We start from the raw sequence: 134,635 nt of genomic DNA, 5'->3' as shown, positions 1-134,635 counted from the left end.
TGACACTTATACAGTTGCTGCTGATGGGGAAAAAAGCACAAAAAATGTGACTGCAAGAGAATACTACTGTTATAAATTTCAGATGCGAGATAATGACAGATCCATGCTGCTTCATACTGGCAGACTGTTGCAGCAATTTGCGGTAGACATTTACATTAAAATAGAAACATGTAGGCTAGATTATTGTAGGACGCGACAAAACGAAGTTAGAACAGAAATATTACAAGGAGTGATTGATAGTCTTTCAATAGGTGAAACAAGTGGAAATAGAGTTGGCCGAAAAATAATTCTTCCTCCTTCTTTTATAGGTGGCCCTAGAGATATGCGTCGTAGATATATTGATGCAATGGCTTTAGTGCAAAAATATGGTAAACCTGACTATTTCCTTACTATGCCCTGTAACACAATGTGGCCTGAAATACAACAGAATTTAAAATATGAAGATAAACCACAGAACAGACCAGATCTTTTGTCTAGAGTTTTTAGGTCAAAATTAGAAATGCTTAAGAATGAATTAGTTAATAAGCACATTTTTGGTGAAGTGGCTGCTTGTGTATATGTTATTGAATTCCAAAAAAGAGGCCTTCCACATGCTCATATACTACTCATCATGAAACCAAATTATAAACCATTAAACCCAGAAGCATATGACAAAATCGTGTCTGCCGAAATACCAGATCCATCAGAAAATTTTCATTTATATTCTTTAGTTATTAAACATATGCTCCATGGTCCTTGTGGGGAATTGAAAAAAAAATAATATTTGCATGAAAAATGGAACATGTAAAAACCACTATCCTAAACCTTTTGCTGACTTTACTACACACTCAGAGGATGGATATCCACATTATCGTAGGCGTGATAATGGTAGGTCTGTGATAGTCAGATTGCATGAACTAGATAATAGATGGGTTGTCCCCTATAATCCTTATTTGCTTGCTTTATTTGACTGCCATTTAAATGTAGAAGTTTGCTCAACTCTTAAGCTTGTTAAGTACCTATATAAGTATGTGTTTAAGGGACACGATCTGGTAAGTTTTCAGATTACGCCTAACAACAATAGTTCTGATGTTGATGAGATAAAACAATTCCGGGAAGGCCGGTGGGTATCTCCTCCAGAAGCTCTTTGGCGGATTTATAGATTTCCTACTAATGGTATGAATCCATCTGTTTATTCCCTTCCAGTTCATCTACCTGGACATCAACTTATTTCATTCCACAGGCATACAGACCTTCAATCCCTTATCAATAATGCTGATCTTTCAAGGACAATGTTAACCGAGTTCTTCCAAATGAACAGAACATATACAAAAGCCAAGAGTCTAAAATGCTTTTATCGTGATTTCCCACAGTACTTTGTTTGGAGTTCTAAACATAGAATGTGGACTGAAAGAAAGCGTGCTTCAGTCATTGGGAGACTTGCTACAGTTAGCCCAAATGAGGGTGAACGCTATTATCTTAGACTCCTTCTCTCGCATATTGCAGGGCCAACCTCATTTGAGGACTTGGTTACTGTTAAAGGCATCCAACTTGCTTCTTATAGAGAAGCTGCTCTACAATTGGGTCTCTTAAGCTTTGATAGTTATATAGAAGATACCCTTGAAGAAGCTGCACTTTACCAAATGCCTTCTGCTCTCAGATTTTTATTTGCTGTTTTACTTGCATTTTGCTCGCCTAACAATCCTAAGCTTCTTTGGGAAAAATTTGAACCAGATTTTTCACGAGATTTTGAACGGTCTCGAACATATACTGGTTGCACATCGGAACAGATTAAATCTCAGGTTCTCTATGACATTAATAGATTCCTAGAGCAAATGGGGAAGTCGCTTAATGAGTATAAATTAATACCAGCCTTTTCAAGTATTACTCACCAGGAGAAGATTACAAAAGAAATTTTAGCTGAGCAAAATGTTTCCTTCCCAAATACAGACTTGCTTCTTGCTTCTAAATTAAATACTGGACAGAAAAAAGCCTATGACATTATACTCAATAGTGCTTTTTCAAATGCTAGACAAGCTTTCTTTGTTGATGGTCCGGGTGGAACCGGTAAAACCTTTTTGTACCGATCACTTCTCGCTACACTAAGATCACAGGGCTATATAGCTCTTGCTGTAGCTACATCAGGAGTAGCTGCATCAATACTTCCAGGAGGTAGAACTGCACATTCAAGGTTCAAAATACCTCTGGATTTATCTGCTGTAAAAACCTGTCAGCTTAGCAAACATAGTACAACCAAGTTGATTCAACAAGCTAAGCTCATTCTTTGGGACGAAGCTTCTATGGCTAAGCGTGATACAATAGAAGCATTTGATTCCTTGTTAAAAGACATCATGGAAAATGAAAAGCCCTTTGGTGGTAAGGTTGTTGTTTTTGGTGGGGATTTTCGACAAACGCTGCCTGTTATTGACAATGCACCAAAAGAGGTGCAGATTCAGGCAAGCTTAGTAAACTCACCTCTTTGGAGCTCTTTTCATAAACTAAAACTCACAGAAAATATGAGAGCATTATATGATCCAGCTTTCTCTAATTTTTTATTAAGAATTGGAGAAGGTACTGAACCAATGGATGAAGCTGGAAAAATCACCCTACCAAATGATATGGTTATTCCATTTGCTACTAGAGAAACCTCACTACAAGGTAAGAACTGATGCAGTTTCTAAGCATTGCAGCCAGTAGCACCTTTCTTTTTTCTTATTTTATATCATTGTTCTTGTGAATGAATTAACATTTCCTCCTAACAATCCTTTTTTCTCAACAGCTTGCTCAATTCTGTTTATTCCGACCCGCACCTCTATTCAGAAGATCCTTATAAGTTGACAAACAAATGTATTTTATCACCTACTAACAGCTCTGTAGATGACGTCAATAATATTATGATAAACCAGTTTCCAGGTGAAGCACATATTTATACAAGTACAGATAGGACACTTGATGAACGCTATCAAGGAGACTATGAGGATTTCCTTAATTCCCAAAATCCAAAGGGCCTTCCACCCCACAAATTGATTCTTAAAAAGAACTGTCCTCTGATACTTTTAAGAAATCTCAATCCAGCCGAAGGCCTTTGCAATGGAACTCGTTTAATTTGTAGAGAATTGAAACCAAACACTATCTCTGCTGAAATTGCTGCTGGTCCCCATAAGGGGAAACAAGTTTTGCTGCCCAGAATTCCTCTGCAAACTCCTGACAATGACAAGAATGGCATTCCTTTCAAGAGGATTCAATTTCCTGTTAGGCTTTGCTTTGCAATGACTATTAACAAGGCTCAAGGACAAACGCTTGATTATGTAGGAATATATCTTAGAGAACCAGTTTTTTCTCATGGCCAGTTATACGTAGCCCTTTCCAGAGCTAAGACTTCTGACTCAATTAAAGTGTTGATTGTGCCAGGAACTTTTAGTGATACCAAAAAAGACTGCAAAACTAGGAATGTAGTCTATCAAAAAATTCTGAGCCTGTCCAAAGCATAACATGTATTACCATCTATGTATGTATGAACACAGCTGTTGCATTATTACATTTAGTCCATATTCTCTTATCCTTTTTACTTACCTTTACAATTAACTTGAGCTTGCTGTTATATTATTATCTTTTAACCAACCTTATTGCGTCATTAATTTTCCCATAGAATGGATGATTGCTTATCAATCGAAGAGATTCTTCCAGGAATGAAGTCTTGGTCAGCGAAAATAATTGTTCAAGAAAAACGTCAACCTGCTACAGCAAGTGCTTCGCCGACTAGATATCAGAAATTAATCTTTGTCGATGCAAAGGTTCAAAGCTTCTTTCTAGAATAGCTTACTCTCTTCCAAATTGTTGTATTTCCTTTTTTTTCGGCCTTATAATCAGTAGCATAATATTTTACTGATATCAATACAATTGTAGGGATCTCAAGTTGAAGGAATTCTCTTCAATCATGCCATTCAAGTTATGGGGCCACGTCTCACTGTTTTCAAAAGATACAAAATCTCAAATGCTGAAGTTCGGCTTATTGATGAAAAATACAGAACTGATGGCTTAACTACTCAATGGGTCATTTCCACCAAAACTGTTGTAGAAGAGCTGCCTGATGATACTGATATGATGCCTACAAGATTCTCCTACACTATGTTCAAAGATCTTGCACAGTTTATGGAGCAAAAGAACCAATTTGTTGGTTAGTAACAATACTGTATATTTATCTGGATTATCTTTCTTCTATCTTAACTGCTAATTATTGCTTGTTTCATTTCTTAGATATCCTAGCTGTGGTTATTTCTGTATTACCAGTGACTTCTTTCACAAACGAATTTGGAACTGGAAGAGTACAAAAGTTTGTAGTCATTAATGAAGAGTTAGTAAATCTACAAATATTCATTTTATTCTATATGTCCTTTAATTTTTCACCTCTTTATCTTATCAACTAATCAGTAATATATTCTATTCTCACTGAAAAACAACAGGAAGCTACCTCTCCAACTATCGCTATTTAATGAATTCATCGATAATGAAGGCCAGAAAATTGCTGAGAACATGAACAATTTTCCAGTTATAGTTTGCAGAAGGCTAAAGGTCAAGCCTTTTAATGGTAGTTATATCAACTATCTTATTTTACATTTACATACTATCCTTTATCTTACAACTATATTATCCTCCCTCTTACTCTTAACTGAAATTACTGCTTTGTACTTTTTTGCAAAGGGATTGCTTTGTCTACTAGGAAGGACTCAACTATCTTGATTGATCCACCCATTCAAGAGGCTATGCTGCTAAAAAATTGGTAATCTCTACTTTTTGCTTAAATACTTATTGAAAGACTCTCCTTCTTTAAATTTTAGATCCTTACAATAAAGAAACTATCACAGGGCTACAGAAAATGCAATGTTGTTTGTACAAGTCATCAAAGATAAATCCTATGCTCGATATAATCCTGACCTTTTCACTCATTCATCCCAGAAATTCACGCTTATTTACTTTCTCCAATCAACTCAAAAGGTAATAACATACGAACTTATACTCATCACCCTTTGCCATGATTATATACCTGATCCTTACGACTTTCTTGATTTAGTTTGCATGGGTGAGAGCTTCTATGTCATTTGAGAACATTTTCCAGCGCTATTGGTATATGGCGTGTAAAAAAAGCTTCAAAGCAATAGATGCTTCGTATGGATATTCATACTCATGCAATAAATGTTCTGAGCATCAAAAAGCTACTCCAAGGTTTATTATATTTATAGTTGTTAATTTACTCTTATTCAAATCATTTGACTACCATCACTGATATTAGAAAAATACATTCTAAAACAGGTGCCGCTTTGATGTTATCCTTTCTGATAAAAGTGGAAGAGTGACTGCAACTTTGTTTGGTGATTTAGCCGAAAAACTTTTAACTTATTCTGCCTTGGATGCAATGCAGTACTTTCACAAAGTAATTTCTTCTTAACATCTATAATACTTATACAGCTTTTACTTTCCCAAATGCACTTCAATAATAACATTTTATTGATTCTTCATTTTTTCCCAGAACATTGAGCTTCCATTAATGCATGTTCACGAAGCTTTACGGGCTAAAGAATTTGCAGTTCAAATTCAACCAGCTGCCAGCCATTATGGAGATCCTCAGCAACGCTATACAATTCTTCACTACTACGAGTCAAATTTTGCTGAAGCTTCAACCCAGCAAACTATTGAATCTCCTGGTTCTTTCTTGCTAGAATCTCCCCTGCAGATTCCAACTGCTGAAACACAGGGTATTTTTCCATAATTCTAAAGTTATTCAGCTAAATGCTTGTTTTATTATAGAATTCCCATTAATTTGCCATATAACATCGATGTTACCTTTCTTTTTTTCTTATATTCTACTAACACAGATGCGCAGAGTCCTATCACAAGTGTTCAGATTAATCTAGCAAGCAAATTTGATGAAGCAGCCACGCCTCAAGCAAACAGCCCAGAGACTAGCCCTGAACTTATCTCTGCATCTAAAAAACCAAAACTAGCTTAATGCTCTCTATATCTTTACTTGTATCTGCAATCGGGCTATTCTTGCTTTTGAACTCATGACTAGAATTTCATTATGTTACTTTTGTAATCTGAGAAATGGCAGGACTTCTAGTCTCCATATGATGTTTATCCATTTCAAAAATATATCTATTATGTACGAACAATGCTACCTAACTATATAAAAATCTTTTTTGTTTAGCTCTTATTGAAGCTATTACAAAACAGCCTGCAATTGTTTCAGGCTGACCTAGCTATTTACTCTTTAACTATTTATTCTTCCTATATAACTGACCATACATTCTATTCCTATAGTAACTTATTGATCCCCGTATTCTTCAATATTAAAAACCAACTAAGCTTTTCCTCCTATACTAGAACTTGGTAAATTTGTTGCAGTTGGTACACTTCAACTTTAGTAGAACAGCTTTTTTATGTCAGATTTGGTAAATTTGTTGCAGTTGGTACACTTCAACTTTAGTAGAACAGCTTTTTTATGTCAGATTTTGACAGTCTGTGACTGATTCTTTTCCAAGTCTTATCGCCAGTTGTTATAACTTGTGTATCTTTCATGCAAGATCTCAAGAAAACTTGTTGTCAGCTATACATCAGGCTTTTGTACTATGATTAAATTTTATACTCTTCAATGTCCTACTATTTAAACAGTTACACTTGTTCTTTACTACAAACTTGCGAACTTCCTCCATGTTACAGCTTTTATAAGTGCCTTTCTTCCTTTACATAAAGAGCCACGTTTCTTCATCAGATCAGACATCTTTCTTCCTTAAACAACTAAGCTCCAGGTAAAAATTTATTCACTTGTTTCATTCCTCTTCTCATCCTTGTTTTATTTCTGTATTAACCTCTTGTTCACTACATTCATACTAAAACTCAACTTACACTGCTTCCTGCTAGCTACAACAAAGGCCACCATTGTTCCACCATGGCTATAAACACTAATTCAGCAAGTTCATCCATACCATCAACACCGCTGGACAATGTCACAGAATGCTGCTTTTTACTAAAATGCGGCAACAAACAAAAGGTTTTCATGTTTACTTTCAATACTCTATAGCTTTTCAACTAATCATATACTACATATTGTTCCACTCGATTCAACCTTTAACAAAAAAAATATTCTGCAGAGCCTTCCAAATGAATTCATCTTTCTATTGGAACATCATAAAAAAAGCAATATTACAATTGTACAAAGCTTCAAGTCATGGAACCTTGAAGTCAATAATGGCAGCTTTGCATCTGGATGGTTGGAATTTACAAAAGACAATCTAATCCATACAAATGAAAAGATACTTCTTCGACACAATGGAGACTTGAAGTTTGATCTAATGTTATTCACAGAGCTCAAAATGAACACAAAATTCCCTTGGACAGTTCCACTTTCTGATATACTAAAGCTACATGTTCCAGGAAGTAACGGTATGTTATGCTCTAATCCTTTTCTGCCAAATTCAAAAAGATTTGCTACAGTCATATCTCACAAATTTTACTGTTTATCATTTATACCAAATAAAAAGGCTAAATACATCTTATATCAACATGTTTGCTCATCAATAAAGCCAAACATTGCTCAAGATGAAGCAGATTCTATAGCTTTTTATCAAGTTTATAACAAAAAGAATAGAGACAAATTTGTAAGTCTATGTGCTCAGTTCTTTTATCCTTTCCTTATCTAATCTCTTATACACTACTTTACACACTTTAACTATTTTCCCCCACCTTTTTCCTTAGAAAATTCCAAAGTTTCTCGAACATATCGTAGATAGCAATAAAACTCCAGTTGTCACTTTAAGGACTGGATATAAAGCTTTTCAAGTTGGAATGCAAGGAAGGCAATTCACAAGCTATTGGGAAATCTTCGTCAAAACGCATGAGTTGGAACTAGGCGACACTTTGGTATTCATCCCAGAGTCCATTAACAGCTTTATAGTCCAGATTTACAAACCAAATGGAGTTGAGAAACTTTTCCCTTGGTATCATAAGTATTATGTGTATTCTTATTTGTAGATTCCTTTCACGTTCTAGCTATAAACACAGAATTCATCTTTTTGTTTAAGTATGTATCACTAATGTCTTTTGTCAATTATATGACAGTATAGATTCTTACTAAGATTTTTGTGCTATAATAGTTAGAGTTTTAAATATTTTATTTACTTTGCTTTTCCTTCTTTATCAGATAGCACCAACGGATTTTTCCTTTTTAATTTATAACCTTTTAATTTACCATGTCATATAATGCAATAAACATAAAAAATTTATCCAACAATCTACATAGATACACATGAACATTAATAACAAATTATTAGACAAACAAACAACTACTTATTTAATAATACCACACCATATAAACTATTAGCAGCAAGCTACAAAATAATAACATCTATCACACACCAATTACAGCAAATTTTTTAGTCATTTTGACTATTGAAACTATCAAACTCTCAAAAGAAAGTAATATTAGTTGCCGCAGCATTTGCTCATCAACATCTGCCTTCATTCTTCAAGCAATTAGCTGCAACATAGATAGACCTCTTATCTAGAGCTCACATCACGTATATATATTGCTACCTTTAATACAAACACGTCATAACAAGATTGCTTATTTTAACCTATCATTTAAATACAGACCTTAATTATGCAAATTAATTTCGTAAACATCTTAGTTATCGATACATTCTCTCTCTTTTACATTTCAAATATCCATCCATTCTAACTAAACTCAAAACAACTATATATTACAATATTTATACAAAACATTATATTTATATTTTTTAAAAATCAGACCTTAATTCAAATCCATCCCTCTTCTCTTAATTTAATATTCCAAAACTAAATTAAATTTTCAGATTTAAGTTTGTTCTATTTTGCATTATGAATGTTTAATTATGAACAAACTCTCTCATTCTATGTTATATATTCATAAGTAAACACCTAGTTTAATATGCCATTAATAAGTAATTTATAACAAGATTAATACTTGTCAAAAAAATCATCTTCCAAATGCTTTGATATAAAATACAACGAAACAAAATTCCAAACAAAAAATTTAAAAATCTTATTTTATCTAATAGCTATCTTATTTCCAAAAAAAAATATTATTCACTTTAACTATTATTCATGTACGACATTCGTACATTAAATTTATATTAAACACTTATGATCTTCTTTCTCAACCTTTGTATATCTACAGTCATTTACTAATATTCATATAGCAACCATAATACAATAAAATATAATTTTTCCAAAGATGAGTGGGCACAAATCTTGTATTACCGCGCAGCGCGCGGCATCAGATTGCCTAGTCACTAGAAAACTGCCATCGTCCTTTTACTGTCCTTCTCCTTAAATCCAAATAAGAATTTTTTTTACCCTTTTTCTTCTTATCTTAGGTCCAAAAAGGCACTTGAGATCCTCGGTGACATGTTTTCTATGCCAACTCAATGCCACCAATAGTGTTGTGCCAAGTGTCTTGTTATTATTTATACTTTAATTTTCTAATAATTCAACTTGGCTTGGTTTAATACAAGTTTAAATAATAACATGACACTTGGCGCAATACTATTGATGGCATTGGATTGGCATAGAAAACATGTCACCGAGGATCCTAAGTGACAAAAAGGACGGGGCACGTTTGGGTGATTGACAAGTCAGACCAGATTAAGCGCGTTTAAAGCAAGCCAATAAATGCTTAAACGAGAATATACCCCAAAGCTGCCGCGAAAACGAGGCGAGGTAGCCCAACTCATTAAGCAAAACTGAGCTACAAACAGAGCCTCTGATTGCCTCCGCGTCGATTCCTTCCTCCTTCTGCCTCTGCCCGCTCGTGCCTCATTGCATTTGCGTGAACATGGAGAACCCAAAAGAGGAAATCGATTCGGAGAAAGAGATGCCAAAAGCGGAGGTGGTGGTCAAGGAGAAGGAGCAAGAGATTATTAGGAGGAGAATGGTTGGATTTCTATCCAATAAGATCAGCAGAGATGAATTAAAACCAGGAGATCATATTTATACATGGCGCCATGGTTATCTTTACTCTCATCACGGTCCTCTTTCCTTTCTCTCTCTCCCCCCCTCTTTTTGGTTTGTTTTGTTTTGTTTTTCATTATTCAATCGTTTTTTGTTCTGTTATTAGTAGCAGCACCAAATTTGGCGTTTCTTGTTTTTCTCTGCAATTGAATTGTGACATGTGCATAATTTTAGATGGTGAGTTTGTTGCTCATTTTGGTGTTTGTTTCAATTGTAAGTCTATCTATTTCATAATTTACCATATTAGGAAAAAATAGTGCCTCTAGCTAGATATTTTATGCTCGTCAATGTCTACATTCTCTTTTGATTGAGTATAGATTCAATTTCTGTTACCAAGTCATCAGTCTTTGTAAACCATTTTGGAATATTTTTATGCAATTATCTCAACCGAATGAGGGAATTTTTGGTGGTGGTGGGGGGGGGGGGGGGCGGTTAAGCACGAATTAGACCGTTATGTATGCAGAAAACAATGATCGTGTATCACACGGAAATTTTGCCCTCTTCTCTTGTAGCCCTTTTCAAATGTTTCTTGATATGTATGTCAATAGTTTCGATGTCTTATAAGTAGTCTACAAGGTTCTCAAATGTATTATTGATGTTTGGCATAGTACATCCAATGTTTGTAGTTTGTACTGTGTTCAGTGTTGTTCATTATGCTAGGGCTTTCCACAGGATTAAGAGGTTTATTGTTGGACGATCATGATGACGCTGACACTTATATAGAATTCCTTGGGACTTTCAGTTGTATGTTTAAGAATCTAAAGTTTCAACCTTTCCCTGTAGTTTCCTAGGGCCCTTGAAGGTTAAACTTGTTATCTTAATAGATTGCCCCATATGAACTGTTTTTAACTAGGATCCCTTAATTTGTTGGTAATTATCAGCTTGGATGCTCTTCTTTTTGTGTATCCAGGACATCCTATTTGTTGGTTTGACACTGGAAATCTAGTGTACACTGTAATTTCTCATGTCTTCTCTGTTTATCACCAGGCATATATGTTGGTGATGAAAGGGTAATCCACTTCACGCGGAGTGCAGAACATGAAATTGGAACAGGGACTGTGTTAGACCGCGTCATTTTTAGCTCATCTCCTTCGAATTCGTCGGACACCCCATGTCCAAGATGTGGGGATCAGTCTAAAGCTAGTGGTGTCATATCTTCATGTCTTGAATGTTTCCTGTATGGTGATGAACTGTATCGATTCGAGTATGGTGTGTCACCAGTGGTTTTCCTCGCCAGAGTTCGAGGAGGAACATGTACTCTCGCTGCCTCTGATCCAGCTGAACATGTTATCCATCGTGCTGAATTTCTGCTTCAAAATGGTTTTGGAGGTTATAACATTTTCAAGAATAACTGTGAGGATTTTGCAATATATTGCAAAACAGGATTACTGGTATTTACATCAGTCAGTTTGGGTCGTAGTGGGCAGGCAACATCCTTCGTAGCAGCTGTTACTGCCATTGTTTCGTCTCCTCTACGTTTTATGACAACTAGCTTTCCTGGTCTGGCTGCTGTCGGTTGTAGCCTTTATTGCCTTAGTCGATTTGTGTCTGATATTGGAATACGTCGCGATGTGACAAAAATTCCTGTTGAGAGACTTGTTTCTCGCTCTGGATTGGATGGGTCCGACCCTGAATCTGAGACATGCTCAACCAGTGCATCTGAGACGACCAAGGAGGACTAGTTTCATATTCATAGGTTTGCAAGTAGGTTGGCTTTTCCTTTAGTGTGCTCGAATGGTCATACTGCTTCTCATTGCACTTTTTTAACTGCATCCCTTATGGATTAATGATGTTTTTATCAGAAAGTATTTCTTTGTTTTTTTTTTTTTGGTTTTGACGATTGCTTGAAAAGTTCAAGTGGTATTTTGCGCATATGATTTTGCTCATATGATTTTGCTCTTTTGCTGCTGATCTAATATTCTTCTGGTTAGCTGCAATATCTTTTGCATCTGATATGCATTGGTATATTGTTTGTTGATGTACACAGATGAATATTTTGGGAGCTAGATAAATGCAGTTCAACTACAAGATTTTATGGTTATTAACATATTTTGACCTTCAAATAGCTGAAAGCTTAAAATGGAAGATTGTGAATTGAAATCTTCTAGAGAAATCTCAAGAGCATTTCGTGCTTTATGACACTGAAATTTACGAATTCCCTGTCCCAAGCGCATCACATCCACCCACCCGCCTCCTAAGAGAAAAAGGGTAGAAGAAAAACTGAAATTTCATCTAGCTCTCTCTTGTATTTTGTAATCAAGAAAGCTGTTTCAAATGCAAATGGGATGCGAGATACAGGCTTCTATTTCTCAAAAAAAGATAAGGAAAGAAAAAAAGATACACTTTGGTAAGAAGAACACCAAGAATGGGGTGTTTTTCTACTGATGTATTAGTATTCTACTCCTTTGCCTCTTTTCACTTTAACTTTTAGCTCTTTATCAATTCTTTTTAATCAGTGACTCCACATTTCCTCTTCAAATGGGGTGTTTTTCTTGTGACCATAGCATGGAATTCCATGTGCCCATACTAGTAGTTTGCATATACCCTGAGATGCAACTGTGGTTCTATAACTTCTTCAGTTTTATTGCTTACTGCAGCTATCTCATGACTAATATTTGTCATCACAAATGTATGGTGCCCCATACGTGTGGTGGCTGTTTGCTTCTGTGATGAGTTGGCACTTATTTGATACAGTACTGTGATATTCAGTCCCTTTCAGTCGAAAGATTCTGCGTGCTGCCTGTTTGCAGTTTTAGGCACCATGCAATCAGAGTTTACATCCGCAGCATGTAAAGAAATATGATCTTTGTCTTGGACATTTTCCAGAAAAAAAAAATGACTTTCAAAACTCAATTTCTTTGTTCTTTATAGAACGAGGACACCTTTAAAGGATGAAAGGCATTGCGCTTGGGTATACCACTTATTCTTAGTGGCTGACCAGAAGAGATGGATTGAAAGGGAATAGATTTTTGTCTGGGCCATACACCCCATTGCTCAGTTGACTGTGGTTCTGGTGTTGGATGGAATTGTTCAGATGTCTGGCATTGCCATTTTCTGAGGTGATAGTAGTGTCACCATCAGTTTTAGCACTCGATATCGTGTGGCAAAGATGCATATAATAAAGAAAAAGATCATCTTTTATCAGACCTTTGTTGTTAGAAGTGGGCTACTGCCGAATAGAGAAGGCACCAGAGTAAATCATAAAAACAGATTGTGCAAGAGAGATGGAAAAGAGCGGTAGGTCCCTAAAACCGGATAGGTCCTTCAGCTAGAAATTGGAGGGAGGCATATGAAGCGAAAATGCTAGCTTTTCAGTTTTCAGCATAGCTGCTTATATTTTCTTGTCATCCTCGACCTTGTGTTGCACATGTAGCTATCTATCTTCCCTGAGTTAATCGATCTTAATTTTCAGGGAGCTGGAAAATTGATGCGTATGCTGAATTGGCGGTGACCCATTGAACTTCATGTTCTGTAGTCTGTACGGAGACAAGCTGCTTTATTCGGGACATAGGCGCCTTTACTCTTTATGGTGGAGATGCAAAAGATTCTAAGGATTTGCCAGTTGTATAAGATTTTAAGTTAACTTACCAATTTAAAAAAATGCTTGCTAGATACTTCTCTGTTCTTCCTTCCATACTTGTTGATTCTTAGGCCCAACTTGTTTTGGTGTTTTCTTTTTACCCTGTTTCCGTGAATATTTTCATAATGAGTAACAAAATTATCACTTGAGAAATTTTGTTGGTCAGCTTATTTGAGATGAATTTCATTCATCATCAGTATCAAAATTTTGTAAAGGATTCTTCTGATATATAGGTGCCCCAAAGAATCTTCTGTTTCATTTTATGTACTCTATATAGGTGCCAACATCTATTAAATCACCATATATTCTTCATGAATATTCCATTTTAATTTTTTTCTTGTTCCTATAAGTTCCAAAAAATCACTCATAGGGTAGAATACAAAATACAATAGAATAGATAACAATACATAATGGAAAACAAAGAAATTACAGAAAATTCATTAAAAAAAAAACCCATGTTTTAGTTAAATATTGTATTTTTTTTACACCAATGTTAGAAGGACGAAGCACTCAATGCAGAGTTAGATGGGCTCGGCCGCGGATAGACGTTGCTGGTTTTCACTGGTTCGGCCAGTGAAATGGTTTTCACTCAGCACGGCTAACGTCTTTTCACTGGTTCTAAGCAACCAGTGAAATGGCTCTTCAACTTTTTCCCCTTCTTTTCAACTGAATACTCTAGCAAAAACCTCCGTATGGTTGAGTCGACCTTGGCGTTCAGCAGGCAGCCTTGCTTACAAACAAGCACACTCTGACATGTTCTGCAAAGGGATTCAATTCCTGTTAACTGAAAACAAAAGAACAGTTGCAGAGATGGAGTAGTAATAAATCAAGAATGAAGGAAACAGCACTAGTAGTCAAAACCACAAGGATCAGAATGCTCACTCTGCCATTAGTTTTACCAATTGTGCTCTGAGCTATCAGCCACAGCTGTATGAGCAAGAGAAGAACTAGAAAAATCTTATACAATAGCTACTCTAAACTAATCTCATATTCATCATATCCTAGAGATTTCAAGTGACTGTCGACCACCAGCGAACAAAAACTAATTTCATCCATATTAACACGAGACCTGTCTCCAGCAACAAACTCACAAGTCATCCCATCCAAATCAATCATGCTACAGCCAGGCACCTTTTCCACCTTCTTCTCATCCATTACCTTCCGAACACTCTCCGCATCATCCCATTTGTTAATAGCTGCATAAATATTTGACAGAAGAACATGAACTCCACCATGGTCAAGACTCTGATCTGCCAGTCCCTTGACCATTTCTTTTCCCAGATCAATGTCACTATGAACTCTGCAAGCGTTAAGTAATGCTCCCAATACATAGGAATCAGGCTTCACAGGCATCTCTTTCACAACCTTTCTTGCCTGTTCAAGCATTCCTGCTCTGCCTAGAAGGTCTACCAAACAACCATAATGCTGAACCACAGGTTCCATCCCATAAACTCCTTTAATGCTTTCAAATATTCTCAACCCTTCTTCTACAAACCCCATTCTGCTACAGGCGTTTAGAACACAAATAAATGTGACCTCATTTGGCCCAACACCCTCACTCTCCATCCTATTGAATACCTGCATTGCCCTTGCACTCTCACCGTGATTAGCCAAGCCTGAAATGAAAGATGTGTAAGCAAGCACGTCCTTACGAGGAATATCCTCAAAAACATGACAGGCCATCTCAATGCACCCGCACTTGGCATACATATCAACAAGGGCTGTTCCTAATGCTCTGTCCAACTCAATCTTGTTCCTCTTCATATAGGCGTGAATCCACCTACCTTGATCCAGAGCACCAAGAAAAGCACAAGCAGACAATGCACCTACAATTGCAGCATGGTTTGGCCGGATACCAGCAACTTGCATATCATCAAACATCTCCAAAGCCTCCAAAAATAAGCCACTTTGGACATGCCCATTAATCATAGTACTCCAAGAAACAGCATTCTTTTCCGGCATTTGATCAAACAACTCTTTTGCAAACCCAATGTTCCCACGCTTCACGTACCCATTAATCACAGCAGTCCAGGAAATCACGTCACGAGTTTTACTCGCATCAAACAACTTCCTAGCAATGTCCATACAATCACAAGTAGCATAAAAATGAATCAAACCATTCTGCACAAAATCATAAACTTCCCAACCCAATTTTATCACATGGGTATGGTACATCAATCCCAAAGAAACATCCTTTAGCTCGGAACAAGCCCGAAAAACAAAGGAAAAAGTATAATTATTGTACCAAAACCCATTTCCCAGCATTTCTTTAGACAGTAAAATAGCACCATTGAGCTGACCATGTTCAGTAAAAGCTCTAATGATGGTGTTCCATATAAAAGCGGACCGATTAGGAATGAGGCGAAAAAGGGCATAAGCATGTGAAAGATCGCTCTTTTCCGAGATTCCAAAGCGCGAAAGGAGTTTCCCAGCAGCAAAAGGGTCGGCAATGGTCCCGGAGACAATCAGGTGGCATTGGATTTGCTTGAGCTGTGACAAAGATAGACATGGTTGGTCCAGGAGGGAAATAGCTTTGTAACTAGATTTCAAATATTTGGAGGCAAAATGCGACACCATCGCACGTGTAATCTGTCATACTAGTACAAGAGTACAAGTAGATATAACCTCAGAATTTGCCAATCTGGTTTCAGAATCTAGCACTTATTAACACATCACACTAAGATATATAATTGTGGGATTCATGGAAATTAAAGGAAAATGCACTGAATTTGGTCATGACCATCTGGGCTGGGATATGACAATGAGGGCCTCAATTTGTTGGCAAAATCTTGATCAATATTTTGTTTTTGGAGGATGTGGACATAGGTTCTTTGTTGGCTACCTAAATTCTAAAACGTACGAAATTGTACAGATGGGGACTACGAGAATGAGAAGATGACTTGCTGACGACTTTAGTAGATTGGGTAGATCCAAGAAGAACCGCTGGATCCATGCTTACTGCTTAGCTTGGCCGGACCGACCAGGGACTATGAAGAGGACCTCTGTTCATTTCTTTAAGCACTAGAGGTATATCGGCTGTGCAAGGCACAGCCTTGGCCCTCATAACTTAATTCAACATATAATAGCAAAACTTTTTGGTACATAATAGAGACAATAGAAAAATTGAGCATCAGCAGAAATTTCATCTGTGAAATTAGCTCTTCTAAATCAAGGAGACAATAAACATAGCATCTATTAAATCCATCGCTAATCTTGTAGTTAATGAAGGCAAGCAATGAAACAGATGCACACTTGAATACAATTGGGAGGGAAGAAATCTGATTTTTCTGTGCAACTTTTAGAAACGATTTATAAAGAAATAGAAAAAGAGACTTTAATTGATTACATAAAGAAGCTGTTTAAATGTAATAGTTGGTTAGCTACTAATCAAACATAATTAATCAATATCTAAGGATTAAAAGTTTTTCGTTAATCGATAAAGCTTGATCCTATAGTCATAAATTAGACAATATATAAAAACAGTATAAGTTCTTGTAGTTATGCAAAATGACGTGCAATTGAAATATTTTATCGTATCCTGTATGGTACATCTTTTTTGTCTTGATCCATCAAGATAGAAGTAGGGAAATAAAAAATGGGAGAAAAATCATACATTTTTCTAAGAAAAGCTATGTCATGTGTCAAGAAATGGGAGTGCTACGTTAAATTCCCATGTCTTCTTATATAATACGTAGACAATTAGAACAGAATGAAAATTGATCCAAGGGTTGTAATATAGTATTAGTATATTAAAACTAATCTAATGGTGATGAATTAAATAGTACACTCACTTAATCAAATAATTAAGGTTAAAAAAATTCATTGGGCTCAAGAATAAATGAGCCAGACTTGCTCGGTTTGGCACGAAGAAAGAGAAAAAAAAAACGATATGCAAGAGGCAAGAAAAACCATGTGCAAGAAAAATATTAGAGTTGTGCAACTTGTCCAATTATTAGGAAGCCAAGTGGCAACAAGGGAGGCTAAGAACTAAATCTCCTTTCTTTCTTATATACAAGGTAGATGTGGAAACGCTGCGCCTGTACAGCTGACTTCATTACCTCATCTATTTTATTTTTTACAAAAAAATCATCATGGCAAAAATTTAGAATCACAAAACTTATGCATAACATTTTGGTAAATAAAATTCTCAAATGGAAGTATATGAAAATAAAAAACAACCTATTTTCATTGTCTTTGAATGAAGTTCTGCAAAATCTGATTTTCCAACTTGGCATGCTTTGAGCTTTTCTTCTTCTTTTTTTTTAAATTTTATTTTTCGTGACACAAATGTTCAAGACAACCTTTGCACTACTCCATTTGGATTAGCTGTTTTTGAAATATTTTATTGTAGCAGTGTATAAGAACAATTTTTATTATAAATATTTTTTGAAATATTTGATATATTGTATGGATGATATGTTTTTTGAATTGTTTTTGTTTATATATTACTGTAACATTGTATTTTAAAAACTTTTTTTTTTAAAAAAATAGGCCAATTCAAACGGTAAAAATATTAAAAAATAAAAAGAGTGTATAGGTCAAGTTCTCCTAACTGTCCTTCAAAGTATTGTAGGAAATTAGATGTTATTTTAATCCTTAATGTTTAAAGTGAATCGATTTTGGTCCTTAAAGTTATACACACTTACTATAAGTCTTAAATTACACACCTTCATTCTTTTTTGTATTTTATTTTGCAGAATTTAATTTTATACCAAGGGAGTCCTATTATGTTCTGATTCTCAAGGACCAAAGTACATGGGACTCGGTCTTACCTATGGTACTCATAAGGACTACTTCAATGAATCGAACGACTGGTTTTGATCTTTAAACTAATCCACATATGGACTTCGTTTTGCAAGTTGCAAAAATTTGTAAGTCAATTTTTTGTCACATCATGTTTAAATGGGGAAAAAAAAGGAGGGGCTAAATTCACACCCTTTTATCCTAAATCCATTTCCTGTCTACAACATGACAATTAAGTCCTTATCACTTAATGACTATCACTTATAATTTTTTACGATTCCAAAATTATCATCGAGTATAATAAAAATAATTTGACATAAACCATTCTTTCAATTATTTTTCTAGTTTTTTAAAATTCATTTCACGTTGTTTTTGATGATTTGTACTGGATTAAGTATTTTTAAACAATAATAAATTCATGAAAGGGATCAAGTTAGGTAATAGAGTTAGATATCATGTGCACTTCAAGAGTGTCGCTACACAAATATTTTCATCCTTTCAACATAATACATGTGCATCTTATAAAAGAAACTGGAAAATATAAAAAGACCATCCAATGATCCTTAAATTTGGCATAATATTTAATTATGAACAAAAACCTCAAATGGGGTTACATATAAATGCCGAAATATTAGAAATATTTTACAAGGACCGTGAATGGTATGATTGATTGCTAGATGTGGAGAAAAACAAAAAAAAAAAATAAAAAAAAGAGAAAAACAAATTAAAAATATACATTACACATCCTATAAGCACAAGAATTTTCAAGACCCCGAGACTTTAATTGAAAACTTTTAGAAGAAAAAGTTAATGGAAGAAATATTTAAAAGAACAATGCTAAGCAAATTACTTGCTGTGTATGAAAGCGTAAAATTGAAATTGCAAAAGATTAGAAGAAAACTAATGAATGTAAAGGGTCTTAGACCCTGTTCAATAACTCAATTCGATATTTAAATTTAATAGATTCATATCTTAATATGTTCAGACGTGTTTAACGACAAAAAAATTGAATATATGAATTAATTAGATAACACAAATTTTACTTCAAAAAATAAATGATAAACTATTCACTTATCAGTTAATGTGATATACACTCAAATGTATCAAATTTAATAGTTAACAATTCAATAATTTAATGGATTCAGATTTCATATTTCAGTTTTCAAACATCAGTTTTATAAAATGCACCCTTAATGTCATATTGATCTTTAGGGTGTGAACATAGGATGTGAAGGTGTGAATTTAGCCCCTCAAAAAATTTAAAAAAACAAAATCACTTGAACACTTCTTCAATCTTCGTGCTTTGCACGATGTTTTCAATATGATTCTTCGCATTTGTGGAAGCACAGCAGCCGCGTTATGGACCTGTGGTTCTGCACTTTGTCATCGAGCAGTAAACGCAACATAATTACTCAAGAATGTCTCGAGTCCTTCCTGAAACACGTACCTTGAAGAATAGAATAGATATGCGCTTGTGAACAAAACCAGAGTAAATTCGGCCTAACCCCTAGTGAGATTTGTAAGGACAATCTTCCAGCTAGAAATTCAGTGGTACCAAAATTTATAAATACAGAACCAAGATATGTTGATTTGACATGCATAGCCAACCCTTTATTATAGCAGAAAATTGTTGGCTGTTGTTGGGCTCCCTCGTTTCAAAACCTAGGTTCAGGCAGCGAGACATTCCCATGTTTTTATGACCAACAACTTTCATCAGCTTCCCTTTGCCTCATCCACAAAAAATTGAACATCGAAGACATAAAGATTGAAGAAAACTAGTCCTAGTATTCTTGAGGATTGTCCGCAAAAATGGGAGATAGAAGACACAAGCATTTTTAATGAGAAAACTAGTACACTAACAAAAAAAAAAAAGAAAAAAAAAACATGGAATGAAAGAAGTAGGTTAGAAGAGGAGTGGAATATTTCTGTTTAATGGATAAGCCTAACCACAATTTTACCTCCAAGAAAAACAAGACCTCCTTTCTCTCTTAATCATACAAAATCCTTTTCATTCAAAGCAGCATGATAGTACCTATCATGAAATTCAGCCAAGGAATATAGTGGTGTTAGTACCAGTATGACCAAAGTACTGGTCCCCCTCCTTTCTACCTTCATCCTTCCTCCAAGGCCATGGACCATCTCTCCATACCCACAAAAAAAAAAAAAAAGAAAAAAAAGAAAAAAAAAAGAACCAAGGTCCACACTTCCAAATTATTAATTAGCTCTCCCCCACACCTTACCCTCAAATCTATTTATTTAATTCCACCTCCTCTCCTCTTGTCAGACCAAGATTTCACTTGATCTTTTCATATCAATAGTAAAAAGTACTACTACTAGTGCTGCTACTATTCTTCGTCCATCCTATTGCCCTGAAATTTCCATCCAAACTGCATAATTAACAATAATATTCACAAGACAAACGTGGGCTTTGTCGAATATAAACACTAGCTAATGTCTTTTTCAATAATCTTTTTTCTTTTTTTAATTAGCATTATCATCTTTTATATATCATATATATATATATATATATATATATATTGGAGTTTAAACAGAAATTCAAATTCAATCTAATTCAAATGGAATCAATTAGCTCGATTGATTTGTTTGCAGTACTATAATTAATCCTCCTCTCGTGTCAGATTGATTTTTTTTATGCCGTAATGATAAAATTCGTATAACTTAATCTAGAAGAAAAGAAAAGAAAACTCAAGATATACAATGAGAGTAGAGATTACATCTCGAAAAAAAAAAAAAAACCAATTAAGACCGTCACGTAAAGTACCGACGGACCTTGGGATGAAAGATTATTAGCGTACAACGAAGATGCAGTAACTCAGACACGAGCATATGTATGTACAACGCAAGTATGTAGAGTATAAGTAGAGGGGGAACGAAGTGTCGCATTGTGTATACAAGTAGGAGTACTTAAATTGAGGAGTGTGTGTTGGTGTTTTTGAATATAGTAATGAATTGATGTCCGTACTCTGACAACGACCACTGAAGGATGGTGGCACATGCCTCCTGTCACATCATTCTTCTCAAATCTACGGCAAGGATTCCCCCGTACGGTTCAATCAACGGCCATCATTCGCCTTTTCCCAACCCCTACACTTTCTCGCTCTGCTTGACAGGCAGACCGAAAAAGAGAAAAGAAAGAGAGAAGAATTTGGGAGAGAGAAAGAGAGAGAGAGAGAGAGAGATACACTTCACTCCACTCCACTCACTCAATCAAATCCATACATAGATAGCAAACAGTTGAATTGAAAGAGGGCTTAGCTGAGCTTAGCTTGCGGTCTGTCTCTCTCTCTCTCCCTTTTCTCTTTCTATGAATTTCACTCTCTCTCTATCTCTTTCATTTTTTTGGCTTTCTCTTTCTTCTGCAATCAGGTCGACCTTGGTCGGTTTGCCTATATAAAAAGTGAGATATTATATCACTCTCGCTTTCTCTCTTTCTCTCTCTCACATCTTTGTTCCTCAGTTTATTTTTTTTCTCTTTAATTTATTGGGTATTAAAAAAGGGTTTCTTTTACTGAAGGTTGCAGCTGAGCTCCAGCTTTTTGGTTTGCTGGGGTTTTATATTTTTCCCTTTTTTTTGTGGAAATTTGGTTGAGGTGGTGATGGAGTGTTTGGAGGAAGAGAGCAAGTGTTCTGAGCTAGGATGATGATGGGCTTATGTGGGTGTGATTAAAGTTTTGATCTTTTATGAAATTGGGGGAGTTTTAGGGTTTGTTGATGAGCTGGAATTCTGGGTTTTTCTGGGATTGGTGAATTTTGGAGGAAGTTGGGGCGAAATGCAAGGGAAATTGAGGAGAAATGCATGTGGAGATTGGAGAGGAAATGGTGGGGGAACGTGGAAAAGAGGGTTTAGGGTTTTGAAAGTTATTTGGATGAAAAGTGGTGGTTTTGTGAGTTGACGGGGTTAAGGAGGTATTTTGTTGCTAATTAGCACTATTAATCTTGTGTACGTAGTTAATAAGGATAACTAATTATTATATTTAAGTAGTGAAGGTGTGGAAAAATTATGAAGCTTTCAACATCAGGGTTGGGTCAGCAGGCTCATGAAGGTATCTATCCTCTATATCATCTTTGCTTTCTTCTATCCCTTTCTGTTTCAATTGTCCCTTTTTAGGCTGGACTTTTTTTTCCTTTTTAATTTTTATTGTTATTTTCTTTAAAGAGGGTCTAGGAGCTTAGCCTTTTAATTGTATTTTCTTTGACTAAAAAGCATAATTATCTATTTTAAATCTTGACAACAACTTTGCCTTACTGAAATATGAAAAGGGGCAGAACTTTTTGCTTGTTAGTTAATACAATAAAAATGACAGCGGTTATTTTGTATAATTCTGGGTTCTGAAAGGGGAGAAGAAGTGTTTGAATTCGGAGCTATGGCATGCTTGTGCTGGTCCTTTGGTGTCCTTACCCACGGTGGGAAGTCGCGTGGTTTACTTTCCTCAGGGCCACAGCGAACAGGTTCTTTATTCCGGTCAATTTACTAAATTTTGTTCTTTCCTCTTAAATGTATATGTGGAAAGTGATGCATGCAAAGTTGGATGGGTTTTATCTTTGAATGAATACTAATGGACCACAATTGGGATTGGAAGTCAGGTTGCTGCCACAACTAATAAAGAAGTTGATGCTCACATACCAAATTATCCGAGCCTGCCGGCCCAATTGATTTGCCAACTCCACAATGTTACAATGCATGTGGGTTACATTCTCTCTATGGTGAATGCCTTTACAAGTTTACTTGTTGGTTTTGAATTGTTCATGTGGTGGAATTTCAGGCAGACGTTGAAACTGATGAAGTATATGCTCAAATGACATTGCAGCCCTTGACTCCGGTATTTTCTTGAGTTTCATGAGGAGTGTTTGACTATCTTAAGGTTGATTATTTTGCATTCATTAAAAAATGATCACTCTTGTACACAGCAAGAACAAAAGGATACATATCTCCCGGTTGAGCTGGGGACTCCAAGCCGGCAACCAACTAATTATTTCTGCAAGACATTGACGGCTAGTGATACAAGTACACATGGGGGATTCTCCGTTCCTCGTCGTGCTGCAGAGAAAGTTTTTCCTCCTCTGGTAATTGTTGTGCTCATTGTGTATTAAATCAGATGCAACTGAGTGCCTGATAAAAGTCTCATTTTCTATTGGGACCTTCAGGATTTCACGCAGACACCACCTGCGCAGGAGCTTATTGCAAGGGATCTCCATGATGTTGAATGGAAGTTTAGGCACATCTTCCGAGGCAAGTTTGGGTTTTTGTTGTTTGGTCTTATGTCCTCAAAGTATCTTAAGCTGTACATCAGTGAAAGTATCTTAAGCATTCATCAAATGTAAGTTTGGGATTTTTGGTTTTTGTTCTGTTAGTTGTTGTAACGAACAACTACAAGTATAGCAGTTATATACAACCGTGAATGCCTCCATTATAACTCAACATGAAATGTGATGGAGGCCAATGAGTGATTAGCACCTAATTTCAGCCGTGTGTTATCAAATTCCAACTGCAATCTGGCATCCGGATCATAACTGGTGATTCAGCTTTTCTATCCTTGTTTTCAATCATTTCAAAACATATCTTTTTATGTTCTCTACCAGTTCTTTCTCTTCATGTTCTCTGACCTTCTAATGTGTAGCATAAAGCATTTTATAGAGTAAAGGCATGTCCATGCCTCTCAATGTTAAGACTCTTCCATGCTTGGGGATTTGAAGACTTTAACATCTCCATTCTTTGAAACAGTAATAGCTCAAGATGAAAACAAAAGACAACAACTACTTGAATGGCCATTGACTTGTGCCTCTTCAGACTTTCGAAATTCTTGGTCTGCTTGTCAAATAGTTTGGGGATTTCTACATTTGTTATGACAGCAATGAACATAAGGCATTTCATCTTAATCGCTAGTTTGAAATTGATTTTGATATATAGATCTTAACCGTCCATGTATTGAAGATGCTATGTGAAATGCCTTGCTGTGTATATTCTATCCTCTGTCTTAGAGCTATAGCTCGATTTTAGGAACAACCATCCTGAACACAAACTTTTACCGTGTCCCTTTTTCCCCCCTTGATTTTGTTTATTGCTCTAATGCAGGGCAACCCAAGAGGCATCTCCTTACTACTGGCTGGAGTGTGTTTGTCAGTGCCAAGAGGCTCGTTGCTGGAGATTCTGTTCTTTTTATTTGGTATGAATTATTTGTTGCAGTCTCTTGAAATGTTGTGCTTGGAAACTCTGAAGCAGCCAGGTGTCTGATTTATTGAGATCTTATGCTGATTTTGAATAAGGAATGAAAAAAATCAGCTCCTGTTGGGAATTCGGCGTGCTACTCGACCTCAAACAGTGATGCCATCATCTGTTCTCTCTAGTGACAGCATGCATATTGGACTGCTTGCTGCTGCTGCTCATGCTGCGGCTACTAATAGCTGTTTCACCATTTTTTACAATCCGAGGTGAGTGCTTGATTTTAATAGTAGATGCTTTCTCTTCCTTTGTTTCTACTGACATGCTCAATACATCAGGGCCAGCCCATCCGAGTTTGTCATACCACTTTCGAAGTATTTTAAAGCTGTTTATCATACCCGTGTTTCTGTTGGGATGCGTTTCCGTATGCTGTTTGAAACCGAAGAATCAAGTGTCCGCAGGTACAGCACTATGGTAACCTCGTTTTGCATTGTGAATATTGTAGTGCTGGAGTGATAGCTAATACTTCATGGAATGATGCATTCTGATACTGTTGCAAAGAAATATGCATATCATGCTTAGTCGTCAATTGTCTTAACTGAAAATATCAGACCTTTGGTTATACCACTTTTGTGCTTGTTAGAATAATTTTGTTTCTGTGAGTTATGGCCTGTATTTCTGCAGTGGCTATCATATGAAACTCTATCTACCTGTCATCCATGGTATTTGAATTCTTCAGGTATATGGGTACAATTACTGGAATTGGTGACTTAGATCCAGTTCGGTGGCCAAATTCCCACTGGCGATCTGTTAAGGTAAATGAGCTTGTAATGTTATCTTTTGAATGTTGTAATCAAATATGAGATTATGGTGTGGGACTATAACTTTATTTGTACAATTTGATGGCTATTGAACACCTCGCATTGGTTATTTATGGAACCATTTTTAGCTTGTATTAGGATCAACCTAGAAGTTGCAGGTCAAATTTTATAAAATGGTTTCAACAATGAGAGGAAACCCCTTGTTTTGAGACCTAAGTGACTTAATTACAAGATAATTGGATGAGAGAATGGGAAGACAATCTGAGTGCTGGGGAAGTAGGCAAGAATGGAGGGTAATGGACCAAAACAGACATCAGAGCGGTTAGCAATTAGATCACTATTATTGGCTCACGGTGACCTAGGCCTGTATTTACAGCTGCAACGCAAAGGGTGGCATGCAGCTTCGCAGTTGGTCGTACATGTTTGGTCTTTGGAATCCTCTGGTGATTAAGCCACAAAACCCGCAAATTGCTCTTCCTGGACACATTCCTATAATGGTGGTGGTGGGGTTGCCTGGGAATGGTATCCTTTAAAAGGCAATATCTTTGTAAACCCAAATTGCAGCCATCCAATTAATTTCGCCTGAAAGTAGCATCTAAAATGGCATGGTAATGTCTTAACAAGATGCTGCTACATGTCTCACTGGATGAAACAAGTTGGTCAGTCAAGAGGACTGGCTTTTTCTGGAAGCTACATCCTCACTATTGACATGATTGGGGAATGGAGGTAGCTCGTTACCAGGGTGAATATAGCTCCTTGTGACTTCTCTGATTGGGGGATGGTATCATGGTTCTCTCTTTAAAGCTGGCTCTAGGCAGGTTTGGTTCTTCTCTGTACCAATGTGGGCTCTGTAGGAGTTATTCCAATACTCCTCATTTTTCCAGCTGCCCCTCATGCCATCTTTATTAACATGGGTCTGACATAGTCTTAGATTGAGATTGTGTCTAGAGAGACTAAAACGAAGATGTACTCTGAAATATTAATTTTGTTTCATTGCTGAAATTTTTATTTAGATTCTATTCCTCTGCAGCATGATGGATGGAGGTGTAAATTATGGAGTCTTGTGTGTGTGAGAATTACATCGTATAATTCTTTTTAGGCTAAAAAATCTGTACTTTCCTAACCTTTTGTGTTGCTACAGCCTTGTACTTTTGCCTGAATTTTGTTGGTTTATGCGTTGCCACTAGTTCCAGAAAACTACCTCAGTATTTTATTGCATAAGTGAAAGTTGATATACCTGCTTATCAAAACTTGTTGGGCATTTCCTGTTTCATTTGCCCAAAACTTCCAGGTTGGCTGGGATGAGTCAACAGCTGGTGAGAGGCAGCCAAGAGTCTCACTATGGGAGATTGAGCCTTTGACAACCTTTCCCATGTATCCATCATTATTTCCGCTCAGACTGAAAAGGCCGTGGTACCCAGGAGCCTCATCTTTTCAAGGTGCTAAATGACTTATATGTTACCGCTGTTTCCTTGTTTATTTTGCTTTTCTTTTCTGATAAGGAGTGCATGAGGTCCATCTGTTTTATTTTTTTTTGAAATTTATTTATGTATGTTTTACGTTGGTAATTGGGCCTATCAATCCATGGGATGAGTCAACAGTTGGTGAGAGGCACCTCAGACTGGCACTTTGCTGGATTTACTTTCCCAAACCCCATAGTTTACCTTTGCTTGTTCCTCTACTTGTTATCCACCCAACTGTTCATTGGCTAGCATTGGGTTTTGGAGATTTTTTTTTTACCTTTGGTATTATTACAGATGCCGGTAATGAAGCTGTTAATGGCATGACATGGTTGAGAGGAGAAACTGGTGAGCAAGGACTCCATTCCTTGAACTTTCCATCAGTTGGTATGCTTCCCTGGATGCAACAGAGGATTGATCCATCAATGCTCCGAAATGATCTCAATCAGCAGTATCAGGCCATGCTGGCTTTGCAAAATTTTGGAAGTGGAGATTTGCTTAAACAGCAAATGGTGCAGTTTCAACCACCTGTCCAATATCTTCAACATACTGGCAGCCATAATACGTTGTTGCAGCATCAGCAAGTAATACAGCAAGGGGTGTCTCCTCACATACTCCCTCCACAAACCCAAATGCTATCAGAAAACCTGAATAGGGCACAGGCGCAACAAGTCAACAATCAATCTGAAGAACAGCAACCACATCATCCATTTCCGGAAGCATATGTGATCCAACATGAACAGCTCCAGCAGAGGCAATCATCAAATATACCATCTCCATCATTTTCTAAAACTGACTTTGCTGATTCAAACACTAAATTTTCAGCATCAATAGCTCCTTCAAGCATGCAAAATGTGCTAGGCTCACTCTGTTCAGAGGGAAGTACTAGTCTTTTGAACTTCTCCAGAACGACTCAGACCATGCTAAATGAGCAGCCACCTCAGCAATCCTGGGTATCTAAATATTCTCATGGACAAGTCAATACTTGTTCGAGTGCTGCGTCACTTCCCCCATATCCTGGAAAAGATGGTCCCAGTGGGCAGGAAGCTTGTGGCTTGGATGCACAGAATCAAGCTCTTTTTGGTGCCAACATTGACTCTGCCGCTCTTTTACTTCCCACTACTGTCTCCAGTGTCGGTACTTCTTCAATTGATGCTGGTGTGTCTTCTATGCCATTAGGGGATTCTGGCTTTCAGAATCCTTTATACGGTTTTGTGCATGACTCTTCCGAGTTGTTGCATGGTACAGGTCAAGATTCACCTACACGAGCCCGCACATTTGTCAAGGTACTAGTTATAGACTATGATGCACATCTTTTTACTTTCATTTCTTCTAGTTGATCACTGACCAAGTATTCTCGTTTGCATATCCAGGTCCACAAGTTGGGGTGTGTTGGGAGGTCATTGGACATCAGCCGGTTCAACAGCTATCATGAGCTGCGACAGGAACTCGGTCAGATGTATGGGATCGAAGGGTTGCTTGAAGACCCTCAAAGATCAGGCTGGCAGCTTGTATTTGTCGACAGGGAGAACGATGTGCTTCTCCTTGGAGACGACCCATGGGAGTGAGTACTTTACAGTCAACACCTTGCCTAGGTTCCTTGATCACTTGCAAACACCCCTCTCAAGAGGAAAACATAATAAAAGGAAAAAGAACCACATGGTACAAAATGGGTCGTGTAGTTATTTTAAGGCTAGGGTCCATCTATATCGCTCATATAGTTTTTGTATTGCTTCATTTTGTTGTTGGACCTTCGATGGTATGGCTTATCCATTCTTCTTGTTTCTGCATGTTTAGCTATTGGTAATTTTGATGTAAGCGGTACTTTGGATTCTTATACGAGATCTGTGCAGGGCATTTGTTAATAATGTCTGGTATATCAAGATCCTGTCTCCAGAGGAAGTGCAGAAGCTGGGAAAGCAAGAGGGTGAATCCTTGAGTCGCATTGCTGCTGAGAGGATGAACAGCAGCAGTGGTGATGGGCGAGACATGGTCGCTAGGTTTCCTTCTTTAGGATCACTAGAATACTGAGAGGGAGTAATCACTAATCACTTGAACAGTCCTAAAAGCTCCAAATGTTTTTGCAGTTTCTGCTTCCTTCCTTTCTATTCATCACACTGTCGTGTTTGTATTTGTAGTGCTCTCTGTATTCTGTTGTAGGAGGTATAATTCTCTTTTAGCCAGCGGGAAGGATCAACAATATGTGATCTGGACCCAGTTGAAAACAAGAAACTTGTGCAGACATCCTAGAGAATGCAGCATTATGTACTGAAAAGAGGAGACAAGAAATGTAGTAGTATTAGAAATATTTTCCCTCTAGCTCTATTGTCTTGCTTTATGACTTTTTTTAAGGTGGGAAATACGAGTCTTATCGTTTGACAACTGAAAGTAAACACCAAACTCAGACAGAGAGTAACGAAAAGGGGAAATCTAAACTGCAGAAAAAAGACAGCATCATTGCCAAAAAAGCATGTGTGTTGTTTTGCCTTTAGCAAACGCATTGATTGTGTTAAATAAACGTGACCTAATCTTGATGTTGAAGTAGAAATGAATGAACATCTGTTATGGGAATTTTGTCAAGATTTGGGGGATGGGGACAAAGGTAATAATAGGCCCAGAGTATTTCCTCATTTTGTGAGGAAATTAGTGGATTATTTTTCAAAAATAAGTTTTTTAAAGGGAAAATTGTTTTTGTAAAATAATTTTGTCGTCCCTTACTTTTAAAAGTATAATTTTATATCCCTTACATATTCAAATCGGACAAATTTAGTCCCTAATTAGGTTTCCAATCATTTTTTGGCCGGAATCCATCATGTGCAAGGCACGTGATCATTTTTGAAGGGTAAATTTGTCAAATTATATATTACATAATATGATCTATAGTCCTCCACATTTTATAAAATAAATTTTTTCGTCTCTCACATTTTATAAAATGATTTTTTTCATCCCTCACATTTCAAAAAATGAAATTTTCATTTCTTACTAATTATGTGTGTGAATACATTTTTTTAAACACATGTATATGTCTATTTGATTTTGCTTAATAATAATAACATAAACACATGTATGTAATTGAGCCCAACTTATGGGCTATCTTCTCTTTTTGTGTGATTATAACTAATATTTATCAATAGAACCTTAATTTGCATATTCTTATTGTATTTTGACCGAAAATAGCTTTATTGGCCAACTTGACAATGAATGCAAGATTATTTACTAGCTAATACCAGATGAAATCAAATGATCACGTATAATTTTATGGTATTCGTATTGTTAAGTGAAATCAAATAGACACATACATATATTTATATTATTCGTATTATTAAACAAAATCAAATAGACATATACATGTGTTTAAACAAAATGTATTCACACACATTTTTTTTTAGGGTTTCCCTTACATACATAATTAGTGAGGGACGAAAAAAAATTTGTCCCGGCAAAAAAATGATCGGAAACCTAGTTAGAGACTAAATTTGTCCGATGTGAATATGTAACGGATATAAAATTACACTTTTAAAAGTGAGGGACGAAAAAAATTATTTTACAAAATGTGAGCGATATTTTGGACGATTTTCTTTTTTTTTTAAATATAATGTTATAGATTGTAATACATAAACAAAATAACTTAAAAAACATCTATTCATATAATATATTAAAAACAACTCATAAATATATACAAAAAATTTTAAAAAAATTCTATAACATTTTCTATCTATCACCACCAACCCCTCCCTCATTCCTACCCACTATTGCCACTACCACCTCCCTTACCCCCACTCACCAACGCCACCACTCCCTTCCTCTTCCTCCTCCCCTCTCCCCCTTCTCTATTTTGCTTTCCTTCCATCCCCAGAAGGTCGCAACCTTTTGGTTGGTTGCGATCTGGCTGCAACCAAATTAAGGGGGAGAGGGGAGGGTGATGGTTGGTGGGGAGGAGGAAAAAGAGGGAGGGGTTGGTGGCGATGATGGTTGGTGGGGGTAGTGTTAGTGGTGGTTGTGGTTATGGGTGGTAGTTTAATTTTTAAAAAGTATTCTAAAAATATTTTAATTTTAAAAGGTATTTAAAAATATATTTTAAAAATTCCTCCAAAAAATCACAAAATCTACCGTAAAAGTTTTCCATGTACATTGTTACAGTAAAATATTTCAAAAATATACCAAAAAACAGTTAATCCAAACAGAGCCATAACACATTAAAAGGAAATAATTAACCATCTCATTAGCCTGTGGGCCGTGGTTTAACCAGTCCCAACCCATTAAGACCTAAAAGGACCTTAAAAACCGGTACCTCATCGCTAGGGGTGAAATCGAGCCGAGTCGAACTCGAGTAGTGACATACTCGAGCTCGAACTCAATGCTGACCTCAAGAGCTCGAGCTCGATCGAGCTCGAGAAATAAAAATCGAACTCGACTCGATAGTAACATAAATAGGCTCGAACTCGACTCGATTGAGCTTGGCGTGCCATTCGAGCTCGAGCTCGAGTTCGAGTACTCGAGTCCTCGAGCTCGATTTCATCCTGCACCCTTAACACGAGCTCAATATTGAGACGAGTACTCGACTCGAGCTCGAGATTTGATCATGCACCCCTACTCGAACTACTCGACGAGCTAAAAATACCTCATCCTAACTAATTGAGATCGACTCGTTTCATATACTCGAGCTACTTGAGCTCGACTCGAGATCGAACAAAATCGATCTCGAATCGAGTAGCTAATCAAGCTACTCGCGTGCTCGATTCAAGCTACTCGATTGGTGTGCACCCCTACTCACCGCCCCCAATAGGCCACAGTCACCCAATTGCCTATCCTAATTAGCCCACCTCGTCCTGCCCCGCTTCGGATGTTTGCGGGTGGGAATACCTCATTTGATTACCCCAACGAAAAGAAAGTTATATAAAGGGGGAAAAAAAGGCATTTTTTTTGGATAGTAGGACTGTAGGAGTATAAGAAATGGAACGGGAGCAGAAAATTCAAACTTGAGCGAGCAGGTTGAGAAAAAGTCCTTTTTGGGTTTCAATTCACAGTTCCCACTGGCGGTGGTGGTGGCGGAAGAAAGATGGTGGGGAGGAAGATGGAATGGGCGGCGAGAGGGAACCACCTAAGAGGGATACCAAGAAAAGCTATTTTCATGGCGGTCGGAGCTTTTGCAAAAGCGGTAGCCAATTTGCTCAACACCACCACCGTCCATAATGCCGAGACCCTCATTCACCTTGTCCGATCCCGCCCTCCTGGCGTCCCTCTCCTCACCGTCAGCAATCACATGTCCACGTCAGTCAGTCAGTCCCCCTCTTCTTCCTCTCTTGATATTTTATTTTTCTCTTCAGTGCACCAAAATATGTTGTGGGTTTTATTTTTCTTCTAGAACCCCTGATGGGTTCTTTCTAGCATATAGTTTCTTGTTGGATCATAATAGAAAGTGGATTGGATTTGCTTCCCTTTCATAGGATCCTGCTACCGGATTTCTGAAAGTATTTTGATATTAGTATGTTTCCCGTTCATATACCAGTTGATTTGATGTGCTATTACGGCCGAAGTTTTTTGCAATATGTTTGTAATTTCCTGTGGATACAACTATGAAGTACCTATTTGTTCTGAGGAAGATAAATGAACCATTTCGCATTGTAAATGCTACAAAATCATTGAAAAAAAAATCTCACTTTTCAGCGTTAAGCTCGTGCAATGATTAATCCATTTTGAGGTTCAGTTTTGCTCTTAACATTTGGCTGGCGTAGACAATGTTGTGGTTGTCTAACACATAAGGAGACTGATATTTTTAATTGTCAGACGTGTATAGAAGGAAGAAAGATAAGGCTCAGGAGTACAATTAGTGTGGTTGATTTGAATTCATTAGTCTGCTTATAAGTTGGTCTCTATATTTTTGTGATTACTGCTACTATTTTGCTGTTTATGAGGATTATGTTATTCTTTTTAATTTCTGCAGGTTGGATGACCCCATCATGTGGGGTTTCAAAGGTTTCCCCATTACTGATGCAAGAATTGGACGCTGGGTACTAGCAGCTGAAGATATATGCTTTAAAAATACGGTGCTGTCATATTTTTTCCGACTTGGTGTGTAATATCTCGATAGTTAGGATAATTTTTCATTTGCATTTTCTTCAATCACCAATTTGTGAAATTGTTCTGGTACCTTAGTCTGTTCTTCTTAAACAGCGAAAGGAACTTTTAAATAGTCCTACTGCAGTAGACATATATCCTGCAGTTTGTGGAAAGACCAGCACTGAAGTCCTTGTTGCAATCATTTCTGCTTTTTTGGGATGTTTGGACTACTTAACGAATGCTTGTTCTTAATAGATAATGATAGCTGATGTCCTTATTTACTGAGCGAAAATTTGGACATGCAAAAGATCTTTTGGAAAATGTGTTAGAAGATACATGTGCTTAATCACTGAGTGCACATCGTACATAATTGTCTGTCATCTCTACTATCTTTGATCACGTTCCTCATCAACCTTCCACAGATATCAAGTTGAATGGCTAAATTGTAATGGTTCAATTGTGCTTTTTAGGCCAAAGAAATTGCATGGCAGCCTGAAGCAGTCCATCTTTAGTAAGCTTGACTTTGTTTAGAAGTGCTTGTAAAAGCAGTCAGGACAAGGTTTTATCTTTGAAAATTGATAGTTACCAAGGCAATGAACTGATTCTAGCTTGCTGAAGCAGCTCAGGTTGCTAGCTTAGCAAACTAAAAAATGAACCAGACTACTGTTTGACTATTCCTTGTTAATGAGCTGAGGTTGTAGTTCTTTCTTATCTGTAATGATCTAACTTGGCTTCATACTCATGGAAAGTTGGTTTCTTTCTCATGGAACATTTGCAGGGAAATGCATACCTATAACAAGAGGAGGAGGAATCTATCAGGAACATATGAATGAAGCTCTTGATCGCTTGAGGGATGGAGCTTGGGTAATTTATGTTATTATACTGTTTTAGTTTCACACTGAGCCTGAATATACTGTAATTGCAGTGTAGATATGACATTTGCTTCTCTCTCTCTCTCTCTCAAATTGTACCCCCTTTTCCCCTTGATTCATATCTCGTGTGCATTCTTGTCCACTTTGCCTTGTGTTGTTCCATTGATTTTACTGTCTGTAGCTTGTCCATCATTGTTATCACAGTGCAATTAGTCTTTATCGGTTCTGTGGGTAAGATAGGCTGACATTTCCTTATGTGAATCAGAGCTTTTGGTCCTCCCTCTTATTTGCGAAGTTACACTAACGTTCCCTGTCAGTTGTTTTTTTTTATTTAAAAAAGAATAAAGAACAGAGGAAAATACTCTTGTTGTCCCCTCTATTACTCCTGCCATTACCTACCAACATGTACAACATTCATTATAGTAATAAGTAATCTAAAAAAACATTTTTTTTGTTGATTTTCCTACTGCACAAGGTTTCTAGACTTGCTCCAATGAGGTGAGCGTAACTATCTTTCACGCCCTCCCTCATTTCTGTTAACTTTGTCAATGGCACGTTTTTTTGATTGCTTATTTGTAAGGTTCTCAAACCATGTAGTGGTCTTCTATCTTTATTAGGTGCTTGATGATGCACATCAAGAATTGTCCTTTCCTCCTAGAATATTTTATGTAGGAGTATTGTTATTTAAGATGAAGTCAATTCTTTCAAGCAAGATTATAGTTTTCAGTGTTCCCAAACTCTCTTCTTTTGTGATGGACAGTTACATACATTTCCAGAAGGCAAAGTGTGTCAAGAAGAAGCACCAATAAGAAGATTAAAATGGGGAACTGCCAGTCTCATTGCTCGTGCTCCTGTAACTCCAATAGTTCTGCCAATTGTTCATCATGGTTTGCAAAAGGTCATTCTTGGTGTTATGAAAATGTTGTTTGAATGTCTTGAATATCTTCCTTTGCCATCTGTGCAATTTAGGTACTAAATAGTGCATTTCATTCTAGAGAATGATGTGAATTGCTCCCATTGACACCTTTAACTCCTTCCTCTCTTGAATTAACCAATTTCTAAGTACAATTGTGTACTATTATATGTAGGAAAGATGTGTGCTTTTGCATGTTCATGCTTACAGGAGCATGTGGTTTGAGTTTTTTGTTTATATGTTGGTCACAAATCATTTTGTTTGATTTTGTTAAATGGTGTATGAGAGATTTAAAAACAGACTTCCAAATACAAACTTGTATATTTGGATGAAAACTTTCTCTTTTACATTATTTGGGTACATGATAGTGGACAATATTATTTGGCTCACTCCTTTTGTGTACTCAAAACAATAGCTGAACTGCTTTATTCTTCTAGAGCTAAGCTTGCTGAACCTAGCCCTACCTTGAAGCTTGTCGGGAATATCTAACTCTTGGAATTCATGGTAGTTGTAGAATTGAGCTTTATCCAAATTACTGTGCTTGTCTTTCCTTGTTGGTTCTAAAATACTCATTCCTTCTGAAAATTTCCAGGTGATGCCTGAAAATTATATGTTTGGAAGAAGACCTCTTTTACCGTTATGGAATAGGAATATCAACACTGTCATTGGTGAGCCAATAGAATTTGACTTGCCTAAGCTGAAGCAGACGGCATTGTATCGGTCTAAGGATTCAAGTCATTCTGGTGCCAGGTGGCCTATTCTGAAACCGTGTGGACTGGATGAGGCAGCACAAAGATGGCTTTACACATCCATATCAGAGCGAATTCGGACTGTGATGGAGAGATTGCAAAGTTTGGGAAAGTTGAAGTGCTGATCTAAAGTTCAAAGAACTGAACTTGACAGTGTGGTTTTGAGTCATGGCGCACTCAACTTCCTATTTTTAAATCTTGTGCATTTTTGGCAGGCTTTTTACACTCCCTCTTGTTTGTCGAAGATTAATGTCTTAGGTCTAGGATGAATTTTTCTGCCCATTGACGATTGGTGTAGATTAACTCTGTAGTTGCGCTTTCAAGTGGAGAGTGTATTAGTGGCAAATTTTGCAGGTTGCCATTTACAGTTTATGCTGGACTTCTATGTGCAGCATCAATATTCTTCCTTGTGCATTCCCAAGGACACGAGTCTTTTATTTTGGGAAAGAGGCAATGGCTTGGATGGGTGAACTTCGATTAAGCCGATTAGAATGAGAACAATTAGAGAATGAGGATGTCTTTTGTCATTCTACCATCGTCCTCATTTCTTCTTCAAGTAAACCTTCATATGTGGAGCACGGGGGGTCAGATTCCGTTTTTGTTGAGTTGATTTTCAGGTGCACAAATAGTTCCTGTAATAGGAAAAAAAGGAATGATTGTGCTGTTTCGCCATGTTTAACATTCTGCTCTTTCGGCTGGTTGCTGCCCAAAAAGAAAAGGAAAAAATCCAACCTAATCAACAATATCAGAAGCGAAAAAAAGGTGAAAAGACCACAATCAAAACCTTGGGTCAAATTCTAACTTGCCGCCCGACATATTTGGTTTTCCTCAATTCCCAGCTTTTTAGAGAAGTTTAATGTTGTTTCCCAAACTTGGAATTTTCTTCATTCGCAGATCGGTATCTCACAGAATAAGATGATACTCATGCGCCGTTTTCTCCTGGATCCAGTTGTGTCCTGTATGTTCTCCATTGATAAAATCTCTCTCATGTGTACAGCGTTTGTAAGCCTGGTCAAACAAAATAGGTCGGTCTGTGTCAGATGATAATCTAATTAAATCCCAGAAAGTGAGTGCTGCCCTGTCTCCATTTTTCAGTCAAATGATGATGAGGAAATGATGGTCCTGACTCTGCAGCATCCTTCTCATCCATCAATGGCAGCACTCCCCAACACCAGCACCAACAGCCGTCTTATTGCCTTCACCACCCCAAAAAATTATGCAGAAAGGCTCTCCCACGTTATCCAACTCAAGGGCTGGTGTCCCATCTGGTGCCCCACTGTCATTGTTGAAACCACCCCACACACCATCTCCTCCATCCAATTCTACCTCTCCAATCCAAATGCCATCAACAATTCCCAGAATCATCCCAACCTCGAACAATTCTCAGGTATAGCTTTCACATCAAGAACTGGAATCAAAGCTTTCTCAGAAGCCTTAACCAACATCCACTCACCCCCACTTGCCCCACATGGTGAAACCTTCACAATTTCAACTCTAGGCAAAGACTCAGAGCTGCTAGATGAATCTTTTATTAATAAACTTTGTGAAAATCCCCGTAGAATTAAGGTCTTGGTTCCTCCAATTTCAACACCAACAAGTCTAGCCGAATCACTGGGATTAGGCCAGGGAAGAAAGGTGTTATGCCCAGTTCCATCTGTACTAGGCCTGGAGGAACCACCTGTTGTGCCTAATTTCCTTGCTCATCTAGCTAGAATGGGATGGACTGCGGTTAGAGTTAACGGTTATGAGACCCGGTGGGCGGGGCCCACGTGTGCTGAGGAGGTAGCGCGGAGGACTGATGAGGAATGTGGGTTGGATGGCCTTGTGTTTACTAGTACTGCAGAGGTTGAAGGGCTTTTGAAGAGCTTGAAAGAGTTGGGGTTGAATTGGGAGATGATGAGGATGAGGTGTCCAAGCATGTTGGTGGCAGCTCATGGTCCAGTTACAGCTTCTGGTGCCGAGAGATTGGGAGTTGGCATAGATGTGGTGAGTTCTAGATTTGATAGTTTTGATGGTGTTGTTGATGCACTTGCTTATAGGTGGAAATCATTGGATTGCTGTTAAGACAATCAAGCATGTAAATTGATTCGAATGTTGTTTATCATATTTAATCCAAAGATATAATTCGACAACCAATAAAAGTTACAAAGATTCTAAAAGTTCTGTTCTGGAAGCTTAGGTCTGATCTAAAGGCTTCAGAGTAGGAGGGCAGTCAATAACGGAGTGTGAGACTTTAAGCAACAAGAAGTTTGGCCACATGTCTTGCTGAAATTGGTAGAAAGGATGCAATAGGTGTGTGAAAGAGATCTAAATGAGGAAAGCTATGCTTATGTGCAACTTCAGAAGATGAGACTGTTTCTTTTCTTTTATTTTTGGCTTTTTAAACTGACAAAAGAGTCGATTTCAACACAAACTAACAATTGTATGTATTGATACACATTTATACTTGCTAAGGATTAGTGACTGTTAAAAACTTTCTTACTGGGATTCTTAATTACATACTCCTATTGGCTGCTCTCTCTTGTTCTTCTTTTCCTTTTGGAGTAGCTCTTGTCAAATACTGGCACCAAATGAACAAATGGTAGCTGAATTGCTAGGAATAGCTATTTTCTTGTTGCTTGATACCATCATTTGTGGGAACTGAGGAAGACCTGGACATTAGCTCAGTTCAATTGCATGGATGATAGCCTCTCATACTCAATCCTGTCTTCCTCCAGTCTCCTATTCCAGGAAACTTTTCAAGAACAGCAACTGGATCGATCACATGTGTCTGTTGTGTTGCAAATGTTTAGTCCTTTCACTGATGCACCAAAATTAAAGCTGTTTAGGCAAGTTGCTTAACCAGTGAAACTCCATTATGTACTGTAATCTGAATAGACTTTATTGATGCTCCAATATCGAAAAGTAACATTTGATTACGTCCAACATTTCTAAGCAAAGGATCCTTCTACTGTGCTCTGCTTTCTTTCTTTTTTTCGTCCTACCTTGGAGGAACATGATTTAGTTTTCAATCAAAATTTACAAGAATTGGTCCATCACTTCCTTGTTATTGGATAAGACCACACGATGGATGCCCTATCGACTTTACTTTTTGTCCAATCATACATGATGAGCATTTGTAACAAACATGCTGGTGTTATGATCCAAGTCTATAAAGTTGCTAACTAACATGCTGTATTAGTTCTGCACATGGTGGAACATACCACTATTTTTACTTGGTTCCCCATGACCCCATCAGGAAACCAAATCAACCATACCCAAAAACTACGAGACCCCATCAAATTAATTTGCCATGTTAGTGATTTCAATCATCACAAAACCAGTAATAAACTCATGAAAGTTTTGCTACATTAGTTTTATATATGAGAAAGACCTTTGCTTCTTTCATGATTACAGTAATTTTGCGTCCCTTGTGTTTGTCATTTTCATTCTTCTGTAACGTCCGACCTTTTTTGTAAGGTACCAATAAGGTAATGCCAATTCTTGCTTTCTTTTGAAGAAGGGAGGGTTGTGTAATATGTATGTATTGGAGAGAACAAGAAAAAGCTCTGAACTCAGGAAAAAGTAGTTGGTAAAAATTTCCAGCAAGTACCAATTTGGATTGAGAATTATTATGTACTATTACATTTCTTCGTCTGAACAACTAGTTAAAAAAAGAATCTGTTTGTCCGGATGATTTGCACTTTACTTCCATCATGTTCTGTCCCTAATCAAGAGACCATTCCCTGTGGTTTTTGACCTTCTCTCTGATTTCAGGCGATCTCATTCCAAACATTCATACACTCCTGATTTTGGAACTTCACATTTGCCCTCTCGATCATTATGGGAAGAGAAAATTACGGAAATGAAATGATTGGTTTATTTGCCTCTCTCTTTATCCTCCATCCATGATACAGATGTCTACATGGAGATTTTGAGTTCATTTTACATTCCCTTTCAAAACATTAAGAAGATATTTTCTTCTATACGAGGAGGAATTCGAGGAAGAGTTTTTGAGCTTCCTATAACCAGAAAGTTGTTAAATTGGCCTATGTGATGATGAAGGCCTGCTAGAATGGACCCAACCACTGAAGATCAGGAAATATGCTGGATACCAAACAACTCAAACGAACAAGAAGGCATTGGCCCTCAAAATGAGACTCCACTGAAATTATATATGTACAGAAACCAAAAAAAAGGGAAAAATAATGAAAGTGAAATGTATCAATTGACCATTTATCTGTGTTTGGTGTGAAGGCAGATAGAATATGCATCAAAGTTCCTATTGCCACCAACTTTTTTATCAATTTTGACCGCTTCTGATGAGATGAGAAAGATACAACAACGCGGGGGGCTGCCAAGAACGATTCAATAATGGGTTTAGCGTTTATAGAATACAAAATGGGTTGTTTTTGTCTTGAGCTTATTATAAGGGGCCACAATTTAAGGAGTAATAGAACCAAATTGGCAATTACAACTCGACACCGTTAGCAAGTAATCCAAAAATAATCAGAAGAATACTAATGCGCTAAATAAAAGGAAAAACACATGCAGAGATTACAGTTCCTAGGATCTTTAACCTTGATCACTAAAACCATTAGGTCAGCTCAATGACTAAAGGAGGATTTTTAGAATTTTTTTTTTTTTTACTGTTAGATTCAGGGTTTGAATTATAATCGTCAAGGATTGGAAGGGCTTTCAAATTCAGAACTCAGAATCCTAACAATTAGGAGTAAGAAGGGTGTGGAGAGGGATGGAAGAGTTTTTTTTTTTTTTATATAAAAACACACATTGATCACTAGTTCAAATCTTCATCAACAACGTCATTTGGCACATTGATTTTAAAATTTTTCTCTGCAATAAATTAATGTGAGCAGGCTTGGTATAAAAGCAATTGATTTGTCCTGATATTCATGTATACAAGTAAACAATGCAGGCTCACCGGTCGAAAAGGATTATTAACAAAAAAAAAAAAAAGAAGAAGAAGAAGAAGATACTCTGGCCCTACAGGTAGCAAGCAAGCAATTAGTAGTGTCAATTTGGTATTTAAAAGTAAAAAGAAAAGAAAAATCCAACTCCTGAGTGTTTACTCTTGAACAGGTAGTACGCTCAACTTTTTCATGTGTGCCATAAATACAAAATCCTCTCCACTTTTTAGTTGTTGGTTGTTTTGGAAAGAGCCAACTTTCCAGCATTGAGTAAATGATTCACGAATGGAGACTCAGTAGCAGCAGCACCATTGCAGTAATGGGAATGGTAGTGGTCATTGTACACTTCTCGTGAGTTTATTTATTGCAAAATCATCTCCGCTTTCGTTTCTCCAGTCCACTCCACCTGGGTGAAATTTTATGCAGAATTCAAGCCGGCTGGCCGGCATCTGACTGACAATAATGTATATGAAGTCATCAAGTCTATATCTATTTATCTTTTTTTTTTTTTTTAAACTGATTCATTCTTCGAGAGAATGTAACTTCTTTTTTGTATGGTTTCCCGAATCAAACAAGTGTTTAAATGCAAATTAAATAAATGTAGCCACCATCCTTTGGTTTTCTCGGACACAAAATTGCTTTAATCAAAACACTTAATGATGCATGCAATACCACCCCCAAATAGATTGAAACTGCAAAACAATTAAGTGAAATCAAAACTGCGAACCAATTTGATTTATGACCGGCATCTTTCTTCCCTCCATTGAATGTCAAGTGGGAATTTGCCCGCCCACAATAGGACCCTGAAATTAATTTGAGACTGAAAATACCTTAGGGTATCTTCAGATTCACCTTTGGGACTAACCACAGAAAAGGTTAGGGTACGTTATATTGTACTACTTTCAGCCTGCATCAGTTCTCCTGCTGACAGATAGTACTTTTAAGGTAAAAATTGGAAAGCATAAAGACACCAATAACTACAATATCATACCATATTGATACACTTGGGTTATAATCAGTTATCATCTGTGTCTTTTTTTTTTCCTGACGCAGTGGGTATTCGGAATTCGACGGATTATATTACCGGACTCGACTATTCCCACTCCGCTTATGCCCCCTACCCCCTAAAAGATACAAGACGATAGGAGGGATTGAACCGCAACCACACGGTGCCAGGATTTAAGGAGGCACCCCCAACACCAGCCGAACCAACCCCGGGAGTAGTTATATGTGTCTCACTATTCAAGCATATGAAATATATCTAAATATAGTATAGATACTCTGGTAGGTCCTGCAGACAAAATTTTTCAAGAATTAAATTCCCGCGCGATGAGCTACCTTGAAGAAATTGAAATTTGATCTTTTCTTTTCTTTCCTGAGAGACAGACGTATATTCGAAGCAAGCTGCATTAAAGACTGGAAAATGGTTTTTATGTTCGAAGTCTGTCAATCAATGAGTCCATGTGATGTGCGGCCATGGCAAATGAAGCTTCTATTAGCCTTTGAACACGGATTGGCTTCACTGTTTATGCTCTAATCATGAAGATAGATGCAAATATCTCTTGTTAACAGACTCAATCCACAGTTAGCTTTAAAGTTTCTTAACTAATACTACTAGTAGTTTATTGGATTTTATGGTATCAGCAGAGACAACCCTTTTCTTCTTTGACATAATGGAGCATGATAAAAAAGTTGGTCCCTGAATTCTACCTATTTTTCCTCATGAAGTGACACAAGAAGTTTGAGGATAAAAACACAACAGTCTAGTATCACATGCAATTATGAAAATGGTCATGGAGTGAAAGTACAGAAAAGTTTTTTTTTTTTTTTTTGTTTGTGAGATGAATACAAGTTGAATAATAATTTCCAACTGCACATTAGATTTAGAAATGAATTTTCTCTAGTCAAATACAAAATTCCCATTCAGTCCCAAAAAGTTGAATACTACTACTGGATTGATTCTGAAAACATTTTTACTAGCGTGCGAGTACAAGCAAACAAAACAAAGCTCATCCTTCCTTATTGTCCACTCTAAAGTCCAACCCCCCTCCCTCTCTCTCCCAATAGGAGAAAAAAAAAAAAACTATAAAGAAATAATTTAGAATAAGTACAAAGGAGCAATAGTACAGTTTTGATGTATATTTTGGGGCATTCCCAAAAAGTGCTTGATATTGTTTAAAAAAGTTCTCGTGACCTTCACATCTTCTTTCTCCCTCCTTCACTCCACTCCTCTCTCTCTCTCTCTCTCTCTCTCTCTCCGGCTGGTACAATACTAAGTAGAGAGACGAAGAAGAAGAAGAAAGATCCCTATTTTTTCCTCTTTGGTTTACTTAAGGTTGTACCAAAATCAAACATCATCAAAACCTACATTTTCTCCCTCCTAAGATTTCCATCAACCTAACCGTCTCATCAGCTTCTCCCTGATACTAAGTACTTACTGCTCCTATATTTCTTTTTCTTTTTTTATGGCACTCAATCCCATATTTTTTTAATATGTAGCTTGGAATTTTAAATTGTCTAATGTTTTCTGACTGAATCATGGTTTTTTTGATCTGCCCATTTTAGCATCCCAATGTTATAAGCTACTAATTTCCAAGGTGAATGTTTCTGGGTTCAATGCTACTGTGATTTTTAGTCCCACTAGTTTCCTTCTGGTAATTCTGTTCCCTGGTTCAGTTTGGATCTCTGGAGTTCGATGTTATCGAGAATTGATTCTTTCGGGGTTCAAAAGTTTTCCCAAATTGATGCCATTGCTTTCTTCACTATAGGGATTTGCTTTGCTTCCGTTTTGTTCTTTTTTGAAGCTCTGATTTGCTGTTTCTTATTCTACTTATATCCTTTCGTTTTTTGATATGAAGTTATCAGTGCTTAAGAGTTCTGCAACTTACTTTGGAGTTTGGTTTTGATGTTGACGATATGCATTGCAGGGTACTTATTTGGAATAATTAGCAATGGTTTTTACTCATGTAACTGGTCTGAAATTGCTGACTTTTTCCTAATCTTTCCGATCTAAAATTGGTACATATTAACTTCTTCCTACACTACATTAAATCCCTTTTCCGTCTTTTTTCTAAATTCTGAATTGAAATGAGCTTTGGCAATTTTTTCCAGGTAATGGAACTGTTTTGAAGACAAACAAGAGTCGAATTCTGAAAGGGCAAAAAGAAAATAGAAAGATCAAAATTAAGGAGCAACTGTTCAAAAAGAAGGAAGAAAGTAAAAAGGGGGATGTTTGGGAATAGCTATTTGATTGGGGTAGAATGCTATTAATGCCAAAATTTGGTTTTTGAGGTTCTAGAATGTCATGACTTCTGATATGCAGCCAGTGATGTCCCAAAGCATGAGATCGAGCCGGTCTTCATTTGGCTCCAGCAATGGATTTGAAACCCCTTCTCACCACTCCTTTGGTGCCTCCAATGGGGATGAGTATGACAGTGATGGTTCTAATTTTGCACCACCGTATGTTTCTAGCTTCTCTTCTTTCCATCTCTTTCTCCCTTCCCAGTTTTGCTTCTTCTAGTCAATTTATGCTTTCGAACAACTATACTGGCACGTGCCTCTTCAATTAACATGGTCAAGACGTGGATATTTGTACTGATTCTGGTATCTTTCAGCTTAGCACTAGTGTGCTTGCTGAAGATAATAGGTGACTAGGACTAATCTTGTGTTTCTTGGTTTCCACAGTACCCCAACAGCTCTGTCTGCGGCTCTTCCACCTGAACTGTCTGCTGCTATACCCTTGATTGACAAATTCCAAGTGAGAATTTATCTTCCCCTTTAGTCATTGTGCATGAAATGATTGATATGATATATCACTCTGTCATCATATGTGACTGGTGATTTATTTATACCTAACTTTTGACTTCTTTACTTTATTTTACTTGGTCAGGTCGAAGTGTTTTTGAGAGCAATGAACAAGCAGATTCAGTCTGCAGGAAAGCGAGGTTTCTTTTCTAAAAGATCAGCGGGGTCTCAAGTTCGAGAAAAGTTCACATTTGAGGACATGCTCTGCTTTCAGAAGGTAATGATATGCTGTTTTGAAGGCACAAATAGAGCAGTTTGGAGATTTACTGATGTATGGTTGCAACCTTTTGCAGGATCCTATTCCGACCTCACTGCTGAGAATAAATGGTGATATGGTCGGTAGGGCAACTAAGTTGTTCCAGATTATATTGAAGTATATGGGAGTTGATTCTTCGGATCGAGTGACTCCAGTAAGTTTAGATGAACGAATTGAACTTGTTGGTAAACTATATAAGCAGGCTTTGAAGCGTTCTGAGCTTCGAGATGAACTTTTTGCACAAATTTCGAAGCAGACTAGGAATACTCCAGACAGGTATATATCTTATACTCAGCTTTTCTGCATATAAAGGGGTGTGGAAAATTGATTTTCTTTTCTTCCTTTTTTGACCACTTTCGTTTAATCATTCGTCACCTTATCAAGCGTGTTCATTTAGTTGCTTTCGTTGTTTACAGGCAATGTCTGATTAAAGCATGGGAGCTGATGTACTTGTGCGCATCCTGCATGCCTCCCAGCAAAGAAATTGGTGGATATTTGTCTGAATGTATCCACAATGTGGCGCATGGAGCAACTTCTGATTCTGAAGCTCAAGCCCTAGCATTGAACACATTAAATGCATTAAACCATTCTGTTAAGGCTGGGGCTAGGCACATAATACCTGGTCGGGAAGAGATTGAAGCTCTTTTGACTGGTAAAAAGCTAACGACCATAGTATTTTTTCTGGATGAAACTTTTGAAGAGATAACATATGACATGGGGACAACTGTAGCTGATGCTGTTGAGGTACCATTGAAACTTCTAGTCTTATCTGTATGTGCAAAGAACTATGTTTAGGCCATTGGTTTGTCACTATTTGTAACTGTTTCTGTTGCCTATGTTCCCCTATCTGATTTATGTGTCAAATGCAAAGTTTTTTACATGTTTATTCTTGATCAAAGTTAATCACAAACTATCAAATCCAATCCCTTTCTTCCTGGATAGTTTTTGTATTGTAGTCTTCAATCGCTGGTATTTTTCAGTGTAGCCGTAAGCTTCATTGGGTGGTTAGGCTTTCATTTTCTTTTTTCTCAGTTCTAAATAACTTGGAAAACCATTGCCTATGATGTTATGACTTTCATCAATTCAAACAGTTGATTTGTGAGACCACATGCATTTCCTATTTTATTTTAGGGTAAAAAACCTCAGTGGCCACTAAACTATTGGTCAGATCATGTTTTGGCCATCAAACTATTTTTCGTCAGTAATTGGCCACTAAACAACATAATCAGTAAACTCGTGACCATTGAGTCGATAATTGCTCTTAATCTGTAAAATTAGCAGTTAATCTGTGAAATAGGGTCGCGTAATTGTTGGACAAAATTACCCCGCACTTTGCCACGTGTACAGCTAATTTCACAGATTAAAAGCAATTATTGACTAAATGGTCACGGATTTACTGATTAAGTTGTTTAGTGGCCAATTATTGACGAAAAATAGTTTGATAGCCAAAACATGATCTGACCAATAGTTTAGTGGCCGCTGAGGTTTTTTGCCCTTTATTTTATTTTTTGGCTGCATAGAGAGTGAAAGATGGAGAAAACCCATTATTTTTTTATTAAATGAAGAAAATAGTTGCACTTCTATTGCTGCATGCATGTTTTATGCATCTATTTAGTTGGTCAAGATTTCTGACCATTGGTGTGTCCTATCAGGAGCTTGCTGCAATCATTAAATTGACATCGTATTCTAGCTTCAGCCTGTTTGAGTGCCGTAAAGTTGTCACTGGTTCTAAATCTCCAGATCCTGGAAATGGTACTTAATCTACTTCATCCATTAAATTTTCATATAATAATCGGTGTAGTCTTCTACTTATGTGAAATTTCTTCTGATATAGAGGAATATATTGGTTTGGATGACAACAAATATATTGGTGACTTATTGGCGGACTTTAAGGCATCGAAGGATCGGAGCAAAGGAGAGATCTTGCACTGCAAACTGACATTTAAGAAGAAGTTATTTCGTGAGTCAGATGAAGCTGTTACAGACCCTATGTTCGTGCAGTTATCCTATGTTCAAGTCAGTAATTTTATTCAATGTAGTTCTAGTCATATTTTCATTTGCTTCAAAATTGAATTTATCTCTTACACTCTTATAACTACTGTTCTTTTCCATTGTTACAGCTACAACATGATTATATATTAGGCAATTATCCTGTTGGAAGGGATGATGCTGCACAGCTGTGTGCACTGCAGATTTTGGTTGAGGTTGGATATCTTGATAGCCCTGAATCATGCACGTAAGTGGTTTCTTCGCTTCCAGTTTCTTGTTCTCAACCTGCCTAGTTGTTTCTAAATATGTTTCCTGGACTTTTTAGTTTTGCATTATCCTTTTTATGTTCTTTTTCCAGATGTTTACATGCACGAACATTCTTCACATGTTTGATTCAAAAATATCTAGCTGCTGATAAGGTTTTATGTCATGATTTTGGACAGTGACTGGACATCACTTCTTGAACGATTTTTACCAAGACAAATAGCAATAACTCGAGCAAAAAGAGATTGGGAGTTGGATGTCCTTGCTCGTTACCGGACAATGGTAAGAATTGAAAAATGTTTAGGAATTTTTTTTTATTTATGCCCTTTGTTTTCTCATTGTTACAAACAAATTGTGAAGATAAAGAGTTGAAGGAGGTAGCAGAATCAGTCAAAACTTGGTTTGTCTCCTAAAACTATGACTGATTGAGTGATATATGTTATGCTGTGTCCTATTAGTGATGTATGTTATGCCAGTCAAAGTCTATGCGATATATGACTTTTTTATTCTGATGTAGATTGATCACAAAACTTGAGTGTAGCATACGATGCCATTGTCATGACTGAAAAGTTTTTGTGAATTTTTTCTTTATTTTTAAAATTTTACTATTATGTATGCTAATCTTTGTAACTAATGATATCCCTTACAGTGTACCTGCTGATGATCCTGACAACATGCTTTTAACTCTTCGATTAAATTTTGCTTTTTGTTAAAAGATTTTTTCTTTCCTATGTGGCAGAATTTGACAAAAGATGATGCTAGACAACAATATTTGCGAATCTTGAGAACACTTCCTTATGGTAATTCGGTGTTCTTTGCGGTTCGAAAGATTGATGATCCAATTGGTCTTCTACCCGGAAAAATAATACTTGGCATCAATAAGCGTGGGGTGAGTTGTTTATTATCAAATTTTCATGGTTCTAATGTGTTGACCTGTAACAGATGCTAAAGTATGGGCTTCATTGCTCATTTACTTCAGGTTCACTTTTTCCGTCCAGTTCCAAAAGAGTATTTGCATTCAGCTGAGTTGAGAGATATAATGCAATTTGGAAGCAGCAACACTGCTGTATTTTTTAAGATGAGAGTTGCTGGTGTTTTGCATATATTTCAGTTTGAGACTAGGCAGGTTAGAAGCTCTATTAATAATTTAGCCCGTGTAATCTGCAGTTCATGAAACATTTGATGATGTCCATGTCTGACTTATGCAAGAAATGCAGGGAGAGGAAATATGTGTTGCTCTTCAAACACATATAAATGATGTCATGCTACGCCGATACTCTAAAGCACGGTCTGCTGCGAATGGTTCACTTAATGGAGATCTTTCATCTAATAATCAGAAACCTCCAACTCCAGACGTTAATGAAAAACGTGTTCAAGACTTGTCTAGAGCTCTTGAAGAATCGCAAAAGAAAGCTAATCAAGTGAGTAAGAAAGATTACGGATAAGAGAATTGTATTTTAAGCACAGGGAGTGCAAACTGTGGCTTGGTTATTGATGGATTACCTCTAGAGCATTCATGACTTAAATGTCCTTTGCGTCTTTTGCAAAATTGTCATTGTTGAATTGAAATCCAGTATATTGATGGAAGCTTCTTTGTGTCTTTACGAAATTGTTTTTGTTGAATTGAAATCCAGTGTATTGATGGAAGCTTCTTTCTCTTTTCTCTCTCCACTCCCTTGTTCCTGTAGTTTGTAATTAGTTGGTGTAATTAGTCTTATAGTAGAAGATAGATTATATGCTACATGGCTTAAGAAACTATCACATACTTTTTTTCTGTTAGTTTTTAATGTATGAGCAGGATTTTTCAATAGGTTCACTTTTTATTGTAGTTCAATGTTTTGTAATTTTTGCATATTAGTCTGACCTTGGGTCTTTGAACATAGTTGCTTGAAGATTTACATGAACAGAAGAAACAAGAATTGGCAATGCAAGAAGAAATGGAGAATTTGAAAAAAATCTCAAGATCTGAGAAGCAAAATTTGACAGACATTGTCAGTGATCGGGATAAGCTGAGATTGTTATGTGATGAAAAAGATTCGGCTCTCCAGGTTACTATTATCGATTCAGTAATGAGATCCATCGGTTAAATTTTTAGTTCCTTCTCATGATTTTGGTTACTTATAGGCTGCATTAATGGAGAAAAGGAGTATAGAGATGAAATTTGCGAAGTTAAGTTCTCAAGGATTGGAGAATAATATCAGAAAGGAATTGGTTGAAGCGAATAACCAGGTAACCAGCAAACTTAATCTCTTCACATTTTGAGGCGATGATTTGTTTGGTGATTACCATAATATCTTTTTTGAGTTAGATCTAATGTGAAATAATATTTGAGTTATTCTATATTATTTAATTTTCTCAAATGCACCCTCCTACACATAAAGATAAGAGTTTTAGTGGTTTTTTATGGGATGTATTATTATGGATTTCATTGTTTATGCATAGATCTTGAACAAGATCCAAGATGAATTAAAAGCACGAAATTTGGAATTGCATGTGGCTGAAGAGAGTAAGAGGAAACTTCTTAGTGAAAAGGTTTTGTTGGAGGAGAGAATTTCAAGACTTGAAATGAAGAAAATTGATGAGGTAATAGTTCTGATGTTCATCCTCAAGTTTGTAAGATGTAATGTTTTGTCTGATGACAAATCAATTTTTTTTTTATTTCTTGAAATATAGGTTGAAACTCTACAGAGAAACACTGAACAAGAGCTCAAAGCTTTGAGGCTTAGAGTGTCCGAACTTGAAAAGAAGTTAGAAGCGGTCACTGAGAAATTGACAATTGCACAGACAGCTGTATCAACTAAAGATGTTGAATTGACAGCATTGCAAAATAATCTCAAGGAATTGGAGGAACTAAGAGAATTAAAGGAGGTACGAAGCCTTGTATCTGTTTTCATTATTGTATTTGGACTAAGAAAGTATTCTTGATCTGCCTAATATAAAATAGGGTTTATAACATTTTACCCTGTTTACTAGGGGGTAATCATGCTTTGCCCCCTTCAACCAACACAATATACACTTGCCTCCCCTCCTCCCCAACCTAATAGAGGTTAAGTTAACAGTGTTAATTAAAGGGGTTTAAAAAAAAATTTCCTTCCCAATTTTGTGTTTATTTTATGATCAGACTTTGTCCTCTTAAACTAAGAAAAAAATCCTACTTTGCACTCCTCAACAAATAAATATATACTTGCTTTGATAATTTATGATTATATATAGGTTGCAATATATTGTAAAAAAGTAATATACTTTATTTCAAGACATTTTTTGACAAAAAAAAAGACTTTAAATTCACTCTAATTTCAACATTTCTTTAAATCAACATTTCTTCAACATTTTTATAATTTTCTTTCAATTAAAAATTAGTGGCTTTCACAGTTATTTTTTGTTCACATTAAAGTATAGATTACCTCATCTACCATAATTTCTTTTGAAATTTTAAAAATATCTTTAATTATTTGACCTCAAAGAAGAAAATGAAAATGAGCTATGTTCCTTTTGAAATTTTAAAAATAACTTTAATTCTTTGACCTCAAAAGAAGAAAAAGAAAGAGAAAGTGAGCTATGTTTCTTTTTAAAATTTTAAAATAACTTTGGTTCTTTGACCTCAAAGAATAAAAAGAAAATGAGCTATGTAGAAATTAATAAATTTGACATTGATAAAAAGTTCTTTGCAAAACTTTATTAACAAATATTTTGGAAGCACTTTGTCAAAATTTATGCATCAAAGATAATGATCGATGATATGTAAATATAAATTGAAAACCTACTATGATTTTTAATAAATATAGTATGAAATAGAAAGAAATTTCAGATTTGGAGATTTGTGATAATTCCAAAACATAATTGGGCAGTAATTAAATAACAGAGCGGTGCTTTTGCCCAATTAAAGTGTATATTGTTTTGGTTGAGGTGGGCAAAGTGTGAACCCCCTAGTACAGGAGCAAAGTGTTAGTAACCCTATAAATTATACCATGTTTTCACAAATTTAATTTGATACACCTAGAAGCTTTTGACAGAAGAATCATTTTCTTTCATTTTATTTTACATCCTTTGTTTTGCAGGATATTGATAGAAAGAATGAGCAAACTGCTGCAATATTAAAGATGCAAGGTACCCAATTAGCTGAGATGGAGGTGCTATACAAAGAAGAACAAGTTTTAAGGAAACGTTACTTTAACATGATAGAAGGTAGGTTCAGCCTTATCAATTTATTTGTTATAAAATTGACATGACATCAGTATTGTCAAAGGCTTTCATTTTTTTTACTTCGAATTTCTTATTGTGTCTTTGTCAACTTTTCAGATATGAAAGGCAAGATAAGAGTATATTGCAGATTAAGACCTCTAACTGAGAAAGAAGTTTCTTTGAAGGAAAGAAATGTTCTTTTGAGTGTTGATGAGTTCACAGTTGAACATTTGTGGAAGGAAGAAACTAAACAACATATGTACGATCGTGTCTTTGATGGCTTAGCTACTCAAGATGATGTGTTTGAGGATACCAAGGCAAGTTTGATTGATGCTATAATTCAAGGAATCAAGGCGATCATTTGAGTTTTTAGGTTCAATTAACCAGCTATTCTACCATCTTAGCATCTTCCTTCTAATTATGAGTGCAGTATTTGGTGCAATCTGCTGTTGATGGATATAATGTTTGCATCTTTGCTTACGGACAAACTGGTTCTGGAAAGACATATACAATCTATGGATCTGACTGCAATCCAGGTCTCACTCCTCGTGCAATATGTGAACTCTTCAAAATTATGAAGCGGGAAAGCAATAAGTTCTCATTTTCCCTTAAGGTAATTGCTCTACACAAGATTACATTGATAGCTCAAAACAGAATCTTTTCGTAAAACCAGCTTTGGTTTGCTGATTCTCAATATGGTTAGCTTGCTAAGCATGAACAAAATGTTGTTGGTGAATTTGCTTTTGCTAATATGATGTTGTCAAATACAAATTGCAGGGATACATGGTGGAGTTATACCAAGATACACTTATAGATCTTTTGCTGCCAAAGCAAGCAAAGCGCCTAAAGCTAGATATTAAAAAGGATTCAAAGGTGAACATTGATTGGTTTAGAATATAGACTTCATATTTTTTGCTAAAATTATGTTAAAACATTTTGTTGAAAATTTTCTTTCTCTTTCAGTTGTTTCTGTTCTTAGCAATTTTTTGGAACATGCAGGGTATGGTTTCTGTGGAAAATGTGACAATTGTATCAATTGCAACATATGATGAGCTTAAAAGTATCATTGAAAGGGGATCTGAACAACGCCATACAACTGAGACTTTGATGAACGAACAGAGTTCAAGATCTCACCTTATTCTCTCAGTTGTGATTGAGAGTACCAACCTACAGACCCAGTCTGTTGCCAGAGGAAAGGTACCAACCCGCTCATTCTAGTAGAAGACCTGATACTGTGGATTAAATATTCCCTATATTTAAGTTTGGGCAATTGGAGTAAAAAGTGCTTTTCTTTCTCTGGTTGTGCGTTAAATAGGAAAAAATGTTAATAACTTAATTGATTGTTAAGACTACATGTGGATGTGGAAGCTAATATTTTGCCTAGTAAAATGTTACTTTGGATCTTTCAAGAAACTGTTTTCATATGAATGTACAATGTCTAGATCGTTTTCTATTTGCCAACTGTGTTCCAGAAAGTTTGTTATGTTAAATCTGTTTGATGGTACTACAACTTTGCAGTTGCCCTCGGATAATTTTGAGTTACGGTGAAGTAGTAGTGACTATAGGGGATCAGTAAGTTGTGTTTTGAGGTGCAATGTTGTAATATAGGTGGAGCTTATGTGCCTCGCCACTCATGTTGGGGAGCAACAAACCAATCTGGAAATCTATGCTCCAACTATATGTAGAGCAAGAGCCTTCTACTCTCACTTTATTTTGTACTAAAAATGCCTATTATAGTTAGTTTTCAAATACTATACATGAATGTCTTTTCTAAACATATACTACTTCTATAGCAATAACCTTCGTCTGGTGTGAAGAAATACTGTTTTCTTATGTCTTATCAAAAATGCCTTTTATAGTTAGTTTTCAAACTACTGATATCCCCTCTTTTCATCCACCATGATTTCAAATTCAATAACTTCTTTTGAGAAAAAAATGGCAATAAATATGGACTTTTAAATTAAGCACGTGTCCTGTGTGCCAAGAACAATAGTACATATATTTGTTGAGCAAGATTTGGTCTGTGGCATCACTTACCCTTTATTGGGTGGTGTTTTAACATAATCAAGGAATATTCTTATTCTTCCCTAAAAATGTAAAGTTAATGTCCATAAAAGTAGTTCATGTATAATTTTTATTTTTCGCTTGCACGCAAGCAGGATGTGCTTTTATTGCAAGTGTTATATTAGTGGTAGGGCATGTATCCCACTCCTCTTGTTGTTCAGTGGTGGTATAGGCTACACTGCATAGGTTGCTGGTGCAATACCTATCACGGGCTGCCTGTGTCTATGAGGAAAATAAAGTGCATCATTGGAGTTTGCTACTTATTTTCGTCACAATATTGGAAAACTAAGAAGTGGTTTTTGGCTTACAATATTTTGTATTCGTTTCTTCTAGGAATATTGCTGAATATATTTCATCTCAACTTCTATGTAAAACAAGTAACCTTTGTTTACATGTTGTGGTAAAACAGATAGGTCTCTCTTAAGCTATACTGTTGCCACCTAGATTTATGTTAAGCTATATAGTTGCCAACTTTTAATTTAAAAGAGAAAGGTACCTTCTTTTTGTTGTGGCCTGCTTTTGAAAGAGAATGTACCCTGTGTTTTTGTACTTTGTTTGCTCTAGGAATAATGCTGAGTACATTTCCTTTCAACTTTTTTGGATAACAATAACTTTCATGATATGTTCTGGTTAAACAGATAGGTTTCTGTTATGCTATTGTTGCCAACTTCTAATATAAAGAGAAAGTTTCCAAGGCCCAAATTTGTTGCTTAGTGTTACTATTTTGGTGGGCCGGGGTCTTGTTTTGGTATTTCACAAGTGTATTAAGGGGTCTGCATTGGGGTGCATGGTGCATCTAAATCATGGTCTCTCACTTTGTTGTGCTTCTTAAGTTATGTAGGTGTCCTGGTAGATAAAATTATCCATGTTTTGTTTTTCTACCGTTTCAGCTTAATAGTGTGCTCTCACTCATGTGTCTGTTGTTCATGTATTGCACCTTGTGGCGCTCTAGCTAGTCATAGCTGAACTAGTTATTTCATGATGCAGCTGAGTTTTGTTGATCTTGCTGGTTCTGAGAGGGTTAAGAAGTCGGGCTCTTCCGGAAGTCAACTAAAGGAAGCTCAGAGCATTAACAAGTCACTCTCAGCACTTGGAGATGTCATTAGCGCCCTGTCCTCTGGTGGCCAACACATCCCCTACAGGAATCACAAGCTAACGATGTTGATGAGTGACTCACTAGGTGGTAATGCTAAAACATTGATGTTTGTAAACATTTCACCAGCTGAATCAAACTTGGATGAGACATACAATTCTCTTGTGTAAGTTGCTTTCATCCTTATGGTTGCCATGGAAAGTAAATGCTTAAATTTTTTAATATTAACTTGAAGTCATTGATCTTTGTCCTGGTGATACTGTTTTAATGTCAATGTTTCGATGCCAAGCAGTTATGCGTCGAGAGTTCGGTCCATCATAAATGATCCGAGTAAAAATGTATCATCTAAGGAGGTGGCTCGTTTAAAGAAGCTTGTGGCATATTGGAAGGAACAGGCAGGTCGAAAGGGGGAGGATGAGGATCTGGAAGAGATCCAAGAAGAAAGATTCACAAAGGAGAGGCCTGATGGTCGTCACTCCATGTGAACTAAGTGGTTTTTGCCAACATTGACAATTTTTTCCGCAAGAATGGGAGGCGATCAGTGTTTAAACTACAGCAGTAATATTTAACTGTATTCCGTAGCAGCACGATGTTTTCTGGTGTTGCTGCTTTATGCAGTTGCTGGATTACATGTCCTGAAATTTTGTTGTAGCATGATGTTCACCGAGTTTATTAGGTCTTAGATCAGCATTGTACAGTGAAAGTTGTGTATATTTGAGCTAACTAATTACTACTGGAACCATATTAATGAATTTGAATCATTTTTTGCCAACAATTTTTGAACTGTATAGCCATGGAGATATGAACTCATTCCGAGTTGCAAGTTCATGGGATTGATTTTCAGAAGTTGTAGAAGATTTTACTAGAAATTACACTAGAAGCTAGTTCACAAATTTATGGATCTGTAACATGTAACTGGATGCTTGGTGGGAGATTTAATCAGACAATGGTCTTGGCCATTTTGTTACATGTACTTTTCCAATCAACTAGACAAGACCCTGCAACAACCCGTTGCAATATATTTGCACTTTCCACCTCTGACTCTCCATGCCTGAGAATGTTTTGGCTTCAACAAATTTTAGCAAAATTGACTTTTTGTGACCAAATACTAAATAAGAGGTGATTTACTCCGTCTAACTGTGCATGACAATTTCAACCCTTTCTTCCACCTAAACCCTAAGATGCAGCAGCATCATCTGTTCGACCTGGTGTTTCCCCACTGCCAAATTTACCCCATCCTCCCATGCTTATAAAATTAAGACAGACGATCGTATCAAATTAGGACAGACAATCATCAATCATGTCATGTTATACAATACATACAAATGTTTTAAACTAGGATTGTAGGGCTTTACCCCGAAGGGAGCCCTTCCAGAAATTCTCGATGGCCCAGGCCAAACCCAGGCCAAAGAGGGGGTTTGGAAATAGTTTTCAACCAGCAATAGACGCGCCTCGGTTAGAACCTCACTAGCTGCGTCATTGCCCCAAGCGCAAAGATGCGGGATACGGAGTCCCCAGGCCGCCTTTTATAGCACGCTGCTCTCTTGGTCCACCTCGAGCAAGTCGATGTGGGATGTAAGACAAATAGGCGGTCTATTGATGTAATCGAGGCAAGACACATCAATCAATCCCTCTCGAGACTTCTAAACCAGCATCCAAGCAAGGACTACCTCTTCTGGCAAAAAGAGCGATGGATATTAACCGGAAATGAATGGGTCTTGTTTGGCAGGTAAGTTTTTTGTCAAGTTTGTCTGCACAGTAATTTTAAAAAATTTTTCAAAATTTTTAAATTATAACACTTCAAGATATTTATAAATTTACACACTTTAAAAAATTTTTAAAAAATTTCTACAGTAAGCTACAGTCAAGTTTTAGACAAACACTCACTTGCCAAACATGGCCGATATTGGGATTGGGTGTGTTTAGATTGTACTTTTTCAAAAAAAAAAAAAAAATACTATGTGTTTTTCATGGATACAATTTTCAATCACTTTTTTATCTCACATATATCAAATCGTTACAATAATTTTTTTTACAAAAAAATCTAAAAAATGCAATCCAAACAAAGTTAGACTACTTCTCAAAAATTCTGAGATTTAAGGAGTTTAAGAAGTATTTGAGATTTTTTTTTAAGAATATTAATTTCATTTCTCGACATTAGCACTTAGATTTGTCATTTTCCAACACTAAATTAGCACTAGCTGTTTCTGAACCTTGAAATGTAGAGGGGTTCTATAAAAACAAAGATTAGAACAAAATGTTAAAAGAACGCTAAGCTACTAGTTATTATTTAAAAAAAAAAAAACTTGCAATTAAGCCACCACTCAAATTTCCCTTTGCTAAAATCTCATTTGAGCTAGGGTCGAATAAAAGACAAGCCAGACTTAAAAATTTGTTAAAGAGTATAAGCAGCTATTAGGCTTTGATGACACCGTCCGCCACTTTTAAGGCAAGACTCCCCGAGAAAATAAGAAGAAAAAGGAGAAAAAAACCTACTAATCAAATGAATTCACTTCTAGAACACATTCTTTTCAGTCCAATATTTGGCCCAGATATTTGGACTTTGAAGTGAAAAATTTTGCTCCTCGGCCCAGCTCTATTTGGACCAATCGCCATCAAAATAACACTTGGCGGCTCGCCAGCGGCGCGTCTTAACGGCTGCTGACCGGTCTTCTTCCTTTCCCGCCGCCCGTCCTTCATTTCCCACCTCGGATCCAAATTTCAAGAAAAAAGCCCTCAATTTGATTTCCAGTTTAAGGTCAGTTCGGCGTTCTCCTAATTCCTACGTTGGATCTGGGATTTCATCTGGGTCGCAGCTTCACTTGTTCAATTAAAGAATTTGTAAGTAGATTATTTTCTCTCGTCTGAAGTTTGCTGCTTCCCTCCAGTTAATTTAACTGGTATTTTAGCTGGAATTGATGCTGAAATAACACATTTTAGCTAAAATTACCACTTTTTAGTTAATTAAAGTGTTAAATTCTCTCTCTCTCTCTCTCTCTCTCTCTCTCTCTCGTACTCTTTCTTGTGTTAAAGTGAATTGTCTGAAAATCCAGTTCTGCATTCTGTTGAATTAATTTCGAATAGAAGCTGCTATATATGCCTAAATAACCCGTTTTCTTGTTTAACATGGTTGATTTTCTGGTTTACGTAATTGTATATACTTTGTTGGTTTATAGGAAAAGAGATGATTTTCTTGAGCTGGGCTCGCCCATCTCCTGAAGATCAGAAAGCATGCATAAACAAGTACCATACTGCCTCTCGAACTTCAAATATATAAACAATCCCCTCCCCCCAACCTTTTTTTGGTTGTTGTTTTGTTCTTAATGGAGCGGATATGCATTTGACTGTACTTGTTAGGTCTGGTACCTTTAATTATGAGGCTAAATACAGAGGAAAAACTGCAGAGCCTGCATCCTCAGTTCAGCGAGACAGTGAACTTAGGAAAAATGGTTTTTCAGTTAATCATGCGCGCACTTTAGTTGGTTCAGGTTTTGATGCATTTGAGAAGGGTATAGTCGCTCTTCAGAGTTGGAGGTCCGTCCTTTCGTAAATATATCTACCATCTACTCACAAAGCACACCTACTACTATACAAGTACAATATACATGAAGATAGCTTAGTAACACGATGGAACCAATTCACATTGTAAGAAAATTTGCAGGCACTTTGGACTAGATTGGGCATTTGTTGATAGCAAGACACTGATTCAAAGAGGCTCGAGGTTCTGTGTTTGTGAGAAGGAATTCTTCCCTTGGCTTATGATGCCTTTGCAAGTGGTGTATGTTAACGACAACAGAAATTCTAAAAATGCTGTGGCCTCCTTTGGTTTTGGAAGTGGTACTCTTAAAGGACATTTGCTGGTTAGTCCTTTCCTAGTTGTGTGATTAGTTTTAACGATACAGACTGTTGTGTGAATTATAGCCATATATTGCATTTGCTGCTATGTCATGGAGAATAAGTGATTAATTGTGGATTGGTTTACCCTCTTTACCTGGAAAGCTGATTGATATGCCAATGTAATGGTGATGCAAGAGAGTAATTGAAGGCATTGGCTTCTTGTCTGCTACGACACCATAACCTGCTGAGGCTTATAGGCATTCTTCTTGTTTGTATGATAATTGGGAGAATAAAAAATTTGGGAGATTCAACTTGAGAGAACCACTATTCAAACATGGTTCAGAAAAAAAAAATCTGTATTTGATATGGATGACAGAATTTGATTTGGGTAAGGGAAGGATTCCTGAATGTCTGGCAATACTGAATCTTTGGGTAGGGGAAGAATTCCTTGACAGTAAATCTCTGCAGGGACAGTCTTATTTGCCAATGCACTAGTGTATTCTGTTTATTCCTGTTTACTAGTAATTATTTAGCTGTTGTATGTTTGAAGATGTGGTTGTGCATTGAGAAAAGATCATAAACTTAACAAGCACATCATCAGTTGCTGTATACTTTTATGATTAGGCTGCTGTATCTATGTCCTTTTTCAAAAGCTAATTCAGCAAGCTTTGCTTAAAGTTTCTTCAGAGTTGCTATGTTAATCGTTTGACTAACCTTGGACTGGACACAACCAACATATAAAGACGCTGGGTTCTTAAAGTTCAAAGACACTGAACGGATGCATCTAATTTAAACGTCAAATCCATTTCTACCTATTTACTGTACTCAAACTAAGTAAATCAGAAGTTCAAGGTGCATGAAGCTGCGTGCCTACATCACTTTGTTATGCTATTGCATTTTCTGTGTAGCTTGTTTCTTAAACTCACAATTAATACTTTTAAATTGGTTTTTAAATAGGCTGGGGAAGAACGCTTCTCCATCACGCTGGATGAAGACAATCAAGTTTGGTATGAAATACTTTCCTTTTCAAGACCTGCACATTTTCTATCTCTGATCGGCTACCCTTATGTTCTGCTTAGGCAGAGATTTTTTGCTTACCAATCTAGTATAGCAGTTCAAAAGCATTTATCTTGTAAGTAGTTTGTTGAGTCTGCACCATATATCTACTTAACAACAGTTCAGTTTTTCAGCATGTAAACATTTCGATCATATGCTTTTTCTCGTAAAAGGTTCAAGACCTTTGTATTTTCAAGGAACTTACAGAAGTGAGATGGCCAGAGAGAAAGGTAAACCTGAAGAAAAAGAAAGAAAGAAAGAAAGAAAGGTTAGTAGCCCACGAGTCAGATGAAAAGCCATCTAAAAGCTAAAAGAATTCACGGGAGGTGGTCTCTTATTCCCAACTAAACCTGGGTCCCCTGGGAAGATTGGCTGTAGGGTCCTGCCTTTTTTCAAACGAAACAAACAGACTGATTCCCGCAAGGACTTTCTGGCAATTCCTCAATGTCGCGTGAAAGCTAGAAAGTTTGATCTCTTCTTTGGTAGCATATTCTACGGCAAATTTGATTTATGGTGCACCTTGTACGGGACGGTAACATGCTTACATATTGCCGATCAACCTTTTGAAATCAAATTGTTAGTAAATTTATGTTCCCTCAAATTGCTAGTAATAGGGTCATGTGATATTAAAGTTGTTGATTGATTACACCGAATGAAGACTATTAAATGTGGTACAAAATACTCCCAACAATTTAAAAGATGAATTGCTGATCCAGGCTAGTATACAAGCTGATAGATGAAACTTGAAAGCATTTACAACTATTTAAGTACAAGTTTCGCTGAGCATGGAACTAATGTACGGTACAAACTCCTCCTCAACTTCTCACTTTAGTAAAACAAATAGAAGAAAAAAAGAGGGAAAAGATGATAATGGTTGGAAATCTTTAGATCTCCTCTCCAAACGGGGGGAGAAAGATATAGGATGGCTCAAAACAAATTGGAAAAAAAAATAATAATAAGCACAGAAGAAGAAGGCACGGTCCTCCATTGGCAGTCGTTTTTTACAAGAAAGGAAAAAAAAAAAAAAAAAGAAACTACACCATGGAGTGGTCGCTGTATCCTGCGTAGCTCTCCCTGCTGAGGTACTGCTGACTCCATTCTGAGTTGAAGTGGGAATTTGTAATGGACGTCGTAGTGCCCGTTGTTGTCCTAGAATCTATATCAACCGGGACCATTGCAGGCCAAACAAATGCTGGCTTGAAAGGTGGCACATTCGGTGGTGGCACCGATCCTGATATAATCTGTAGTATGGCTTGTGTTTTAGGCCTCTCACTGGCTATAGGATGTGAACAAGCCAGCCCCAGTAGCAAGAGTCTCTCAGCTTCTTCGGCAACATAGTCTTCCCCTAGCTTCTCATCAACAGCTCGGAGCAGGAGGCCATCGCGATGCAAGAACCATACCCACTCTGCCAAACCATTGCAACCAGCAATCTTGGTTCCCGGGCGCTGCCCGCACACTACTTCCAACAAGACTGCCCCGAATGCATAAACGTCCGATTGTTGTGTTGCCGTCCCAGTGTGGAAACACTCAGGCGCAATATATCCAATCGTGCCCGGAATGCCCTCAGCCTCGTGATAAGACGTCTTTTCATTTTCAAGGACTCGCGCCAATCCAAAGTCTCCTAGTCGAGCGTTGAAGTTGAAGTCGAGCATAATGTTGCTGGCTTTGAGATCACGATGCACCACCCTTTGCTCATATTCATTATGAAGATAGTGCAGAGCTGAGGCCGCACCAGACACGATCTTGTAGCGAAGGTTCCAGCTCAATGTGGGTTTGTCCTGCCCAACAAAGAGATGCTGGTCCAAGCTGCCTTTGGGCATGTACTCGTATACGAGTAGCAGCTTCCCATTCTTGTGACACCATCCTGCAATGCAACCGGAGTAAATATATGTAAATATCTCCTGTTTGTGGTTTTGTTCTTGATAATCTACACGTATGAAGATAATCCCATTTACTTGTTTGTCCTCGAAAGAATTTTTGACAATTTTCTCAAAGATAAACTAAAAAAGAAATCAAATAGCCATCTGTCCTATGTTTCTTTGGTTTAAGACTTGCGTCCGTTTTTTGGGGGTGTTGGCTTCGAGCGACATCACAGAAAGGATACCCCTGTTAAAAAAAAAAAAAAAAAAATTTGCAGGCCATACTCAATGCTGCTGCTGTCATCTGTATGTTGTTTATGTGCAAGGAGGCACCATGAACTTAACCAAGCTTAATGCTGAAGTTTAACGTCATTTCCGGGATCTAAATTTTGTCTTCTCCAAAAAAAAAAAAAGAGGAAAATAACGCCACTAGACGTTCACTTATTTTCCATGATGTATTTAGCACGACAGCAGCTGTGACGCAAGCTGCTTAGCATTCCTTCGCTAATCGTTGTCAAGAAATTACTCAATTCATCACGCGGGTCCAGTAGACTTTGTTGGTCGACTGGCGGCCATGCCTATGTGATTAAGATGTTTTTTCTTTTGTCTATTTTCTTTTTTGGGTCTTTTGGTTCTTTTATACAAAATCGAAGGAGATATTTAGGACACAGCATCAAGGGATGACCCCGGATAATAATCAAAGGAAAATGGATAGGAAGAATGGCCTACAACTACAAGATTGAGACTCTCGTTGTCGTAGATAATTAATGATCTGAACGTGCCATTTTAGACGCAGTAGGGGTCCAAATGTTTGGTTATTGATGGATAGAATCAGCCAAAAAGATAAAATGGAAAGGATACTAAGTAGAAGGGCAAATCTTGGGTACAGGGCTAAATTCAATACTAACAATTCCAAAAATGAAAACCACTTCAAAATCCCCCACCCCTCTCTATTTCTAATCAGTTTACATCTGCATGCAAATCCTTGCAGACATTCTTGAAATCACCCAAAAGAAGAGCTTATGGGAAGTTTCGCTAATCCCTTTCCTTTGAAAAGTTTTTTTTTTTTTTTTTTCTTCTCTATCACTTGAGAGTTGTATTCCATCCATTGTGATGTAGTCCAAGTTATTGGTCTTGACGACAAATTAATTGACTAATTTGTACCATGAACTCATCAGATTGAGACTGATGATAAATTAGATTAGTGAACAAACTTCATCAACCACAACTCTCAGACACTTATCTAATTAAAGCAGTTCACTAAACTTGTTCTGTACAGTAATCAGCAGTATAAGAAATCAAAAAGCATGGAATAGTTTTAATCCCATTGAAGTTGACAATCAGCAGTCGGGAACAATTATTATACATCTACATCGAAGCGATCAAGTATCTATTAGCATCCATGAAAAAAGTAATGCATCAATGGAAGGATGAAACATGAGTAAGATTCTCAAAAGCCGCTTAAATCAATCAGTGTTGTCATGAGGCCAATAGACAAAGATGCAAGTTAAATGCAATATTGATGCATAATTAAGCAAAGGTGCGAAAGACATACCTAGCAATTTAACAAGATGCTTATGCCGAAGACGATTAATTATAGTAAGCTCAGCAAGAAAATCATCTTGACCCTTGATGTTATCCCTCAAAAACCACTTAACAGCAATTTCCAAATTTTCACTGGTCAAGAATCCTTTGTACACAACACCGTAACCCCCTTGTCCAAGCTTGTGTTTCTCATCAAAACTATTGGTAGCCTTCTTCAATTCTTTAAACTCATACTCCTTCGGACTTCCAGGCAGGCTCTTGAGCGCTCCAAGAATGTTTGATTTCGATCGTTCGACTCGCCTTTTATGGAAATAGTATCCCAACCAAGCTGCCCCCACCAGCAGCAGCACCAGCCCTGGTACTCCCGCCCCAAGAACAATCCTCAGCCATTGGTTTTCTTCATGATAGTACTCAATTGTTAAATTCCAACGCAGTACACAGTTGAGCTCAGCAGTGTTCCCAGTAGAAGCAGAGAACCCGAAATAGGAATCCTGATTCAGAACGCCCCTCAAGTCAAGATGCGATCTTATTATAGGTGAGCTCGGGTGAGGAGGGGTCGACCCATTTTGTTTTTCTTGTTCTGCAATGTAGACTTCAATGATCTTCTTGACCCCATCATATTCTACCCATACGTTATGGAAGCTTGCGTTAGGAGCAGGCGGAACAAGAGTTATGCCATGGGGCGTCAAGGATGCAGATATATTAGATCGGACACCATTAATATCGAGGCCTACATGATTGTTATCAGGATCAAAGTCTTGCTTGAATGTATCGAGCTCGACCGCAACTATTTTGTTGCTGGAGTTTCCATCAGTTGTAGCATTTGTCAAGCCAAGAAACTGGCCAAAACTGTTGGGTGGAGGCAAATCCAGGCCGGGAGCAATCAAGAATGTGAGGCCTTCACCTGACGAATTATTAGCCGGATACAGGTTGACAAGAAATGAGGAGTTGAAAGAGGCAACCCTGGTTTCATTGGATGGGATGTCATCACCATCATTCCACAGCTTAAAGGACTGTTTCAGGAGGATTCTTCCTGATTTATTTGCTTTGCTGAAGTCATCTGATAGGCTATCAGGGGTTACCTGAAGGGCTCCATTGCTGATCATTGCTGGCGCTTCAACCATGAAGTACTCACTGTCAGTCTGATTAAAGGTGTTCCCATACTGTTTACTAAAAGTTTTGAGTTTATCAGCTTCAGAAATGGCCAGCAGACAGCAAAGAAAGATGAATACTTTGCTGATTCTTGCTGTCAGAAACAATCCCATCTGACTAATGAGCTATCCAACCAGAGATGGGATGGAGGAGGAAGATGGCTGGAGGTGGCTATGGTTAGGAAAAATGAAGAAGGAATCAATAATGCGTGTTTGTGTGTGTTTGGGGCCGGGGGGGGGGGGGGGGTCTCCTTTTTTCTTTTTCCTATTTTTCTTGAAGAAGCAGCCGAGGATGGGCTAAAGGCTTCTCCTGGGGTGAATAGAATATAGAATTAGTTGAAGAGGCAGAGAGAGATGATGAGTAAAATATATATGGTCGGATTGAGAAGTTTGAATGAGCTTTGGGTTTGGTCGCACGCTCTATAGAGAAACTTATTAAGAGAGCGCATTGCTTGGAAACTGCGCTGTTGGCAGACTTTGATTTGATTAGTCGTTGTAGTATTGCTTGAAATCTTTTTTTTTTTTTTTTTTTCTCTTCCGGTGGGAATGGAATACGAGTCCAGGGAAGGTCTCCTCTCTCTCTTGGTTTCTCAAAAGAAGAAATCACATGCCAAGTTGCCACTGTACAGGTCATCCTAAATAAAATATTTCCTGACAATTTTTGTCTCTCTGACTTTGATTTTATTGTTGCTATTTTTCTTTTTTTTTAAAATTATTTTTGCTTGAGGATATACTAGAATTAAAGTCTTGCGTGCTCCTTCATCCGGGGAAAAAATAAATAAATTTTGTCTTGCATGCTCCTATCTGCTAATACTTTGTATTATATACTGTCAATTTCCATCTCTAGGAGCTAGAAGTTGTTGAACATGTATCTCAATTGGAAATCATTCAATATAGGAGTGTTTACCAAAAACGCCATTCCTTGCCCCAAAAACGAAGAAATGCCATCCTACATTATTGATTTGGTCTCAACAAAGACGGGACTTGGGAGCCTTGTTGCTTGTTTGAATAGGATGTTATTTGAATTTTTTTTTGAAATAATATTTTTTTATGGTGTAATTTACGTGAGATAAAATATGATTCGAAAATTTTTAAAAAAAATATATTTATTTTCAATCAAATGTTTTGGCAGATGATGATAGTATCCAAACAGTCACATGATTGCAAGGTGGTTGCAAGAGTTAATGCGTCTCATTTTGTAGTTTACACGAATCAAGCATTCAAGTACTTAAACTAATCTAATAGTGCATCCAAATATCTAATATCAATTTGTTTGTAGGATTTACATATAGACCTCTATTCTATACACATGCTTTGGTTCTCTATCTGTGTTAAGGAACAAATATATCTTATATATATATATTTTTTTTCCATGTTTATGTGCAGCACGTGTCGTATATCTGAATAAATTCTGAATTTTCCGTCTACTTAATAATAATTTGTATGGGAAAGCCATTTTTCTTCAAAAAATTTTACATTTTTTATGAACATATTTTTTAATTATATATCTGACATACATCAAATATTTACAATACATTTTTTAAAAAAAATTTCAGAAAGTAACAACGCGAACGGACCCTAAATTTCCGGAGTAACCTCAAATAGCTTCTTTTTTTTTTTGACCGGAGTAACCTCAAATAACTTGGTCAATGTTGACTAATCAATATGTATATCATTATACGTGCTTTCGTGCCTAATTCCTGAGTTTAGAAGAGAACTGTTATAAAGTTCAAAGAATTTCGATATCCCGCGCCGCGTAGGCCCAATCAACTTATTGTGTCTGCATATATACCTCAACTTGCCATTACAGGTTTTTTTTTAGAGTTAAAGAACAAAAAGTAAAACATCTTCGTAGACTTGTTCTTTTTTAAATTTAGATTTCATAACGGGGAACTAAATGAATTGGCGGTATAATACATTTGCGAACCCCCTGCAGCTTGTGGTCAACCATGATAAAAAGTCTTTGCAGAGTATTGACAATGAAAATATTTTGGTGATGACTGATGATACGAGAGTATTGTATTCGCATCGCATGAAATTAATTAATTAACTAACATATCCGGAGGGCTTAATTAGTCTGGTAATTAATTGGGATAAAAGTCAACGTAAAACATTATTAGAAATTAATTAAAGTCTCGTCACTCTATAACACCTAGCTTCTGATGTATGGTAAAAACTTTATGTGGCTAATAATTGATCAACTTGAAATTTCTACCGCGTATCTCTTGCCATGAAATTTTTTCCTTGTTTAAGAAGAAACACGCGCACGTAATTTTTACGTTTTTTGTCGACACATTTTTCAGTTATCTGTTTATGTCAAATACTACATCAGAAATCTTTACAATTTATTTTTTCAAAAAATAGCAATCCAAACGTGGGACGTTTGTTGAAGATTCGAAGGAGAAATCACTTTTCTTGTGGAGTGGTTAGGGCTTCAATAATTCTCCATTTGATAATGAAAGTCCTTCTTATAAAGTCCGATCCATTGCACGAACATCATTGTGCCAGCGAGCGTTCACACGTATTTTTTTTATAAAAAAAAATTCTTTAGTGGATGAGACATAATATAATCTCAATCAGTACTAAAGATCCTTGATGTGCATGAATGATTAATCATGTACTAGCTTATAGTTTGTTTAGATATAGGGAGTGCATGAGCCTTATATTGTGAGAGAACAAGGCAAATGAGCAAAATCATTTATTGTACAGGAATAAAAAGGAAAAAGAAATTATTATTGGGCTTTTAATAAATTAATTCTCTCTATATATATATATATATATAGAAAAGCGTGGAAATGCATGGCATGCTGTCATATCATTCTGTTAATGGATGAAGATATACGTAAACCCTTTGCATTGCTTCAGGGAGGAAAGTGGTGTGGGACCGACGTCAAAGCCCACTTGTAAAGCACAAAATTATGCATGTTCTCTCCAACAAAAAGGGCACCCATGCGTGCGATGGCAAGAAATGTTTTTCTACATTAATTAGTAAGAGGTTTGGGTTGTTTCTTCATGTTTTTAAGAAATTAATTTCAAACACATATTTTAACTATTCTTCTATGTCACATTTACATTTGTAGAAATGAGTGCAGTAATAATTTTCTAAACACGCTAAAAAAAAAAAAAATCTAAGCTAAGCGAAGCTAGTGTGTTTGGATAGAGAGTATTATTTGAAATAATTGCTGTAATATTTTTTTGTATGATTATGATGTATGTAAAATAAAATATTAATAAAAAAATATTAAAAGATAAATTGAGAAATGTGTTTATGATACAAACGAAATATTATTATTATTTAACAAAATTTAGCTATCCATATTGTAGTTTGGAAGTTGATATGGTAATACGACTGGGTAATGGCTGTTTTAGGTGGACGTGACTTTGAATAAAACGCAGTTTTCAATCTATAATTTTCATGCATTTCGTACTTATCCATATAAGCTTCTCCCTGGTTGGAAAAGGAAAAATAAATAAATATGCATCCCATATTGTTTGCGGGAGACAGGACGAACGTTCCTGGTGGCCCGCAGCATCCCCACATGAACTTTTACACTTTTTTTTTTATATCTGTAATAAAATGTTGTTTGGATGAATTGGGCCCGGTGGTCACCAATGCAAGACAGGACATGATTTCGAGATCATATGTCATCTATAGATATTTTTATAAATTGTCTGCTAACATAATTCTAACATTTTAACGACAAGATTTAAACACATAATTTTTTGTGAGAAAAAATAACTCGTGTTTGTCAACTGAGCCAATTTATGTTTTTCTTTTTTTCCACTAGCGACAACTTCTAGCCTAGCATAGTCTACTCCTACTCCTAAGGGGGGGACTTATTTTTTTAAGGGAAGCGACTCTAGGGAGTGGGCCAATTGAGTCAGGGGAACCTGGCGGGGATTTAACCATCATCTGACCAGACGGGTGCACCACCACTCACCCGCATGGATTTAGAACACTCCTCATATTGAGTCACATTGATGGGAGGCAAGGTTTGAACCCTTGACCTTCCACCCCACTATATACAGTGGTAGCCAATTTATGTTGACACATCAATTTTTACAACGATACTTACTTAGGAAAGAAATCAGATTAAAGCTCCAGAATGAAGATTTGTCACAGTGGGGGGTACATGATACTACACCACCATTAACAAAAAAGGAAAAGTGGAACTGCAGAAGATGCTAGGACAAAACGTGCATCACATGTTCCAGCTTGCAGGAATCAAGAAATACAAGCTGGGTTGTATGATTGGTATATATACATACGTATATTGGACTGAGGAGAAGTCCGAATAATTTTCTGGTTTTTCATTAAGCTGATTTTTACGATAATTCTCATCCCAGGTATGAATAATTGGAACCGTTCAGGTATGAATTATTGGAACTTGGAAGTCAGCAGTCTCTTATAATTGCGGAACGATACACACACATATCTACATATATATATATATATATATATATATATATATATATATATAAAGAAAGAGGAAGAAAGAATGAGAAGCTGTTAAAGTGTCATACGTCGCATGTATTCGGGAAATTTCCCACCCTATTACCAAAGTCAAATACAGAGGACAGCTGAAGTTCATCTCGACAACGATTAAGGTTAATCCAACCATTCCACTTACAAATCTACCCTAAATTGTTCTCCTAATCAAAAGCTAGGCATCTGAAGAAATCCTTGTCCTCTTGCCAATAAGCCTATCTACCATTCGTTAAGATGCAGTTTAGTCCTCAAATAGAGCACATGGCTCGGACGACTTTTTAAGTTAGTCGCCCTTACTAAACTGCAAAGCATGGGGTGGATTAATTGATAGATTCCTTTGTTGATCTAAAGATTATTGTGGTTCCCCAAACAATTCATTCAGGTAAGGAGGAGAAAGCAGCACTCCATCATTCTGACTTGATAAAATTACACAGTGGTTCCCCAACTATTTAAAATTTTAATTACTCTCTGCCACTAATTACATGAGTGGTCTAGAGGAACTTACGGGCGAAGAGCCCTGACAAATGGCGATTCAGACGAGTTTTGTCGTATACAAACTTTCAAAAGATAACGGAGACCAAAAAAAAAAAAAAAAATCTAATAATGAGATTGGAGCAAAGGAAGAATTTTGGGTCCTTTCCATGACACAAAACTAATAATGACTAAGTAAATGATGGGGACGGTTGTCACCGTTAGCTGTTTTAGATAAGCCTCCAAATTACCAGCATGACAAAAATTCGAAATATAAAGACATGGGAAATGTGAGGACACTTTTTTCTCCCACGCTTTTGCTCGGCCAAATTTCATTGGCCTGCGGAGTCCCTCTTCCGAAACATGAACGGCTCATCAGTTAACTTTAAAGAGTCTGTTTGGATTGTAAGTTATTTGAGATTATTTGGGATATTTTTATTGTAACACTTTTTGTGATATGATGTATGTGAGATAAAAAGATATTGGAAAGATAAAAAGATGTATTGAAAATTGTAAAGATGATGTAAGCAAATAAAATTGGAGAAATATGAAGCAATCCAAACAAACCTTCAGACACATCAACAATACATTCATGATTTAATGTCAGAGGCAGCCTCTAAATTCAAACTATCTGCAGTTTCTACTCTCTATAAATGAAAGGGATTGCATTCATTTTTTCAAATGTACTTGTAATCATGAAAATTTGGTAACACATAAAATCCATAAATTTTGACTCGACCCAGATCGTTCATTTCTTTGTTGACTGAGGATGTTCCATAATCGACCAAAAGATGTAGGCCAAATTCGAGAAGAAGAAGAGTTGTTATCATCGAGTGCTTATCGCAAGCAAAAGCAGGCCGGCGTTGGTCATACCTAACCGGAATCACCTGGTTATGGCAGTTTCTTGAAGCTAAGAGCTGGTTTTGAGGGTCATTTCTTGGCCAAAAAAAAAAAAAAAGGAAATATATATTTCTGTAATACATATCCAGATCAACTTTTTTCTTCCCCCAAAAATTTTTCTAAAAAAAAAATTGATTTCAAATTTTTTTTATTCACTCTTGACTTATATTTAAGGCCCTTTTAGTTTAAAAAGTATGATTCTACTAAGGCTAGGATTGATGATTGACGTGTATTTGAGTACAGATTACTCTCCCCAAAAGTTGGTTTTAAATTTCCCACCAAATTGTCAATGATGAATTTTCTTTTTCTTTTTTTTCCCCTATAAACAGAATTACGAAAAAAGGATCCATATCTTCATCATGTGCGTTACAAGATGATGGTCAAATTTTTTTTTATTTTCGATAAAACATAATCAGAAAATGGCACCTCAGACCTCTTGATTTATTCATTTTTTATTACCGATGTTACTCGGTCGGCTTTACTTTTCACTTAAAGGTGGAAAAGCCAACAAAGATGAGATCATTTGCTTTTTGTCTACGATTCTAGCGGCAAGTGGCAACTGAAAAAAGGTCATCTGCAATCAATAAAAGTAAGGGAAAAGACAATTCTCTTCTTCCAAGTCGTTTCCTGCATTTAATCAGTATAACATTATTATTATTATTAACATTTGTGGTCAACGTTTTCCAGCTTCGCTTCCATGGTTCTAGAAGGATTTAACGAAAGTTCCTTCGAAATGAATACCATCGGTATGCCGGGGCTGGCTGATTCGATGAGGGGGAAGAGAGTGGGTTGGGAGTTTATGCTTGACATCATCATGGCTGTTAGAGGAAACAACATAGGAGTATGCTTTGTGAGTGTTTAATTATAACTAGTTAACAAAACCGTTTGGATTGCATTTTCTTCAACTCTTTCTACAGAGTTTCTGTAGAAATAATGGTAGTATTTTGTTTAAAATATAATGCGTATAAAGTAAAAAGCTAATTGAAAAATGCGTCGAGAGTAAAGTATTTCCTAAAAACTATACTCTCCACATTTTTCCACAAACATTTGCAATTCCAAACAAGGCATGGCAAAAAAAAAAAAAGGACTTGCATCTTTGTCTTGCTAAAAGGGGCTAGTTTGGTCCGTTGCATTCACCACTTGACTCATTCAATGTACCGGCCGAAAGGCCATCCTTTTTACAGGCGTTCTCTTCACATGATTATGGACCAATAATTTCCAATAAAACATTCACCAACCTTTTTATATATTAGGTAAAACGAATACCCCATCATTTAACCAATTGAAGAGCAACACAAAAAGGTTGTCCATCTGAATTTCCTTTCCACAAATGGAGTGAAATTATTTCTTGATTATGGGCCCATGCCCTAGAAACCAACCGACTTTTTTCACCCAAACCCAAAGTCGAAGAGTTATGGTCACTCTTTTTAATCCCGTGCGGTACGTTTATAATCATTTTGAGCATTTTGATTAATCTTCATTAGTCAGTCATCCAGGCCCGTGGACCAGCTAGCCAGGGGCTGGAGATGGGCCTTCTGGACGCACCACGTCATAAGCCGGATGCCTGGTCCCTTGGAAGAAGGTAAGGAACCCACAATGCCAACAGGAATGACGCCGGAGCCCTGTATCGGAACAACCTGGACAGGGGGGCCCCATCCATAGTCAACTTCGTTAAAACCAAGCCGGCCCCACTCCGAAAGGAACAATGTTGTATAGAGAGGAGGGGGTAAAAAGGGGTCCACATCCTGGACCCCACCGTTCATCCACTTGGCAAATTCGCTTGCTAGACCGGCCTTGGCCTCTTGAATATTTTTCACCACACGCACCATGGATGCCCGTTTGAGCATTCCGCACGAGGCTGTAACGGTAACTGGGAAAAAACAGTTACCGTAGAAGCCTCGGGGAAGGGGTTGGCTCAAGTGGTGACGACAATTTGCAAAAAAGACGAGCTTCAATTCGTCATTCTCCTTCAAGCTGTCGCTAATGGCGCGCGTTCGATGCCTCCAAAAATTGGCTGCTACTATGTCGAAGGCGGAGCATTTTTGGCCGTCTGTTTGATTTTGGAATTTTTGTTTTTGCCTGTTGACTTCATCCGAGGGCATGTCCAAGGTAACATGTTCCAATTGGTATGGAGGAATAGGTGGGGGAAGGGGTGGCAGGATGCTGCGGAATGATCTGAGATGAGTTTCAAGTGATGGAGATTGGATCAAATCCCTGTTCCATGATGGTGCGATGCTGGGCTTCTCAGCTCCTCTGGCCATCTCACCGACTGCTTTCACGAATTGTGCAGCTCCCAGCCCATCACAAATTGCGTGGCAGAATGTCAGGCCCATCACGAACCCGTTGCATGAAAATTGTGTTATCTGGAAATCGTAGCAGTAAAAAAAAAATAATAATAAAATCCAAAAAGTATTTCAGTAGAAAAAAGAAAATATTTTCAAATTGGTTCCTCAATCATATTTCTCTACTTAATTGAAAGCTTTTTTAAACTTTTAAAATCATTGACATGACACCTTAATGTGTAGAGTAAGATTTCAGGTAAAAAAAAAATTTCTTTTCTTTTTTTTTGAGGTTTTACAAATGGGCTGGGTGAAAGGGGAAGGATTCCAACTTAAAAGTCGAATTGAGAATCTCATGCTCGGTTGGTTGATTTTCCCGCTACTACTTGAGCTGGATTTGAAGCAATTCGCCAAAATGATAACTGAATCGTCAAGAATTTACAACAAAGCGTGAATATGACGACGTAAATTGACGAATTTAGTCAAAATTCCGAAGTGACTTAACCTGATGAATTTCATTTGGATCCCTAATTAATCTCTTGATTAAACTTCATTTGCAATTAAATTACCTGCACTAGGACGAGTGGATGTAGACCATCAGCTGGAGGAGGAGGAGGTGGTAGAAGTCGATCAATTGTATCAATGGAAATGGACATCACATGTTCAAAATAATCCAATTCTGCAAGGCTACAATCAGCATTAGCCTCCACCAACCAAATCCCTTCTCCAGAACACTCAATCTGAAGCCTTGGGTGGTCGGTCGAACCTAATTTCAGCCTTCCAGCCAAAGGATAATAAGGGACCAATGCCTTGGCAAAAGCCTGTCGAATGACTTGAGCTGGACTGGCTGCTGCTGCTGTAGCTGCACTTCCATGGCTGAATACATGCAGGGTTCGAGCATTACAACGTAGGACTGGCTGTCTATCAATAACTGAGAGATCAAGAACTTCAGCAGATGGCGTTGGCTGTGAAGGCGGAACCAGCCCATGACCTGATCTTGTCACATTAAAATCCATATATACAGGGCAAAATTTAGTATCTTTATTTTCTTATATTATCACCACCCCAACGGATACAGGTTTTTATACAGGGAACTCAACACCATATATATATAGGAGGAAGGTTGCAGGGATTTTGAAAGGATCGTGGCATTGAATTTGTTGCCCTGCGTGGCTTAGAAGTATGTATTCGGTTGGTAGGTACTGAGGTGAAAATACTTTTATAAAACTTTGGCGCGTATTACATCTTTGTCATGTGGTCGATGTATTGTAGACTATTAAAAAATCATTTTTCGATGATTGCTTTCACTCTTTCCTTGACTGGTAGTATTTACTTTAAGCCTTAACTATTAAAAAGTTTTCCCTTTAAGATACATATGATGGTGTTGTTAATTTCTTTGTTAGAAGAATCCCCCCCTCCCCCTCTTTTTTTTTTTTAAGTTCACCTACAAAAAAAAAAAAAAAAAGTGACTGGAATTCACAACATGAAAGTCTAAAATACTTGAATATATTAGTAATAATTCAAAAACAAAATTCAAAAACATGAAAGTTTAATTCGAATAATAAGACAAGATATAGCGCGCTTTGAGATACAAAGAGGTAATATTTCAAAATTTATTTAAAGTTTTTGCAAGAAATGAAAGTATTATTTTCTTTACTGTAATATGTATTGAGTTAATTTAAGGAGTTCTGTAAATCGTTTACATTTTCTGAATTTTCTAATTTTTTTGTTCAGATCGAAGGCTTGAAAACTAGAAGAATAAAAAAATATTAAAAATTATATATAAACTTGTTTTTGATACTTTCAAGTTGTTACAAAATATTATTTTTCTTATTATAAAACATTTCAAGTTGTTTTTATATGTGTTGTGAATTATTTATAATTGTAAATATTTCTTGTCCAAACCAATGACATAAAAAGCTATTAAAGGGCCTTTTGACTTCATTATCAACTCTCAAATTTCAATTAAAGAACCGTATCAACTAAGTTTATAAAAATTTAAAAATAAAATTAATGTGTTATGACAATCCAGATTCCCACAAGGAAAAAGTAAATTCAGAAGGGACTTTATATCCTCTCATTTTTCAAAGTTCTTGCCCAAGGATTCTGAAATTATCCCTTTTATATTTTTCGCGGTATACATCTTCAAAAAGGTTGAAACCCGGTTGGGAATATCTGGTCAAAGCAACAAAAGACCGTGCTTAACTTTGACCTTCCGTGGCCATCTCCTCCCTCGTCCTCGAGTCGGTCTGTCATCCTCCTCTCCTCTCCAAATTTCACCACCGCCACCCTTGCCTATGATATGAAAGCCTTTTGGTCTTCTTCGCCCTTTTATTTTTCCTTGTTCTTCTCTTGAATCTCTGCCACCCACTTGCTGATTACTGAAGAGTCTTCAAAAAAGAGAAGTTTGGGTTGAAGATTGATTTGTTATTTCTGTCTTTCTGCGCAATTTCTCATAAATTGGATACGGGTAAGTTTTTCTTTTTCTTTTTTTTTTTTTAATATTTGTTTATACCATAAAAGTCTCTGAAAATCATGGTGAAAGTCTCCGTAAGGCTGCTACCTGGTCTCAAATTAGACACTTTGACATCTAATTCTTGCAAATTTAGGAATTGGGGGTCTGTCTTTGTGTGATTTTTAACTCCTAAGTATCTTCTTCTAGATAAAAATTCAATCTTTTGCTTAAATTTTAGTGGAAAAGAGAAATTGCTGAACGTGTTGAGTTTTACTTCGTGGGTATCCTTTGAAGTATAATGGTCGTACTTAGAGATCCATTATCATTGTCAATATGTTTGATGTGCCGGAACTCGGAACCTAAATTTGACTCCTTTTAGTTGTTGAACAAAACTTGGCAAATTGAGTACCAGTCTTTGACAAATACTGATGACAGGAAAAACCTGTCACGTAGCCTGCTAAGAAACGCAAGCAGTTGATTTAGGTTTTGCGGTGAAACTGATCAAGTCGGTTCAATCAAGGAAAACTCTAATTGAGGTCTATGGTATGGACCATATGATCCAAGTTTTTCCAGCTGATTTAAAAGCAGGCAGTCATTTTTCATGTGTATTATCAAATCCACAGTATATTTCTCATGGTTTTGTTTGTTGAACAGATGATGCAAGTGTTTGTTTACCATTGCATAGAAAAGGTATTTACATGTGAGTGATGATGATACTGCCCTTCCCATAGCTTTGTTTATTGAAAATTTTGAGCCCTATGCTGCTGTATGATCAGGAAAGTAGTATATATTTACTCTATACGCTAGTTTTTATGCATCTTATTTTGCTTTGCCTACCAGATACGTGTGTGGTTTTTAAGATGGTCAAGGACAGGTGTTTCTGGACGCGTGAAATTATTTGATCTCTAAGTGAGTCAGCCATAAGAAGTGTTTGTAGAAGCTCGATATTATATCCTTGTGCGCTGTAGGAATGCCATTTATACTTCTTTAATTATAGAACTATTGAGCCCATAGAGTTTTGTTCTGATACTTATGTCAAGCATTGCCTTGGTTCTTGTATGCTAGGTTCATTGACTATGATTACTGCGATTTGAATAATCTTTGCCAGTTCCTAGGTGGTTTTATGCATTAAGCTGTGAGAGCTATATTTCTTTTCTTGTGATGCTCTTGGGCTTTTTGGTGATTGTACGTTATCAAAATGATATTTATAAAGCGATTTTTAAGGAGTTATAATTGGCCATAGTCTGTGAAGCTTAAATCAGTTTGGTTTTCTTATGCTCTGAAGATTTGTGAGGCATAGTCGATACTTTTTTATTTCTGCACTAATGCTTTTCCTTTCATATGAATAGTGCTATACGACTGGGTAACAAGAAATGCAAGATCAAAGGAGACTTTCATCTGATGAAACTTTAGTTCCCAAGTCACGGAAAAAGAAATCCTCAATGCAGAAGGCTTCCATGCTTCCCTTGCAACGGGAAAATGTTAAGAAAATACAAGACTTGCGTGCTCTTCCATTTCAGACGGTGCAGAAGCCATCTAAGAGAGGCTTGGTAAATGCAGCTTCTGCAGTTTCACAACCACCTGACAAATCAACCTCAGACTCATCTCCATCATCTGGAAATGATTATCGGGCTTTGAGACGCAAGTATTTGCTTCTAGAGGAGGACAGCTTCGGGCTAGGAAGGGACTTAAAAGTTGTTGAAGATGACATTAAGGCCCTTGAAGAAGAGAAATTATCACTATTAGATGAGCTTGTTGTGTTAGAAGGCCTGATCGATCCTCTAGAAGTTTCCAAGGCCAGTGAATAACTCGATTTTCCTGTTCTCTGGAGGTGGTCCAGTCTAGAGTACTTGATTTGTAGATATGATACAATTTATAGAAACAAGTTCAGTCCCACCTCGATTATTAATCCTAATGTATGCTTCTGAAACATATACTTGTGATGCTCGCAAGCGGCTGGTTCTTGGTGGAATTTTTGACACTGATCGGGGTTGGATTTTTTAAGTATTGTAAACTTATTGTTTTCTTCTTTTTATTTTTTACATTTGGTCACAGTTGGAGATTATACCTCTGCATCCGTTTTTCTTCTAGCAATTGGAGATTACATATGCCTTCTGTGTTAGACAAATTTGTGAGCTTTAAACTAAAATGACTTTTCTACGCCCCTTTATCATACAGCACATTTTCTTATTGTGAAAAGGTGAGGCGTCAGGCTCAAATTTGGTTCCTGAATATTGATGAATTAATCAGCTGATTCCATGAAAGTAACGCGAGACTAAAACCCTCTGACGGACCATCTTGGAGACTTGGGAGTCTATACACACAAAAGTGAAGGGGAATTTTGAGGGAGGTTTCTATCCACAGTTTTCGAGCGAAACATCATAAAAATTCTTGTGTGGGGATCAATCATTTGATGCTTTAAAACAGTGGTTAGGACAAATTGTCAACGCAGTAGACGAAATGGAGAAGATAGACAATAGACAATGAATAAGTTCGAAATTATGCATATTTGCGGTAGACTGCAACTGATCACATTTTTGCTATCTTCAAAAGAATGTGTGCATTCAATAATGCAGGAAACTCTTCCTGTCTTTATCTTATGAATGTACATTTGCTTTTACTTGCCTATATCTGCTGTAATTTCAGAAGCCACGAGCTGTCTCTCTTCTAAAGCCAGGCCTAAAATACCAGTCCCATCTTGGAATGCATTGCTCGGATGACAAGCGGGGATGTTATCCATGATCTTCTGTTCCTCCACGACAGAGATCCAAAAACATAACCCGTTGGTGGAGCAGCTACCTTAAAATTCACAGTGAAGTTAATCTTTTGCCCGTAGCTATCAAAGACTATTCGTCGAGGTACAACGGTAACATTGACTCCTTTGGGAGCAAATACAACAGCTTTGTAGATACTTCTTTGCCTTCCCACATTCGTCAAAGTTCTGATCACAGAGAAGTTCTGTTTAAGATTAGGGACTACAATAGATGGATAATTAAGGTCAGATGCTGTTGCAAATGATTGAGCGCAGGTGCTGTTGTCTCTTGTGATCAGGTGAAGCGATCTCTCATCATAACCAATTGAACAGAGAAAGGCTTTATAATCTGTAGGCTTCGCATCATAAACTAGACCTGGATCAAGTACCTTAGAGGGGTTTATAAAGCCAGAGCCATAATCAAATGCATTTCCTATTCTCCCCTCAGGGTCTGCTGTGATTGGCTTGTGATGCTTATCCAAAACTGTAGCTGCATTTATGTTGAAAAGTCAGATTCATTGAAGAAATGGTTTTAACTTGCAAATTTATATGATCTAGATAAACGCATATTCACTGATATGAACGTTATATTTCCTGGAGTATAAAAATTGCTTACATTCTCTCCTAGCTTGGCATCAACATATGCAAATTTCACTACTTTGTTAAACAAAAAGTAACTAATAAAACAAAAAATCAGGAGCCATATAGAAGAGCTATATAGTGCATGAGTTTCCCCGTGCAGGACATGTGAGCTTACCTGTTGTCATAATTGCAGATTTGATAGCAGATGGTGACCATGAAGGATGCACTGCTTTTATAAGAGCCACAATCCCAGTTAGGTGTGGGCAGGCCATTGAAGTTCCAGATAGTATATTAAACTTCAATTTTGCAGTTGCTGGAGACCAGGCAGCCAGAATGTTTAACCCAGGAGCTGCAACATCAGGCTACAAAGGCAAACAAGTTATAAACCAAGCATGAGTGGGCAAAAGGGAAAAAAATCCTGCCCTCCCCTCTACTAGTCACCAGGAGGTTAATAAAAAAACCCAAGATGAAACAGAGGCTTGGTGTGAATGATAGAATTTTCAGCTTCAAGATGTTCACAAATTCGAAACCAGAAAGTGATGTTGATGAGAAAACACAATGAATTTTCTAGAAGTTCCTGTGTCTAAGGATTGTGCCTCTTCTTATAGATGAGTTACCTTCAAAATTTCAGGGGTAAGAACATTGGGGCCTTTTGAAGAAAATGCTGTTATTCGAGGAGCAGGTTGAGATCCCAGTACAGTCTGAGCAGATAGAATTCTTGACAAAGGCTTTCTGCAACATGAAACAATAAATCATATGAAGAGCTTACCCAAACCAAATACTTGACAGGACCTCTCTGAAAGAAGAAACTAACCGTGTATTATTGATATAAGACAGGATTTTCGAACCCAATTGCTTCCCAACAATTGCTGCAGGGATGACAAAGGGAACAGCAAGATCCTTGTCTGATTCATCTATTAAAATCATCCCGACTCCCCCAGCTTCTTTAACAACTACACTTTTTGCTAGCTTTGACTCAGTTGAACTTCCAGAATGTCGGCAAACCAGAACCTTCCCTCTCGCCTTTGTACTATTCAAAGAACTATCTAAACAGTAACTAGTGTGATGAACAAAAGAAAAGAAAATAAATTAGGGATTCCTGTCTCTGGATTAATATCTGCAATGTACACTTAGCGAAGTACCTTTTGCTTCACCTGGATTGATAAGGAGTGAAATATCCAGCATAAGCTTCAGAAGCAGGGATGATTCGTGCTGATGCATTCATCTCAAGTGGAGTCAGGCTTTCTCCCTATTCAATGAATAGTTTCTAGTAAGGCGGAGGAATAATTAAAGATCACCATTTCTTAGAGATCACAAGCCATTACCGTGACATGAGCTCTATTTCCCAAAATGATATCAGATCTAAAATCCCTATCGGTTGAACTAGCAGCAACAGTAATCAGCCATGGAGCAAGGTTTGTTGCTGATCCAGCACTTCCTTCATTTCCAGCTGAAGCAACCACCACTATTCCCCGGCTAACTGCATGGAACGACCCTATGGAAATGGCATCATTGAAGTAATCGCCCTGGGGAGCATCAGGTCCTAGAGATAGAGAAATGATATGAACTCCATCTCTAACTGCATCATCAAAAGCAGCCAAAAGATCAACATCATAGCAACCAGAGCTCCAGCAAGTCTTGTACACTGCAATCCTAGCCATTGGTGCACCCCCTCTGGCTGCTCCAGCTGCTAAGCCCTTATAATTCATGTTCTGCACATAACGACCAGCAGCAGTTGAAGCTGTGTGACTGCCATGGCCTGAGCTGTCCCTTGGGGACTTAAAAGACGTGGTGGTCTCTCCTGTATCTTCTTCAGCTTCATAGCCACTATAGTAATATCTTGCACCTATTACTTTCCTGCAGGATTACAAATTTGTCCAGGTCTCAATATCAAATGCACCATTAAAAGGAACTTGAATGGCTAGCTGGTTAAGCAAGACAACTATCAGAAACACCTATTGCATGTTGAAGCATTAAATGCTTCCCCTGATTGGCATTCTCCTTTCCATCCAACTGGCACTGGAGGCATGTCAGCGTCACTGAAACTTGGTGACTCAGGCCAAATTCCTGTTGCACAGAGCATCATCCTACCAGGTATGTAATTCAAAGTTTGTGCCATACTGAAGCAACGTAAGCAGGGTAAAACTGGTAGAACCTGTCATTCCCAACACCCACACCCAACTATAGCTGCCCAACTGTACAATTATATTGTATAGAAGAAATGGAAACCGTTGACAAACAATAATTTATGCTTACTAACAGTATCACCATTGCTGTGATCCAAAAAATGGAAAAGAAAAAAGTTCCATTTATTTAAAAAAAATTACATTTAGCATGAAAAGGAAATTGAAACCTTAAGTACTAGAAAACATTTCCATCAATTAAACATTTTCTTCTGAGCCAGGGGGATTGTACTCGATAAGAAATTAGGCAGCAACTGCTAAGTGTTACATCTTAGTCCTTAATGTTTCTCAACTAAGAAAAGTATAACTGAAAATATAAATAAACCGCTAGACTTTGCACCAGGAACAGGAACACCCAAGCGACAACCACTTTTCCTTGCCAAGCTATCAATGAAGGGACCGTTGTTGTCACATGTCTACCTACTTGATCAAAGTAGTTAACAAACGCTCAACAAAAGGCACAGAGAAATCACCTGTATCAATGAAACCAATAATAACATTCACTTGATTTTTGGTTGAATAACCAGGTATTTCCATAGTCTCTTCATTAATGAGGCCCATAAAATCCCATGAATGAGTAGTGTGCAGACTCCTCTTGGTATTGGGAAATACGGATACTACTCCGGGCATTTCTGTTTTAGTTTGACCAACACAACATAAATACAAAACAGCATTAATAATTTCTGTAGGAAATACTGATACAAAGTTCTGGCATTTTCTGTTTTGGCTTGACCAATAGTAATACAACATAAATACAAAATTGCATGATTAGCTTCTTGGCCCAGAATTGATTGAATAGTAATGGTCTTATCATTTCTCAAGCCTCAAAAAACCATATCTTTACTCCACATAAGATTAACAAAGATAAAAAATATATATATAATAGAAATTAGTTGTCATACTTGCAATTTCAGAAGCTTGTTCTTCCGTCAACTTGGCAGCAAAGCCTCGAAAACCATGTCTATAACTACGCACATGCGAGTCCATTGCTTGTTCCACACTGTATCAAGATGATGCGTTGATTCAAACGAGAAATCAAAGATCCAAAAATATGTCATGCTTACTGAAAAAGGAGAAAGACTAGACCTTCCTTTGTGGACAACAGTAAGCATTTGACGGTTTAGCCTCAAAATCTCGTCTGGCTCATCACTTCCTCTGCTGCCCATATAAACCACATACAACTGCAGAGGACCCAAAAAAACAAAAATCATACGAATTAGACAAATTATCACTTATGTCCAGATTTTGAATGGCTGTAGAAACGTGCTCCGCGAAGAAAAACAGGCCAGTTTACCTTGGAAGAAGCAGAGTGGCATAGCTGAACAAGAAAAACACAAAGAAAGATAGCATAAAGAGCACTCCTTTTACTGGTACAAAATGAACCCATATCTTATTTCCTTATCCCGGATAAAGCCCAGATAAGCAAAATGATTCTACTAAACCATAAAACACAAGGAGTTTAAGAAAAGAGATTGGGTTTTTACAGTGGAGGAAATAACTAAGTGACGAGGATGCTAACACCGTACTATGTTATCAGTAATTTATGGTCGAAGAGGGTGAGGGGGTGATGCAGGTTGCAGAGCTGCAGAATGGTTTGAAACAGAGGGGAGAGACGGAAAAGGGTGGGAGAATATTCACAAGTACTACTATGCTGTTAGAAAGCAAGAAAGAGTAGAAAGGTGGCCTTTTCCTGGCGACCCTCAAATATGAATGGCCTAAAGGCTAGTGGTGGAATGGGCGTACATGGGATGGAACAGATTGAAGCAACTATTAAGACGTGAGATTCTTATCTTTATGACCAATTTAAGTCTTGGGATTTTGTGAGTTTTTGTGGTAAACTGTTTTATTATTTTTTTTTCAAGAAAAAAGTGTCTTGAAAGTAGAAACGTGAAAGACTGGTGAGAGAGGGATGGGAATGAAGGGATTAAGGATCAAGATTCAAGGATGAAGGTGTGGAGTGAACGTCAGAGAATGACTTTGCTTTTAACTGAACCAACCACGATGCCCTCTCCACCGTATCCATAGCCAGCAAGCAAGCAGCCAGCGGAAATGGGCGCATTTTCACGGGGGACAGACAGTTAAAAGATATTCCTTGGAAATCAAATCAAACGCTACTCTTATCTCCGTACGATGCCACAGCAAACTGACAGCCGTTCTTTTTCAAGTCATTAATAACTGCTACGTACTATTATTATGACTGTATCACTGGAAATTCCTTTCCGTCATAACTTGATGGATTTGAGGAATGTGGCATGTTGTGTTTTCCCCCCTTTCCAATGTCTTTTGTTTCTCTTCTCCTCTTCTTCGTATTTAACCACCCTTCTTGTTGTTGGATTGCTCAATTTTGGAGTTTTCATGGAAAAATGCATGGTAGCGATATGATGTATATAAAGTAAAAGAATGATTAAAAAATATATTAAAAAAATGTAAAATTTTCTGAAAAAAAAAAGACATTTCCAAACAATTGCTTGCTCTCCCACGGTGGGTTTTATTTGGGCATGTTTGCATGGCATTTGAAGAAAAAGTACTAATACTTTGTGTTTGGATTACATTTCTTATGGAAAAATTATTGTAGCGATTTGATGTATGTGAGGGAAAAAAAGTATTAGAAAAATGTGATCACGAAAAATAACGTAATTTTCCGACGAAAAGTTGCAATCCAAACAAGGAATGACCATGAGAAGCTCCAATAACCCACATAATTAGGGATTTGTCCTTTGTCATAGAGTTAACATGATTGAATTATTGTGATCGTGTTTTGAGAGGGAGTGGTGCAATACCGACAACTCCTCACGAATCTCTCACTATTGGTTTGTCTCCAAATCTACCTTTGTGAAATCAATACAATATGTATTTTAGTTTCTAAAGTAAGAACTATTGTATTTGTTATTACTTTTTTTTTTTTCATATGCGTTCTATTTACACTCGTTAATATTGTTTTTTTTTTTTTTTATAAAGTGAGAAGTTAATTTGAAAAATTGCCTAAATGCAGCAGTACATTTAACTCAAAAATTAATCCCTCTGTTATTAGCATTAAAGTTTTGGTCCTCATTTTTTTTTTCCTTCCTCCTGTGAACTAAAGGTGAGGAGATATTGGTCTCAAGAGCTTTTTGTCTTCTCAGTTTCGGTAAAAAGGTCTAAAGTTGGTCATCCACCAATGCTCTCTCTTCCCTAAAACACCAAGATATCGAATGTGGACACATCTCATCCTTTTTGACCAATGCCGGAAGTTCTCTGCGTTCCCCAAAAACTAAAAGAGGGGTCATTCACCGTTCCATCTCAGTCCCTTTCTAGTTGCAGAGATGCTATCAGTTCATATATAGAGTCACTTTCAGATGTCGCATATGTCGTTTGTCTGGAAAGCCCAGGACGAGCTATTGGACCATACATAAATAATAATAGTAAATATCCTGGATCCCTTCGAAAACCTTCTTGACTTGTCAATGAACTGTCGTGTTAATGCAACTGTTGAATGTAAACCATCATGGATTTACTGGTTTGATTTCAACCCAGAGTGGTCTAACTTGGATCTGGCAGCTTGCAACAGCCAAATAAAACGTCCCAAACTTTTCTTTTCTTTTCTTTTTTTTCTTAGTAAGTTAAAAAAAAAAAAAAAAAGCCCTCGAGTTTTGATTTAGTTTTAGTTGCATATAGAATAAAAAATATAGAGGTTGAAATTAGCATCACTAACAATCTAAGCAAAAGAGTTGGAGTTTTTTTTTTTTTTTTTTTTAAACAGAAGAAATAATTTCATTCAATAAATCTGCACTAATGCAGAATTAACTTTATGGCCTAAAGAAACAATTCTACCCTAATTAACTTTATAAGCTTGACAGAATGATGACTCAGGTTGTTCATCACGAGCCTCAACAGCAGATATTGGCTGCATCAACACCATTGACTGGATCCTGCGGCCCTACAAGGTTTGCCCGAGTTATCAATTGAATTGTGGCAATGATGGCATTTATTATTAGTTAAATTAAGCTTTTAGTGGTTACATAGATTATGCACTAGCTACCATGAATTGAACGATTAGGCAACTCTTATCAAATAGATTTCACTCAATTACCATGCTGATTCTCTACCATTTCATGATTATGGTATCTGCCTATACATTTCATGTACCTCAACTATTCATCCATCGAGAAAAAGGACAGCCCAAAATTGAAGAGCGATGAAAATCATTATTGTCTTTCACTTTATATTCGAGATCTTTGTTCGTGTCGGTTACAGTATATAAGACCGTCAATTCTAATTTCGTCCAATACAAATATTTTTCGTTATGAGCACTCATAATAATGTATTAAACGTACGACGACTAATCTCAATTTAATTTTGATTATCAAATATTGCACATGGCGTATATACTCATTCATTCCTGCTTGTGTGCACACTTTAGCGGAGATGAAAATGACACATTTTTGGGGAAGATGAAATGATAATGGTGAGAAATGCTTTAACGCGAGCTATAATGACTCTTTGCATTAAGACTACAATGACATTGGCCGACAAAAAGTATTAGTAAATAAAAGACGAATATTCCCAACAAATTATCCATTTACTATTTGGGAAAAGAAAATCGTTGCTTTACAAAAAATCTGCTAAAGAACAGCGTGTACTCAGACCCCAGAACTTCCTTCATAAACTGAAACATGATTCGCTGCTAGTTGTCTTGGCTCATAATTCTTGTTTCTTCCATATCACGGACAAAAACCAGTCATTTTCGACCTCGTGAAACTCCATGAAAGATGATCTGGAAAAAGCCTAAAAGCCAGAGAAAAGCAGAAAACAACAGAATTCGAAGAAACGTACGTATAACAACCAGACTATGTGCATAACACAAAACAGAAAGAAATCATCTTATCAACAAGCTCGCGCATCCCCCAAAAATTCTTGGACTCCAGAAGCTTTACGCAATCTTACAACGAGATAGAGATGTACGAAGGGCCTTTTGCCACCCCACATTTCTTCTAAAGAACAAGAAACTCTGCAGACGATTGCTGGTGCTAATTTCGTTTGGTGAAAAGCAGCATGTTGCTGATCATTTTGTCATTCTTTTCAACCAACGGTAACTAGCTGCTATCTTTTATTCCTTTCACACTTTATTAACTTGCAAGGTCACTAAAGTGCGTTAGAAACTAAATAGATGCCACTGATTATAGTCTCGACAAAACAAAAATACTCCATCCATTCGTCCCACTTTGATAGTACTATTGATTTTCACACAAATTAACAAAAATTAGCTAATTTTGTCGTAATTAGTGAATTATAATTTGGAACAGACGAAGAAATAAAACAAGTCTATTGATGATACGAGTTTACCTGAAGGCCTAGCTAGAATTTCTAGTCTTTGCAGAGATTGTGCATGCTATGCAATGTTTAATTAATTTACATTTAAAATTGAAGCGTCAAAATTTGTTAAACCGTAGGTGACTTATTACAACTTGTAAAGCGTAACCAGTTCTTTAATAAACAACCTGCTGAACTTTTGGGGTAGGCTGACATGAAATTCACGGACAGGATATAAACGGCTATGAATTAATGGGAGACATGGTGGACGGCCACATTCCCCAGGAACTGCGTGCCTTTTTTTTTTTTCTAACTGACTGGTTTGCATGCGCTTGTCTTCACTCTTCGCTAACAGAAGTGGCCCATTACGGCATCTGGATTGCATAATTTTAATCGTGCAAAATAATTGATTAATCGGACAACATTTTGAAGGATCATAACGTACATATATTCCCTCAAATTCCCCCTTCAAACGCAAAAAGTTTTTATGAGAACGCCTTCCCAAATCTCAGGAAGAAAAGACCCTCAATACTGCAAGTTTGCAACTATGCATCAATATCTAAAATTTTCAAGATTTCGTCTACCCTAAGCCCGTATGAACAATTTTTAAGAGGTACGTACGATGCTAGAATAATGATCCCTTTTCTTCCTTTTTTCTTTTGGGAAGAAAAAGTTCAATTGAATTTCGATCACCACCGTAGATTAAAACATATTCCTGCAATTATAAGTTACTTATAAAAATTTTTATAGATCATCCATCAACACAATTTTCATATCAACGTTAAAATTCAAATATACGAGACCTTATAAAAAAAATGATCCGTTGTTGTCAATTGAGTTGGCCGTCAGAGTAACCATCATGAAAAGCAAAACAAGACTTGTAAGAAATGTATTGCAAGACAGAGTTGCCCCGAAAGCTGTGAACTTTGGTTGACTAAAGAACCCGTTAAGGGCCTGAAGGCAAAATCTTGAAGGGAAGAAACCAAAACGCCGCTGCTTTTATGGTTTTCAAGAAAGTTAGTTGACAATTCCATGCTTTTCGGCGCGAGAAAAGACTCTTGCAACAGGTCCGATACCGTTCTTTCATGGCCATGGCATTTTGGGGGGGTGGATGTTGTTGAGGGAAATGATGGTAAATAGAGAGATAACGGTTACAATTATTATGATGGTCACTAGAAAAAAAAAGCATAAACACACTCTGGAATGCTAATGATCCTACTATCATTATTAACACGAAGAAAATTGGTGTTAATTATGGAGCTTTGCCATCATGACACCACTTCGTTTTCAACGCACAAGCCTTACAAGGCATCCATGGTTAATTATCTATTATGCATATGTTTTTACGTATTAAGCGTAATGAAGAAGAGATGGAATTAAGAATCATCTGCATGTTAGTTTTAATTAAAATGGTTTGCTTACCCTTATTTTAGCTAACAAGATGTTGGACATTGGAATTCATCTCAATGCCTTTGAATTTGTGCTGCCGCTAGGCCTATGCAGTTCACATTCCCCTATCCCCCGCCGCCCTGTTGTCTATACATTCCCCTGCCTCGCCCTCACTCTGCCCTGAACCCACGGGGGGCGAAAAAACTTATAATTAATAAAAAAATGTAATTAATAATTTAATATAAACATATTTGTATAACTAATTAATAATTTGTATTATTATAAATATATAACTATCAGTACAAAAATATATTATGTATATGATTATAATATATATACATATAATGGGGATGGGCGGGCGTATATTCTCCCGTTCATTGTCCCGTTTTTTAGCCGCGGGGGGTGGGGGGTGGGGAGGAAGGTACCCTCCGTCCTACCCCATCCTCTACTCCATCGACTTCCCGTGGGGTTTATGCCTCCCAATCGTTATTTCCATATATTCACTGTTATATTTGAATGTATGATAAATAATTTTAATTTTAATTTTAATTTAAATATTAAATTTTACATATACTATGTATGTATCTAAATCTACCAATGGTTACATTGGAACGCAGGAAAAATTAATCATTTTACTTATTTTAGAAGCCTAATGAATTTTAGAGACGGTAGCATGAATAATGAATCGGATTAGTGCGCGTATTTACAAAGCCGCTGGGAAAATCACCGCTCGATGGTATTTTGGGATGGGCCAGTGTGTCATCACACGGGCTAGAGGCCTAAAGTACAACAGGCCCAACTATCGTAGGCACTAAAGCAAAATTGGGTCACTGGAAGAGCAATCCAAAGCCTTGCGGCATTTTGAATGTCTATTTAGATGTACAATTGCCATTTGTATTTTGCGTCACAAGCCCACTATGATATGAAACAAGGTGACCAATGGTTGTAGTCTACTGCATTTTTATTGTTTTTGGCAGGGTTCTTGCAACAAAATTGCTTTACTCCAGCTTCGGAGTTTTATATTAAAGAAATGGCAAATCTTCTACGCATTGTCAGTGTATACACTTGCGTGTAGGGATGCATTCGAGGTTAATTAAGATGAGTGATACCACATTTGAACTTGAACTCGACAATGCTACTCGAGTTCAATCAAATAAAGATTTTTAAACTCCAACTCGATTCAAGCAAGTAATAATCTAGTATATGAGATCAAGCTCGACTCAAGTAAGCTTGAGAATCCTTCATGCCGAATTCAAACTTGAACTTGATTTTCTACTGATAAATTTCACAACTTCGATAGTTAAAAGTGTAATTTTACATACATATTATTTTTAATTAAACAAACCTTAATTATTCGAATAAACACGTCAAACACTTGAGCCTCCTTCTCTATGTCACGTGCTCGACTTGAACTCACAAACGAGGTACTTGATCTTCACTTAAGTTTGATTTTGACCAAACACAAGTCGAACCATTATTTTAGTTATTCACAAATAGTTAGCGAGCAGCTTGAATTTCTAGCAACTTTATTTACGGGTCTAGATATATGCCATACATATGAATTATCCTCTTTTTTTTCCTTTAAAAATCGCCAAAGTACTTACCAAACCAAGCAAATGCCAAATGGAGCTATGACTGAGAAGAGCTGGAAAAAAATGTGTAATGTCAATTATTAGTTAGCTTTGCAGGTTAAGAAGAGAAAACGAAGTCGTGATTTTGAAAAATATCCAAAACAATAGAGCGAAAATAATTTTCCAAACGTGAAATAGAAATGGACAACATGGATTTTGTAGATAAACCTGAACCGTACCTTCTCAAAATTCTCCCCAATTTCCTCTTGAAAAAAAAATCCAAGAATCAAAAGATAAGAGAAAATCTTTTTTTCCCCTCTCTCTTTTATACTTCCACTCCATTCTTCTTGTTGCGACCCTGCGGCCTGCACTCTGAAAATTGTAGGATCACTAAGTCATAACCTTATTCTCCTGAAAATCTTGTAACTGATGGTAACGTCGGCTTCATCATCCCTCTGCAACTCGAATTCACTCATTCATTCACCAAAACCATGGCATCCCAATTCGTTTCCGCTTTCTCGCTCCCTCAGTTTACCACTATTCATCCTAAAAACTGGACCAAAGAAGAAAATTTCAGTTAACAATGCTCGTAGGCTGAGAGTTTCGGCCTTAACAGAAGGTTCTTCTAAGAATGATGGAGAAGATGATGACCCTTCAGTTCCTTCCTGGGCTAAGCCCGGCTCAGATGAGCCTCCTCCCTGGGCCCGTGATGAGCCGCAGCAAGATTCTTCTAGCTTTGAAGTTCCCTACTTTGTTTACTTGCTTGCCTCAGCTGTCACAGCCATTGCTGCGGTAAAGGCCCTTCATTTTTTTGAATTAAAATTCACATTTGTTTGTTATAGACTTTTTTCTTTCGTTTTCCCTGTGGAAGTCGATGCTGATATAATAGACCTTTTGAATTTTGCTTGGTTTTCTTTTGTTTTGCAGATTGGTTCTGTTTTTGAGTATGCGAATCAAAGGCCTGCATTTGGAGTTTTGAACTCAGATAATGTATTCTATGCTCCATTGCTTGGCTTTTTTGCTTTCACTGGCATCCCCTTTTCGGTGAGCCAATTTTCTTTTCCAACAACTGCTCTTGTCGTTAGTAATTTGATATATTTGTCAATAAACAATGCATTATCATTGTCAGGATTACGCTTTTCTACACTGACATTGCACAAACTTCATATAGAAAGCGTTCATATGCATGACACGAGAGTTAAATAAAGAAAAAGGAAAAAAATGAAAAAGATTTTGTGGTCTTATGGAAGTTCAGTTCCCATGTTAAAAGCTTACCACTTCTCTTGTATAGATAAAGTAGATGCACTCGCTGAACAATTCAATATTGCTGCTCTATAATACCCTTATTGTTAAAATTCACGGCTGTTATTCTTGTCTGTCTATAGTTTGTTTTTCCTCTTTCGGAGAAGGGGGAAGAGGAAAGGGGCGCTTTCTCAAGCTAGGAAGTAGAATGATTTGGATGGCTCTTGATCTCTATATCGCTTCTGAAGACTTCGCATTCATTACAATTTGACCTCATCAAATTGCTTGAATGTTGCTGTTGATTTAAGGCTCTTTTTCTGTCAGAATCTAGCATATCAAATACCTCGAAAAGCGTAATGTCACTTCCTGCAAATTGTTAAAGATACAAGTAAAACTGTTTTAACATCCTGGACCATCTTTAATGCTCTTGTATTGCGAGTGTATACTAGTGAAAGCTTTACTTAAACTGCTACTGCTAATTAACCAGATATTTTTTTTGGTTATAAAAGATGCATAACATTAAAGGAAACTAGACATTAGTTCAATAGAACTACAAATCCGGGGAAACTAACTCCCCTTGAATCTTCATTCATAAAAGATGCATAACATTAACCAGATGTATTTTATCCAGGCATTCCTTTGGTTCAAAGCAGTTCAAGTTGCTAACAAGGAGGCAGAAGAGCAGGACCGCAGGGATGGTTACTTATAGTATTCAGTTGTAGTTTCCAAATATAGGATGCCTTCCACTTAACTCTTGTTGGTTATATATGACTGGTTGTATTAAGGCCAAAATGCATTGGGTTTTATCTTGCATGTGCTGGTAAGATATATTTAGATGCTATGTTTTATATGCGTGTCACCCATGGTATAGTTAGCTGGCTGTCTCAAGCTGGAGCATGAAGTTATTTTCTTTTCCGTGTAAAAGACAGTGGTAAACATTTTAATACTGATCAACGATTTTAGCTACATGAGCCAGAGACAGCTGGGAAAATGACTTTGGGAGCATGTTAAACTTATTACGTGGCCATCATTTATGATTTGTCTGTTACAGGCTGGTTCTATTTGCTTGTCACAGAATGAAATCAGTTTTCTACTTGGAAGAGCCCGTAAACTAGCTGAAATGGTTTCATTGGTGAAGTTCCATTGGTTGGAAAGAATTCGTTTGTCATGGGAAAATATTCAATTGAATTCTATCTGTGACTCGTCATAATAGCACTGATTCTTGTTATTGCTGGTATTGTTATTGTCATAATTGTAATCTCATCGCCATTATTGTCAAGATTGTCTTACTTATCTGAGAGTTTGGTGTCATGAGGAATGAAGAAATCATCGGAGTGTTTCGATTGGCTTGTTATGAATCAAAATGGTACTGTTAAGTGTATATCATGAGCAACGAGATGTTTATGTCACGAACAATTCTACCATCGGCTTGGGGACATGATCTCGTTGGTGAGATAATTGCCCTATGGGACTGCAATTCTCCTAATATATATGCTTGTATTTTGTCTGAAAGTGGATCTCTATTCAAATTCAAGATCATTTCATGCCCAAGATTGTTGTTTAAAGTTTCGGGTAAGTTGTATATTTGAGGTATTTTATGTGTCAGAGTGATGCTGTTTTAGTGAGAATTGATTTGTGTTAGTATACATTTTCATTTCATTCTAGCTGCTGTAATTTTTGGAGAACTAGAATAAGAAAGTTAACAAAGTTGCACTCACGAAGCTTGTAGAAGTACAGCATGAGCTTCTTCAGAGCTGTCTTAGGCTTTGACGTTATAATTTGACATTTCAATTTTTGGAGCCTTCACTGGTGCCACCTAAGGGAATCTGTTTCTTGGACGACATTGGATAGGGTGGGTTACTTGTATATATTCTCAACATGCACATTGCTTCCACGTGATTAGAGTGTGGCTTGCAGACTTTAAGTAAAGAATTAGGAAGTGTGCTTTCCAGTCGAAAACCACGCTCCATTTCTGACCTTTGTCTACATAACATAGCTGCTTCTATGTCAATTGAACCTGGTTCTGGAAATAAGCTTTCTGTAACAGCTACACAAGAAAAAGTACTACAGGGAATGCAGAGAGCTCAATGGCTTAGAGCAGCCATTCTTGGTGCAAATGATGGTTTGCTTTCGACTGCATCCATGATGCTCGGAATAGGTGCAGCAAAAGACGATCAGGAGTCCATGATCATTTCGGGGATTGCAGGAGCTCTTGCAGGTGCCTGCAGCATGGCTGTCGGAGAGTTTGTTTCTGTCACAACCCAGAGGGACATCGAAAAATCAACAATCCACAAAACTTGTTCAGATGGTGAGTTGCGCGACCTGCAAGTTGGTGATAATATCAACATCCATTTTCTAACTCCTCATCCATCTGTGCCAGAACCAAACAGATCTCCATTTGTAAATCTGGCCAGCGAAAGTGAGTCATCACAAGGGAAATTGTCTCCATCTATGCAGAGTCTGCCCCATATTTTGGCTCCTTCAAGGCCTCCGATGATGAAAGTCGTGGTAACGGATGCAAGAGCAAGTTGATGGCAAAGAGGAGGCCCTGCCTAATCCATACAAGGCAGCAGCAGCATCAGCCTTGGCTTTTCTTTGCGGATCGGTGGTTCCCCTAGTGGCTGCTGTGGCGATATCTCAACACAGAACCAGGATTGTGATAATAATGGTGGTAACAACTATTGCTCTGGTGTTGTTTGGGGGACTTGGAGCCCTTCTTGGCGGTTCACCCATAAGATTATCTGCAATGAGAGTTCTAATAGGAGGATGGATATCTATGTCCATCACATTTGGCTTGATTAAGGCTTTTGATGGAGATCATAAAGCTCATAAATCATCATGATTCTGCATCTTAGCTATCAACTACAAAATAAGGAAATCTGAATTAGTACATACACTCTACACTGTTTCTCCAAAATAATTAAAGCCAAGTTCAAGCAATCATTAATTTTCACGAATTTGAACTGAAACACAGACGCTAGACTCTTGAAGAAAGCGTTCAAATTTATGTAATGTTGGCCAATTTACAAGAGGAAATTCTGCACATGCCCGAACAACTAGTGGATATGGCCTCTGTCTAAAACCTTCCTAGGAAAGAGATGTACTAAAACCTTCTTCTTCTTCTATTTAAAAGAAAGGTCATCTTGTTACCATTACATAGCTATCCTACCATATAATCCTTGTTGGGAGGTCAAAGAGAATCAAGGGCTTTATATGTTTGGATTCTCTGTAAGAACAAATTGGACAATCATTAACGAAATTCTTTGTCAAGTAGTGTGAGGGATCCGGTGAAGTGTCACCATTGTAGTAATCGTTTTTACCTATCTCTTAGGAACCATCTTAACTATGTTGGCGTGGAAATGGAAATGCATTGGTGGTGCCTGGTTATTGACTCTGCCTAAAGATACCTCCAATACGCTGATTCCAACCCTCCTGGGAAATGGCATAGCAAGCCCGAACCCTTCCATGGATGACTTTGGAATATCCCATCATTTTCAATAGGAAGAAAGTGAAAAGCCAAAATTGGTTACATAGTGAAGAAGATTCAGTTGGTTCAAACTCCATAGCATCGATCCTTTAATCAACTGCAAATTTCTTCTTCGCGACGTATGTTCCTTAATTGCTAATGGGAGAAAACTTTTCATCTTAGATTGTCTTCACAACACTAACCTAAATGACGTAGAATACGTTAAACCTCTTTAAACCGACACAGGCAGTTGAAAAAAAATTAATGCAAGTCAAGACTTGGTTGGTTGTCTTTGCATCCACAACCAACCATTGCTACCTTTTGAATGCAACTACACCTCACAAAAAACTGACGTTCATTGGGACGATTCCTTGGCTTGTTTGTTCAAATAACAAGAAATGAATTTAAAAGGGTTCTAGATTTCTTTTCCTTTGGCAGCATTTTCTCGTGTGCATCATCTATTTATGGTAGAAGAGTAGAAACGATATGCGTCCAGTAAGTTCACCTTGCCTAAATGAGGCAATATTGAACTCAGCATGCAGGCATTTGACTAACAAAGATGACCCCAATCTCGATACTTTGATCGAGAGAGAGAGAGAGAGAGAGAGAGAGAGAGAGGAAGAAACGAGTGGCATGGGAGAAGAGAAACGATAGAGATATGAGATCAGAGCCCATCATCAGATCAGATAAGAATAAGCAATAGCTGAAGTCTGCATAATGAAAGAAGGGAGAACGTGACAAGAGGGTGGTTGTCATTTACTACTACTACAACTACTTTGATTGACAAATAGTAGTATTAAAAATCGCAACTATTATATTACATCTTCCTTTCTTACAAGCTACCACTTCAGAAAACCGTGAGTTCATCTTTATAAAATGCAAAGATATATTTTCTACATCTCTCCATTTATAGAAAGACAGGAAGTAGTCAAGGTCATGGGTGCCTCCTAAGTCCTCACAACAAAGCCCTGGACAAGGCCTGAAATTTTGAACATCATGGACAAACAGGAAATGCAAGAACAAGTTTTACCCACCCAAGATTAGACCAATCCATATGAGATAAAAATATATCAATGTGACTGAAATTTGGAGCTTTGCTTGTGCTGAGCGTTACTCTGATAATCATCCTTCTCTTTGATCAAGGCAATAGAATCAGATCCATAGACAACGGACGGCTAATGTTTAGCAATGAGTTTCAGACAACTTCAAAAAGGCATCTCAACAGTCAACTAACTCCAAATAAATACAACTTTTATTACGGTTTGATGGACCATCGAACGTTGTTATCTTACTTTTAATAAAGACGATAAGTGCCACAAGACCTTGTGGTCGGTGGATCATCGCAATTATGACCGCGTGCTTTTTTCTTACATTTTCTTACCGAAAGTAAGAGTTACGCAAATTATGACCGCGTGCTTGGATAGCAAATTTTTTGAATAATTACTGCAGTATAGATTATGACTTGATATAATCAAAAAGTTTGATTACAAACGTGTTTAATGATGCAAGCAAATACTAACTCCAACTTTGTAAGCAACAAAACATAAAAAATAAAAATAAAAAAAAAACTTTGTAAGCAACAAAGAGAAAGAAATGAAAAATACTACAGGTGTAACTCTGATGCAAGCAAATACTCTAATATTATTGTAAGTAGAGGTGGCAAATCAACCCATTTAACTAGATTTACCCATACCCGCCCATGAATAGATGGGTATGGGTATCTTAAATTTTTGTATATGGGTATAAATGGGTTACCCAATAATACCCATTTAATAAATGGGTATTATTGAGTAACCCATCAAACCCATTTAAAATTCTCTTCCCCCCAAGTCTCTTCTTTTCCCCTACCCTTTTTTTTTTCAAATTTTTCATTTTGTCATGATGTTAACATTATTATTATTATTATTATTATTATTATTATTATTATTTGTTGGTTTTATCTTATTATTTTATTTTTTTCTTAGTTTGTTAACTTGCTCATTTTTTAGCATTACCAATTTATGATAAATTTTAGCCTATTTTCTTGTCTTTATAAAATGAAATTTTAAATTTATATATGAAAAAAATGTTAGGGGTTCAAAATTTTTGGATTAATTTTTATAGTACTTAATTCAAATTTTTATATTCGTATTATTCAATTATTAAATAATAGGTAATTTTGTGACATAGAGTATAAATGAAAAAATTGGTAAATAAGTTTATTGAACATTATAAGTAAATATTTAAAACTAATGATGGGTACAAAGAGTGGTATAAATTGATAACTTAGTTTGCAAAAAATGAATTTAAATGAGTTTGCAAAAAGTTAAAATAAATGAGTTATAAATGGGTAATTGGGTTACCCAATTCATTTTTTGACTTACCCATTTATACCCATCTAATTAAATGGGTATAAATGAGTTGACTCACTTATACCCATTACCCATTTTACCCAACCCAAACCCGCCCAAGTCACCCATTTTGACACCTCTAATTGTAAGCAAGGCATTGAAGAGTGAATTAGTTCAGCTAACGCTTCTAAAGCTGTTTTACCAGTGACTGTATGAACATTTTCAAAACGAAACCTCAAATTTTATTTTATTCATTTCTGTTTGGGACTTATGACGATGATTAATTAAAACGTGTTCAAGTACTAAAATGAGAAACCTGTGTACAAGAAGTACTAATAAAACCTGTGTACGTACTATCTTTTTTATTTTTACCATATAATTTAATAAATAAAAATCATACCATAAACATAATGGTGCGTGAAAGTAGTACTGTCACTTTTTCCTTTCATAAAAAGAAAAAAAAAGAAGTGGGACCTAGACACATCACATTTGCATAATTTATTATTATATCTAATAATCTTCAGTAGGGAGAGGAGAGCACGTATTTATTTATGTATTTTAAATGAAATTTTGGCATGTGACACCACCACTCTTCACAGCCTGGCTTAATCAACAAAAACAAACTACAATCATCCATTTCGCATCGCCATCCATCACCCCATATCTCATTCTCAAGCCCGCCCAAAAAAAATAAAAAATAAAATAAAATGAAAGGAAAGAAAAAAGAGTAGTCTTTCTTTTCTCTTTTCAATAACAAATTCAAGTTCTCTTTTTTTTTTTTTCCCTTTTTTGTGTAGTATTAATTCTTCAATCAATGCAATTATTTGAAATATTTCTTTACAAACTAGTACTAATAAGTTTCGATTTTTTTTTTTAAAAATATATAGTTTGGTAGTGACGTATATATAAGAGACGTAAGCGAAAGTAAGGCCTTGCTTGGATTGCAACTTTCCGTCGGAAAATTACGTTGTTTTCCGTGATCACATTTCCCTATCACCTTTTTCCCTCACATACATCAAATCGCTACAGTAATTTTTCATAAATGACGAAAAATGCAATCCAAACACAACCTAAGTCACAAAATTTCCAAATGGTGGAAGGCACCAGACACCATCCTTGTCATCTCTTAACTTGACGGCACTCTTCTCATTTTCATTTTTCGGTTGGCTGTTTTGTTTCGGGTTCTGCATAAATAATAACGAAGTCCTGGTTCTACTTCTCGGTCTCAAGATCATCAGCATATGGCTACGACGGAGATGAATGGAGAATTGTTAGCTCACAAACAACCCCCGGAGCAGTCGACGGCGCTGGAGTTCAAGGGAACTCGAGGCTCATTATTTCATACGGTCCTGGCGCTGATATTTTGGCTTGGCTCGGTTCACTTCAATGCCCTTGTCGTCTTCGCCTCCTTCATCTTCCTTCCATTCTCCAAAGCCCTCGCGTCAGTCTTTTTCTCTCGCTCTCTCTGTTCTCTCTCTCTATGCGTGTCTCTAATATATATTCTTTGTGAAGTGTTTGAAATTGTTGTCGTAATAAAAAAAAAATTTCAGGGTAATTGGATTGCTGGTGATATTTATGGTGCTTCCTATTGATGAGAGGAGCAACTGGGGACGAAAATTAGCTAGGTTAATCTTTAAAAATTTTGTTTTATTTCAGATAATGACAGACAAACTTGGGAGTTCATTTAATTGGTGGCATTTTTTTTTGTTTGGTAAATTTTCAGGTATATATGTAAGCATGCTTGCGGTTACTTTCCGGTTTGTTTGTATGTGGAGGACTATAAGGCCTTTGATCCTAATCAGGCTTACGGTATTTGCCTTCCCTTTCAAGTCAAGATCAACTTTTTTCAGGCTCGCTGTAAAGATCATCATAATTGATGGGGTGGTGGTAAATAGTACCGTATCTTCTGCAACATTTACTAGAAGGGTAGTCAAAAAAGCTAATGACACTTGTCTTTAGTAAGGGAGTCTTGACCAAACCATGATACTTTTCGACGAAACCCAATTCTAGATAGTACAGATCATGACTTGATTTATGAGGAATGCTCTAATCATTCAAAATAACTTTTACATTTGATCTTTATAAATCAAGAAATTTCCATCCGTTAATGATTTACTGCATTTTGCTAGAGGAAGACATTAGTTATGAACCCAATGAGGGTCCAAGTTTCTGAGAATGACTATTAAGGTATCGAGGCAGACAAATTTCACTAGCTTTCTTTCTTTATCTCGCTTGATCCTCTTTTCCACTGCAAATCTTCCCAGCCTCATGCATTTATTGAAGCATGTTTTGTTGGGAAATATCCCCTCTCCCAGCACTTTCCATGAAAATGATATAAAAGTAGAAGTTCTTCTGTGCAGTTTTTGGCTATGAGCCGCATTCTGTTTGGCCAGTTGGGGTTGTTGCACTTGCTGACCTTACAGGTTTTATGCCTCTCCCCAAGATCAAGGTTCTTGCAAGTACTGCTGTAAGACCCTTAGGCCTATTATTCATGTGAACTTAGTTATATAGTCGCTGTAGGAAATGACTCGTGTGAGTTATGAAAAAATTGGACCAGGTTTTCTATACACCATTCCTGAGGCATATATGGACATGGTTGGGACTTGCGCCAGCAACAAGGAGAAACTTTCTTTCCCTTTTGGCATCTGGCTATAGCTGCATCATAGTGCCGGGTGGAGTTCAAGAGGCATTCCGCATGGAGCATGGTTCAGAGGTTTAGTGTTGTACTTGGATTTTTGAGTCAAAGTTCATCATTTGTTCTGCATATATATATATATATATATATATATATATATGATTTTTAGCTACCAAGCTTTGCAAATCTGATATAGTTATAAACATTATACAACTCTGTTACACTTTTTTTTGTGGATAGCTATTGAGAGGATTGTAATGCTGTGAAAGATCCACTTTATTGAAGTATTCGTCAAACCATGATGTTCACATAGTATTTGGTGCACATATCCATTATTCATCTTTGAAAAGACGAAATAGGACTTTCCAGATACACATAGACTATTCTGCATTGATCACCAAATTGTATTACAAAACATGTGATCTCTATCTTCGGACAAGAAGATTGAGATTGGTAGGCAATTTATCCACATAATTTTCCTGCTCATCTGTGCATCCTTTCGTCTTTTGAGTTCTCTTAGTGTTATGGTTGAGTTTTCTAAAAGAGATGGGAGAAAGGAAGAAACTTTGTCTGTGTAGTTTAGAAAACAAACTAGAAATGTGTGAGGGGATGTTGGAATTGCCCAAAGTTTTATCATATCCTACTTCCGCATATACTTTTGTGACTAGAAAATCCCCTCTATTTTTCTTCCTGTCATGCCTGTAATTCCCTTAGCTGGTGTTCATTGTGTAGCTTGTCGTTGTAGATTGCCTTTATTAAGTCAAGGAGAGGATTTGTACGGATAGCTATGGAGTCAGGCAAACCTTTAGTTCCAGTTTTTTGCTTTGGGCAGGTACTTGTTGCTCTCTCTCTCTCTCTCTCTCTCTCTCTCTATATATATATATATATATGTATGTATGTATGTATATATGTATGTATGTATCTCTCCTGTTCATAACATCTGCTATCTAAAAGATCTTGGAAATTTGGCACCATGTCCTATGTCGAAGAGCTTGAAAAAAATGATAACACACCCTCTGTAATGTCTAAGGCTTGTGTATTGCACTACGCATACGTAGCAGAATGCCTTTGGCTTTGAATGGGGCCATTATATATTATTGGTTCCACATGTTTTGCCCTAAAAGAATTATGCTGCTAGAGCATAAACATGTCCATATTTGAGTTTCCCTTGTGCTAGATTCCACCATAGAATTGGAGCCATTACTCACAATATCACGAGGGCTATTGTCAATAGTATAGCTTTGCTTTTGCATCTTGCCACTGAATGATTGTGTACTTCTCTTCTTGATTCTCATTTTGATGCAGACAGAGGTCTACAGGTGGTTGAAGCCCAGTGGCAAGTTGTTCTTGGAATTTTCTAGAGCTATAAAATTCACCCCTATTGTTTTCTGGGGTGTCCTTGGGTATGTCAATCCAATTTACTTTTAGTCACGTCTTGTGCATGGTTAATTTTACTTGGACTCAATTAGTGGTCTGTTGTTGTTTAATGAGAGCATCTGAAGTAGCATGATGAAGCTGGATAAATTCTAAACTAAGATAATAGAGTTCTTCATTGGGGAAGTGAAATGCAGATGATCTTTTATTTCCAAAAAGTGTAGTTCTTGGATAGTTTCCTTTATTGAATGTCACTTCACTTGGAGTTAAGCACATAGTAATCTCTTGCAGGTCTCCCATGCCCTTGAGGCATCCATTGCATGTTGTTGTTGGAAAACCAATTGAAGTCAAGAAAAATCCACAACCTACCGCGGAAGAGGTACTTCCAGAACCTTTGTTTTTTATACATGAAATTAAACTATTTTGTGGCAACTGAAATTATGTCGATGGAAGGGAAATCCAATGAATGGGGTGCGGATCATAGAGAGCTATTGTCTATCTTTCATTGTTAGAAATTAATGGATTTAACACTTTATTTTCCATTGGAAACTATTATAGGAACTTACTTTTCAGCCTGTGGCGCTTGAAGAGGCCTACAGATTATGTTCACTTGTATGTGTATTGCCAGTACATCTCTTCTGGTGGAATTATCTGAGTAAAATTCATTTCTGGCACCTTTCCAACAATATGACTGTTCTTTATTTACGCAATATATTGGTACATTACTGCACCAACAAGAGACTGTAGTTACAGGTCTGCATTGCTTTAGGGAGATTTTAGGTGAAGCACAGATGTCGGTGTTTTGCTATTTTTCTGAGCTAAATGGGCAAAGGATTCCAGGGATCTAACTGAGTTCTTTTTCTATTTCAATTAAATCCAATAAAAGGTTGCGGCAGTACATGGCCAGTTTGTTGAAGCACTTAGAGATCTCTTTGAGAGGCATAAAGAAAGGGTTGGTTATGCTGATCTTCAGTTGCAAATTCTTTGAGGAAAACCTTGTATCCATGCACTTCAGGGATAGAGATTGCTATCCCTGTGTTTGGTGTGCATTACTTTCAAGTGCGTTTGAAGAATCCAATATACGCTTAAGAAATTGAAAGATAGGGAGAAAGAGGCTCCATTCAAGGACGCAGGAGCCTCTCCAGACATCTCATCTCTGATCTTTGAATGCTCTCTTCCTTGGAAATGCGCAAAGAAAACCAGAAATCCCTGATAGGTTTACCAGAAGCATTAAAAATGCATGTAAGCTTTGTACTGGAACTGATGTGCAGAACATATTTTGAAGTTATCTAATCAATGAACTGGTGCCCAAAAGGGAAATACACACACGGACACGCATATACATATCAATGACCTGCTATTGTTCTTTCTGTCTGTTTGAATAATATGTACTGTATGCCTCGCTGTACTATATTCAGAGTTAAGAATGGTAGAAGATGACATGAGCTTTTTTTTTCTTTTTTTTCTTTTCCTTTTTAATGGGTTGACATGAAAGTGTCTTGGATATCTTCTTGTTGCCTTCAGAGGGTTGTACATTGATTGTATCTTGTGATTTGGATCCCGATTCTTATATATAGATTTAAGGTTCGTTATGCAGCCCTTTTACCATAAGTCAAGGACTCATGCCATTTGATGGTAAACTAACCGTGTACGTGTTGTACAATTAAGCCGGAAAATAGTAGTGTCTACTCCTCCATAGACATGGGCAACAAGAAAATCTTTCAGGGTATCCACAATTATGGAAACGAGGGGGTCATAAATTTTTGGACTAGTAAATGTTTCACAAAAAAAGGTAAACTTGAGTTGAGTTCCTCCCTTTGGACCTAAAATTCATCAAGATATTCTGCTTTGGTGGTTTTATCGCGTCCAGCTGCATGAGAGACTCGTTACTGCGGCTCACAGAGTAGATGAGCAGACTTCTTCATTAGTCCGTTCAGTCCAGCTGAGGACGATGAAGCATACAACATCTACGAAGATTACAAAAATCTTGTCATTTGAGGACCAAGACTTTCATAAATTCTCGAGTTAATTCAGACAAAAAGTTACCATACCATGGGTAACTCTCTGAACTTGTCAAATTTGTTCGATTCTGCTGCAACTGCAAAATGGACGAGTGCCTCGGCCGTAATCATCCAATGGCTGCGTTACTTACGGGACTCAAAACAGTCGCTGCATGCAGCATCCAGAATGATGGAAAGATGCGGGGTGATTGTGCTCTAATTTCCAGTCTCGCCCCTGTTTAGGCTCCGTACTCAATTCTTATATGTGTAGTAGTTTGGAGTTGCATCAATCAGCATACGTAAAAGTTGTATCGAGTACTTTCGTGGAGTTACCGTACAAGGTTCCCTTTTTTTTCCCTTTTTTTTTTTTGGCGAGAGGGGGGGGGGGTGTTTTCTCCCCTTGTTCTTCTTCTTCTTCTTAAAGACTAGGGATAATTTCACAAACCTCCCTTGAGGTTTATGACAATTTCACTCGGCTCTCCTTAGATTTTATAAATTATACTGACCTCCCTTATCACAATAAAATGACTATATGACCTTCACTTAATAAATAATTCACAGTATAATGAAATGAGATTAAAAAAAAAAAAGAAATTTGACTTTTTTGACCATTCTATTTATACGTTACAACTAACGACGATTTTTCTCTTACTTATTATCACTCCGTTCTCATCTATCAACCCATTCCTCCTAGAATTCGCTTTCAAATTACCATCAATCATTGCCTCTAACTACAGCCAATTATACCACAAGTGATCCCTCAAACTTTACTATATTTTCCTATTCCTCCTTTCTTCTCTTTAGAATTGTCAAATCACAAGTTTAGTTAAAAGATTAGATTTGATGGTTGAAGTAAAATTCGATTTCATGATTAAACTAAAAAGAGATGAAGAGTCATAAAATAATAATGGAACAAATAATGCAATCATTGGCCAAAAGAGGAAGACGGACGAAAATTGGTAAATTTACTAATTTGTTTATCATCCATCCAAAATTTTTTAAAGATGTTAATAAGTACATTTATATTTTTTTAATACTTGACGATTGTTGGTTGTGGTTTCGCCATGGAGATAGAGTTTCTTCTCTGAATTTAAGATGTTAACATGTTTGGAGATTTGATAGTAGACTAGATTATTTCGTTTTGAGAAGGTGTGAGCATTGGATTTGAAATTTGGGCTGTGATTAGTTATAAATAGAGTTTTGGTTTTTGGCAAAATGAATTTCTTGAATATCCCTATAGTCATAATGATGCCTTCCTTCTCTTAAACTTGATTAATCTCATGCATGCCTAAATCTCTCCAAAGGATTTTCTTCAAGGCCATAATGTGGCTCATGCAGTAGAAGTTGAGCAACTTATATGGAGCGTGTCCTATGTTGCAAATTATGGAAATATAAGGGCAGTGATTGTGAATTTAACCATTCCCTGAAACGAATATTTAGAATTGAACACATGCTTTGGAAAAAGTAATTTTATGACTATGATGATAGAATTGCTTGAGTTTAAAATTTGAAATAAGACTATTTTTTAGGCTAGTTCGTTAGTATAGCAGGTTTGGTTGAAATATGGAAGAAAACAATTAGCAAAATATTTTTTGTTTTATTTTTTTACAAAAAAGGTAGTTTAGGATTTTTGAAAAAAAATGATAGTTTTTTGAGCTTATATTATTATATAAATAATAAAAGCAAAGGAGATAGTTGTAATTTAATAAATTTGAGGGGAGCTATCTGAAATTGTCAGAAACGCCATCAAAGGGGATGGGGATTGAGGGTCACGTACGAACGGTTAGGTGGGTGTAACCGCGCAACGCAATTAATGGTTCAATCATAATTCGTATTGAACCATATCCGTTTAGTTTAATTTGACTAATTTGACTAACGTCAGATTGACCTGTTAATGTTATAGTTCAATCCAGTCTGACCTATTATTACATACTTACACTGCAGCTTCTTCACCTTGCCTGCACGGAGGCTCGGATCCATCAAATGGTGTAGTATTATTTGACTTGAAAGATCAAATAGTTTTGGGATTCGCTTATGGATCCATCACAACATAAAATATGTGGTTATTATATATGCAAATACATGGACTACTAAAAAGAAAAAAGTTTTTTTTTTGGCCAATATTTCTACAAGGACGAATCAATTCTTAGGTGTATAAAAAATTGTATGCGATCAATGGTTCTGAAATCATGCGCCTGGCTACAACCCGCGAGGATGATAATAGAATCTGAAACTATCCCCAAATAGGAAAAGACGCAAGTTCTTTTTTTTTTTTTTTCTCTTATTTCCCTATAGGTGGATTATAAGCAGGTGACAGTAGTAATTTTGTGATAGACCAAAACTGAAAGCATAATTTTACTTTCTTGGCCTTGAAACCCAAACCAAGCAGCAGAGCAGACTCTCTGGGTAACCCCTCGCATTTACTATCGAGTGGCTCAACTACCTTCCTGTGCACCATTAATGGCGCACATGCTCGTGCTTGACGTTTGCGTCTTATACCCAATAGTGTTTATATATCTGAGTCTGAGGCAACATGCAAATGATAAATTTCTAGTTTTAGTCTTACCACAACATATTTAATCATTTGCCGGGTATATGGAGAAGAAGGACGGTGGAGAATTGAGTCGCCGACGGCCAGCCCCGGGGACTGCGACTGAGCCAACTCATGCGGCGGAGTTCAGGGGGGCTCCGGGTTCCATACTTCACGCCGTTTTCGCCCTTATGCTTGTGCTTGGTTGCGCTCATCTTATCGGCCTCATCGTCTTGGCTTCCTTCATAATTCTTCCTCCCTCCAAAGCTTTGGTGTTCGTTTCCTTTTCTCTCTTCATTTTTTTATATATCCTCTAAATGTAGGAACATATGAACTCTCTCTCTCTTTTTTTTGCTTTCTCTCTCTCTCCAGGGTCATAGCGCTGCTGATTTTGTTTACGGTGCTTCCATCTTGCGAAGGAAGCAAATGGGGACGGAACTTATCAAGGTTGATTAAACTACTTATATATTCTCTCTTTTTGTTTGAGTTGTTAAAAAAGAATTTTTAACCATTTCACTTATTTTATGACTTGGTATATATGAGATAAAAAAAAAAGTGATTAAAAAGCACATTTAATTTAATACAGGTTCCAATTGGACATGAATTTTTCTGTATTATGTTGTGTACTACTTTTGTTATCCATATTGATACGAGATTTCATGTTTACGTGGTGACATCTTCAGGTATATATGTAAGCATGCTTGTGGTTACTTTCCAGTTAATCTGTATGTGGAGGACTATAAAGCCTTCGATCCTAAACAAGCTTACGGTAAACTTCTTATTAAATCTCCTAGTTAAATCTCCTAGTTGGATGCAAAATTATTTGGGTAGCTTTCGTGCTTGGAAATGATCGGCCAGTTACCGTGGCACCCTCTACCTTTCCTGTCTTCCTAGCATAAGATGATGAACTAGATCTTTTGCGTTTGCAGTTTTCGGGTACGAGCCACATTCACTTGTGCCAATTGGGGAAATTGCACTTTCCAACCTTACAGGATTCATGCCACTCCCAAAGACCAAAATCCTTGGAACTAGTGCTGTATGATCTATGCCCTTGTAGAATTTTGTATCTATGCTCTTTAAGATGACAAATTGACGGTTATGATGAGATCTGTAAAGCTTGACTTTTCCTGTTAATGCACTTTTCAGGTTTTTTATGCACCGTTCTTGCGACATATAGCCACATGGTTGGGAATTAAACCGGCAACCAAGAAAAATTTTCTTACCCTTCTGGAATCTGGCTATAGCTGCATCATAGTGCCAGGAGGAACTCAAGAAACGTACTATATGGAGCCTGGTTCAGAGGTTCAACTTTTTCACCTTTTTCCTTTTTCTTTTACTTAAAAAACATGATGGCTTACAATCACATTGTCAATATGTGTTTCTGATTTAGTGTGAGATGATAGAAGGCCAAATTCACCATTTCCCATGCTTATATACCGAGATTATTGTATCGGAAAGAACTGTGTTTGCATCCTTTTCCTCTTGTTTTCACGCCAATGACTTCGCTAACAGCTGATTAATTGCTGAAAATACTTGTAGAATGTCTTCCTCAAAAAAAGGAAAGGATTTGTACGGGTTGCTATGGAGACGGGCAAACCGCTGGTCCCGGTTTTTTGCTTTGGCCAGGTATTTATTCGTGGAAAATGAGCACATAGGATCGGGTAGCAAGAAAACTTGTTCTGTTCTTGTTTTCCCATTTTAAGGGAAAGTAGCAAGCAATCGTTTGAGGATGTTGAATTAATTTGTGTTCTACACTACAAACCTTGAATTTATGTTTTCATGGGCCATTTCTTGAGCAGTCAGAAGCGTACAAGTGGTGGAAGCCCAAGGGAAAATGGTTCTTGCAGTTCTCGAGAGCTATCAAGTTTATGCCAGTTATTTTCTGGGGCACACTTGGGTAAGTTAATTTCAACGAAATTGCAAGAGCAAAACGGTGCTCTAATGCATTATCAGCTTTTCCTTCTCAAGTTTTCATGTGTTAAAATGGTATCATAATGATGACGTCTATGTGTTTTCGCAACAACCCGGTTCAATAACAAGGTTATCAGCAACAGCATAGTTGCCAGGACTTCTGGATTTCTGGCTTCTTGTATCTGCTACAAAGTATCATTCAGCTTCTGCTGAAGAAAACTAAGCTTTCATTTTTTTGTTCTCCTTCTATGATACGGCTGGTTATGGAGTTGCTTGACCACCTCTTGCAGGTCTCCTATACCTTTTAGGCGTCCAATGCATGTTGTGGTTGGAAAACCTATTGTCCTCCAACAAAATCCACAACCCACCGTGAAAGAGGTATCCTTCTTAAACACCGTCTTAGCGAATCATATATCAATGTGTTTCTCCCATTGAATTCAACTGGTTTATGTCTACGGATAAGACTTTCCTCGTCATTGATTAGTGTAAGACTAGTATATTAATCATCTAATAATCCCTTGTACTTTGTAAATTCAATCGTCGTTCAAATTCAGAAAGGACGGTTAAATTATGCCTTGAGGATACCTTGTCATTGACATGCAAGGTAAACACTTGCCCAGGTGACTAGGTACCTCTCAAAATGCTTCTAGTATTTTGCCGAAGTTGCATTTGTTAAAAGGGAAAAATGGATTTAGTTTTCCAATCGATTCTAATTTCTTTCTGTAGGAAACTATTTGGCTGCCAACAGTCATTGGAAATAACTTTCAAATCTTTTTTCTATTTTCCTTTTTCTGCTTGTCAATTAAATTCGATGAAGGTTGATGAAGTGCATGGGCAATTTGTTGCTGCACTACAAGATCTCTTTGAAAGGCACAAGGAAAGGGTTGGTTATGCCGATCTTCAATTGCGAATTTTTTAGCTGATACTTTCTCTCATCGCAAGAATTGCAACAAATTCCAAGTATTGCCCGCAGAAGTGCAAGTTTGTGCCGAGCGTAGACGCAAGCGTTGCCTGCACAAGCAAAGAGGAACCTACCCGCCAGCTAGCACCATCCGGGCTGCTGATCTTAGGTTGCTGCTACAGTTTCAGTTTGCATTAGCTTGATTTTCGTTTCAAGTATGCGTTCTTAATTTTCAAGACTTGGACATAACAGTCTGTGAGAATTTGAAGAATCTCATTTTCATTCAGCAAAGTGAATTTTAAAGAATTAGCTTAGCTGTTAAATCGTAAAAATTGTGCCAAATGCACTTTTAAATCCAACACTCTACAGGGTCACGAGCAGTTGATGAAATATGTACAGGCTTTCGGTGCGGGAGTCAAATTTTTGCAGTGCTTCAAAGAAACATTTTGTGGCAGCCAAAAGCGAAAGAAAAAGACGACCTTTAGTTGAATCTCAGACACAGGATTGGCCACATATCTGAGACCCAATGGAGCTAACCACCGACTTTCTCAAATCTTCGCGTCTCACAAGAATAAGCCCATGTTGGTCTTGAACCTCTATTGAGATTCTCCATCTTAAATGACTTCATCATCATTACAAAACCTTGAAGCCATAGAAGTTATGGCAATATAACTACTATAGCCTACGGAAAAGTTTCATCCTGCTGCTGCTCTTGTATTCACGTTAATCCCCATAAGATTCAGGTCAACTGCGAGAGAAAATAAGTGGAAAAGAAATGAAAAATCTTGCTAGCTCATTCTGATAATTCTGCATGCCAGGTTAAAGGACATCAAAATCAACTCTGAACAGTCTTAGATACACACAACTTTGGAAATTGTATTTAATTATGACCCCAAGATTGCGTACCACTTCCAGCGCAAGAATTCCATGTCTACAGTGAATGACTTCTGCTGCATATTCTCTACCATTCAGCATGTAAACAGAAAGAGAGAGAGAGAGTTACTTTATTTCTAATCTTTGATGCCTAACTTAATGTTCTGAACTTTTACAGACAGTTGCAACTTTTGCTGCTCAATATCTTTCAGAACTGCAAATAAATTAGCCCGGTATGCTTCACATTTCCGTTGAGCACGCTTAAGCTGCCGTGTGAGTTTCTGTATTTTCTTGTCCTGCTCATCCTAAACCAAAAAGGCAAAATTTTGATGAAATTAGTCCCGAATTTAAAAAAAAGAAAAGAAAAGAAAAGAAAAGAGACAAGTTTCTCCACTTTTTCTCTTTCTCTCTGCTAATTCGCACATTAAATTATCAACCATGAGATTTTCTAACATGACTGGCACATAAACTATTGTATTTACTGCAGGCATTTAAAAAGGAAAAAAGAAAACGAAAAAGATTACACACGAATATTCTCCAATAAATGATCAGCCACACTAATTTACTGTTTCACCTTGTATGTGTACAAAAAGATTCTCATGAAAGAGCTTGGTATTTTAGAAGGCTGCATAGCAAACTGACCACTAATCAAATAAAAGGCTGTATTGTAGACCGACTCAAAGAGGCATGCAGGAAAGAAAAAAAAAAGTAAAGACTTTATGGAAAAGCTGTATTGTAGACCGACTCAAAGAGGCTGTATTGTGTCTTCTTAACGATTCATAACAACAGGAGCACCAATGTGCTGTATGGAAAAACTGCCAACAATCTGAAATGCTTCCTCAATGTAGGAGTCATTCCTCTATGGGAAATACAAGACATGCAAGAGAACACTAAATTAAATAAAATAATTAATAGCAAGAATAAGACATGCAACTGAAAACCTTTTCCATGAAAAGTTTCATCAGAATGAAAAGAATAAAAAAAACTCACCGAATCCAATGGAGGAACACCATCAATGTTTCTTTCATCATGCTCAAGTGTAGAATGATCCTGCTTGCGGGTTCTATTGGAAACTGAACTTGTTCTTGCCGTCTTTCTAGCCATGGAAACTTTATTTGCAGCCTCTCGCAAGGCATCCATTGCCGCATTATAAGTTTCCTCAGTCTGCATACCTTCATCCACATATTTGAAAACCTCATGACGAAGTTTACTATATCTGGCAGTAAGAGATTCTCGAGAGCCATTTGACAGAACATTGGTTGCGTCCTCCAACATTAGACTGCTTCTCGCACTTTTTGTCCATCTTCTTAAAACATAAAGTGGTGGAAGAGTCAGAACATTTGCAACCCTAAAGACTGTTAATATATGTCTGCAAAGTAGACCAGAGAACTCAAACATCTGACAGCTACAGGTTGCTTTCATTTCTCTGACACTATATCTGACGAAGTGAACTTTATGACTTTCCCCAAATTTGGCAACTTGATACGTGGTGGCTTCCTCCTGATCCTCAATTTTTGTAGCCAAGAAGGTAAGTGTTTCTACCAATTCTTCTTGAAACTTAATAAATAGTTTCCTAGTATAAATATCAGCTGCTTGTTTTTCCATTGGTGATGGCGTCTTTAGAATGGGTGCAGCGTTCATGGTATCATAATCCGCTTTAACCTCTTTCTCGTGGCGACTCTCCAGAGCCTTCTCATACTGTTTTATAAATAATTGAACTGTTGTTGAAGCATTTACATATCCGTCAAAGTAGGAGTTCATGCTGTCACTGCGCTGTGTAATAGACAGTTCAGCAAAAAAAGTATCCCTCAAGTACACAGGAACCCACTGCTTGCGATCAGCATAAACATTTTGAAGCCATTCATTTTCCCGAAGAGCATATCCATCAATAAGGTTACACCAACAAGATTCAAATTCTTCAAAAGAATCAGTAAAGTTGACACATTTATGAAGCTCTGCCTCAAAAGTTGGATGTTCAGAAAGCATGGGAGATAACTTTTCCTGACATTCCTTGAAAATGTGCCACTTGCAGAATCTGTGACGTACCTCAGGAAAAACTTGGGTGACAGCTGAACGAATCACTCGATCATGATGAGTCGTGATTGAGATAGGCAGCTTACCAGACATTGCAGCCAGCCAAGTTTTAAACAACCAAACAAATGATGCCTCAGACTCATTTACGAGAAGGGCACATCCAAACAAAACAGGCTGTCCATGATGATTCACCCCTGTAAATGGGGCAAAAGGCAACCTATACCTGTTGGACCTATAAGTTGAATCAAATGTAACAGTATCCCCAAAATAAGTATAATTACTCAGAGCCTTAGGATCAGCCCAAAAGATGTTGCTCATGCACTGATCCTCATCTCCCTGCACTGCATAAAAAAAAGCAGGATTCTCCAAGTGCTTCTGTTTAAAATAATCCAAGAGAACCTGAGTATCACCCCCAAGAGTCCTCTGTTTACTACTTCTCATATAATTCCTACAATCACGCTCTGTAAAGCCAACATTACTAATTCCTCCATACTCCTTTATCAAAGCTGACATTATCCCACTGGGGCCAATACCAGCCCCTTGCAAGGTATCGATCAATGACTTGGCAGCCCCAGAAACATGCCTGTGTGAACGTAGACAATGCACCTTATCAGGCGGAACAAGCTCATGGTTATGCCCTTTCACAAAACTAGACACGACCCAACTTCCCGAATCTTGAATCTTAACCACCAACATCGCCTTACACCCTACCCTAGTCTCAGCCCGAGGCCGCTTAGCCCTACCACCGTTACACCCAGACTTTTCCTTCTCTATACGAAACCCTTCTTTCGCACAAACAAACGACCTTTGTATAATAGCACCATCACGCCTAGACTTCCTGGACATACTTACACGAGTACTAAAACCAATCCTACGTGCATACGAATTATAAAACGCTTTTGCAGCTTCCTCAGACTCAAATTCCATTCCCTCATAGGGTTCAAGATTCGTATCTCCAGCAAGAACACAAATTTCTCCAGAATTACCGCCATTGCCACTGAAATTCACCCCATCACTACTACTATGAAAAGGGTTCACAAAGTTTCTATCTTTATCCTCATCCTCATCCTCATCCATTGGATGCGCAATATCAATGGTTTCTTCTCCCAAACCAATTCCGATACCCAGTCCCAACATGTCAAATTCAGTTACATCATTGCCCACTGTTAGGGGTTCAAAATCCATGGTTTTCTCGTAGCAAATAATTATTCTACAGCTACATAAATCAAACAAATAATGTTCATATTCTTCAAATAAAGCTGCATACATGGAACAGAAACGAAATTCAAGATGGCACGAAGGAGTAGTAGGGCATAGTGATTAGTGAGAGACTAACCGTCAATTTTGCTGCGAATGGGCGGTTGAGCTGAAATGACGTTCAAGATAATTTGGCGAACTTTGAGATGATTAGGGGTTTTGTGGAAAATGATAGCTTGTTCAGGGAAGTTTGAAGTTGCAGTTAGCGTTCAGAGGAAGAAGAGAGCTTTGTTTTCTTTTCTTTCCTTTTTTCATCTTTTTTTTTTTTTTGAGATAAAGTTTTTCATTTTACTAAAAGAATTATAGATGAGGACGAAAGAGAACCGTGGATCTCTTTCTTTGTGGAAAGGAGGGCCGTTAGATTTAAACACAATTCTTTTTTTATTTTATTTTATTGAAGAAGAAGATTACAACACAAAATTAGATGATCAAAAGAGAGATATTTGAAATTTATCTAGTTGTGTACAAAATTCTAATTAGATGATCAAAAGAGAGAGACTTGACATTTATCTGGTTGTGTACAAAATTGTTTTTATTTTTAATCTATAAAATACTAATCCAACAATTCTTTTCCTATTCATCTTTTTTCTCCAATTTCTATTTACTTTTTTTTCTTTTTCTCAAAAGGCCTTCCTCTCTCTAGTAGATTTTTTTTTCTCTCTCTAGTAGATTTTTTTTTTTTTAATTAAGTCTCTGCTTGCTAACGAGCTGCAACGATTTATCTTCTAAAAAAATAATTAAAAAATTTCTTATATTTTCTATATCTATTCAAAAATTTTCAAATCAATTGTATCTGTTATATTGATTGCAGATATATATTATTTCTAATGCATATTTATGGGGCCATTAGGACATAGATGCAAATCAAGCTAGTGCATGTTTGGCATGTCATTATGTTATGATATGATAGTGATGTAAATCCAACTAGTGCATGTTTATCGTGTCATTATGGTAATGATGTAAATCCTATCATGATTCATTAATAAAATTTGCTCTTTATAAAAAAACAAATACTGATCCAAAATTAAAATGTGCATATAAATTATTTAACTTCTTCCGTTTTTAATTTGCTCTTACCACATTGTGGAATACTAATGATGAAATCAATTAGTTAATCCCAATCTGATTTTAGCCCACAACAGGTTGAGATTCCAACTCATACCAGCCAATTAAGCATTCTTGTTAACCATAAGGCGTGACTGGCCTCAATTTTTCTTTTATCAATCTCACTGGTAAGCCATATGTGGATTTCTCCTGTTAGCTTCGGAGTGAATTAACGTCCCCTTGCCAGAAGAAGCAAAATTAAAAAGGGAGAAGAAGTCCAATATCCATGTCAAACATTAAAATTGGGATAGATCTGATACAGAGAGCGGACAAAGCCATCCGCAACGAGCTCGTGCAACAAACGAATTTGATATTTTGATCGCATTTGTTAATTTGGCTCGGTCTTATATTAGCTCATGCAGCCAATTCTAGTCGACTGCATCTTGCAGTATCATTGGCAACTGCAAAATCAAGAAACTAGGCTACGAGCCACATGAAAAAGGTTGACCAAAGTGTTAGAGTAACTGAAGAAACGGAGTATGTCCAGAGCAAAATTACAGCACATTCTGACTGCCCTGATCCAAATAATTGTGTAATTGTGCCTGCCAAGTGAGAAATATGAGCTGTACATTGGTGAATTTGTTAGAAGGGCTTTACACCTTTTTTTTTTTTTTTTGGGCCCTATCTGAGAAGTATTTATCACCACTCCAATTTCAATTTGCAAGCCACAAAACCTAGAGACTAGTGCACATGATTTGTTTTGATCTTTTCTTTTGGTTGTGGGCGGGGTGGAGAAAAATGAAGGCACCTATATTGATAGCGGGGGGAAGAGCATAGTGTAGTAGAAGAACAAACTGATACAATGGATCTGCATGCACGAAGCCCAGATGAATTGCCCCTTTAATAACCAAAACTCCGATCAGAGGCAGGACAACAGATCGAACAGCAATGATCCCAAGAACGAGGGAAAGCTGGACGCCTGGTCCTCTTAGACCTAAAAGGTGAAATTTGCAATGTTGGATTGAATTGGCATTTGTAACATAGGTAAAGTCGAGTCATAAATAGCTCCAAGACAGTAAAAAGAAAAAGGATTCAACGTATGGTACTGGTACCTTTAAGGAGGTTTCCCCCCACTGTCAGCATGATGATGGGAACTGCTGCTTCTCTGCAATTGAATTTTAGGATTGATAAAGGAAAATGAGAAATTATAGGGTAAGACAACCTGAATGAATCACTGGTAAAATTAACTAGAGACAGAAAAGTTCAGAGTATCAGATACTGTCCCACATATGATGTGCTCAATCAGCCTAGGAATCTTGGTCGGATAATACCTATTATCACGACAAAGTTCCTTAGACAATTCAAGCAGGTTTGCATCTTTTCTTCTTCTGTACTAACCGTTTGGTGATGAAATTTCAGAATTATGAAAGGGTTTTGGAATAAGAATTCCAAAGTAAACAGCCTTAGAAGGTTACCAATCAAGGATTTTTACCCCAGCAATAAAGCAGAATCCTGGATTACATGAAGTGGAGCGTTGGCGCCAATGAGTAACTTCTGTACTGGGGGCACTAAGCCGATGATGAAGCCAACAATCTGCAGGGATCAATAACTAAATGAGAGAGTACTTTAGTAGTGATGTCCTGGTAAATTGATTTTGCAGTCGTCGTGTTTCCAATTCCAACCATAACATGCATGACTGATACGGTTCACCAGACTTTATACTACTGCCTTATTGGTCAACAACGAACATACATGAAGTCTTTAACAGGAAGGAAATTTTCTTATGGCCTTGCTTTAAAGGTTTAAGTTCTTGAAAGAGTGGATTTCTTTAAAGATGTGCTTGACTTCCTACTGGCTAACAGTCTTTCAGGTTGATACTGATAGAAATGCTAACCCCTTTGGGGCATGGTAGTTCCGTCTGGAACAATTTCTGGTCATCATTTTGCAGCTCCATTCTCTTGTAAAAACTTTGATTAAAAAAAATTCTCTTGTAAAAATGACACACACACACGACAGGATTACAAAACACATTATTCTGCACTTGACGCTGCTACTCCTTAGGACTATCAAGTTATATATATGCGTTAATTTGCCATTGATTCAACAAAGAATTGCCAGGCCCTTGAAAAGTGTACCGCTGCAGTCGTTGAAGGTGCAATAATGGCCTTCAGATTACTGCTTCTGAAAAACGAATATAATTGCTTCTTAATTGTGTCCAGGATCAAAACCTGCAACGGAATCTTGAAAGGCATCAAATTACAAGGTTCTTATTTCTTATGGAATCACAAAAACGCATATCTAAGAATATAATCCACGATGAAATGCCACAGATTGGGTGACCTTTCCTTGCTTGTCATTTTTAGCGCATGGTAGCGAAGATTCATTTGCATGGTCCGTAGCAGATGAGCATTCTGAGTCAAACTCACAGTCTATCTGCTCTTGAAGGGCCTTTGAGGTTTCTTCATCAAAATTTGCATTGTTCACATTTATAACTTCATTGATCATAGTTGATGATACGCGAACAGTGTTGTAAACAATAGACCACAGATAAATGGCTCCTATCTGAGACATAATCACAGAAAACGATACAACCATGAATTTGTTTTATTGACAATGCCACCAACTAATTAATGAAGTCGAGACTCATCAGGCTCTCTAAATTAAGTAAAGCAGGAGATAGATTATTCTAACCAAAATGTATCTACTGATCATTTCATTTTGGGCAAATTACATTTTACCCCCTATAGTTTACTATTTTTTGTATATAGCCCTCCTATGGTTTCAAAAGCTATACATAACTCCCTCATCGTTTGGATTAAAGTGTCAAAGTGACGGAAATGATCATTCGTAACGGAACTTTTAAAAATATCGAAATTACTCTTGTTTAAAAATTAAAATGACTGAAATGACCAAAATATATAAACATGATATACATGACGCATTAATCCCGGATAGTTTTATACTTTACCATAAAATCCCCTTATGGTTTAACACTTTACTGCATACCCTCCTTATAGTTTTCAAAATATACATGTGATCCCATGCGGTTAGTAAATAATTTTTAATTTTATATAGGGATATTTTTGATATTTTAGGCGACTTCATTATGGATTGCAAATTCCGTTACTTTTACACTTTAATTCAAGGGTTAATCACATTTTATCCCCTTAAAAAATACCCCATTTCTCAGTTTACCCCCTAATCTTTAATTTTGATCACTTAACCCCCTTTAGAACAAAATTGCCCTTGCATTATTTTGACTTTTCATTTACCTTATTTTCCTTTCTTTTATTTCCTTTTCTCTTTCTTCTTTATTTAATTCTTCCTCTTTCCCCAAAAATCTTCATCTTAATGATTGAAATTAAAAAAGAGGAGTTGCAGAGATATATCTTCTCCTTAAATGATTAAAAAAATATTCAAATCACTTCCCTAAAATACAATTTTTTTAGCCTTTCAATTCTTTTAATTTTGGATTTTCCTCTTTCCTCTTTCCTTTCAATACTTTTACACTTTTCATAACCTCCTCATGGTATTTTTATTCCCATTTTCATCTTATGTATAGCTTTTGAAACCATAGGAGAGTTATGTATAAAAAAATACTAAATCATAGGGGGATAAAGTGTAATTTACCCTTTTCAATTTTGTACTTGTTTAAAGTAACAAAGGCAGGCCAAAATCTGGGCTACGTACCGCCATAGAAAGAGAAACATAAGCCATCGCATACTTATGGCAGCTCTCTGGTGCTCCAAATGGACTGCCCTTTTCACGGCATATTGCTGGGACGAGAACAAAAGGCAGACTCCCCAAGTTTCCTAGCCATAATACAAACCTCTTAGCTTTTTTTTTTTTTGGCAGTATCAAAATAAGTAGTTTCATATAGGCATAATCTTATTTCTTTATTAACTACCTGTTTTGCAAGTAGATTCCAACTCATCTATGACTTCTCTCTAGCTAGTACCTTGTTGATTTTAAACCACATTTTCTGCTTTCAAAATTGAATTTATATTTTCTTTTTACGGGATATGCCGAACCATCTGGGAAGCAATGAGGTATGAGGAACTACTGAATTTCACTATCTTCTTTGCTTACAATTTGCTCTCTATGGTTTATGCCAAGACTCTTCACCTGCATGCTTTTGTCAAGTCTAGCAGGTCTTTTTAATTGTACCTGGCAGATGTGCAGGAACCCAGAAAACACTAACCTGCTGCACATAAACCCATTACAAGGCCTTTCAAATGTTGAGGAGATTTAGTGATTTTGTTAATTTCCCATCCAAGAAATGAGCCAACAATGTAAGTCAGCAAGATGTTCAGCGGCATGAACCACCTAAATATATGTATCTAATGTTAAAATCTAGACTAAGTTGAAAGGCACTGAATATCAGAATTAAACAAAACAAAATTTCCTTTAAACTCCATCATATATTACCATCAAAGAGCAAAATCTAACTTAATGCTGAAATGAGTGATCCGAATTGTACTCACAACGATATGATGTTCTCCGAGGTAATTGTTTGAGCCAGATTGCTAGAGACAAGCGCTGGGTTGAATACAAAAAACACCATCTATTTATTTTTACAATATGGGAATTGTGTTAAATTGGAAAATGATACTGATCTAATATTCAAGAAGGAAGAAGGAAGTAAAGGTTGAGGTTTACATTATTCAGCTCCTTCCTGGCACTGTCTCCCAAGATGTCTATATGATCCAAAGCAAGAAATGAGCCAAGTGCACAAATCAAGAGCACCTTCACAACAGGTATGGAAGCAACCAAGGATAAATCTAGCAGCCCCATTATGAAAGCTGCTAGAAAACTTCAAACTCCTTGAGCAAAAGAGTACACAGGGGAAAAATAGGAAATAGCATCTATTTAATTCCTCGACAGAATTTCTTCAGTCCTATTAATTGTTTTCCAAGAAATTAAATGCTGCTTTGCCTGCAGGATAAGTAAATCCCCTATTTCGTACTGTAAAATCAAGATATCCATAAATTTTGGTGGGCATTAACGGCTGCTTGACATGTTGAACTAAATCTCACACAATCTAAAGCATCACAATTAACGTTAGCTAGCTAAAAACTTCAGCTTATCAATATCGTTACGGAAGAATCCTGATAATGCACCATGATCTACCTTTTCCTCAAATTGAAGATATCATTTGGTAGATGATCATTAGTTTGTGCTAAAAGTTGACTGCATGCCAGCAGCCTAGAATAAAGAAAACAGGTAGACAAAAAATAGTGGCATAAGCAAATTTGTAGCCAACTGGGCTTGTTGCTTGCTGCAAACGTTACACAAGCAACAGAGAGATATCCGATACTTATGGAAAGCCAGATACAATTGTTCATCCCTTCTCTAACTTGAAGTGGAGCACTGTAAAGATTAACTTATTATAATAACTTGAAGCAATCCGACGTATCAAAAACTCATGAACAGAGTTCTGTAATACTGTAAAGTTAAAAAAAAAAGGCAGATTTTTGAAAGAAGAACAAGAGAAAGCAACTTATCTAGCTGCTCAAGTTGTTCCTATTTGGCTTGTTTATTTTCTGTAAGATTTGATTAGTCACTGAAATTTTGCTCCCAACAGATGTTTACGGCAAAAACACCAGAACCAATATATAGATATATAAACCAAGAATCTATTCCCAAAGAAAAGAAAAGCTTAGATAGCATTAGCAAGGTAACAAGTACGGAATATGGATTACCAGCATGCAACAGCATCCAAATGGGAATGAGCATGACATTGCTGCTGATACAGCGGCCACGCATCCAAATTGGAACCGAGCAACTCGTTTATTGGGCGTCAGTGCTTAAAACTTTTGGAGTGCTCAATTGTTCAACCTCCAAAACGGCGATATTTAGGGTTTCCTTTTTGAACGCTGAATTCGAAAAGTAGGATAATTAAAAGGGAAAGAGAGTGCAAAAGCCACAAGGTTTTCAGGTACATCCGCACAGCTACTTAGTTGGACAGTTGGGCTATTTTGATCTTTGTATCAATGGAAAAGAACCCTCTTCATGACACCTTCTGCTGTTGGAGGAAAATTTTGAAATTGGAAGCTATTTCACAATGTTGAATCGACAGTGAGCTTATGCAATGATAGCTGGTACTATTTTATATTGTTCGCTCTTACATTAGCTGAAGCAACGAGAACAACATGAATACATGTTGCAAAACTGGCAGCTGCTACGGCAAAATCAAGATTTGGCTACTAGCCACATGAAATAGGTTGACCAAAGTGTTAGAGAAACTGATGCAACTGAGTATGTCCACAGCAGAATTACAGAACATTCAGACTGGCCTGACCCAAATAATTGTGTAATTGTACCTGCCGAATGAGAAAATTGATATCCCCATTTACATGGATGAATCTGTTAGAAGGGCTTTCCAAATTTTTCCTGTCTGAGAATACAAACTAGCAAATGTACATAAGAAATGTCGAATAGTTGAACAGGATATAGTGTGTAGAATAGATATGGTCGTGCAAGGAACTGAAAAGCTCGAGAAGTTGGACTGCAGCAGGGTAATGTTGTCAGTAATGAAAACTTTACTTCCAGTGACAAAAATGTCAAAAGTATTTATCACCATTTGAAATTCAATGTTCAAAAAAACAGAGACTTAAAAGCACGTAATTGCTGGGGTAGAGAAAAGGAATGTACCTATATTCATGGCAGGGGGAAGAGCATACTGTAGTAGTAGAACAAACTGATATAAGGGATCTGCATGCACGAAGCCGAGATGAATTGCCCCTCTAATAACCAAGACTCCAATCAGAGGCAGGAAAACATATCGAATAGCAATGATCCCGAGAATGACAGTAAGCTGGACTCCTGATCCTCTTAGACCTAAAAGGTAAAATATGCAAGTTGGATTAAAAGGTACTCATAACACAGGTAAACTCCAATAGCTCCAAAACATAAACAAAAAACAGAAGGATTTGACATTTGTTGTAATGGTACCTCTAAGGAGGTTTGCCCCAACTATCAGTGTGACTATGGGGATTGCTGCTTCCCTGCAATTGAATTAAAAGTCGACAAGGGAAAATGAGAAATTATAGCTCCAAGATAACCTGAATGAGTTACTACTAACATACATTAGAAGTGGAGAATTTCAAAATATTAGATACTGTTCCATGTGTGATGCCAAAGCAGTTCAGCAAACTTGTTTAGGTAAATATCGAGTATGAGGACCAAGTACCCTTGATAATACAAGCAATTTAGATTTTTTTTTTTTTTGGTTTCTGTACAGGCCACAGTGATGAAATTTCAGAATCATGAAAGAGTTGTAGAATAATTTGTGAAGATATTCCAATGTAAACTGCAAGAAAGTTTTCGGATGCGGGAGTTTTACCCAAGTAATAAAGCAGAATCCTGGACTACATGAAGCGGAGCGCTAGCACCAATCATCAACCTTTGTATGGGGGGCACTAATCCGACGATGAAGCCAACAATCTGCACTGATCAATAACTAAATGAGAAAATAATTCAGAACTAATAACCTGGTAATGCCTTGCCTTAGAAGGTTTATATTCTTGAAAGAGTGGTTTTCTTTCAAAATGTACTCAATTTCCTAATAAAGGATGGTTTTTGATGTGTGGCAGGCTACCGTCTAAGAGTCTTTGGGTTCATATGATAGAAACGCTAACCCCTTTGCGGCATTATATTTCTATCTGAAATAATTTCTGCTGATGTTTTTTCCCCTCTCTTCTCTAGTAAAAATATACCCAGGATTAGGATGACCCAATGTTTCATTTGAATCTGATGCTATTACTGAGGATTACAAACTATCTACTAGAATTTGATTCGATTCAATAAAGAATTGCCAGACACTTAAAGGTATACCGCTGCAGTCGTTGAAGGTGCAAGTATGGCCGTCAGATTAATGTTTCTGAAAAATGAATATATTTGCTTCTTAATTTTGCCCATGATGAAAACCTGCAATGAATTCTTGAAAGTCATCAAATTGAAAGGGCCCTATAAAAATGACAAAAACACATATCTAATATTCTAATCCACACAAAAATGCCATGGATTGGCTGACCTTTCCTTGCTCATCAGTTTTAGCACATGATAGCAAAGATACATTTGCATCGTCCATAGCAGATGTGCCTTCTAAATCAAGCTCATCAATTAACTGCTCTTGAAGGGATTTTGAGGTTTCTTCATCAGAACTTTTATTCTTCACATTTATAACTTCATAGCTCTTAGTTGATGATACACGAACAATGTTATAAACAATAGACCACAGATAAATGGCTCCTATCTGAGACATGATAACAAGAAATCATAAGTCGTGACATAAAAAATGGTCAACGAAATCTACTAACAAATGAAGTCACAAGACTCATCAGCTCTCTAAAATAAGTCAAAAAGGAGATGCATTATTTTGACCAAAATATTGGCACTGATCTTTTCGTTTGTCATCTTCGTTTACAGTAATAAAGGCAGAACAAGAAATATGATACATACCGCCATAGAAAGAGAAACATAAGCCATCCCATACATATGGCAGCTATCTGGTGCTCCAAATGGACTACCCTTTTCACGGCATATAGCTGGGACAAGAATCAAAGGCAAATTCCCCAAGTTTCCTAGTCATAATACAAATCCTGTTATCGCCTGATTTGTGGGTATTTTCCCAAAAGCGTGTTATGGCACTGCAACTATCTTTCTTGTAAAAGGAATGCAACAGGTAATCTATCCATTGCTAATAAAAGTGGCCAGTTGTCATACATTCCAATCTCACTAAATCCATAACTAACAGAAATTTTAAACAAGATACATTCCTCATTTTGCAGACAAACTGCAATTCATATATGATTTCTCTCTGGCACCTTTCTCCTTTTAAACAGTGTCGCTGTTTTGAGGGGGGAAAATGATGTTTTAGGGACGATATTTGATAGACAAAAAGTGCCACTTCACCCTCCCAATACACTTCACCTGCACGCTTTAGTTAAACCTATCAGGCCTTCTTAATTGTATCTAAGCAGATGTACAGGAAGTCATCAAGTTGCAGAAATGAGAAAACACTTAGCACTAACCTGCTGCGCATGAACCTATTACGAGGCCTTTCAGATGCTGAGGAGCTTTAGTTATTTTGCCAAGTACCCATCCAAAAAATAAGCCAAGAATAAAAGTCAGCAAGATGTTGACCGGCATGAACCACCTAAATACATCCATCTAAAGTTAAATCTAGCCTAAAGCTGAAAGGCTCTGAAAATCAGCACTAAACAAAACAAATCTCCTTTAAACCACATCACATTACGTTCAAAGAGCAAAATTAATTAAATTATGTTGAAATAAGTGATTTCAGAAGTACTCACAATGATACGATGTTCTCCAAGGTAATTGTTTGAGCCAGGTTGCTGGAGACAAGTGCTGGATTGAATACGAAAAATACAACCTGGTTACACAAATTAAACAACTCCGTTAAATTGGAAAAAGTTACTGATGATTGTTCAAGAAGAATGATAAAGCTAAAGTTGATGCTTACATTATTTATCTGCTTCCTTGCACTCTCTCCCAAGATGTCTATATGATCTAAAGCAAGAAAAGAGCCGAGTCCGCAAATTAAGAGTACTTTCATAACCGGCACAGAAGCAACCATGTATAAATCTAGCAACCCCATTATGATATACGGAAGCTGCTAGAAAACTTCAAGTACTCCAAACTCCTACAGGAAAACAAAACAAAAAGGAGAAAGAGGAATTATTTCTAGTTAATTCCTCTACAAACTTCCTTCCTCAGCAGAACTCATTACGACTAAATAGTATATTATAGGACAATATATAGACGCTCCTTGGCCTGCTGGATAAGTAAATCCCATGTTTCCTCCATCAAAGTCAAGACATCCATAACCTTTTGTAGGCATGATACAGGTAATGGCTGCTTGACAAGTTGGACCAAATCTCACATAATTTAAACCATCATAATGGTGCTTAAATCTCTAGCTTAATAAGTTCCCCCTAATAATGTTCCATGGTCTAACTTTTGCACAAAATACGGATATCCTTAGTTTGTGTTGGAAAGTGAGTGCATTCCAGCAGCCAAATAATAATCAAGTATGTAAGAGAATTTGACACAAGCAAATTCAATTTCAACTTGGCTTGTTGGCGTCTGAAAACAATAAATAAGGAAAAAAAAACAGATACGTAAAGACACATGACACTTCCATTTGTCCCTTCTCCAACTTGGAGAACTACTTTTATAATTAACTTAATAAATAGAGTAGCGTCAAGCAATCCGATATATCAAACACTGATAAAACAGAGTACTATAATACTACTAAAACAAGTATAAACGTCAGAGTTCTGAAAAAAGAGCAAGAAAATGCATTTTACCCAGCTGCCGAATAGTTCCTCTGTGGCTTGTTTATTTTGTGTAAGACTTGACTAGAACTCAAAGTTCTGCTACCAAGACTGATTTCAACAGAAACCGGGAAACCAAAATGCACTTGTTGGGATTAAGTAGCATGCAAGAAAAGGAAAAGGGATTCAGTAGCGTTAAAGGGAACCCCAAAAAAAGAAAACAGTGATTAAGTAGCATCAGTAAGGCAACATGTTTGGATTAGCAGCATCCAAAGGGGAAAAAAATTGCATGGGGCATATTCGCCTTTTCCACGGAATGGAGACAACTCGTTTGTCACTTTATTTGATGGACTGCTTGATTCTTTAACGGCCACAAGTAGGAGAGAGTGTGGTGTACCAACGCTAAATTCGAATATATAGAATAGTCCAAAATGGGGGGACTGGCGAAAGCTACAATTACGAGCTTTTCTGGTGGTATGGCCATACAGTTACGTCGCTGAGCAATTGGGTTTTGTGGGCAATCCAAAGAAAAGAACCCACCAGCCCCATCCCCATTTCGTCTCATTCATGTTTATTCATAGCTCACATTGTGGGGTATCTTGAATAGTTTTTGCCCATACTCGGCCATGGACTATGGAGGCCCCCCAGCCTGAAATTTTCGGTTTTGCGTGTCTATGCCGTGCCGCTTGTTGATCCAATTTCTTTGCCATCCAAACCCATTTAAAGTGCAATTGCCATACATCCATCTCAATAGGTTGGATTGCCATAAGCTAATATTTCGTCTATCCCAAGTAATATGTTCCAGCCATCCGGAGTGTACCAGGATATCGATTTATGACAGGGGTACAATTATTGCATATTTCACGCGGCAATAATGTTTTAATCGAGGAACATTTGTTTGTGCCAAAGGGAAAAAAAAAAAAAAAACTGAGGCATCCTTCTCCATTTTTTTTATAATTATATCTCTAAAGCGAAGTCTACTACAAGTAGTCTGATTTTTTCCTTTCAAATTAATCTTTTATACATTAATAGTGTAAATATTATTACAATTGAATGTATGATATATAGATATATGTACATATATATATAAAATTTAGATTTCAAATTCAAATAGTAATAATGTCCAATAATAGATTTTTAGTGTAAGGATAAAAACTTCCCAGGCTACATGTACATTTTAGGCATGCTTCTTAATGTTTAAATGCACTATTATTTTGTTTCTTGAACTTTATTAACTTTTCTTTTTTTTTTTTTTTTTTTTTTTTTTTTTTTTTGCTTTTGGTTGTTTGGCTATTAGCCATTAGGTGATATCTATATCTATATGTATTAGATGGCAGGGTTTTTACGAGAAGCCTTCATAAGCGTCAGAAATTTGAATCCTTTTTAAATATAATTTTAGATTTATTTCAATTTTATAATTCTTATCATTTCTCCTTATCCATTCCCACTTCTCAATTTACGTAATCCACTAATCCCACAAAATCAATACTTTAAAATTTTAGCTAACACATAATAATCACCTATGTGCAAATCACAAATCACATCTACACTTACCACATGACTAATAGTAATAATAATTAACTGATGATTTAAGAAACTCACTATACAACAATCACATATCCAAAATTTAGGAGCCCGATTGAATTACAATTCGCACAATTTTACGTATCTTATTATCATAACGTATTTTACACTCATAATTATTCACAAAATTGACGATCATTAACTCAATGTCATTTGTCATCAGTAAAAATCAAATACAGTGAAAAAAAAGACTATGTATCATACTCTCGTTACAGACGAATCCCATCTTGAAACATTTCGATCAGCGATGGAGTCAAAATTTTTTGCTTGGAAGCCAAAATTTTTTCTAACAAAATTATCTTAATATGTTATGTTTAAAATAATTTTCATCTATTTAAATATATGACATCTAAAAATTTCAAATATTAACTTTAATTCCAAAGGTATGTAAAAAATAAATAACCTTTGTTTGGAGAAAAAAATTAGTTCAAAGATGAAATTCTCATAATATAAATTAAAATTGTAAAAAATTAAGGGAGAAGGTGTCAACTTTGTTTTATACATATATTTATACACTATGAATTAAAATTTTCAAAATTTAGGGGGCTATGACCACCATCATACCCCCAGCTCCGTCATTGATTTCAGTAGTGCCTCAATTCCAAATTTGCAATATTGCAAAGGAGAAAACAACTTATCACAAAACAAAGTCTACATCCAAGTAATTTCACTGAAATATTTCAAGAGGTTCGACAAATTCGCTTCCAAGAAATACAAGTCTCACCGAACATTCTTTTATAGTAGGAACTTCACATAATTCAATAGAGTCAATTAAACCACCAATTTGAACTTTCGTACAAGATTATCAAATCGAATGCATAATATTTATAAGTATTTTATTTTGAAATAAAATAAAACATGTGATTACATTCATTTCTATCCATATATCATTCATTTTCTATATAAATTTCTATTATTACTTCAAGATTCATCTTTCGTAAAAACGTAATTCTTGAAAGATGTACACATTTTATCATACTTTAAACTATTGCTAGACAAATCTTAAATTTTAACTATATTGGTACAATTTTTTTTACTTTTTGTTAATTCACCTTCTCTTTTAATTTCTTTCAAAAATATCAGCAACGTGCACTAGTTTCTACTGTATTTACAAGCGAATTTTAATCTGTCACATGATGCATTGCATATTTTTTAAATTCATTGGCAATGTTAAGACAGGTTTCCTTCTGCATTGATGTGGAATTTAAACAGCTATTGTGTCAAGGAAAAGATACATGCGTTGTTAGAATGGACAACTGAGAACTCAAAACCTTAAAAATAGCAGTTCAATTGGTTTTTTTTTTTTTTTTTTGGGTTAAAGTATCAATTTTCACCCAAATTAATGTAAACAGAGATAGTCTTTTCTCGTTTTTCTGCAATAGAAGATGTCTGAATTAACAACATAACAATATTCAATGATTATTGCAATAAAAATTTGAATTTATAAGATATTTTGTATATGCATAGATACATCTGTATGCTGTTTCGTTTGTACATATCAAGACTTTCAACTTCAGAATCTTAGCAATCCAAAAGGATTTACCCATAAAAAAAAACGAAAAAAAAAACCCTCTTGCATAAGTTGGATGAGTTTCCACAAACGTAGTATGAATCTTGCTTCCATTTTGTTTGGAATAATTTGCATGGCACGTACACAAAAAATGAAGATTAGGAACTTCAAGACACAGACCACAAGTAGTATGTTGACCAGAGAGTAAGAGCCAGTGCTGCCACTGCATAATTCCACAGCATAATAACCGAACAGTCCCTTTCCCCAACTTCAAATAACTGCGTTATGGTACCTACAAACAATTAACATTAATGGAAGATTAGGCCACGTCTGGTAGAGTAGTTCAATATCTTGAAAGTTTCATTTCCTTGCAAAAATTCACCTAATATCTGCCGCATAAGAAGTATACTAGTTTAGAGTAGTAATATAAAATTTAGAGATTCTCACTGAACAATACCCATGCTCATTGCAGTTGGTAGTGCATATTGCAGCAGAAGAACAAACTGATATAATGAATCTGATCCCACCAGTCCAAAATGAACTGCAGCTTTAACAACAAGAATGCCCAAGAGAGGCATTGCGATATAACGGACCACTTGGACCCCTATTATGATCCCCAACCCGACTTCAGATCTTTGAAGACCTGTCACAGAATTATAAAGTAAACCATGGTTAGAAAAAGAAAAATGATATCAGCACTCCTTAAAAGTCCTCTAGCGTTCCATCCTCCTCCCTTTATACTATAAAGGGAGGATGGAGTGACAAAAGGTTTTCTAAGAAGTGCCTATAACATCTCCCTAGAAAAAGTGTAACCTTGAATCCAAAAGGAAAGATTGAAAATAGCAGGACAGATGTTTAAAGGATTTTAAGATTACCCTTGAGGAGATTTGCTCCGACTATCAATGTCATGGCCGGTATTGATGCATCTCTGTTGCAGTAATCACATAGCACTGAGAAAATAATCGAGAAAAAAACATCCATATACACATAGCCTTGTAGTCTTGGTTTAGGAGGAAAGTTGTGTAAAATAAAAAACAGCATGTGATTCAATCGCATTAATGAAGTTCGTTTGTTAATGCTACTATGGTCATCAGAATTCAAATTCCTGTGAAAATAGTTTGAAATGTTTGGTTAGTGATTGAAAAAAGGAAAAAGAAAAACTGAATTTACGATTTACACGCTGGCCATGACACACTTTTTTTTTTTTTTTTTTTGGGGGGGGGGGGGGTTGAAAGCAACCAAGACAGCTTTTCAGTTAAGCTATCTCGAATTTGAGATATATAAATGGGATTGGTCATGCTTGGTTACAATCAATGGTGTTAAACCCGGACCGGAGAGGAGATCGAGTACACAAGAAGAGGTTTACTGGTTCGATTTCGGTTCAAAAGTTTAATCAGTTTTATTTATATTAGCATTAAAAATTTTGAATAATGTTGAAATATTCTCTAAAAAAATTAAAAAAAAAAAATTAGTGAACTCTAGTTGAACTTTCCGATTTGTACTAGTCTAACTGGTTCTTGATCGGATTGGACCGATTCAATTAAAATTTTCAATTAACTATTGAACTGAATTGAAGACACGACTGGTTTGCAGTTTAATTGGTCAAATCGATCGATTCGATCCAATTTTCAAAACATTGGTTTGCAACATGATAATCTACTTGCACGGTAAGAATTAACAAAGATTACGCAATCATTTCTGGCAAAATCGGAGCCCATTTCAAGATCTTACCCTATCATAGATGTAGAGGTGTCTATGACCCGAAGAGGAGCAGAGTCACCAATGAGTAGCTTTCGCAAGGGAGAGGTGGCGCCAATCGCAAGCCCAACTATCTATTCAACATTACTTTCACACTTCAATTGAAATCATAGATAAGTCGGCCAATGACTTCCAACTACAACACGACAGTTGGCTATAGAAATCCCACAAGGAAAAAATGGACTACCATGCTCTAGTACTACTAGGCCTGGAAAATATAGAGAACATGTTTCATAGCTAGCTCATTTGTTGTTCGAACGTGCTTCACGATTCCCTTGACCCTTTTAGATTCAATTGAATTTCTGGGGTGTTCCATTTTTTAAAAAGAATTAGATGAAATTCCTGATTCGTACAAAGTATAGATGGTATGATCATACCGTGGCAATGGTGGACGGCGCAAACATCATTTTTAGGTTCATCCTTTCTGCCCAAATTTTCAGCTGCTGCTTAATTTTCTTTCGCATCGGTACCTAGAAGAAACAGTTTGAGTAAATAAGAGGGACGAGTGAGAGGAAGAAATAGATTCTAAATTGGCACCTCTATGATTTCTAAAAGCTTAGAAAATAAATTAACAATGCAGTAGAGGTCATATTAAACCTAAAATACCGAATTTTCACGCGATTTTTTCCCTTAATTTTCACATCTATACTTGAGTGGTTGTTATCCCGGCTAAATTAATCTGAATTGTTGATCCACACTGTGATGTCAAAGTACATATACTTTTTTTTGTAATTCTCCGGAAAAGGAAGCTTTTAAACTTGCTGTCATAATTGAATTTTTTTGGTTATTAGGAACAATAACTTAGAGCTTTCCCCAAAAGAAAAACCTACCATATTTTCTGAAATCTACAAAATGGGAGCATTTATTTTTATTTTATTTTATTTTTGCTCTCTCTATGATTCAGAAATAAACGGAGTAGATAAGAAAATATTAGAACCACCCAAACACTTCGGTGAGGTGACAACTTACTCTAGTGCAAGAGGAGGCAGAAAAATTGGTACCATGCATGGAAGATGAGAAAAGGAGATCAACCTTCTCATCATTTTCAATACTGTCAATGGGCTGCGGTGTATCATGAGAATGATCAGTCTCAATATCCTTTGATAACAATGATTCTTCCAAGCTGCTTTCTGTCACTATCTCTCCACCGTTGGCAGAATTTGTTCTGTTAATTGTGGAACCTGTACTTCGAATCCCATATGCCCGTACGATGTTATAAACATACGTCCAGATGAATACAGCCCCTATCTATTCAGCCAAAGAGAAATAAATAAATGGTATGGACAAGATAGACATAAGAAACATCTACTTTTGGACTGTGTTTTCCAGAAGAGTTTAATTTGAATACAGTCGTACTGTAGTGTTCATGAGATGGGGTTGATATATGTGGCATAAAAAGGAGGTTAAGAAATTTTTTTTTTAAAAAAAAAGATTGCTGGGATATATATATATATCTAGGAACTAATGGTGTTTGCAAAGTTGTCATTGTACTGAAAAGCGGGACAGAATTACCGCCATAGAGAGGGATGCATAAGCTTCTCCATTAGTAGAACATGTTGATGAATCTCCAAATGGGCTGTCATTTTCCTCACAAACAGCTGGAATGATAATGAGAAGCAAGTTCCCCAAGTTCCCTGCATTTGGTGAGTTCAGAGAGGTGGTAAAAGCATTTATTTACACATAAGTTTTGTCACAAGAATCATAGCAAACATCAAATTAAAAGAGATGACTAGTCTGTTTTACTGAATTTTGTAATAATTAGTGTAGTTTTGTTGCTTATTTGTATTGTCTAATTTATTAAATGTGAACTTTTCGAGTGATCAAATGTGTGTATTAATTATTCCTAACTTTTAATTATTTTTATTCTCTTACTAATATGACTTATATACATGCATGAGGGGTATTTATAAAATAAAAGTTTCATCTTTCTCTTTAAAGTATTTTTTTTAATGTAATTTTTTCTAATTGGACTAACTTTGTTATCAAAACCTTAACTTAACTTTGGGGGAGGTATGTGTAATTTTACAAATTTTAGGGGAGACTATTGAAATTATCAAAAACCTCAAGGGAGGTTTCTAAAATTATCCCCAATATCAATCTAGCCCCCAATCCCTGACCTTGGCTGAGCTACTCTCCGGTCTGAGTTCCAAAATAATGAAAAATTATAGTAGAACTTCAGAATTATGAGTTTTATAACCTGCTGCACAGCAACCAATGACTAGGCCATGTAGATGTTGAGGAGTTCTTAAGACTTTAACAAGCACCCAACCCAGTGCCGAACCAATAAGAAAGGTGAGAAGAATGTTCACCGGCATGAACCATCTGCACATAAAAAACATAAATGCCATTTGCAAACAGTTAGAAACCAACCAAAATCTGAGTGTTACAACCCAAGTCTCTTTCAAGGAAAGAAAATTCAAAGACTTGATGAGATCGACATACAACTTAATTAGGCTGCTCATTGTTATAGTTTCTGCCAGGTTGCTTGAAACTAGAGCAGGAGTGAAGACGAAAAACACGAGCTGTTTTGGTCCAATCATTCAACAAAATATATTAATCTGTTCGGCCTCTTTTTAAGATCACCAACTGCAACTGACTCTGTATATAAATTTCATAAATGCTAGGACGTAGAAAACACTACTAATATATAGTCCACTTACATTGTTCAGATGATGCCTTGCAGTGGCACCCAGGATGTCCACCTTCTCTAAGGCAAGGAATAAACCAACAGCAGTGACAATAAGTGTTTTCAGGACAGGCATCAGTGCCACAATGAACAAGGCAAGGAATCCCATCTTGGAATTTCTTCCGTGAAGCCAATAATATAAGCCAGTGAGAGTTTAGATCTGTTGTATGATTCATTGCACAAATGGGAAGGCGTTCAGACTCCATTGAGGAAGTGATGCCAAATCAGTGTAGCAGTTTATCCGTACAGATAGTAGGAGGAAAGACTCGAGTGCATGTTATTATTGTGTACCACGGGACATATATGCACATTTCTATAGTATATATCTCACCTGGAAACTTCCCCTATTATCTTTTTCCTGTGGATGTGTCCCTGCAAACCTGCTTCATCGAACTTTCTCTATCAGATGACACACTTATTATAAGGAGAAAAAGGGAGGGGGGGGGGGGAAAGACAAATGAACCCGTTTCGAAGATAAAACTTACTTTTAAGTGGTATGCAGTCGATTCTGATTAATTTTCGATAATGTCCTCAAAAATGGATGAGAGCTTCTTCTCGTGGATGAACTATACTCTGTGAGCAACCTAAAAAATGGATGAGTTCTGAAGATTTGATTTCGCTTCTACGGAAGAAACGAACTAAGAAATAGGAAAGTAACGCAAATGGAAACAAGCTAGATCATTTGATGAGACCGTAAGTGAAGTTGCTATGATTATAAAGCTTTTGAGCATGATGTATAAAAGGAAAATTTCAAGAAAACAGCTCAAAAATGACATAATACTACTGGGAAGTGTACTGTGGAATGGAACTGACCGTAATGCATCCTAGCTGCTTGATTCCTTTGCGTAGAGAGAAAACCCATGAAGCCAACTAAAAGTTCTAATAATTGCGACAACATTTGGTGTGAATTTATGTGCAATTTCATGAGTGCATGCTTCCAAAATGAAATGGTAGGCCCTTAAAGCACGGCATTTACTGCACAGTCAATCAAGCGACAAAGCTTTATGCTTATCAAGATGCTCTACAGTAGTCACGTAAGACTGCATATTCACCGGCCTGAAAATGTAGCTTTCATGGGGTGCAATTGAAGCCCAGATACGCTAGTCAACTGGCAAGAGTTTTTCGCTCCAACCACGTTTTGCACTTGCCTTAATTCATCACCACAATCTTTTTTTCGATCCCCAGACATTTCGACAGCTTTTAGTCAAGTTGATTTGAAGTCTTGTCCACCCGTACTCGGGCGGTGTTTCATGGGCAGCGCTCTCCCTGCGTTGGTTCTAAAATACTTAATTGACGTCGAATAGAAGGTGAAAGAAAGAAAGATCAGAGTCGCCATCAACACCTGAGGCCAAATTAATTACTTTCTAAAATTTCAACCGTTTAGGGTCAAAATTTTGCTGCTAAATATGTATCTAAACTTCCACATGATTCGGATGTATTACATGCACATTCACTCGTACAGAATGTGGCATGCATAATTATTAACAATTATTGAGCCTTTCGCGATCAAAGAAACTTGAAATTGGAGAATGACATTACAACCACCGTAGAAATCTAATTAATCATGGTTTGGACTGTGAATTGCTGGCGCATGTATGTATAGACACTCTGTACCCTATGTATGTATGTTCTACTCATTTCGAAAATGCAATAGTACTGAAAGTTACAGCTTCAACCGCTTCGATGTTCTTGCCTTGTTCGACAACATTTTCACGCTCGTATACGAGCCACCTGGAAGACTTAAAAAAGGTTGAAGCTGAAAGGATAAACCGTAGTTCAAGTCAAATTTGTTGTTACAAAGTTCCCCCCATACAATAAAATTACCAAAGATTAATTTTAGGGTGGAAAAAAACTATTCTTTTGTGTGTGGGGACTTGGACAAGAGATGTTGGCTAAAGGTTGAAGCTACAACCTTAGCTTGGAAGTCGTGTAATTAAGGACGTTGTCATCTTAGCTTTTCGTCGTGTAATCAAGTAATTTTAGTCTATTTTCTCTCCATGTTGTTAGGTCATATAATTAAGCACATTGTCATCTTAGATTTTATCCCGAATCCTCCGAATGGATTGATGGCGAAAAATATTTTATTCAAATATTAGTTAGTCGTGTATTAACAGATGATATGTATATATATTTATATAAACATTAGAAATTAAGACATAGAGTAAAACTTGTAAATCGATCCGTAACATTCTGGATCTCTCGATTATGTTATGCCCGGAGTCCTACTCGTGACAGCCTGGTTGAACAGGGCAAGAGCAATCCCAATAAAAGCACTGTCGTCTACAGTTCAATCTATAAGTTCACACTATTCAGTTCAGTTTTTTTTTTTTTTTTTTTTTTTTTTATAAATTTACTTTAGTGTGGAAGATTATGAAAGAAGAAAGTGACAAAAAAAACAAAAACTTGGCCGCAAGTTCTTCGCTCAATTAATTAGATATAAATTCAACCATTCGCTATGGTCTCTCCTAAGACTGACCTCGTTTCAGAACAAACTGAACTTCGATGCCACATTCATCAAAGAGATACGGCCATCGCTCCAAATTTTTGCTAATTCAATGAATCTTTCTCGGGTGAAACGAAGGACATCTGAGAAATCAAGGGAAAGGACGATGAAATTCCATAGGACCTGGTGTGTCTAACAAGTCACACTATGCGCCAATCCAAGGTACATCTTCCCCTCCAAGGCTTCAGGAAGATATTTTTGGAACACCAACAGGCATTAAATGAAAGGAAAAGGAAAAAAAAAAAAAAAACTATTTCTGAATTCTGATTTCTTACTACCAGTCTTCAGGAGGATTGATTTTGCTCCTACCTACCATACATATTACTGCATTTACTGGTAGAAGAAGAATGCCAATGCATGTGAGATCTACTCCATCTAAAACTGATAACATGATCCTAAAGTTGACCTTCTAGTGAGAGAGGTAATTTTAACATGGAAATGGTCAATACTGTGATGTTCTATATATATATATATATATATATATATATATATATTGGTAGCAAGATATTGGTTATCACTTCCCTTTTTTTTTATTTTTTTGGTTTCTAATTAGTGTTTAGAACAATCTACCATTTCTAGTTATCAGGTTATTTAGTTTCTGACATGTGACAAAAGAGTTGACATGTACGTCGCTCATTGTTCGTAAGAGGAGAGACTGAGACGGTTATAGGAAGCAATTTAAAGGTTCATGGCTAAGATTTGACCTAAAAAAAATGTAAGATATAAATTACATCTTGTACGTCGTCTTCATACATTATATGAAATTTATAAAATTTTATTTTATAATTACATATTATTAAAAATAAATTATACCGTAGTATGATATCATCCTCAAATCTGTGTGCCGCCTATTATTCTACACGTTGTTTGGTTTCATTTTTTTTTTTCTATTTCGTGAGGCCAGCACTTAACCAACATTTTCTCCTCGTCACCAAGTAAGTTCGCATTCCCCAAAACATGGGGTAAAAAAAAATATAAAAAAATCCAGCACTCCAGCGTTGTTTATTGGTTAATGGAATGACATTTTTAAGAGATGAAATTATCCCTCTATGACTGTCCCTATTTTGTTTCTTCAGTTTATTCGATAAACTAAAACCTTTTTCTAACCCCAAAAAAAAAAAAGATGTAGTCAAAATCGTCTTGCTTTGATGTTACAACCTATATAAACGTATTATTTCATGTGTCGCAACGTGGCTAAAGTCTCATTATTGAAATAGCCAACAAATGTGCAGTGGTGGAACTAAGTATTAATTAAATGGGTCCATTTGGTGTAGGTGATTAATTTGTAATTTGACAAGATGAGGGCAAAGCGTTGAAGCTCAGCAAATGCATGGATCCAATTAAATGATGATGAAGGGAAAGTGAGATTGAGTTATACAGTAGATTTTGATGTACGACACAGAGGTGTCCGAATCAATTCTTACGGGGCCCGACTAATCCCCTGCGGCTCGGGTCCGGCGCCCCAACCCGGCCCGAACACATTAAGTGCGCGGAGGAATCCAGCGGAGCGAAGGCTCGAACTTGTGATCTCAAGGTTCACTGGTGAGAGGCGCTGCCGACCATTCACGCGGGGACGATTTGGTACTCCTCTACCATATATATGTTAGAATGGGTATGGCACAACTGGCTCTACTTTGCTTAATGTAATCTGATTTTTTTTTTTCAATTGACTTTTGGCTCAGGTACCATCAACAAAATAATTATGAAATCCTAGTTTTTTTTTTAAAAAAAAAATAATCATGAAATCCTTCATCTTTATTGACAGAAATATGATCAGAAAAGCAAGATTTGACCATCTTAAGGCCGAAACCACAGGATTAATCTTACTTACCATTCAACTATATATCATGGAAAACGTTGTTCATGCGTAGTCGAAGATGAAAATGCATTCAGCTACTCGCCCAATTCCAGACCCACCAAAGTGATTTTGTTTCTCTCTGCTGCACTTTTCTTTCTCGTTTTAAAGTTTCCCAGTGAATTTTCACGTTAGGTTGTTGGCTCATCAGTATGAACGGGGAGACAACCCACCAAAAAAAAAAAAAAAGAGAGAGCAGAATTGATCGTCACCTAAAGCAATGAACAGATTGCATGTCAAAGAAAGAAAATTCTCCTTTCCCATTTGCTTGTCCTTCCAGAGTTCATGATCCATGCTTTATTGATCACGAGGGCAATAATGAATAATATGGAGGACCCGAGGTCATCATATGAAACCATGCCAGTAGCTTTCGCCATACAAAAAAACTTAAGAAGTAGTATGGAGCATAGCGAATGCACCAAGGATTCAACTCCATTATTGGTGGTAGTAGACCCATGTCTTTCTCTATAGCTTTGCATGCCTTCAAATGAGGGGCAGAGGCCATTTCTAGGTTCTAATTCATCACAGCCACAGCCTGTTTATCCTTGTTGATGGAGATTGGAGACGAATGAATCAGTGGGCAAGTAAATTAAGTTGCAATTTATCACAATGTGACATCTACCAACCCTTGAATTCTATTATTGTTGTTGTTGTTGTTGTCGTTGTTTATAACAAGAAAAGAACTGCATGTGGTGTGATTATGTCCTTCAAAAGAAGAAAAAAAAATTAACAAAGCATATACTGTTTTTCAAAACTTCAATTGCAGATGAAATTAGTCTAATTATATGATCCCAGGATTGTTTTAAGTCTAAGGCCATCTGATTGTATCTATACGAGTCTATTGCATTTTGGATGAAGCTTAAAATGATTGAGATCGGCTAAACCTGATTATCTTTATCACTTTTTTGACCATCTTAACGGAGTTCTACGTTGTCATTGTATTCGCCATTAATTTGAACAAATCTTTGAACCAATACTCCACAATATCGCCCTATCTAATCCAGGCTTAACATCAAGCATCATTCCCCACCTAATCCCTTTCTAAGACACATTACTAACCAAATAAGCCTAG

General features: G+C 36.8%; 18 protein-coding genes, 2 long non-coding RNA genes and 1 other non-coding gene across 63 annotated transcripts in view; 11 read left to right on the top strand and 10 right to left on the bottom strand.

Annotated features, from left to right (window-relative positions):
* The window catches only part of LOC113699484 (replication protein A 70 kDa DNA-binding subunit B-like), a 15,825-nt gene extending 7,715 nt beyond the window's left edge, over positions 1–8,110 (top strand). For 2 of the 7 annotated variants that reach the window (XM_072057624.1, XM_072057623.1), the window contains 14 exons: positions 15–142; positions 3,629–3,773; positions 3,886–4,156; positions 4,237–4,333; positions 4,443–4,567; positions 4,681–4,759; positions 4,845–4,974; positions 5,051–5,202; positions 5,290–5,410; positions 5,507–5,732; positions 5,853–6,785; positions 6,898–7,027; positions 7,128–7,634; positions 7,732–8,110. In XM_072057624.1, coding sequence (XP_071913725.1) covers positions 93–142; positions 3,629–3,773; positions 3,886–4,156; positions 4,237–4,333; positions 4,443–4,567; positions 4,681–4,759; positions 4,845–4,974; positions 5,051–5,202; positions 5,290–5,410; positions 5,507–5,732; positions 5,853–5,986 — 1,530 coding nt within the window. In that variant the 5' untranslated portion in view covers positions 15–92 and the 3' untranslated portion in view covers positions 5,987–6,785; positions 6,898–7,027; positions 7,128–7,634; positions 7,732–8,110. Of the gene's footprint in view, positions 1–14; positions 143–162; positions 1,156–2,506; positions 2,638–3,628; positions 3,774–3,885; positions 4,157–4,236; positions 4,334–4,442; positions 4,568–4,680; positions 4,760–4,844; positions 4,975–5,050; positions 5,203–5,289; positions 5,411–5,506; positions 5,733–5,852; positions 6,786–6,897; positions 7,028–7,127; positions 7,635–7,731 lie in introns of those variants that run through there. The other 5 variants (XM_072057621.1, XM_072057625.1, XM_072057627.1 and 2 more) reach the window with 4 other exon arrangements.
* A 1,534-nt stretch (positions 8,111–9,644) lies between these two features.
* LOC113700129 (protein LEAD-SENSITIVE 1) lies at positions 9,645–13,756 on the top strand. Of its 2 annotated transcripts, XM_027220616.2 has the most exons (3): positions 9,645–10,040; positions 11,011–11,727; positions 13,436–13,756. In XM_027220616.2, exons 1-2 carry the CDS (start codon positions 9,848–9,850, stop codon positions 11,703–11,705), a joined length of 888 nt encoding a protein of 295 aa, XP_027076417.1. In that variant the 5' UTR covers positions 9,645–9,847; the 3' UTR covers positions 11,706–11,727; positions 13,436–13,756. The 2 variants fall into 2 exon arrangements, with proteins under 2 accessions (XP_027076417.1, XP_071913721.1); XM_072057620.1 differs by lacking the exon at positions 13,436–13,756 and having other exon boundaries at positions 9,706–10,040; positions 11,011–11,831.
* Positions 13,757–13,970: 214 nt separating this feature from the next.
* LOC113698512 (pentatricopeptide repeat-containing protein At5g66520-like) lies at positions 13,971–16,870 on the bottom strand. 2 transcript variants are annotated; one of them, XM_027218358.2, is made up of 2 exons: positions 14,486–16,870; positions 13,971–14,387 (listed from the first exon to the last, which is right to left on the bottom strand). In XM_027218358.2, exon 1 carries the CDS (start codon positions 16,178–16,180, stop codon positions 14,573–14,575), a length of 1,608 nt encoding a protein of 535 aa, XP_027074159.1. In that variant the 5' UTR covers positions 16,181–16,870; the 3' UTR covers positions 13,971–14,387; positions 14,486–14,572. The 2 variants fall into 2 exon arrangements, with proteins under 2 accessions (XP_027074159.1, XP_027074158.1); XM_027218357.2 differs by having other exon boundaries at positions 13,971–14,361.
* Positions 16,871–21,381: 4,511 nt separating this feature from the next.
* On the top strand, positions 21,382–29,127 carry LOC113699426 (auxin response factor 8-like). 6 transcript variants are annotated; one of them, XM_072057614.1, is made up of 15 exons: positions 21,382–21,764; positions 22,355–22,410; positions 22,704–22,816; positions 22,952–23,050; positions 23,131–23,187; positions 23,276–23,431; positions 23,513–23,597; positions 24,441–24,531; positions 24,632–24,796; positions 24,866–24,988; positions 25,267–25,342; positions 26,640–26,787; positions 27,106–28,094; positions 28,182–28,372; positions 28,662–29,127. In XM_072057614.1, exons 2-15 carry the CDS (start codon positions 22,368–22,370, stop codon positions 28,837–28,839), a joined length of 2,514 nt encoding a protein of 837 aa, XP_071913715.1. In that variant the 5' UTR covers positions 21,382–21,764; positions 22,355–22,367; the 3' UTR covers positions 28,840–29,127. The 6 variants fall into 6 exon arrangements, with proteins under 6 accessions (XP_071913715.1, XP_071913714.1, XP_071913713.1 ...); XM_072057613.1 differs by having other exon boundaries at positions 22,350–22,410; XM_072057612.1 differs by having other exon boundaries at positions 21,382–22,273; positions 22,350–22,410.
* A 2,323-nt stretch (positions 29,128–31,450) lies between these two features.
* LOC113699359 (N-acylphosphatidylethanolamine synthase-like) lies at positions 31,451–35,772 on the top strand. 5 transcript variants are annotated; one of them, XM_072057618.1, is made up of 5 exons: positions 31,451–32,079; positions 32,753–32,880; positions 33,647–33,732; positions 34,501–34,709; positions 35,246–35,298. In XM_072057618.1, the coding sequence occupies exons 1-5, from the start codon at positions 31,868–31,870 to the stop codon at positions 35,247–35,249; spliced, it is 639 nt and encodes a 212-aa protein (XP_071913719.1). In that variant the 5' UTR covers positions 31,451–31,867; the 3' UTR covers positions 35,250–35,298. The 5 variants fall into 5 exon arrangements, with proteins under 5 accessions (XP_071913719.1, XP_071913718.1, XP_027075473.1 ...); XM_027219672.2 differs by having other exon boundaries at positions 31,464–32,079; positions 34,501–34,638; positions 35,246–35,772; XM_027219673.2 differs by having other exon boundaries at positions 31,864–32,083; positions 34,501–34,638; positions 35,246–35,772.
* A 139-nt stretch (positions 35,773–35,911) lies between these two features.
* On the top strand, positions 35,912–39,676 carry LOC113699357 (uncharacterized). Of its 5 annotated transcripts, none has more exons than XM_027219669.2 (2): positions 35,912–37,388; positions 39,159–39,676. In XM_027219669.2, exons 1-2 carry the CDS (start codon positions 36,516–36,518, stop codon positions 39,189–39,191), a joined length of 906 nt encoding a protein of 301 aa, XP_027075470.1. In that variant the 5' UTR covers positions 35,912–36,515; the 3' UTR covers positions 39,192–39,676. The 5 variants fall into 5 exon arrangements, with proteins under 5 accessions (XP_027075470.1, XP_027075469.1, XP_027075471.1 ...); XM_027219668.2 differs by lacking the exon at positions 39,159–39,676 and adding an exon at positions 38,120–38,341; XM_027219670.2 differs by lacking the exon at positions 39,159–39,676 and adding an exon at positions 37,950–38,113.
* Positions 39,677–42,443: 2,767 nt separating this feature from the next.
* LOC113698875 (kinesin-like protein KIN-14E) lies at positions 42,444–54,736 on the top strand. 2 transcript variants are annotated; one of them, XM_027218833.2, is made up of 25 exons: positions 42,448–42,739; positions 43,237–43,327; positions 43,421–43,768; positions 43,994–44,066; positions 44,199–44,330; positions 44,407–44,645; positions 44,786–45,113; positions 46,022–46,121; positions 46,204–46,385; positions 46,490–46,605; positions 46,802–46,904; positions 47,362–47,511; positions 47,602–47,748; positions 47,840–48,043; positions 48,506–48,670; positions 48,747–48,851; positions 49,065–49,205; positions 49,296–49,490; positions 50,681–50,807; positions 50,922–51,121; positions 51,235–51,417; positions 51,582–51,677; positions 51,804–52,001; positions 53,856–54,127; positions 54,254–54,736. In XM_027218833.2, the coding sequence occupies exons 3-25, from the start codon at positions 43,614–43,616 to the stop codon at positions 54,444–54,446; spliced, it is 3,804 nt and encodes a 1,267-aa protein (XP_027074634.1). In that variant the 5' UTR covers positions 42,448–42,739; positions 43,237–43,327; positions 43,421–43,613; the 3' UTR covers positions 54,447–54,736. The 2 variants fall into 2 exon arrangements, with proteins under 2 accessions (XP_071913710.1, XP_027074634.1); XM_072057609.1 differs by lacking the exon at positions 43,237–43,327 and having other exon boundaries at positions 42,444–42,739.
* A 572-nt stretch (positions 54,737–55,308) lies between these two features.
* On the bottom strand, positions 55,309–55,459 carry LOC113700258 (U4 spliceosomal RNA). Its single transcript, XR_003450601.1, has one exon. It is a non-coding gene; the product is annotated as a U4 spliceosomal RNA (small nuclear RNA).
* Positions 55,460–56,513: 1,054 nt separating this feature from the next.
* On the top strand, positions 56,514–59,007 carry LOC113699131 (UPF0548 protein At2g17695-like). The gene is made up of 5 exons (XM_027219255.2): positions 56,514–56,802; positions 57,138–57,204; positions 57,319–57,495; positions 57,623–57,821; positions 58,756–59,007. Exons 2-5 carry the CDS (start codon positions 57,146–57,148, stop codon positions 58,936–58,938), a joined length of 618 nt encoding a protein of 205 aa, XP_027075056.1. The 5' UTR covers positions 56,514–56,802; positions 57,138–57,145; the 3' UTR covers positions 58,939–59,007.
* Positions 59,008–59,533: 526 nt separating this feature from the next.
* Positions 59,534–63,815, bottom strand: LOC113699130 (probable L-type lectin-domain containing receptor kinase S.5). The gene is made up of 2 exons (XM_027219253.2): positions 62,269–63,815; positions 59,534–60,718 (listed from the first exon to the last, which is right to left on the bottom strand). Exons 1-2 carry the CDS (start codon positions 63,521–63,523, stop codon positions 59,889–59,891), a joined length of 2,085 nt encoding a protein of 694 aa, XP_027075054.1. The 5' UTR covers positions 63,524–63,815; the 3' UTR covers positions 59,534–59,888.
* Positions 63,816–70,401: 6,586 nt separating this feature from the next.
* LOC113698555 (acyl transferase 4) lies at positions 70,402–72,612 on the bottom strand. The gene is made up of 2 exons (XM_027218420.2): positions 72,118–72,612; positions 70,402–71,632 (listed from the first exon to the last, which is right to left on the bottom strand). Exons 1-2 carry the CDS (start codon positions 72,562–72,564, stop codon positions 70,754–70,756), a joined length of 1,326 nt encoding a protein of 441 aa, XP_027074221.1. The 5' UTR covers positions 72,565–72,612; the 3' UTR covers positions 70,402–70,753.
* A 989-nt stretch (positions 72,613–73,601) lies between these two features.
* LOC113698102 (uncharacterized) lies at positions 73,602–76,068 on the top strand. The gene is made up of 2 exons (XR_011817763.1): positions 73,602–74,018; positions 75,353–76,068. It is a non-coding gene; the product is annotated as an uncharacterized lncRNA (long non-coding RNA).
* A 423-nt stretch (positions 76,069–76,491) lies between these two features.
* On the bottom strand, positions 76,492–81,533 carry LOC113699418 (subtilisin-like serine-protease S). 2 transcript variants are annotated; one of them, XM_072057607.1, is made up of 12 exons: positions 80,815–81,533; positions 80,607–80,701; positions 80,423–80,520; positions 79,994–80,152; positions 79,293–79,404; positions 78,663–79,194; positions 78,492–78,586; positions 78,152–78,394; positions 77,955–78,069; positions 77,513–77,699; positions 77,145–77,245; positions 76,614–76,944 (listed from the first exon to the last, which is right to left on the bottom strand). In XM_072057607.1, the coding sequence occupies exons 1-12, from the start codon at positions 80,905–80,907 to the stop codon at positions 76,843–76,845; spliced, it is 1,932 nt and encodes a 643-aa protein (XP_071913708.1). In that variant the 5' UTR covers positions 80,908–81,533; the 3' UTR covers positions 76,614–76,842. The 2 variants fall into 2 exon arrangements, with proteins under 2 accessions (XP_027075587.2, XP_071913708.1); XM_027219786.2 differs by having other exon boundaries at positions 76,492–77,245; positions 80,815–81,527.
* Positions 81,534–87,999: 6,466 nt separating this feature from the next.
* Positions 88,000–91,907, top strand: LOC113698182 (vacuolar iron transporter homolog 5-like). 2 transcript variants are annotated; one of them, XM_027217897.2, is made up of 3 exons: positions 88,000–88,561; positions 88,697–88,813; positions 89,643–89,977. In XM_027217897.2, exons 1-3 carry the CDS (start codon positions 88,199–88,201, stop codon positions 89,718–89,720), a joined length of 558 nt encoding a protein of 185 aa, XP_027073698.1. In that variant the 5' UTR covers positions 88,000–88,198; the 3' UTR covers positions 89,721–89,977. The 2 variants fall into 2 exon arrangements, with proteins under 2 accessions (XP_027073698.1, XP_071913706.1); XM_072057605.1 differs by lacking the exons at positions 88,000–88,561; positions 88,697–88,813 and adding exons at positions 88,831–89,364; positions 91,392–91,907 and having other exon boundaries at positions 89,643–91,319.
* LOC113698183 (uncharacterized) lies at positions 90,957–93,046 on the bottom strand. The gene is made up of 2 exons (XR_003450128.2): positions 92,332–93,046; positions 90,957–91,873 (listed from the first exon to the last, which is right to left on the bottom strand). It is a non-coding gene; the product is annotated as an uncharacterized lncRNA (long non-coding RNA).
* A 2,870-nt stretch (positions 93,047–95,916) lies between these two features.
* On the top strand, positions 95,917–100,144 carry LOC113700139 (diacylglycerol O-acyltransferase 2D). Of its 2 annotated transcripts, XM_072057604.1 has the most exons (10): positions 95,917–96,248; positions 96,358–96,432; positions 96,531–96,616; positions 97,168–97,274; positions 97,365–97,520; positions 98,188–98,274; positions 98,748–98,845; positions 99,108–99,195; positions 99,375–99,428; positions 99,703–99,909. In XM_072057604.1, exons 1-10 carry the CDS (start codon positions 96,049–96,051, stop codon positions 99,802–99,804), a joined length of 1,053 nt encoding a protein of 350 aa, XP_071913705.1. In that variant the 5' UTR covers positions 95,917–96,048; the 3' UTR covers positions 99,805–99,909. The 2 variants fall into 2 exon arrangements, with proteins under 2 accessions (XP_071913705.1, XP_027076444.1); XM_027220643.2 differs by lacking the exon at positions 99,375–99,428 and having other exon boundaries at positions 95,920–96,248; positions 99,703–100,144.
* Positions 100,145–103,188: 3,044 nt separating this feature from the next.
* On the top strand, positions 103,189–106,449 carry LOC113697976 (diacylglycerol O-acyltransferase 2). The gene is made up of 9 exons (XM_027217616.2): positions 103,189–103,620; positions 103,719–103,793; positions 104,030–104,115; positions 104,276–104,382; positions 104,493–104,648; positions 104,886–104,972; positions 105,146–105,243; positions 105,548–105,635; positions 106,075–106,449. The coding sequence occupies exons 1-9, from the start codon at positions 103,412–103,414 to the stop codon at positions 106,174–106,176; spliced, it is 1,008 nt and encodes a 335-aa protein (XP_027073417.1). The 5' UTR covers positions 103,189–103,411; the 3' UTR covers positions 106,177–106,449.
* On the bottom strand, positions 106,419–110,782 carry LOC113697974 (protein FAR1-RELATED SEQUENCE 5-like). Of its 4 annotated transcripts, none has more exons than XR_011817761.1 (3): positions 108,022–110,772; positions 107,065–107,336; positions 106,419–106,906 (listed from the first exon to the last, which is right to left on the bottom strand). XR_011817761.1 is itself a non-coding variant. In XM_072057597.1 (3 exons), the coding sequence occupies exons 2-3, from the start codon at positions 110,248–110,250 to the stop codon at positions 107,169–107,171; spliced, it is 2,397 nt and encodes a 798-aa protein (XP_071913698.1). In that variant the 5' UTR covers positions 110,251–110,281; positions 110,402–110,770; the 3' UTR covers positions 107,015–107,168. The 4 variants fall into 4 exon arrangements, 3 of the variants coding, with proteins under 3 accessions (XP_071913699.1, XP_071913698.1, XP_027073415.2); XM_072057597.1 differs by lacking the exon at positions 106,419–106,906 and having other exon boundaries at positions 107,015–107,336; positions 108,022–110,281; positions 110,402–110,770; XM_072057598.1 differs by lacking the exon at positions 107,065–107,336 and having other exon boundaries at positions 108,022–110,782.
* An 842-nt stretch (positions 110,783–111,624) lies between these two features.
* LOC113699421 (protein PIN-LIKES 3) lies at positions 111,625–117,205 on the bottom strand. 5 transcript variants are annotated; one of them, XM_027219794.2, is made up of 11 exons: positions 117,069–117,205; positions 116,026–116,063; positions 115,851–115,930; positions 115,568–115,692; positions 115,057–115,178; positions 113,707–113,928; positions 113,502–113,594; positions 112,859–112,959; positions 112,479–112,531; positions 112,175–112,360; positions 111,625–111,968 (listed from the first exon to the last, which is right to left on the bottom strand). In XM_027219794.2, exons 1-11 carry the CDS (start codon positions 117,130–117,132, stop codon positions 111,844–111,846), a joined length of 1,209 nt encoding a protein of 402 aa, XP_027075595.1. In that variant the 5' UTR covers positions 117,133–117,205; the 3' UTR covers positions 111,625–111,843. The 5 variants fall into 5 exon arrangements, with proteins under 5 accessions (XP_027075595.1, XP_027075594.1, XP_071913703.1 ...); XM_027219793.2 differs by having other exon boundaries at positions 116,026–116,112; positions 117,069–117,204; XM_072057602.1 differs by having other exon boundaries at positions 115,851–115,905; positions 117,069–117,172.
* On the bottom strand, positions 116,954–121,934 carry LOC113699420 (protein PIN-LIKES 3). Of its 5 annotated transcripts, none has more exons than XR_003450436.2 (11): positions 120,854–121,412; positions 120,684–120,763; positions 120,402–120,526; positions 119,830–119,951; positions 119,402–119,623; positions 119,203–119,295; positions 118,712–118,812; positions 118,321–118,373; positions 118,021–118,206; positions 117,495–117,689; positions 116,954–117,391 (listed from the first exon to the last, which is right to left on the bottom strand). XR_003450436.2 is itself a non-coding variant. In XM_027219788.2 (11 exons), the coding sequence occupies exons 2-11, from the start codon at positions 120,986–120,988 to the stop codon at positions 117,559–117,561; spliced, it is 1,248 nt and encodes a 415-aa protein (XP_027075589.1). In that variant the 5' UTR covers positions 120,989–121,033; positions 121,701–121,934; the 3' UTR covers positions 117,451–117,558. The 5 variants fall into 5 exon arrangements, 3 of the variants coding, with proteins under 3 accessions (XP_027075589.1, XP_027075591.1, XP_027075590.1); XR_011817762.1 differs by having other exon boundaries at positions 116,954–117,388; XM_027219788.2 differs by lacking the exon at positions 116,954–117,391 and adding an exon at positions 121,701–121,934 and having other exon boundaries at positions 117,451–117,689; positions 120,854–121,033.
* Positions 121,935–124,670: 2,736 nt separating this feature from the next.
* On the bottom strand, positions 124,671–130,394 carry LOC113700020 (protein PIN-LIKES 3). 7 transcript variants are annotated; one of them, XM_027220422.2, is made up of 13 exons: positions 130,019–130,394; positions 129,691–129,789; positions 129,537–129,598; positions 129,180–129,365; positions 128,962–129,041; positions 128,717–128,841; positions 128,032–128,153; positions 127,489–127,767; positions 126,897–126,989; positions 126,493–126,593; positions 125,637–125,689; positions 125,219–125,404; positions 124,671–125,053 (listed from the first exon to the last, which is right to left on the bottom strand). In XM_027220422.2, exons 4-13 carry the CDS (start codon positions 129,312–129,314, stop codon positions 124,929–124,931), a joined length of 1,299 nt encoding a protein of 432 aa, XP_027076223.2. In that variant the 5' UTR covers positions 129,315–129,365; positions 129,537–129,598; positions 129,691–129,789; positions 130,019–130,394; the 3' UTR covers positions 124,671–124,928. The 7 variants fall into 7 exon arrangements, with proteins under 7 accessions (XP_027076223.2, XP_027076222.2, XP_027076219.2 ...); XM_027220421.2 differs by having other exon boundaries at positions 129,537–129,588; XM_027220418.2 differs by having other exon boundaries at positions 129,537–129,585.
* Between the last annotated feature and the right edge of the window lie 4,241 nt (positions 130,395–134,635).

This window comes from Coffea arabica, chromosome 7c (genome assembly GCF_036785885.1).
Source record: "Coffea arabica cultivar ET-39 chromosome 7c, Coffea Arabica ET-39 HiFi, whole genome shotgun sequence".
NCBI lineage: Eukaryota > Viridiplantae > Streptophyta > Magnoliopsida > Gentianales > Rubiaceae > Coffea > Coffea arabica.
The sequence above is the reverse complement of the archived record's forward strand: the minus strand, read 5'-3'. Positions and strand labels throughout refer to the sequence as shown.

What these genes read in the sequence shown, in the direction of transcription:
- LOC113700129 (XM_027220616.2), top strand. Translation starts at nt 9,848, where the DNA reads ATGGAGAACCCAAAAGAGGAAATCGATTCGGAGAAAGAGATGCCAAAA. An exon ending in TTATCTTTACTCTCATCACG is followed by an intron (nt 10,041 to 11,010) that starts GTCCTCTTTCCT and finishes GTTTATCACCAG; the next exon opens with GCATATATGTTGGTGATGAA.
- LOC113698512 (XM_027218358.2), bottom strand. Translation starts at nt 16,180, where the DNA reads ATGGTGTCGCATTTTGCCTCCAAATATTTGAAATCTAGTTACAAAGCT.
- LOC113699426 (XM_072057614.1), top strand. Translation starts at nt 22,368, where the DNA reads ATGAAGCTTTCAACATCAGGGTTGGGTCAGCAGGCTCATGAAG. An exon ending in AGAAAGTTTTTCCTCCTCTG is followed by an intron (nt 23,432 to 23,512) that starts GTAATTGTTGTG and finishes TGGGACCTTCAG; the next exon opens with GATTTCACGCAGACACCACC. An exon ending in GATTCTGTTCTTTTTATTTG is followed by an intron (nt 24,532 to 24,631) that starts GTATGAATTATT and finishes ATTTTGAATAAG; the next exon opens with GAATGAAAAAAATCAGCTCC.
- LOC113699359 (XM_027219672.2), top strand. Translation starts at nt 31,868, where the DNA reads ATGGTGGGGAGGAAGATGGAATGGGCGGCGAGAGGGAACCACCTAAGA. An exon ending in GCTTGAGGGATGGAGCTTGG is followed by an intron (nt 33,733 to 34,500) that starts GTAATTTATGTT and finishes TGTGATGGACAG; the next exon opens with TTACATACATTTCCAGAAGG. An exon ending in TTCATCATGGTTTGCAAAAG is followed by an intron (nt 34,639 to 35,245) that starts GTCATTCTTGGT and finishes GAAAATTTCCAG; the next exon opens with GTGATGCCTGAAAATTATAT.
- LOC113699357 (XM_072057615.1), top strand. Translation starts at nt 36,516, where the DNA reads ATGATGGTCCTGACTCTGCAGCATCCTTCTCATCCATCAATGGCAGCA.
- LOC113698875 (XM_072057609.1), top strand. Translation starts at nt 43,614, where the DNA reads ATGACTTCTGATATGCAGCCAGTGATGTCCCAAAGCATGAGATCGAGC. An exon ending in ATGTGTTTGAGGATACCAAG is followed by an intron (nt 51,122 to 51,234) that starts GCAAGTTTGATT and finishes TTATGAGTGCAG; the next exon opens with TATTTGGTGCAATCTGCTGT. An exon ending in ATATTAAAAAGGATTCAAAG is followed by an intron (nt 51,678 to 51,803) that starts GTGAACATTGAT and finishes TGGAACATGCAG; the next exon opens with GGTATGGTTTCTGTGGAAAA.
- LOC113699131 (XM_027219255.2), top strand. Translation starts at nt 57,146, where the DNA reads ATGATTTTCTTGAGCTGGGCTCGCCCATCTCCTGAAGATCAGAAAGCA. An exon ending in GTCGCTCTTCAGAGTTGGAG is followed by an intron (nt 57,496 to 57,622) that starts GTCCGTCCTTTC and finishes GAAAATTTGCAG; the next exon opens with GCACTTTGGACTAGATTGGG. An exon ending in CTCTTAAAGGACATTTGCTG is followed by an intron (nt 57,822 to 58,755) that starts GTTAGTCCTTTC and finishes GTTTTTAAATAG; the next exon opens with GCTGGGGAAGAACGCTTCTC.
- LOC113699130 (XM_027219253.2), bottom strand. Translation starts at nt 63,523, where the DNA reads ATGGGATTGTTTCTGACAGCAAGAATCAGCAAAGTATTCATCTTTCTT. An exon ending in GCATCTTGTTAAATTGCTAG is followed by an intron (nt 60,719 to 62,268) that starts GTATGTCTTTCG and finishes GTTGCATTGCAG; the next exon opens with GATGGTGTCACAAGAATGGG.
- LOC113698555 (XM_027218420.2), bottom strand. Translation starts at nt 72,564, where the DNA reads ATGGATTTTAATGTGACAAGATCAGGTCATGGGCTGGTTCCGCCTTCA. An exon ending in ATCCACTCGTCCTAGTGCAG is followed by an intron (nt 71,633 to 72,117) that starts GTAATTTAATTG and finishes TACGATTTCCAG; the next exon opens with ATAACACAATTTTCATGCAA.
- LOC113699418 (XM_027219786.2), bottom strand. Translation starts at nt 80,907, where the DNA reads ATGGGTTCATTTTGTACCAGTAAAAGGAGTGCTCTTTATGCTATCTTT. An exon ending in ACTGTTGTCCACAAAGGAAG is followed by an intron (nt 80,521 to 80,606) that starts GTCTAGTCTTTC and finishes ATCTTGATACAG; the next exon opens with TGTGGAACAAGCAATGGACT. An exon ending in TCTTATATCAATAATACACG is followed by an intron (nt 78,070 to 78,151) that starts GTTAGTTTCTTC and finishes TTCATGTTGCAG; the next exon opens with AAAGCCTTTGTCAAGAATTC.
- LOC113698182 (XM_027217897.2), top strand. Translation starts at nt 88,199, where the DNA reads ATGGTAACGTCGGCTTCATCATCCCTCTGCAACTCGAATTCACTCATT. An exon ending in CTGTCACAGCCATTGCTGCG is followed by an intron (nt 88,562 to 88,696) that starts GTAAAGGCCCTT and finishes TTTGTTTTGCAG; the next exon opens with ATTGGTTCTGTTTTTGAGTA. An exon ending in TCACTGGCATCCCCTTTTCG is followed by an intron (nt 88,814 to 89,642) that starts GTGAGCCAATTT and finishes TATTTTATCCAG; the next exon opens with GCATTCCTTTGGTTCAAAGC.
- LOC113700139 (XM_072057604.1), top strand. Translation starts at nt 96,049, where the DNA reads ATGGCTACGACGGAGATGAATGGAGAATTGTTAGCTCACAAACAACCC. An exon ending in CCATTCTCCAAAGCCCTCGC is followed by an intron (nt 96,249 to 96,357) that starts GTCAGTCTTTTT and finishes AAAAAATTTCAG; the next exon opens with GGTAATTGGATTGCTGGTGA. An exon ending in TGATCCTAATCAGGCTTACG is followed by an intron (nt 96,617 to 97,167) that starts GTATTTGCCTTC and finishes TCTTCTGTGCAG; the next exon opens with TTTTTGGCTATGAGCCGCAT.
- LOC113697976 (XM_027217616.2), top strand. Translation starts at nt 103,412, where the DNA reads ATGGAGAAGAAGGACGGTGGAGAATTGAGTCGCCGACGGCCAGCCCCG. An exon ending in CCTCCCTCCAAAGCTTTGGT is followed by an intron (nt 103,621 to 103,718) that starts GTTCGTTTCCTT and finishes CTCTCTCTCCAG; the next exon opens with GGTCATAGCGCTGCTGATTT. An exon ending in CACAACCCACCGTGAAAGAG is followed by an intron (nt 105,636 to 106,074) that starts GTATCCTTCTTA and finishes AATTCGATGAAG; the next exon opens with GTTGATGAAGTGCATGGGCA.
- LOC113697974 (XM_027217614.2), bottom strand. Translation starts at nt 110,334, where the DNA reads ATGTATGCAGCTTTATTTGAAGAATATGAACATTATTTGTTTGATTTA. An exon ending in GTGTTCCTCCATTGGATTCG is followed by an intron (nt 107,337 to 108,021) that starts GTGAGTTTTTTT and finishes TTTTTGGTTTAG; the next exon opens with GATGAGCAGGACAAGAAAAT.
- LOC113699421 (XM_027219793.2), bottom strand. Translation starts at nt 117,107, where the DNA reads ATGTCATGCTCATTCCCATTTGGATGCTGTTGCATGCTG. An exon ending in TCGGAGAACATCATATCGTT is followed by an intron (nt 115,693 to 115,850) that starts GTGAGTACAATT and finishes ACATATATTTAG; the next exon opens with GTGGTTCATGCCGCTGAACA. An exon ending in TCCCCCCGCTATCAATATAG is followed by an intron (nt 111,969 to 112,174) that starts GTGCCTTCATTT and finishes CTCACTTGGCAG; the next exon opens with GCACAATTACACAATTATTT.
- LOC113699420 (XM_027219788.2), bottom strand. Translation starts at nt 120,988, where the DNA reads ATGGGGTTGCTAGATTTATACATGGTTGCTTCTGTGCCGGTTATGAAA. An exon ending in CAAGGAAGCAGATAAATAAT is followed by an intron (nt 120,764 to 120,853) that starts GTAAGCATCAAC and finishes TTGTGTAACCAG; the next exon opens with GTTGTATTTTTCGTATTCAA. An exon ending in CACCTTCAACGACTGCAGCG is followed by an intron (nt 118,813 to 119,202) that starts GTATACCTTTAA and finishes TGATCAGTGCAG; the next exon opens with ATTGTTGGCTTCATCGTCGG.
- LOC113700020 (XM_027220422.2), bottom strand. Translation starts at nt 129,314, where the DNA reads ATGGGATTCCTTGCCTTGTTCATTGTGGCACTGATGCCTGTCCTGAAA. An exon ending in CATTGGTTGCTGTGCAGCAG is followed by an intron (nt 128,154 to 128,716) that starts GTTATAAAACTC and finishes CACCAAATGCAG; the next exon opens with GGAACTTGGGGAACTTGCTT. An exon ending in CGCCGTCCACCATTGCCACG is followed by an intron (nt 126,594 to 126,896) that starts GTATGATCATAC and finishes AATGTTGAATAG; the next exon opens with ATAGTTGGGCTTGCGATTGG.